The 122,570-nt window shown below is 33.0% G+C and overlaps 12 protein-coding genes across 14 annotated transcripts; 7 read left to right on the forward strand and 5 right to left on the reverse strand.

The window, feature by feature from the left end:
- Window positions 1–23,086: 23,086 nt before the first annotated feature.
- On the reverse strand, window positions 23,087–24,370 carry LOC133030872 (uncharacterized). Its single transcript, XM_061103832.1, has 5 exons — window positions 24,033–24,370; window positions 23,778–23,951; window positions 23,589–23,693; window positions 23,347–23,518; window positions 23,087–23,249 (listed from the first exon to the last, which is right to left on the reverse strand). Exons 1-5 carry the CDS (start codon window positions 24,329–24,331, stop codon window positions 23,160–23,162), a joined length of 840 nt encoding a protein of 279 aa, XP_060959815.1. The 5' UTR covers window positions 24,332–24,370; the 3' UTR covers window positions 23,087–23,159.
- A 396-nt stretch (window positions 24,371–24,766) lies between these two features.
- LOC115703754 (uncharacterized) lies at window positions 24,767–27,401 on the reverse strand. Its single transcript, XM_061104661.1, has 3 exons — window positions 27,033–27,401; window positions 26,362–26,940; window positions 24,767–26,241 (listed from the first exon to the last, which is right to left on the reverse strand). The coding sequence occupies exons 1-3, from the start codon at window positions 27,333–27,335 to the stop codon at window positions 25,921–25,923; spliced, it is 1,203 nt and encodes a 400-aa protein (XP_060960644.1). The 5' UTR covers window positions 27,336–27,401; the 3' UTR covers window positions 24,767–25,920.
- Window positions 27,402–27,465: 64 nt separating this feature from the next.
- LOC133030756 (uncharacterized) lies at window positions 27,466–31,371 on the reverse strand. Its single transcript, XM_061103600.1, has 4 exons — window positions 28,914–31,371; window positions 28,729–28,834; window positions 27,996–28,643; window positions 27,466–27,902 (listed from the first exon to the last, which is right to left on the reverse strand). Exons 1-3 carry the CDS (start codon window positions 31,259–31,261, stop codon window positions 28,017–28,019), a joined length of 3,081 nt encoding a protein of 1,026 aa, XP_060959583.1. The 5' UTR covers window positions 31,262–31,371; the 3' UTR covers window positions 27,466–27,902; window positions 27,996–28,016.
- A 13,085-nt stretch (window positions 31,372–44,456) lies between these two features.
- Window positions 44,457–51,366, forward strand: LOC115723175 (UPF0613 protein PB24D3.06c). The gene is made up of 9 exons (XM_030652608.2): window positions 44,457–44,871; window positions 47,710–47,786; window positions 48,024–48,129; window positions 48,974–49,066; window positions 49,174–49,239; window positions 50,053–50,198; window positions 50,436–50,544; window positions 50,893–50,957; window positions 51,080–51,366. The coding sequence occupies exons 1-9, from the start codon at window positions 44,620–44,622 to the stop codon at window positions 51,225–51,227; spliced, it is 1,062 nt and encodes a 353-aa protein (XP_030508468.2). The 5' UTR covers window positions 44,457–44,619; the 3' UTR covers window positions 51,228–51,366.
- Window positions 51,367–55,432: 4,066 nt separating this feature from the next.
- On the forward strand, window positions 55,433–56,901 carry LOC133030731 (uncharacterized). The gene is made up of 2 exons (XM_061103506.1): window positions 55,433–55,971; window positions 56,088–56,901. The coding sequence occupies exons 1-2, from the start codon at window positions 55,455–55,457 to the stop codon at window positions 56,660–56,662; spliced, it is 1,092 nt and encodes a 363-aa protein (XP_060959489.1). The 5' UTR covers window positions 55,433–55,454; the 3' UTR covers window positions 56,663–56,901.
- Window positions 56,801–57,343, forward strand: LOC133031216 (uncharacterized). Its single transcript, XM_061104662.1, has 2 exons — window positions 56,801–57,007; window positions 57,101–57,343. The coding sequence occupies exons 1-2, from the start codon at window positions 56,801–56,803 to the stop codon at window positions 57,341–57,343; spliced, it is 450 nt and encodes a 149-aa protein (XP_060960645.1).
- A 536-nt stretch (window positions 57,344–57,879) lies between these two features.
- LOC133030732 (uncharacterized) lies at window positions 57,880–64,134 on the reverse strand. Of its 2 annotated transcripts, XR_009684270.1 has the most exons (3): window positions 60,964–64,134; window positions 58,320–60,856; window positions 57,880–58,218 (listed from the first exon to the last, which is right to left on the reverse strand). XR_009684270.1 is itself a non-coding variant. In XM_061103507.1 (2 exons), exons 1-2 carry the CDS (start codon window positions 61,705–61,707, stop codon window positions 60,509–60,511), a joined length of 1,092 nt encoding a protein of 363 aa, XP_060959490.1. In that variant the 5' UTR covers window positions 61,708–64,134; the 3' UTR covers window positions 57,880–60,508. The 2 variants fall into 2 exon arrangements, 1 of the variants encoding a protein (XP_060959490.1); XM_061103507.1 differs by having other exon boundaries at window positions 57,880–60,856.
- Window positions 64,135–64,152: 18 nt separating this feature from the next.
- LOC115723833 (uncharacterized) lies at window positions 64,153–66,724 on the reverse strand. Its single transcript, XM_061104663.1, has 5 exons — window positions 66,300–66,724; window positions 66,026–66,187; window positions 65,382–65,830; window positions 65,092–65,297; window positions 64,153–64,263 (listed from the first exon to the last, which is right to left on the reverse strand). Exons 1-5 carry the CDS (start codon window positions 66,722–66,724, stop codon window positions 64,153–64,155), a joined length of 1,353 nt encoding a protein of 450 aa, XP_060960646.1.
- Window positions 66,725–77,162: 10,438 nt separating this feature from the next.
- Window positions 77,163–79,850, forward strand: LOC115722227 (uncharacterized). Of its 2 annotated transcripts, none has more exons than XM_030651380.2 (2): window positions 77,163–77,466; window positions 77,586–79,850. In XM_030651380.2, the coding sequence occupies exon 2, from the start codon at window positions 77,586–77,588 to the stop codon at window positions 79,476–79,478; it is 1,893 nt and encodes a 630-aa protein (XP_030507240.2). In that variant the 5' UTR covers window positions 77,163–77,466; the 3' UTR covers window positions 79,479–79,850. The 2 variants fall into 2 exon arrangements, with proteins under 2 accessions (XP_030507240.2, XP_030507241.2); XM_030651381.2 differs by having other exon boundaries at window positions 77,267–77,466; window positions 77,567–79,850.
- A 23,035-nt stretch (window positions 79,851–102,885) lies between these two features.
- Window positions 102,886–104,321, forward strand: LOC133031217 (protein FAR1-RELATED SEQUENCE 5-like). The gene is made up of 2 exons (XM_061104664.1): window positions 102,886–103,924; window positions 103,972–104,321. The coding sequence occupies exons 1-2, from the start codon at window positions 102,886–102,888 to the stop codon at window positions 104,319–104,321; spliced, it is 1,389 nt and encodes a 462-aa protein (XP_060960647.1).
- Window positions 104,322–109,305: 4,984 nt separating this feature from the next.
- On the forward strand, window positions 109,306–112,738 carry LOC115722969 (uncharacterized). Its single transcript, XM_030652361.2, has 9 exons — window positions 109,306–109,788; window positions 110,405–110,466; window positions 110,568–110,622; window positions 110,699–110,797; window positions 110,908–110,994; window positions 111,119–111,235; window positions 111,413–111,505; window positions 112,028–112,058; window positions 112,396–112,738. Exons 1-9 carry the CDS (start codon window positions 109,693–109,695, stop codon window positions 112,581–112,583), a joined length of 828 nt encoding a protein of 275 aa, XP_030508221.1. The 5' UTR covers window positions 109,306–109,692; the 3' UTR covers window positions 112,584–112,738.
- Window positions 112,739–117,585: 4,847 nt separating this feature from the next.
- LOC115722200 (uncharacterized) lies at window positions 117,586–118,541 on the forward strand. Its single transcript, XM_030651338.2, has one exon. It carries the CDS (start codon window positions 117,791–117,793, stop codon window positions 118,310–118,312), a length of 522 nt encoding a protein of 173 aa, XP_030507198.1. The 5' UTR covers window positions 117,586–117,790; the 3' UTR covers window positions 118,313–118,541.
- The last annotated feature ends 4,029 nt before the right edge of the window (window positions 118,542–122,570 follow it).

Here is a 122,570-nt window from a genome sequence, read left to right on the forward strand (position 1 = left end):
TAATATGGTTGAACAGTGGAATTGGCAACATTTCACAAAAAGGGAAACTATCAAGTGTAGGAAAAGGAAAGTTGGAAAAGAGGCAAGCCTTGTTTCCACATTGCCTAGGTTGGCCCCCTTTACCTTCATTTTCCCTTGATTTTCTCAGTTCAAAATGTCAATCATAGCCCTTGGTGGTCTTCTATAAATAGAAGGCAAAGGCTTCAGAATTTATCATCTCTGAAAAAGCTTTTCACAGCATTATTCTGAAAGAATTTTCTCTCAGAAAATTCTCTCTGAGCCGCCACCCTCTCTCTCTCTCTATACCTTCACTGTTTCGAAATATATGAGTGTTAGAGTAGTGCCCACACACATCAAGTAATACCTCAATCATAGTGAGGAAGGCTGTGTAGATTTCAGAGACAACAAAGAAGGACTTTCGGGCTCAGATCTTGATTATACTCTGCTACAGAAAGGAATCAAGGGTTAGAGATCTGAGTGGGAGGAGACATATATATTCCGCTGCAATCACTGTAAGATTTCTGATACTCTTATGTGTTTAATTTCATATCGTTTTAGAAGTTCATATTTAGGTTGTTAAATCAACATACTTGTGAGTAGATCTAAGATCCTGGTAAAATAACTTCCAACAGTTCATGGTCGTCGATCTTATTCTCTAGAAGTCATAGCTAATTGCATTTACAAGCTTGTTGAAGAATTCAATAAGGGTTGAAATACTAATAATGCTAAAAGAGAGAGTGTATGCACTTCTACTTGGATTACTCCATTACTGTGCCAGTTCAAACTGAATGTTGATGCTTCAATTGATGTTCATACTAACACCATCGGTATTGGTGCTATAGTTCGTAATGCCACGGGAAGGGTGGTTGCTTATTTCTCTAAGCCGTTACTCGGTACTTTTCTGAGATGAAAAATAAATTATGATTATAGAAGTTTTTATATTTTTAATATATATTGTTTATAAAATTTAGGGGAGTTCTCTAGTTATTTTGAGTATATTTTGTTATGAGTGTTAGGTGTTTTGTCATTCTACTAATATTTATTATAATATATATAGAAGATTTAATATAATAGATATTTATATAAACTCAGTAGTACTTTGTTCAAAAGTTATTTGAAGGGGAATGTTTCCTTTTGAATTAGGGGATTAAGCTTCTCTAATCATGTTCTTCTTTATTTTAAAGTAATTATTTATTGGTGAGTAATTATTTTATAGTTATATACGCATTATTTACTCATGTTTTTAGACTTTTGTAGGGATTTTCACCGTTCAGGCAGAAGTTGTAGTTTTAATGGTTGCGTTAGATTGATCTTACTCTTGAATTACTTATTAGTTCGTTTGAATCTGATTTTTTAGCATTGATTTTAGCTTTTTTGAGGAGATTTTTGTTTTTGTAATGAACTAGGTATTTTACTTGATATTACTAGTTTATTGTCTAATTTTTTTAAGGTATCTTTGATTTAGTTCGTCGTACGACTAATAAAATTATACATAAATTAGCAGTTCGTGCACTTAGGGTAGATAGCGAGCTAGTTTGGATGGATAATTTTCCATCATTTCTCTATGATGTATTAATCTCTCATCTTCTTCAAAAAGTTAATTGGTAAGAAAATATATTTTATATAAAATAAAAAATATTATAATGAGTCTATTTATAAATGAAATAATTTCACAAATACACAATAACAATAAAAAAATTACAAAATACAATTTCACAGAAATTTAAATATTTTTATACTTTTTTTATTTTATTTACAGAAATTACGGTCTTTTTATGTTGTATTCATGTTAATTTATTGTTGATTTTTTGTTATTTATATGTTATTTTTTGTTGTTGTTTTGATGTTATTTAGATGTTATTTTTATGTAATTTTTTTATTGTTTTTTCGTGTTGTTTTTTCAAGAAACTCTAAAAATATATAAAAAAAAAAATCATTAAACGTAAAAAAAAATATCTTTATATATTAAAAGTGTCTATCTAACGACATTTCTTGGTTTAACAGAATGTACTTAAAAATAAAAGAATATTCTGTTAAATTTAACGATTAGGTTTGATCTCCCGTTAACAAATAAACCCAATAATTAAACCCAAAAAATTAAACAATCTTTTAAATAATATTCTCTTTTTAAATTAAAAAAATCATCTTAGCCACATATCTCTCTAACAAATCTATCTTGGGAGAATATTAATAATTCTTTTTATTTATTTTTTTAAAAAGAAAAATATAGATAAAATGTATAGATAAATATATATATATATGTGAGACTGTATATGTAAGAGAATTTAATTAAAAAAAATAATATAAATAATTACAGAAGGAGCAACTCATTGCTATCCGGGAAAAAAAAGATTGATTGTGTTGGTTTAGAGATTTTTGGGCTTGGGCTTAAAAAAATAAAAAGAAGATAAAAGAGGAAATTACACTCTATACCCTTTTTATATTGTCCTCTTTTATTTTTACCTTCTTTTTTAAAATCTATCATTTTTACCTCTTTTTTTAAACATTGTACCAATTTTGCCCCTGTCACTTCAAGATACTCTCCATGTGATTCTCTTATGTAAGGGTATTTTAGGTACAATACATATAAAAAGAGGTATGTTTCAAATAAATATAAATTTAAAGGTAAATTTGATTAATTGATGAATAAAAGAGGCATTTTTCAACTTACCCCAAGATAAAATGGGCTGTAATTAGTATTTACCTTATATGTTTGTGCATTTTTTTAGTTTTATTTTTAATTTTACCACCAAGAGGAGAATGTTGAAAAATATTAGAATATGAAAATATTATTGGTGCTTATTAGTAATTTGCAAAGAATGTGAAAGTCTATAAATATATAATTGTGTAGATATTATTAGATATGAAATGAGATAATAGAACTTTTTTCAATTAGAAGATTAATGTACATTTTACTATTAATAACATACATTATTATAACACAACTATGGAATATACTGACACATATTTTATTTTTATAAAACAAATCGTTCAAATAATTATACTATTTTAATTATTAATTAAAATAAAAAACTAAAATATTAAATAAAACTAACACTGCGTGGCTTGGCACGTAACAATCACCTAGTATATATATATATATAAAAAATTGTGGCTTTATAAATTTTATAAGTGTAAATAAAATTTTTCTTACTTAAAAATTAAAAAAAATATGGAGAAAGGGCACTTGATCTGTTCGCCGCGTCCTCTCCCTGCCCTTGATGACATGTCTTTTCTGTTTTTACACGTGTCCCGTCATTGCTCATATACCATGAATGGCCTTTGTTCATTGCACTTCTAGTAATGGGAGATTTGTTCTCTACTTCTTTGATAAAAATAAATTTGAAGAAAAAAAAATGTAAAATACATCGTAAGAGACAAAAAACTGGTCAAGAGGCTTAGAAACTAAATGTTAAAATTAATTAGTGTAAATTTCTTTCGACAGGTTTATGAAAATATAATTAATAACAACAATTCCAGAAAAAGTTAAAAGAGATAGAGAATCTATCAATCGTAGTAGAAAGACTAGAAAGATGCCTACTCTAATAGCACACTTCTTCTAAAACAAACAAACAAACATGTCATTATATGTACATATATGCTATAGACTTCATTATTATTATTATTATTATTCAGAAGAATCTAATGAAATGGAAGAATGAAAATTTTGTGTTCGTACACATAAAAGGACAATGAACTTTACGGGTAAAACACACCGACTATATATATATATATATGAATATGGTCGATCTATATATATGAAACGTACAAAGACTTGTACGTGTATGGAAATTTCATATCAAAATCAAGTTGAACGGAGAAAAAGAATTCTACATTATAAGTTGTCGTTTCTTTGTTCGGGTTTGTTTTTTGATTGTTAAAATGTTATAGATATACATATGAAAAAAATATATATTCTCAATTTGTTATTTCTTCTCTTTTTGAATTAGAATCTTCGAATTTGCAAGTTGAAATAGATAGCATCAAAGTCGATATTTTTTTTTTCTGGACAAAATATGACCTTACATATTTAGGTAATAATACTATAAAAAAAAATTATTTTTAGTGATAAATTTTTAATTATAATATTTAAAAATAAATTGTTACTAATTTAATTTTAGTTATAACAAGTATTGTGACTAAAAATACATTTAGTCATAATAAATTGTAATTTTTATGACTAATATATTTAGCTACAAACTTTTTCGTCACAATATAAGAATAATAATTTATAATTAGTGACAAGTTTTTTACTTTTAGTCACAATAAAAAAATCACAATTTTTATTATGATTAAAAGTAAAATTTTTTGTAGTATAAATTAGACAATAAATTATGTTGGTTTGAAGAGATCTTTTTTTTTTAGAATGTCTTAATGATTTTGTGTCCAATTTATATATTGATATATACAAATGTAATAAAAAAAATATCTACTTGAATATCATTCACAAAATAATGATACATATCATATGTTGAATCTTATCCCTATGTACTTATTTTGAGAAAGAAAAATGTTGCAATAGTCGTTACTTTATATAATATCATTATGTGTAATTAATATGTAGGCACTATTTTTTTAAAATTAATAACGAGTCTCGATTTTAATAAATGCGAGTAATTAAAATTGTTACTATAATCATATGTGATATTTTAGTAAATATTTTATATAGACACTATTTATTACTCTTATATATAGAGAATATTAAGTTCATGCGTGCCGTGTAGGTCTGATTTGTATATATTTGTGCTTTTCAAAAAAGATTACGTCGTATCGTGCTACAATAAAATACGAGTCGTGCCGTATTGTGTCAATATTTTTAAAGTGTAGGCCTAGCACGGCCTGTAAATCTAGTACTTTCATGTCGTGCTCGAATTCGTATCGTGCTTTGCTCGTGCTGACCTGTATTTCTTAAATATGCCAACTCATTTTCATATTTGTACTTAAATATTCGTACTTTATTATTATTATTTTTTACAATTATTAAATTATATGTATTTTTCAAAATTTTAATTATATTCATATAACTTTTAAATAATATTTTACAGATAATCATATAAAAAAATTATTAATATTATTAGAATTTGAATATTTATTTATAAATACTTAAATTTTTATATCACACCTTATAAATAAATTAATATATAATCTTAATTTGTAATGTTTTAATTATAAAATTATAATATTCAATATTATATTTAAATTTTCTTATTATTTTAATTTATTTATAATTGATAAACTCATATCTTCTTCTTCTTATTATTATTATTAAATTATAAGCTTTTTTAATATGTCGTGTCATATGTTTTTTGAGCTTGTCGTGTGTCGTGCTTTTTGGACTAGTCTATTCGTGTTTACGAGTTGTGTCTTTCATGCATGTTTTTCGTGTCGTGTCATGCTTGATGATGTATTTTTCGTATCGTGTCATGTCAATTTGTAACTTCGTGTCGTGCTATGCTCAAATCTATATTTTTTCGTGTCTAGTCATACTCGTGTCTTTTGGGTTCATACCAATTTCGTATCATGTAAAAAAAAAACTCAATCCATATTTAGAGCAATAAAGGAAAGGGTGACATACTATTTTAGAACCCATCATTATTTGGTGATGATTAACTTATCCTATAATATATATAGTGTCACATATTTTGAAGGACAACTGTATTTGGTTGTATTTTTCTCCTTTAAAAACTTTCCCAACCATGCATTAAAAATTTAGGGGGGAGAGAGAGAGTGAGAGAAAATTATCTGTATATTACTATATTATGATCCATGTACTACTATAGTTGATGAAGTGACTATACATGTTACATATTTATATATATTATCTTTGTTTTTTTTCTTTTAAGAATTATTCAGCTCGAATCCTTAGGCAGGAGCCAGATACCTCCATCAACCTATGAAAATTAACTATAACAGAATTTTAACTTTTCTTATAAATTAATATATAATTATATTAATCACAATTTGATCCATCTATACCCTTTTAAGTAAACAAAAAAAAACATCTTAAAAAAGAAATATAATCTTTATAATTTTATATAATATTTATCATTAGTACTCAACTTTTTCCTAATAGTACTATTTGATGTTACTCTATCTATACCAATCAAATTAAACTTGTATTCACCACTAAATTTTGGTCATGAATTTTTTTTTTTTTTTGAGTGAATAATTTAAGAATAGAAACAGCTAGAATGAAATGCTAGGAGCTAGCTGGACATTATCATAATGTGATTCATATATGCACACACCTACATTTCAATGTCAAATCAATCATGCATTGATTAATTTATATTCAAACAAAATTGTGGTAAAATGGTATTGAAAGAACTGCCAAGAATGTCTTTATTAGTCATATATTTGAATCAATTATATATTTTTATTGCAAAAGCCAATCCATCCCAACCTCCACCTTGTACCAAAAAATAAAAACTCTTTGGCAAAGTTCTTTGTACTTGTTTTAATATGCACTTTCATGGAAACTCATTCAATTTTGTATGGTTTGTTCTTTTCTCACCATCAAAGGTTGCCACCAAACAAAAATGTATTTTTTGATTTAATTTTCCTTACATAAATATATATATTTCTATATATCCAATCAAATGCATGTTACAACTCATAAAAGCGTGTTGATTCAATATATATAATATAACCTTAAAACTATATAGATAGATAGATTATATAGAACAACACGGTTTTGCTCTCATAAAACTCATATGAATTCTTTTTATTTTTTCTACCTAATATAAATTTCTAGATCTATAATAATACAACTATGTATCTTAGTCTTTTCATGACTAGTTCCTATTGTGCTTTATTATTTTATAATGAGTTTGTTAATAACTTCTAAATTTCATTTTTTTTAAAAAAAAAATATTAAAATAAATATAAGCAACCAAATGAACATGGAGTACATACATTGGACTAATATAACTTTAAATTAACTTAGTATTGGATCAGATCATGTGGGGACAAGTTTGAGATTCTTTCTTGAGTGAAACTTATATGTTCTAAATAAAAATAATTAAATTGGTGGTTTTTAGAGATCAAGCTATGATCAAACCTAGATATATAAAATCTAAGTTAAGATAACGTGAGATTGAGAAACAAAGATATGTGTACAATTTCTCAAATATATACTTAAATTCAACACTAGATAATCATATAGAAAAATCAAGCTAAATCTCTCATTGTATACGAATTTGATTTGGTTTATTTTCAACTAGATTTTCAAAATTTATCCAAGAGAAGTACTAGATCTTTTGTCCCTTATATAAGGATTAAGGTTGTGACAATCATTACATTAATAATCTACCAAAATTGTAATGGGATTAATATATTTAGATATTTGTATAGACTAATTTTTAATAATCCACATCATGATCCACACACACACAAATAAAGAAAACAAGGCCACCATTGATCATGTTAAATATATACAATGTTTTGTTAACCTTATCTAGATAAGAAAATTCTTTTGACACTTTCAAACAAAGATATACAGGAATAATCTCAGTAACTTTCTATATGAAGTTGATGGGTGTGTGTGAAATTATTAATTTTTTATATATACTATTGTTAATTTAATGAGTAATATTATTATATGTGGAAAAGAAGAATCAATGAGTAACATATAAAATGAAATTTAGTGTCCATGTGATATTAATTAACTCCATAAATAGGTTGGTTAACACTTACTTAGTGGTTAATTTCTTTATTCCATAGACATGTTCTATCAATTAGATAGATATATATATACTTCTACAACTTTTTTCTAAAATATCTTCCAAATATACGATTGGACCGCTTAGAACATAATACACCACCCTTCCCTTCCCATCCTTATTTATGTCATTCTTCTTTTATAGGAAAAAATATATTTATTTTAATTGGCATAAAGGTCTATTCTCATGAACTCTTATTAAAAAGGGGAAAAAAACATTTTGGGTCGTAATCGGAGTTCATTGAACAAATGGGCCCATTTACATTTACATGCTATATGGTAGAGTAGCTAGGCCGAAGTTAGGGCCTTGAATCACGCCTATGATTTGATGAGATAGAAAAGGCCAAGCCCAATTTGTCATTTATAGTCTAGAACAAGACCCGTGTTAAGACCTTACCTCAAGCCTAATGCCTACTGCCTACACCCTACACCCTAGGTTAATTTGGAAAGAAGATCATATCAATATATTAAAGAGGAAATTACATTTAGTATGAGATTTTAAAAGTTCTTATGATAAATATGGCACATTTAAGTTTGGCCAATTTATATGGTATTTTTTTGTTTTTAGGTTTTTGTATGGTATTTGATATGCCATATATATGTAATTAGGTTTCTAAATCCCATATTTACTGTTTTTATTTGTTTAGGAAGTTTTATTTGTCATTGATGCCGGAAAAGTCACCGGAGTTTGCTGCCGGTGCCGGAAAAGTCACCGGAGTAGCGGTCGGTGCCGGAAAAGTCGTCGGAGTTGCTGCCGGCGCCGGAAAATTCATCGGAATTGGCATTTTCGCCGGAAAAATCACTGAAAAATCACCAAGAAACCGGTTTCTTAAAGTCTAAGAAACCGGTTTCTTGGTGATTTTTCCGTTGACAATGCCAATTCTGACGACTTTTCTGACGCTAGCAGCTACTCCGGCGACTTTTCCGGCACCGACAGTAAACTTCAAAAAAGTCATTAGAATTGGCATAGTCGCCAGAAAAATTACCAAGAAACTGGTTTCTGGTTTCTTGATGAAGAAACCAGTTTTTTGGTAATTTTTCCGGTAATTTTTCTGACGACAATGGCCTGACGAATTTTCTAGCGTTGGTAGCAACTCTGACGACTAATACACCGACAGCTACTCCGGTGACTTTTTCAGTACCAACAGTAAACTCTAGGAAATTCGTCAAAATTGTCATTGTCACCGGAAAAATTATCGGGCTAATCACCAAGAAACTGGTTTTTTTTCGGTTTCTTGATGAAGAAACCAGTTTCTTGGTAATTTTTTTATATTTTTTTTCTCTATTTGGTTGATTGATGAAACTGGTTTCAATTATTTTCAGTGTATATCATTTTTGTTTTGTTTTCATAATCTTTATTATTGTTGTGTAACAAAATTAGTTCCTTGATGAAGAAACCAGTTTCTTGGTGAAGAAACCAGTTTCTTGATGAAAAAACCACTTTCTTGGTGATTTTTCTAATGATTTTGCTGGCGACAATGCCAATTCTGACGACTTTTTTTACGCCGGCAATAACTCCGGCGATTTTTCCAACACCAGGAACTACTCCGGCAACTTTTTCGGCACCGACATCAAACTCCAGAATAGTCGTCGGACTTGGCATTGTCACTGGTAAAATTACCGAAAAATCACCAAGAAACCGGTTTCTAACATCAAGAAACCGGTTTCTTGGTGATTTTTCCAGCGACAATGCTAATTCTGACGACTTTTTCGGCGCCGGCAGCAACTCCGGCGACTTTTTCGGCACCGGCGGCTACTCCGACGACTTTTCCGGTGCCGACAGTAAACTCCGGTGACTTTTCCAGCACGAGTGACAACTTCGGCAATCACTATAGTTTTATTTGTTTTATTTTTTTTAAAAAAATAAATATGAAGGGAATTTTAATATTTTTTATGGTAATTTAATTAAGTTTTTATTTTTTATGAATTTTAAATTCAGATTTCTTTTTAATGTTTTGTATGGTTTTTTTTAGAAAAAAACCATATTTTTAGTTTGATTGGTTAGATAATGCCATATTTAGTGGTATTTACTTTTTATGCCATATTTATCATAACCTTAATAATTTTTCCCATATTTTTGAAAATAGCCCTATATTAAAGGGTAACTTATAAAAATACTGAAATATGAGTTAATTTTTACAAAAATACTGTCAAACAGAAATCTTTTCAAAAATACTGTGTTTTTATAAAACACTAATAGAACACAAAACAGATTAACTCAAAACAATAGTAGAAAAACTAAAAAACACCAGTAGAACACCAGTAAAAGCTTAAACAGTATACTGTAGTATGAAACTTATAAAAAAACACAGTAAAAAAGTAAAAAATATTGCCTGACAGTATTTTTTGTAGAAAATGGCAAAAGTTAGTATATCATGTAAATTTTCCTATATTAAAAGGTGTAAATAGTGGCACAAGTACTCAAAGTTTTAAGTTTGTAAGTGGTATAATCTCAATGTTTATTTTTAGCAGCATAAGTACCCAATGTTTGTAAAACTGTAATTTTTCTCTGATTTCGTCAGTACAGACTCTATTATTTTCTTAAACAGACCACATATAAGGTCCAGATTCTTAATCATTGGATCTAGACAGAAACATGTAATATCAATTACTTCCAAATGTTAAATTCAAAACAGAGTTTGTACTAACAAAAATGGAAGAAAATTACAGTTTTACAAACATTAAGTACTTATGCCGCTAAAAATAAACATTGGGTTTATGTCGCTTACAAACTTAAAACGTTGGGTACTTATGCCGCTATTTACCCTATTAAAAATAAGAATATTTGCATTTTTGTCTGAACTCGACACTACCTAATCTCGTCTCCTAAGAATATAAGGCTTGTTAAAAAATTTTCTAAAAAAATAACAGTTACATAATTATACCTCTTCTGTCAAGTTACGTTTTTTTTACCGTTAAAAATTAACACTTTTACACCTTGAACTTTGACCAATATAGAGTTTTGCCCTATTTTATTAAGAAAAATAATTTTAAAAATTATAATATTCTATTATTCTGAAAAATGAATAAAAATTATTGATAAACCTGATAAAAATATTAAAGTAATTAAAAAAAATATTAAGTTTACTTAGAAAAAACTAAATTAAATTATAATAAGATCTATTTAAAAAAAAAAAAAAAGCTTCCTCTCTCTCTCTCTCTCTCTCTCTCTCTCTCTCTCTCTCTCTCTCTCTCTCTCTCTCTCTCTCTCTCTCTCTCTCTCTCTCTCTCTCTCTCTCTCTCTCTCTCTCTCTCTCTCTCTCTCTCTCTCTCTCTCTCTCTCTCTCTCTCTCGTGCAGCTCCAGGGCTGGTGCTATGGCGAAGACTAGGGCAAGGCAAAGGAAGTTGAAATCAGAGCTCAAGAAACCCAAAAAGCGAGGACCAACCTCTACTGCTGATGTTCGAAAGACGAAGATGATGGACTCGGTCATTGGTGTCGAACCAATTGACTTTTTGGAGGAAGAAGGAGATGGTGAACCAGAGCAGTCTGTGAGAGCGGATATTGATCTGTTTCAAGCTGCGTTATCACTTAAATTTTCACAACAAGCAATTAAGAGGCAGGAAGAGATTAGAAAAGATTTTGACTATTTTCTTCAGGCGAATCGAAAATGTTCTGCAAGTGTGCTTCAAGGTACTCCTATCACACCCCCTATTTTACGCTCTGGTAATGTGGTGAGGAACTTAGACACTTCCTTTAAGAATTTTGCCAATTATAGTAAGGTTTAGATTACCTTAGAGGATATTGAGGATGAAGTTCATTTCTGGAGCTCCTCTATTGTATGTTATGTTCTTGGTTCTAACCCACCATTATCTGTAATTGATGGGTTCATTAGGAGGGTTTGGAAAGGGAAGGTAGACAAAGTAGGATCACTGTCCTATGGGGTATTTCTGGTTCGATTTGAGACAATTGAGGCCAGGGATGAAATTCTTAATGGGGGTTATGTGTTCTTCAATAACCGACCTGTGGTGATGAAAGCTTGGGATCCTGAAGTTAATTTCAAGAAAGAGGATATCAGATTAGTGCCTATTTTGATCCAATTACCTGATCTTGAACTGAAGTACTGGGATGAGAGATCCATATTTAAGATTGTGGGTCAGTTGGGTACTCCCTTACAGGTTGATACAATGACTGAAGAGAGGAATAATTTGAATTACCCGTGTGTACTCATTGAAGTTGCAATTCAGCAAGACTTTCCTGAGTGTATACCCTTTGAGGTTGAACATGGTTTTGATGTGTTTGCTTTTATTACCTATGAATGGAAGCCAATAATTTATAACCATTGCCAAGGCTTAGGACATCCTACTGCACATTATAAGAAGAAATGAGTGAAACAACAGCAGTGGGTGGTTAAAGGAGACAATACTATTGCTGATTCTAGTGTAGAAAATAAAGCAGTGGACAATGAAGGTTTTCAGCAAGTCAATAAAGGGAGTAAAGCTAAAGGGAAAATATTTTCATCTGAGACTCAGATAGGTAATTCCTATCATGTTTTGACTGATAATGTTGAGCATGGATCAGGGGACATGGCAGCAGGTGCACTTACCATTGGATCTCATAAAATTGCTACAATTAGCAAGACAAGAAGAGGGGGAGAACCTCCTCTTGGAGATGGATAAGATTGTTTGTTGGAACGTCCGAGGGATCAACGACCATTATAAGCAAAATTAATTTAAGAGCATGTTACATGTTCACAAGGCTGGTCTTGATGGTCTCCTCGAGACGAGAGTTAAGGCCTCGAAGCTTGGGGCCTTATATGTTAACATGTTTAAAGGATGGTGTTTTACATCGAATATTGCGTGGCATGATGGAGGTCTAATTATTGTGGCATGGAATCCTTTTAGCTATTCGGTGAACATACTAAAGTGTACCAGCCAGCTTATTCATTTGCAAGTGGCTACTTTAGATGGTAAGTATGGCTTTCTAGTTACCTTTGTGTATGCATTTAACAAGTTAGAAGGGAGGAAATTGCTTTGGTCAGATTTAAAGCACTTGAATACTCCGGAACCATGGATGGTTATGGGTGATTTCAATTATATTTTGTTCAAAAAGGAAAGAATCAAGAAGAGAGTAAAGTTCAATGCTACTACTAATTTCATAGACTGAGTGGTGCAATGTCAATTAGAAGATATCAAGTATAGTGGTAGCTTCTATACTTGGAATAACAAAAGACAAGGGAGTGAGAAGATATGCTCAAAAATTGACCAACTTCTGGCCAATCAACAGTGGTTAAATAATTTTTCTACTGCTGAAGCTATTTTTGCAACAGAAGAATTATTTGACCACACCCCAGCTATTGTCTCTTTGTTTCATGATATACTTAATGTAAAGAAGTCATTTAAGTATTTTAAAATGTGGACTTCTTATCCACGACACACTGAGATTGTAAATGGGGTCTGGAAGCAACATGTTACAAGTTCAAAAATGTTTCAGATTATTACAAAATTGAAGAAACTTAAAGTGGCATTTAAGGATCTGAACAAGTAGTGTTTTTCTAATATTCAAGAGGCTACGGAGTTAGCAAAAAAATGGTTATTAGAGGTTAAGAAGAAGCTGCAAGTTGAGCCTTTGAATCAAAATTTTATTGAGCAAGAAGTGGCTACTAGACATAAATATGGGCTGCTGTTAAAGGGTCTGAATTCTTTTTTGCACCAGAAATTCAAACTCAGTTGGATTAAAGATGGTGATGAAAATACGACCATTTTCCATGCTAGTATCAAGGAGAGGAGGAAACTAAACATCATTCTGTCTATTGAAGATCAGCAGGGAGTGAGAACTGATGATCCTGGGAAGATTTATGAAGCCTTTATTTCATTTTATCACCAATTTCTTGGTTCTAAAATGGAAAACAGGAAGAAGGTCAATTCTGGGGTCATGAAGCTCGAGCCACTAGTCTCCAATGAACAAGCTGATTTTTTATTGAAAGAATTCTCCGAAGATGAAGTCAAGAAAGCTATGTTTGCAATTCCAGTAATCAAAGCTCCTGGACCAGATGGCTTTACTAGTTGTTTTTTCCAAGATAAGTAGGAATTACTTGGAGATGACATTAGTGAATCAGTTTTTTCTTTCTTGCACTCAGGTCAGATTCTCAAGGAGATTAACACTACTGTGTTAACACTTATTCCTAAATGTAAGTGCCCTAATATAGTTAGTGAATTTAGACCTATTGCATGTTGTAATGTTATATACAAAGTGGCTACTAAACTAATCTGCTCCAGGCTTAAAGTTATCTTACCTGATCTGGTGGCTCAAAATCAGGGGGGATTTATTACTGGCAGGTTTATTGCACACAATATCATGATCTGTCAGGATTTGATTAGGCATTACGGAAGGAAAAGCTCCAAAGTTGGGTGTATGATCAAATTGGACCTTCAAAAAGCTTATGATACTCTTGATTGGGACTACTTGGAATAAATTCTTCAAGCTTTTCAGTTCCCTGAAAAATTTGTCAAGCTAATAATGATTTGTGTTCGTACTCCTAGATACTCTCTCATGTTCAATGAATCGCTTCATGGATATTTAAAGGGGAAAAGGGGTTTACGACAGGGAGATCCACTGTCACCATTACTTTTCGTTCTTGATATGGAGTATCTATCAAGAATAATGTTGAAGATTGGATCCAAACCAGACTTTAAATATCATGACAAGTGTTCAGAATTGAAACTGAATCATATGATGTTTGCTGATGATGTCATACTCTTTTGTCATGGGGATTTCAAGAGTATATATTATGTTTTACAAGGCCTGAAGCTTTTCTCTTGTTCTTCTAGACTTCAACCTAACCCAAACAAGTCTGCAATCTATTGTTGTGGTATGGAAGATCATGATGTTCAGCGTATCATTGACAATTCTGGATTTAGCAAAAAAGAGGTACCTTTCAAATACTTAGGTATCCCTATTTGTGGTAAACGTATTTCGGGTAAAGAATGTATTGTGCTAGCAGATAAGATGACTGCTAGGATCAAAACATGGAGTTCAAGGAATTTATCTCTAGCAGAAAGGATTGTACGTTAACTCAGTTCTCATGTCAATTCACTCATATTGGAGTCAAATTATGTTCTTACCTAAGAAGACCATAAGGGATATTGAAGCTATTTGTCATGCCTACTTGTGGGAAGGTCATCATGTGTCCCTGGGTTCTGGACCAATTGCTTGGGATCATGTTTGCCAACCAAAAATAGCAGGAGGGATCTGATTGAAAAAGATTGCATAATGGAACATTGCTGCGATGACAAAATATGTGTGGGCAATTACGAATAAAGAAGACAACTTGTGGATTAGATGGATCCATTGTGTGTATATCAAGGGCGAGGATTGGTGAAACTATGAAGCTTTACCCCAAGCTAGTTGGTATTGGAAGAAATTGGTTGCTGTCAAAAATCAAGTCAAAGATGTCATGGACATACAGCAATTTGCAGCAATTCCATAAAAGATTTCTAATGGATACAAATCTCTTTGTCCTTCTCAAAGTAGAGTGAATTGGAGCCATGAGGTATGGAGTAGACTTGACATTCCTACACATAGCTTTTGTTTATGGATTGTTGTCCAAGATAGGCTCAGAACTAGAGAAAGATTGTGTAGATTAAATATTATTGGGGAAGACTCTAACCTGTTTTGCAAAAACCAATCTGAATCTTCTCGCCATTAATTCTTCTCTTGTTCTTTCTCTAACCTTTGTCTATCTTAAGTAAAAACAATGGCTAGGATGGAGAGTTGAAACGTCAGCCTTATGTAGGCTGCTTAGGTGGATAGAAAGAGTAAAAATCAGCAACTTTCGAAATCCTATTTTAGCAGTTGTTGTAGCTGCTCTTGTGTACCAAATATGGAGGATTCGTAATGACATATTATGGAACTTAGCAACCATTTCAATAGAGGAGGTGGTTCAAAATACAAAGGAATATGTAAGAAGAAGAGCATTTTGTTATTGGCCAAAGAAAGTCAAGCCGATTGATTGTTATTGGTTTTCAAATTTGTAATCAAGCCTTGTAATAATCTGTTATGCAAAGATTGTATAGATAAAAGGAAAACAGGTCTTCAAATGAAGATGCTAATGGGATGTAAATAGATATTTTTGGGGTAATGAATTTCACTAATTGAACAAAAAAAAAACCAAATATTTTTAACAAAAATATTTTCAAACTTTATTTTATTTATAAACACGTATCTTAAAATACTAAACTAACATTATTGAAAATTCAATAAATAATTTAAACAAACTAAGATTTTTTGAAGGAAAACTCAAACTTATTTATATTTATAACTCATATTTTAAAAGATAAACAAAAATAATTAAAAAAATTCAATAAAAATAAAAAACTATTTTGAAAAAAAAAATTAGAAATTTAACTAAAAAAATGTTATGTTCGCTTAAACAAATCTAGTGTTTTTGGAGAAAAAAATAGACTTAAACTTGCTCCCGTAAAATTTAGTTTTTACGAAAATTGAATTTTTAAATTATTTTTTTATATCTAAATGGATTTTTTAATAAAAACTTAATCATTTTTAAAAACTCTTAATTAGTTTTAAAATTTTAATTTTCTTAATCATTCAAAATAATTTTTTTAAGATCAAAATTAATTTTTTAAGATTTACTAAAAAAAAATAATGAATCTTTCTCATTTTTATTTTGAAGGAATACGATTTGATAGTTGTCAAAGTTTGGGGAACAAAAATGCTAATTTACAAGGACACATTAACATTTAAACAGAATAATAAGACGAAACTTTACAGAATGACTAAACTTTTGTAAATGTAAAAGTTTATGGGAAATTTTAAACAAGCTTTATATTTTAAATGGCATAATTAGTATCGTTGAAAGTTCAAGAAGCAAAATTATTAATTATTCTTCTTAGAATTATACGTGGAGGTACAATTTTTGGAACCAAGATGAAAAACCGTATTTTTGCAAATGTCAGTTGTATATAAGAAAATATAAAAACTGTAAGCGTTTGCAGCAGCAGAAAGTAATTCTGCTACAGCAAAACTGTACAGGCAGTATAAAATATTTTGCAGAAAAATAAATAACTTGACACAAGAGATTTGTACGTGGTATCAGTGTTCTCCCGAACACTCCTAGTCCACGGGGCCACGCCCAGAGAATGAAATCAATTAATAAAGTATCAAAATTACAAAGACAATTGACTTAAACAAGTTTAGACTCCCTCTAAAGTATTGCCGCAATCCTTTGTAATCCACTTTATGAATCTGACTTCTTGAAACACCTTCAAGCCCGAACTCCCTTCGTCTTTGAAGTGTGAGTGCTTACTTCCTTCCGAAGTAAGGCTTCAACAAGTCTTCTCCCGAAGACCAAGTGCTTACTTCCTCCCGAAATAAGGCTTTATCAAGTCTTCTCCCGAAGACCAATCTCTTGTTCAGTCAAGTAGTTCTTCACAACCTCTAGGATAGAGTAAGAACAGAAATAGAACAACTAGAACCTAGATGAACAACTAGGCTCTCACAAAACAAAGAAACACTCTCTTCTCTCAAAAGATAAATGTAGAAAATAAATAATGGAAGAGGTAATTCGAATGGTTGCTCTCTAGGCTCTATTTATAGATCATAGAAACCAAAGAGGCAACCACAAGTTCGAATTAGCAGCTGTACAAAAACTTTCCAAAAGAAACACGATCTGCTACATCAGATTCGGATACTGACGAAGCAGATCTGCCCAGAAACAGGAAACTTACTAAAATCGGGTCCGATCTTCTTTCAATGCTTGATTCCTGCCAAAAACAGATTAGATATTCTGATTGTATCAAGATACAATCGAAATCAATAAGGAAAAGTCAATAAACAAAGTTTCCCTAAAAAAGACAACTTTCCAAAAGAGAATTCCTTCTCTTTTGAGAAGTTTTCAACAAAGAAAAGTTTAGCTGAAAGTGCAACTTTCCAAACAAGGAAAATGACAACTAATAACCGAATAAAAGAGGTAAGATTTCGAAAATGAATGCAAAGCAATCTTACCATAAAAAGGAAAAATTATTTTGTCACCTAACTTGCCAAAAAAGGACTTTACAATCTCCCCCTTTGGCACTTTAGATGAACAAAATAATTTTTAACAAAAAGTACCTGCACAGCAAAGTTAGCAAGAGCAAAAGATACTACTCCCCCTGAGTAACACAATCGAATATCATAATAAAAACAAAAACATGCTAACTTTAATCATTAAGTTCACAAGTACTAACAAACCACAACTCCCCCTGGAAAAAGGGTCCAGAGTTGGGCAACAAAGAACAAAAATAAATATCTCTCCCCCTTTTTGTTTATCGGAGTGCCAAAGTAAACAAAGAACAAAAAATAGACCAAAGTTTAATTAAAAAGAGACAAACGAAAAACACTTTAATCTTTGTATAGTTTAACCAAAGTGGACAGTTGCCTGGACATGCTATGCTGGACATCTGCCATTGCTTCAAGACGAGTGTACACATTCTGAAGTTCAGACTTGACTTCCAGGAGTTCTGCTGCAGCAGAGCCAGAACTTGCACCAGCAGAAGCAGCAGCAGCACCAGCCTTTGGCCGTTTTTGAAACACACCATCAAAGTATTCAGAGGGTTGGAATGTAGGTCCAGTGATGGGAGGCTCAAGTGTTTCATGTGCTTGGGCCACATTCTTCTGAGAGGATAAAACCTTATAAATTAGATTTGGAAATACAAGTTTGAAGGTTGGCTTTTTACCTCTTCGGAAGGAGACAATCTGGTTTAGAATATGTGAGGCTAGATCAATGGAAGTTCCAGAAGTGATGCGGTATAGGAGTGTAGCCACTTCTTGAGACACCACGGTCTTGTTAGAATTTGGAACCCAATTGCTTAGTGCAAACCGCATAAGGGAAGCATGAGCAAAAGTGAGGTGAGTGATTCGAAGACTCTCCCCTGGTTTCAATTCTGAACGAGCACCAGTGAGTTCAGAGTGCATCAACTCACGATCCATGGACATCACAGCATTGGATACATTCTCAGGCAATTGCAGAGCCTGAGCAATGTCTTTTTCAGAAAATGAGAACCAATGACCCCTAACATAAACTCTCCGATAAAGTCTAGAATTCTCATCAAGGAAATCATCAGTAAGATTAGCATAAAACTCCTTAATAATGTTTGCAATGAATCCAATGAAACCAGTAAGAGTGTTTTCCCATTGATGAAATTGAATGTACTTTACAATACCATAAACACGATGGGCATGCAAATCATAATTCCTCTCACTTTCAAACTTACGGGTTGCATATAGATTCCAGTCACGCTCATTGTCTCGATAATAAAAAGTAGGACAGCCAGAAAGAGAGGAAGGGATATTACCAGATGTAGGATCTTCCATGGGCTGCTTGCCTTTGGCAGCAGCAGAGGCCTTTGCTGCAGAAGCAGTTTTTGAACGAGGAGGCTCTGGCTCGAGTTCTGTGTCTTCACTGTCCTTCTCAGTATGCAGAGATACTGATTTGTCTGAAGAGACTTCCATTGGATCCTCTTCTTCTGAACTGGAACTCGAGGAAGCCGAGGGAGGATTAGTCTTGAGTTTCTTCTTGGCTGGAGGAACGATCTTCTCTCGAGATTGAGAGGCTTGAAGTTCTTTCTCAGCCGAGGCTTGCTGGGCTCGAGTTCGAGTGGAAGGGCCTGTTGGAGTGGTGCCAGCCATTGATGCAGCAGGAGGAGGAACAACCAATGGAGGAGGAGATTCCTTAGAGGATTCAGATGAGGAAGTCCAGGTGCGATAGGGCCTTACCGATTTGCGAGCAACTTGCTTGGGTGGACGTTTTGGCTTCACGGCTTGAGATTCACGCTGGGGAAGCGATGAATCTCCAGGCTTTGCAACAGCAGGAGGAGGAACTGAGGCAGCAGGGGGTGCACTAGAAGGAGTTGGAACGGTTTCTTCTAATTTTTTAGTGTGCCCTAGATTCTTGGTTCTCACCATTTTGGAACTGAAGGAGAAGATGAATAGTGACAGACAAAGAACAAGAAAGAAGGTTCGGGTAGGTGGTGAAATAAGTGTCAAAATTTGGTTTATATAACCTTGGAATCAAAACAAGAAAAAGGAAACCAATTTTGAAAATTTCAAATGGTAACCGCCAGCCCATGAACCAAAAGAGGAAACCGCCCACTTCTCAACTCCTTTCCCCTTTTTTTTTTTTAAAAAAAAAAAGGAAACTAGAAATGCCAACAAATTTTTCCAAAAATAAATCAATCTTTCAAGAATAAAGGCACATTACCATATAAAGATTAATCTTTACTTGGAAAAATATCATAATAAATCAAAGAAAGAATGAATGTTGATACTTACCATTTATGCACAAGATTTTCTTAACCCATGAAGCAAGTCACACGCCTCCCTCCTTTTTTTTTTATTTAAATTAAAACCGAAAATAAAATATAATGTGTACAATAAATATATGTGATTCGAACCAAGCAAAAGAAATCAAATATCATTGACAATTGACAAAATAAATTACATGTTATGCTTTTAAGGAAAATAACTAATTAGTATCTCATGAAATAATCATACTTAATTGATGATGAGGAAAAAGATATGCATGTTACTGAAAATTGTGAACCAGGATTATCAATTTAATTTTAATAGAGGAGACTTACAGATTTGAACACACTTGTCAGACATAAGTATGTGCAGTGAAAATAGGATCATTGTCCTTGGCAAGATTTTTCATTTTCGCCTTTTTCAATTTGATCCCGCAACTGGATGCTTTCACACCATACTGAAGGTAGCCCTTTTCTATGGTAGTGCATCCTCATCATAGTTGCTAATTACAATGTTCCAGCTTACTCATCAGATGGCTTTCACACCTCAGTATGGGTAGCTCTATTCCAGCAAGGGGCCTGACAAGACTGAAACAAAAATTGCTCAACTCTGTATAAGAACATTATTTAATCCTAGACACACATAAAGAGTAACATGAACCTTTTAGCACAACATCACAAAGTATGATCAGACTGAGATCCTAACTAATTATAAACCAAAAGCATAAACATGATTTGTCAAAATACAATGATAGACGATTAAGAGCTAGAGATGAATCACATAATACTATTGTACAAGAATTATGAACAGATAAAATTAAACAATGCAAAGTCCCAAAGACTTTCTGAGGGAGTCAAAGCGACTTGCATCTAGGGCCTTTGTGAAAATATCAGCTAATTGTTTTTTAGTATCAACATATTCTAATTGCAATGATTTATTTTCAACAAGTTCCCTGATAAAGTGGTGTCTTATGTCAATGTGCTTTGTTCTAGAATGTTGAACAGGATTTTTGGAAATATTATGGCACTAGTATTGTCACAAAAGATAGTCAAAACCCCCAATTCAAACCCATAATCAATCAACATTTGTTTCAACCACAATAGTTGAGTACAACAACTGCCAGCAGCGATGTACTCAGCTTCGGCAGTGGATAAGGAGATGGAATTCTGTTTCTTGCTATGCCAAGATACTAGATTATTCCCAAGAAAGAAACACCCTCCACTTGTGCTCTTTCGATCATCAGCATTTCCTGCCCAATCTGCATCACTAAAACAAGCAAGATTTGAATTGGTATCTTTCGAGTACCAAATTCCATAATTAGGAGTGCTATTAACATATCTAATAATCCTTTTTACAGCTGATACATGTGATTCCATAGGATTACTTTGATATCTAGCACACACTCCCACACTGTAACAGATATCAGGACGACTAGCATTTAAATACAAAAGACTTCCAATCATGCTACGATAGAGTGTAGTGTCTACCTTTACTCCATTCTCATCTTTTGTTAATTTCAGTGTGGTGCTCATAGGAGTACTTACCTGCTTAGCCGATTCAAGGCCAAATTTCTTGACAAGGTTCTTAGCATACTTGCTTTGAGATACAACTGTACCTCCTTCCATTTGTCTCACTTGAAGACCCAGAAAGAAATTAAGCTCACCAACCATGCTCATTTCAAATTCACTTTTCATTTGATCCACAAATACCTGCACTTCATGGTTAGATGTAGAACCAAAAACTATATCATCAACATAAATTTGAGCAATGATAAAATCAGATTTTATATGTTTGATGAAAAGAGTTTTATCCACACTACCTCTGTGATAGCCATGAGAAAGTAAAAATTGAGTCAACCTTTCATACCAAGCTCGAGGAGCTTGTTTCAGACCATACAAAGCTTTTTCAAGTTTGTATACATGGTCTGGAAATTGAGGATCTTCGAATCCTTTTGGTTGCTCAACATAAACTTCCTCATTCAAAATACCATTTAGGAAGGCAGATTTCACATCCATTTGAAACAATTTAATATTCAGAATACAAGCAATACACAAAAGTAAACGAATTGATTCTAATCTTGCAACAAGAGCAAAAGTTTCATCAAAATCAATACCTTCTACCTGTGTGTACCCTTGTGCCACCAAACGAGCCTTGTTTCTCACAATTGTACCGAACTCATCACTTTTATTTTTAAACAACCACTTTGTTCCAATAACATTTATACCTTTTGGTCTTCGGACCAAAATCCATACCTTGTTGCGAACAAATTGGTTGAGTTCCTCTTGCATTGCATTGAGCCATTCCTCAAAGGTCAAGGCTTCCTTCACATTTTTCGGTTCATATTGAGAAACAAAGCAAAGAAAGCTGATTAAATTAATATACCTTCTGCGAGTTACCATGCTTTCTTCAGGATTTCCAAGGATGAGATCTTTTGGATGATTCAGTTTGACTCTGGTGCTTGGTTCTTTCTGAATAGAGTCAGTGATGATGTTTGGATGAGTCAAGATAGACAGTTCTGGTTCTCCAGTTTCAGTTGCAGCAGCAGATTCGTCATTTGCAGCATCAGCAATGGGTTCTGCTCACTACTACAAAAAGGGGTATTTTCGTCGTTTTATAAGTGACATATAAAGATTTTGCGTCGGTCTACAGAACCGACGTGTAATCCGTAGACGTAAATAGTGTTTTATTTTCGTCATTTGAAAACCGACGCTAAAAAATTACTTTTCTATTTTATTTTAAGCGTCGGTTAAAAAGGGACGCTAAATGTGTCATGGCATTTTAAAACTGTCACAAAAAACTTATTCCGTCGGTTTAAAAATGTCATATCTATTACGAAAAAACTTTTTTTTTTTACCTATTGCGTCACTTATAAAATGAAGCACAAATATAAGTAAGGGAAAATTGCAAACTTTTCATGCAATTTTCCCCACCTGCATTATCAAATTTTAGAATAACTCTATATAATAGTAAATACATAATACAAAAAAAATTAAAATAACATTTTTAAAACTTATATTAAATTAGTAATCGATTCTATTAACTAATCACACATTACCAAAATTGTTAATAAAATCGATTCTAAAACTTAAATTCCATGTATATCGTAAACTAAATATAAACTAATAATATATGCAAAAGATAACAATAATCATAAAACTTGTTACTCATGTATTATATCAAAAGTGTAGTAACCTTAAGTACTTAATCTATAATCAATGGCTTCACAAATTCGGCCAACTCATCCCGTACGGCATTGATCTCCTCGTTACTATAGGGAGCGTCTAACTTGAACTGTAAAATAAAAGATCAAAAAACATTAATCAACATATTAAAAGTATATATAATTAAAATACAAACTAAATAGAGAAGAGTAGTTATTCATGTTTACATGATTTTTCAAAAAACTTGCAGGATTAACAACCGTCATGAAACTCTGAATAATCTTCATAACATAATAACCACATTGTATTCCATCCGGCTGCTGTCGACACGTGTATTGGTTGATTTTTACTGGACCCTTGTTTCGTATATTTTTTTCGATCCTGTACATGTCCACAGCACTAAACAAAAAAGAAATTAATTAATGAATTGATTTGTAACATAATCTAAATTTAAAAAATTATAACTTACTTTTGGATACATTTCATAATATCAGTTCGGATAAAGTCATTCGTCGAGTCAAGATATGCAACACTTTGAGTATTGGCATGAATCATAATTGTCAACCAGTGATCACTACAGAACAAAACATGTTAATTCAGTCAACTCACTAATCGATCCATTAGTTTGTTACATTTATTAATATAAAAACATACTTACCCTGAATTCCACGGACATATCAACCATTGTTCAGGTTGCATACCCATCATTCGCTGACATAGATTCTCTGAACGTTGTTTGAGTTTACCAGCTTCAGTTGATACTGAAGCAGGATTATTAAATGCATATGTATTCCTCAACCCACCAAGATTAAGTGTGTGTTCTTGCAAATAACTAAATTAAAACAGATTATTAATAAACAGTTGTATATATAATTTTTAACTTAGATATTAACTTAGTTATTAACTATTATACCTGCACCAAAGAGACATAACAGTATTTCCAATCATATGGAGCTCGCACACATCTTCCACCTCGTCAGCGCTGATCCAACACTCTTGGCCTTCTCCTCCGAACACTTCCGGTTTAATATAGTATCTCTTTGATTTCTTAGCAGGCCAATTCTTCACAATCTCTGAAAGTCCAGACAATAATTGTGTCTTTGCAGGGGGAATGTACCGTTTGACAGACTGTTTATTAGGCCCCTTTGGGTTTATCGGTGGCTGAGTCGGTGGAGCCAAATGATCTCTTGAAACTTTCTTCTTTCCTTTCATCTACATCAAACAATTAATTACAATTTCAAAATATAATAATATTGACAGCCTAAGATGCAATTTTAAGGTTTTTGTAAGAAATTATTAGCATCCAAGAGTTTAGAAAACATAAAGTCATAAATCATAATAGATTTGTTTTCTCCCGAGGTTAAAGTCTTAAATACTTACAAAACTATCTTTGAATAGATCATGGCCACAAAATTTTCACCAATAATGCATTCCCATCCCACTAGACACTATCATTAGCTTCTTTAAAAAGAAAGTATCACCAAATAACTATTTGAGTTCAACCTACTCATTATTCAAGAAAATATACTTGAAAAGGAAAATCAAATGATTAATGATTAAAACACTGCAAACTATAAAGCAGCATATATGACAATAAAAAGAGAAAAATACGTGAAGACTCAATATATGGTGATGATCTATAATTTCTTTTCTTTTTCTTTTTTTGTTTTTACAATCTCTTCTTCTATGGGTGTAAAATCTATATTGCGATAGATGAAGGACACTACATAAATTGGGGAGACGACATTGTGCTTGGACAATTTTAAGACAGAAAACTCTACAAAAACAATATGCAATAGAACATGATGAGTACAAATCAACAAATATATGTGACGGTGTGGCCTGTGGGAACAACATTTTTTGTATAGTACAAATGGCACTGCCAGCCATAGTGATTCCTAAAAACTTGGCAGTTGGAGATTTTAAATCATTCAACAGAACCAAAACCCACTTTCAACTGCATAGGATAACTACTTGTTTGCTACTCCATTTGAACATTCAAATTGATTTTAACATTTTACAGAAAAGCTTAGACTATGTTGAACAGAGATAATAGAAACTGAATCAATCTCTACAACAATTAATTAAGAAACAGTAATATAGTATTTTATCGTATAACGACACCAAGTATAACTTATTAGAACTCAAGGCTTCATTATTGTGCAACAGTACAACCTATTGATTAACAATCTATCAACCTCCTACTTCATATAGCAGAGACAATTAATTTAAGAATTATAAAAGAAAACTGAGACCAATCCAAAATACTGCGTGGTACTTGAATTCCACTCCAGCCATGAGAAAGACTTCTCAATTGAACCCAAGACGATCGGATCCATTTACTTTTATCTTATAGAGAATCTTGGGATTATCATTCCTTTCCTTTCTAAGCATCCCCATAACACTTCAGTTTAGATGTCACCCCCACTTTACCCTATTCACCCATGATCAAACAATCTCACAATTTCTCACCATGTAAAATGTGGTGGCATACAAATTAACCATATAATGAGAAAAGAGGTGTAATTTCATTAAAATATCATCAGTAAACTGTCAAGCTGCTATTTGTTTAAAATAATAATCACATGGAAAAGAAATTTGAGGAGCATGATTCAGAAAATTTACAGCAGCAACAACCAGAGCAGTAGAATGTCAGTTATAAAGTTTTGTAAGACTTCACACATCTGTCTTCTCTCAATCCAAGATTATCAATACAACTTCATTTGATTAGATTACGTAATAAGCAACTATGCAATCACTATTGTTCAGAACGGATGTTAAGTTAAAGAAATCATTAATCTCTAATAACAGATAAAAAAATGATGTACCTTCGCTAAATCATCTGGATGTATGTTGATTAGGTTCTTTGGCCAAGCTACAAAATTGTTTACAGCTAAACCAACTGTGTCGAAGCCTTCATGTTCTATAGGGCATGGTAGAATGGCATTTTCTTCAACCACCTTCTCAATAAAGACACGTTTGAAATCATCAAACTTCTTTTTAACTCCATGTATTATAATATTGCCTTCTTTGTCTGCCTTTTCAAGTTTCACATAACCTGATGCAACTAAGACCGGATCTTTTTCTTTGGGATCAATCACGTACATATCACACCTCAATCTCTTCATTTGCAAACAAAACAAGAGACAAACAAAATTTATTTTAAAAAGAACTTGAATAATTATGATATAAAAATTTAACATGCATAATGAAAATTATTTTAAAAAGCAAGTAAATAATACATTATCAGAAGTAACCGGAGATGGTGCTGGTGGAGCAGCTGCACAAGGTGTGGCTGGTGGGGCAACAAGTGGAGGTGTTGGAATAGTGGCCTTGGGAGCTGGTGGAGCAGAGGCCTTGGGAGCTGGTGGAGCAGAGGCCCTGGCATTTGGTGGAGTAGAGGCCCTGCCAGTTGGTGGAGCAGAGGCCCTGGCAGTAGGTGTTGCTCCTAGAACTGAGGTAACAGCAGCAAAAGCTGGTTCGTTGGATGCTCCCCCAACACCTGAACCAGATGCATGTGAGGTGCCCGCAACACCACTTTGACTTTGGACTATTTGGAGGAGTTTATTTAATAATTCGTCTTGTCTACGACGATGTTCCTCTGACTCTTCAAGTCGCTTCTCCACCTCACTCATACGATCATTGTCATCGACTCTCTTTCTTTTAGGACGCGGGGTTTTGAAAAACTGTGTCTGTGTGACACCACCCCCCATTCCTCTAACACGTCCTCCATGCTCTTCTGTTCCCAAGGCTAGAGTGAGTATGTCTTTTGAGCCTTCTACTAATATTGTCCCCTCCTCAACTTGCTTTCGTATCTCAGCCTACATTCAAGAAAGTAAAATTTGTAAGAATTTGAACAACATAAAAGTGTTTAAGTATTTGATCAAGCACATATATGATAAATGGAACTTACAATCCGGTCAGCGACCTCCTGAGCAGGGCCATCGAGCTCGCCGTTTTTGTTCGTGTGTATTCTAATCCACAAGTCTGCCCTGTCATATATAGTAAGCTGGTGGCCCAACTCTTTCACCAATTTTTCTTCAACTTTCTTAACACCACCTCGGCCCGCATGGTGATTGTATGTATTTTGACTCCTGATATCTTGCATTTTCTTTCTCTTTTTTGCCCATTCGGGACTACATCTTTTGGCAACAAATTCTTTCCAATCTTCGGGCTTGTAACATGAAGCATAAGCATCTGGAGGACGATCGAGCATTGCTGGAACTTTATCTTTGTATTTGAAAATTAGGTTCCTTGTTAGGAATGCTTTCCAGTCTTTCCATCTTCGTCCAAATAGCTTTTAAGGTAGAATGCTTAGCTTCTGGGCCTAACTTGAACATTGACTGCAAAAATTAGCAATAATAGTTAGAATGGGCAAAAAATATTCGACTACATATGCAAATTAATCTTAGCTATTAGCATTACCTTGATGTACTCCCATAATAGATTTTTAAATTCCATTGGAACTTTTCTCAAATCATTGTATGACAGTGGAAGATTTCGTCTTGCATACAAGCCAATCTGGCTAACCAGTTCATTTGCAGTGTCCCCAATGCACTGGCCCCATTGGTTGTACTCGACTTCGAGAAGTATTCCTTCACTCCTATTCTTTATATGCTTCAGACCCTTATATGCCCCCTACCATTTTTCTTCTTTGGTTGTGAATCAGGGTCAGGTTCCGGTTCTGGTGCAGCTGGATCAGATTCAGATTCACCACCAATGGATTGTCCCCAAAGGGCAAAATCATCATCATAGTCACCGGGGTCATCCATAGTCAATGTACCTACACATTAAAGCAAAATAATAATACATAAAATTAACACAGAAATTTAGATTAGGCGCAAAAAAATATAAAATAATATAAAACAAAACACACCAATATTTATAGATTGATAGTTTACTCAATCCATAATCCTTCACCGTCTTCCCGAGAAGAAATGATTTCGTCCCGAATGGCGACATCAATTGGTGGTGGATTGATTTCAAAAGTTTTATCATTGAGATATAAATCTCCACCAGACTCTTGGTAACCATAATCTTTTGGTTGTGTTGTTAGAACAACTGACCAGCGACCATCTATTGGGTCACTCATATAAAATACTTGTTTTGCCTGGGATGCCATTATAAATCGATCAGACTTGTGTCCTACTCGATTCAAGTCCACTAGCTTGAATCCAAACTCATCTTCTTTAACTCCATTATCACTCCTCACCCAATCACAAAGAAAAACAGGGATTCGAAAGCTAATGTAATCTAATTCCCAAATTTCTTTGATTACACCATAAAAGGTCATATCACATTCAATAGGGTTTTTGTCTTTTGAACTAGCTACTTGGATAGCACTAGCAACAATCATGACACCGCTATTTTGTGTTTTTCTAGAAGCATCACGATCTTTCGTGTTAAATTGAGTACTATTTATGTAGTATGATTGATACTTTAGTACAGTAAATGAAGGAAAATGCGATATCGAAAGTAGCAACTGAGATACATTGTTCGGGGAGTCACTCATTTCCACAATCACCTAGCATAAATCAAATTAATTAGTAGTTACATGAAATGATTATGAAAAACATACCAATTTCAAATCACTCGGTATTGCATAATACCTTTTCTTTCAACCATGTACTAAAATTTCGATAATGTTCATCTTGCACCCATTTGTGGTTCCTCGACTTACTAGGATAAGTAGTCTTGATCCAATCAAAATGTTTCCTTCAAGATGTAGTTAAACATTATTCTTATTAGTACACTTTTAATTTGAATTGAATATTAAAAATTAAATTAAACTTACTCAATGTACGGTTGAACCTCATCAACATTTTGCAAAACGAGTCGGTGTGCTTCCTCTCGATCAGCTCGACTTACGTCGCAAACAGAAACACCCCGACCCCCTTTACTAATTTCATTATCAAATCTAGGAAGACACGACCCAACAGTTGCTACATTTGACAAGAAGTCTGAACAAAATTCTACAGCCTCTTCAACGATGTAGGATTCAACAATTGAACCCTCTGGCCTGCTTCTGTTTCTTACATAACCCTTTAGGATTTTCATGTACCGTTCCATTGGGTACATCCATCTCAAATACACTGGCCCACACATTTTTACCTCTCTCACCAGATGAACAGTTAAGTGGATCATTATGTCAAAAAAGGATGGAGGAAAAAATTGTTCTAAATAACACAACACTTCAACAATTTCTAATCGGAGATTTTCCAACTTTGACACATCTACCACTTTGCAACAAAGAGATTTAAAGAATAAACATAACCTGGTGATGGCATAGCGAACTTTCTTAGGTAAAACAGAACGGATACTCACCGGCAGAATATGTTGCATCAGTATATGATGATCGTGAGACTTCAGTCCGGACAAAATTAATTTGTCCATATCTACCAAATTGGAGATATTTGAAGAATACCCTTCGGGTACTTTAACGTGAGACAATGACGTACAGAAAGATCGTTTTTCTTCCTTAGTCAGGGCATAACACGCCGGTGGTAAAAAAGTTCGTTTACCAATAATTTCTGGATGTAAATTTCCTCTAATCCCCATCTCTTTCAAATCTAGACGGGATTTAATTCCATCTTTACTCCGACCAGGAATATTAAACAAGGTATTAATTAAGCTATCTGAGACATTTTTCTCAATATGCATCACATCTAAATTGTGACGTAAAACCAAATGCTCCCAATACTCAAGCTCAAAAAATATTGATTTTTTCTTCCACGGTCCCTGAGGTTCATTTGTGACACCCTTACCTCCTTTTCTTTTCTTCGATTTTGACTTTCGCTTTCCAAGATTGAATTGAATTTTATTCAATTTTTCTACCAATTGTCTTCCGCTTAAAGGTGGGGGAGGCATTTCAAATTCTTGCTTACCGTCAAATGCCTTTTTCCAGGTCCGAAATACATGTTCGGGTGGCAAAAACTTTCGGTGTCCCATATAACAAATTTTTCTCGAATGTGTTAAATAGCGAGAGCATGTTTTCTCTTCACAGATAGGACATGCATTATAACCTTTCACACTGTAGCCAGAAAGATTCCCGAAAGCAGGAAAATCATTGATTGTCCACAATAACATGGCCCTAAGATTGAATGCTTCATTCCTATAGGCATCATATGCATTAACACCGTCATACCACAATTTACTTAAATCATCAATAAGAGGAGCTAAGTATACATCAATATCATTGCCAGGTTGTGAAGGGCCTGATATCATCAATGTCAACATAGTGAACTTTCTCTTCATAACAAGCCACGGCGGCAAATTATATATCACAAGCAAGATTGGCCAACAACTATACTTACTGCTAAGGGAAGTATGTGGATTGATACCGTCTGCAGAGAGACCAAGACGGATATTCCTAGGCTCATTGGCAAAATCAGGCCATCTAGCATCAATTGTTTTCCAAGCGGGAGAGTCAGCTGGATGTCTCATCATACCATCTTTCACTCTATCACTGGCATGCCAAGTCAAATTTTTAGCATGGTCGGCATTTCGAAAAAACCGAACCAAACGAGGTATGGGTGGTAAGTACCACAATACTTTTGCAGGAACACCCTTCTTTACCTCATTAGAATTCTTTTTCTTTTGCCACCTGGACTCACCGCACGTTGGACATGATACCTCATCCACAAATCTCTTTCGATATAGGATGCAATCGTTAGGACATGCATGTATCTTTTCATATTGCAAGCCTAACGAACACAATGTCTTTTTTGCCTCATAGAAAGACAAAGGCACCTCATTACCTTCGGGTAATAATTCTCCTAAGAAAGCTAGTAACTCTGTCAAACTCTTATCACTCCACCCGTGTTTTGCTTTCAAATTGTATAGCCTAATAAGCGTCGATAATTTAGTAAACCTAGTACAATTAGGGTAAATCGGCTTTTCAGCATCTTCTAACATAGTTTGAAATGTTTCAGGACGAACTTGAGATTCAAACTCTGCTTCGTTAATCATCTCTGCGATGTGATCATTTTCATACTCCACATTATTAACAATCTTATCCTTTCTAGAGGGTCCCTCGCCCGATCTTCTAATTTTTTCTCCGTGGTGATACCAAACCTTATAACTCCTGTCTATACCGTTCTTAAACAAATGTTCTCTTATTTGGGCAATTTTCATACGCTCCATGTTACCACATTTGAGACATGGGCAATGAACCAAATCAGGATTATCCGCATTCTTTGCAGAAAACTCCAAAAAGAAATCAACACCTTCCCTATATTTTACCGTTAACCTATTCGCACTCATCCAATCTCTATCCATTTCGAAACTTCTAACAAAACAACAAAACAAAAATTTAATTAACCTAATTAATACAATAAAATAATTCTATATCAACTTAACCTAATTAATTCAATAAAATACTAATCCTACTAAAATTTCTACCAAAATTTCGGCAGCATAACATCTATAATTCAGACGTTCCCGAAAATTTTAAACATGCAACTAATCTATTAAAACATCCACAATAATACAAACAAACAAAACTATAATTAACAGTACAAATATTACCACCCATCCGACCGCAGTCATGCAATTCCAGAACTTACTTCACTATGGATGAATATCTAGGATATTCAAACTCTTCTAGGATTTATAAAATATAAAGAAATAAAGTTTGAGTAGCTTACCAATTCCAAGCTAGCGTTCAAGCAATTTCTTCAAAGAATAGTTTTATACCAAGGATCTAACAAAATGAAAGAGAAATCAGCATATTAGACAATTAAATTTGCAAAAAAAATTACATAAAGCCATATATTTCCCTCAATAAATGGATGATTAAATGCCAATTTCACTATAATAATAAATATGCAAAGCTTCACAAATGGAAGCAATCATGGATGATTTATATCAAAATAGTAAAGGATACCTTAATTCATAACTATCATATGAACTTACAACTTCCCATGCCATTTCTATATTAGACATTCCATATACTTTTATCATTAATTTGTCAGTTATGGAAACACATGGCGCCCTTTAAAAACAAACCAAAAAATTAGTGCAATAACAGATATGCATAATTTAATGATAATGTTAGAAACAATTATTTTGGTAATAGCCTTTAATATCATGTTGTCTTCAAAAAAAATAAAAACAAAAAGTTACCCAAAAATAAAATGGGTCCTCCCAAATTACAATAATTTTCTCATTGTCATTGTCTTTTATAGACTTCAAAGTTTAAACCATTGTTTTACCTTAAGTCTAACTTTTAGAAATGTCGTCTTTTATGTTCAAAGCTCAACAAATCATCAAACAAAAAGAGGAACTAAAGAGATGCAAATTATATATATATATTGCTATAGCTCATGTTTAGAGTGCAAATTCTTCAAAGTTCTGTTTAGTTGTTTTTAAATCAACTAATGATATTACAAAATCCCTCCGTGTTTGACAAATTTTTGTTACCCACATCTGAGAATTTTTCAGTAATGGAGGATGTTCATAGAGATTAGAGAAAGATCAAAAGAGAATGGCTTCAAAACAACGATCAAACTTTTATCAATCGAGTTGAGCACAGATGTTAACATGGTCATTAACATTTTACAACTTACTATTATGTACAAGGTTCGTTATTCTTATTGACTCCATCAGCAGAAAGCCAATGCTCAATGCCGACTCACATTAACACCCACGTCGTTAAAGGGCCTAAGATGTGGTACTGGTAACTGTATATAACATCATGAGGTCATCACTAAAAGACTAAACAAAGTGGCTTGACCCCAAAAAGTTAATACCAACCAACAGAAGAAAGGGAATTAAAAACTACATATTATCACTGTGAGTGATCCAAAATGGACCATAATTTTAATGGAAACCTAAAATTGGAAACCTGGTCCTGATCAAGCATTCAACCAAACATGTAATATACCTTCAAACATAGATAAAACATCAGAATCAATACCATTTGAAGAGGAAAACAGGCAAGCAGTCATATGAATCTGATTTTCACGGGGGCACGTTCTCAACGAGCTCGTGCAGTTCTCATTGGAAAGACCATAAGATACCGAGCCCAGTGCCGGAGAAACGGAATTGTTAACTCTACTTGGACCCAAATCCACGCTAGAATTGGGACTGGGACTAGGCGAAGGAGAAATCTAAAATAGACAAACACCCGATTCAGATATAGATCATGTTTTTTTTGCACTCAAACATGGAAACTAATTTGCACTGCTGAGCAACTCAGTTGGACAGTCTCTGCTACTCAAAATCCTAAAGGTATTTTGGGAAACATTATACAACAACAAAAGGGGTCCCTTTTCACTCCTGAAGAAACATAAAGAATTGTATTAAAACATAACAATTCATTGTTCTGATCAAACTACTAGTAGTAAGCAGTAACAACTAAAGTTCATCAATAAACACTGCATTAACATTTGTTTTTCCTTTTCCTTTTTACATCAGTGAATCAATAAATTCAGTAATTACCCAAAAAGAAAGAATTAAAGCAAATATTCTCTACCAAATACTGAAGAGAATAAACCCATTTTCCGAACCAAAACCCAGAAAAATTATAAATAAAAAAAAATAACCCATCAAAATCAAGAAAAACGACGAAGATAAGAGACCCAACAAAATTCCCAGTTCGAGTTTCGTAAAATTGATCCCAGAATGCAACTAAATTTGGCTATTGTAAAGCATACAACAGAAAGTAGAAACTAAATTTCATTTGAAGAAAGTTTTCTATATGCTTCTTTTGTCATCTTTAATGTTACCTGCAAGCAAATCGACCAACAAAGAGAGTGGGTGGTGGGTCGGAGAACAGGCGGCGGACGTCGGTGGTGGGTCTCAGGAGTGAAAAGGTTAATAAAAATAAAACAAAAAAAAAAGACCATAAAAATAGTCACTCTCTCACTAATCCCCATAATAATCTCTCAAACGAAGTTTCCTTTCCTCCCTAGATAGTTCAGCTTTATCTTTCTTACTCTGTTTTTGTACTTTGTCTTTGTTTTTTTCGCTTATAGCCAAAAACCCTTTTCTTTAATGCAAATCTCTCAATCTAAATTTATAACATTCAAATAAAAAACCCCCAAATCAGAAGCTAGCAATGATATAAAATGATAAATTATTTTTTGATGATAAAAACGAGAGACTGAGAGAGAGAGATAGATTATAGTTGACAGAAAGCAAAAGAGAAAGAGATGGAACGCGAGAGACTTACAGAGGTGGGAGAGGAGACAACGGTGAGCAAAATCGCCAGACCTTCAGAATCGCATCCAGGCCATGTTCGATCGAAAACGAAATCTCAGTTCAGAGAGCTTCATACATTCAAAATCACAAGAGAGAAAGAGAGGGGAAAGAGAGAGACCTTCAAACCGAAATCGCAAGAGAGAAAGAGAGGGAAAGAGAGCTGTTAGAGAGGGAAAAGAGAGCTCGAAAATGATATAGTATTTGACTGTTTGTAAGTGAACAGTATGAGAATTTGCGTCGTTTTCTCACACTCACAATCTTTTATAGCGTCGGTTTTAAAATGCCACACAAAGCTTAAGTGAGGCTTTTAAAACGACGCTAATAATGAACGAATTTTTTTAATTTCTTTGACTTTTACCGTCGGTTGGGTAATTAGTGACAAAGATAGAACCGACGCTATTTGTTTATTTTTTGTGACATTTTAAAAATGACGAATATATTAAATATAGTACTATTCACGTCGGTCAACGCGATGAACAGTCGCGTTGACCGACGTGAATAGTGAATTTTGTGGTAGTGGCTGCATCAGGATCTGCTGTTACAACTTCTGGAGGAGAATCCATGAGACTATCTATCTTGGCTTCTGTGGAAAACTCTGAAAAATCTCTAAAATCATCAACAACCACATTAGCAGATTCCAAAACAGTTTGAGTTCTCATGTTATAAACACGATAAGCTCTACTGTTTAAGGAATATCCAATAAACACTCCAACATCACTTTTAGCATCAAATTTTCCAATATGCTCACGATCTCTATAGACATAACACACACATCCAAAAACATGAAAATGACTTACATTGGGACGCTTACCTTTCCAGATTTCATAAGATGTTTTTGAGGTACCTGGACGAATAAACACTCTGTTTATTATGTAGCAAGCTGTGTTAATAGCTTCAGCCCATAAGCGCTTTGTCAACTTCTTGCTATTTAACATCACTCTTGCCATTTCCTGCAATGTTCGATTCTTCCTCTCAACAACTCCATTTTGTTGAGGAGTTTTGGGAGCTGAAAATTCATGAGTTATACCTATAGACTTGCAAAAATCATCATACACAGAATTTTCAAACTCCTTACCATGATCACTTCGAATTCAAACAATTTTCCCAATATTACAACCTTTCTCAACTCTTAATCTCAGACAAAGAGTTTTAAAGGCATCAAAGGTGTCAGATTTTTCTCTTGAGAAATCTACCCAAGTAAAACGAGAGAAATCATCAACACACACAAAGATATATCGTTTACCATTCAAACTTTCAACTTGGATTGGACCCATAAGATCCATGTGAAGCAATTCCAATACCTTTGAGGTATTGATATCAGACACAGGCTTGTGAGTGATTTTTAATTGCTTCTCAAGTTGACACGGTTCACACTTACCTTCACTTTCCTTACCAAGCTTGGGAAGGCCTCGAACAATACCTTCATTTGACAATTTTTTCAGGTTTTTAAAATTAATATGCCCAAGCTTGGCATGCCACAGATCTGTGGTGTTGTTGATAGCTGAGTGACAAGTAAACACAGGGGTTAGAGTGTAACAGTTATCATTGGATCGAAATCCTTGCAAGATACATTCATTGTCATCATTCAGAACATAACAATGATCACTATCAAAAGAAACAGTAAACCCTTGATCACAAATTTGACTGATGCTAAGTAAATTAGCCCTCAGTCCTTCAACTAACATCACATTTTTCAGTCTAGGTAACCCTTCAAAATTTAGAGTTCCCATACCAACAACTTTTCCAGATAGGCCATTACCAAAAGTGACTTCTCCACATTGCATAAGCCGAATGTTAGTCAAAAAATCCTTATCACCTGTCATATGTCTAGAGCAACCACTGTCAAAATACCACATTTGAGATACAGCAGTTTTATCAGAAAAACCAGCTAGACACTTCTTTTTCACCCATATTTGTTTCAAACCTTTATGTTTCTTTTGAGATTTTTTCAAATTATCAAAATAATTTGTTTTAAACAGATTGTTCAACGTGAAATATTTAGGTCTGATATGTCCTTTTCTACCACAAAAATGACAAATGGGAACAAATCTTTTTACCTGAGATCTTACCCTTTTCGAAAATCCTGGAGATTTTGCAGCATCGTATGCGGTTCTTCGCAACAGTCGTGAAATCGTTACGGCAGAGTTTGTAGCCTCAAGGTGATTCGTTGGAATACTAGATTTTACAAACTTCGTGACTCCAGAACTTTCCATTCTATTAGAACCAAGGCCTGCGAAACCTCTCTGACCTGCATTCTGAGCTTTTTCAAAAATAGAAGATCCAGGATTAAGCATTTGAACATTTTTCTTAAAGTTTTCAAGTTCCTTCTTTAATAGAGAGATTTTTTCATCTTTATCACAAAAACTTGTCCCATATTCTTTTATTTTCAAATTGCACATTTCAATCTGATGAGACAATTTTTTATTCAATTTATTCAACTCTCTATTTTCAGAAGCAACCTGAATCCATTTTTCATACATGACTTTGTATGATTCAGCAAGAGATTCTTCACAGATTTCAGACTCATCTGAATCTGATTCCTCTTGTTTGGTGGTATTATTCAGACATACCAATCTAGCTTTCACCTGTGAATCACACAACACATTAGTCATAACAGAGGTTAGGGCAACATTTTCAGCAATATCTTCATCACTTTCGGTTTCATCATCACTCCAAGTGACATTGAAACTTTTCTTATTCTTTTTCAAAGTGTTTGCACACTCAGCTTGAATATGCCCAAAACCTTCACATTCCCTGCACTCAATTCCCTTTTTGTTAGAGACAGATGGTTTAATGAAATTATTACCTTTTGAACCTTTCGAAATATTCTTTTTATTTCCCATCTTTTTCATATATTTCTGAAAATTCTTAGTTAATAAAGCAATCTCATCATCACACTCACTATCAGAATTTTCATTATCAGCAACTTTCAAAGCAATACTTTTACCTTTATCAGCAATGGATTTGGGTTTGTCCTTTTGTTTAATCTGTTGATTTAATTCAAAAGTACGTAAGGAACCCATCAATTCTTCCACTTTCATAGTGCTAAAATCTTTAGCTTCCTCCATTGCCAAAAGTTTAGTATCAAACCTTTCTGGAAGAACTCTAACAATTTTTCTCACAAGAACAGAATCATCAAGCTTTTCTCCAAGAGCAAAATATTCATTAGCAATGTCAGATAATTTTTCATAGAATTCAGTTAAAGTTTCATTATCAGACATTCTAAGCTCATCAAATTTAGTTTGAAGCATGATAAATCTAGATCTTTTCACATCAGAAGTTCCTTCAAACTGAGTTTGAAGAATCTCCCAAGCTTCCTTAGCAGAAACACAAAATGATATAAGTTTAATGTAACCCTCACCTACACCATTAAAGATAGCATGCAAGGCTTTGCTATTGTAGGCAGATAGTTTATCATCTTCAATAGACCATTCCAGTTCAGATTTTATAGTAGTATTACCTGAAGAATCTGTCTCAACTGGAGGAGACCAACCTGATAGAACCATTCTCCACGCCTTCTCATCTTGAGATTTGATGAAGGCCCTCATTCTAACTTTCCAATAAGGATAGTTAGAGTCATTAAGCAACGGTGGTCTAGAAGTAGAACTTCCTTCTGCAAAAAATGACATTCTAACAAAAACGTTATAGGACCACACTAAGAGTTTAGTGTCCCGCTCTGATACCAAATGAAAAACCCTGTTTTTGCAAATGTCAGTTGTATATAAGAAAATATAAAAACTGTAAGCGTTTGCAGCAGCAGAAAGTAATTCTGCTACAGCAAAACTGTACAGGCAGTATAAAATATTTTGCAGAAAAATAAATAACTTGACACAAGAGATTTGTACGTGGTATCAGTGTTCTCCCGAACACTCCTAGTCCACGGGGCCACGCCCAGAGAATGAAATCAATTAATAAAGTATCAAAATTACAAAGACAATTGACTTAAACAAGTTTAGACTCCCTCTAAAGTATTGCCGCAATCCTTTGTAATCCACTTTATGAATCTGACTTCTTGAAACACCTTCAAGCCCGAACTCCCTTCGTCTTTGAAGTGTGAGTGCTTACTTCCTCCCGAAGTAAGGCTTCAACAAGTCTTCTCCCGAAGACCAAGTGCTTACTTCCTCCCGAAATAAGGCTTTTTCAAGTCTTCTCCCGAAGACCAATCTCTTGTTCAGTCAAGTAGTTCTTCACAACCTCTAGGATAGAGTAAGAACAGAAATAGAACAACTAGAACCTAGATGAACAACTAGGCTCTCACAAAACAAAGAAACACTCTCTTCTCTCAAAAGATAAATGTAGAAAATGAATAATGGAAGAGGTAATTCGAATGGTTGCTCTCTAGGCTCTATTTATAGATCATAGAAACCAAAGAGGCAACCACAAGTTCGAATTAGCAGCTGTACAAAAACTTTCCAAAAGAAACACGATCTGCTACATCAGATTCGGATGCTGACGAAGCAGATCTGCCCAGAAACAGGAAACTTACTAAAATCGGGTCCGATCTTCTTTCAATGCTTGATTCCTGCCAAAAACAGATTAGATATTCTGATTGTATCAAGATACAATCGAAATCAATAAGGAAAAGGCAATAAACAAAGTTTCCCTAAAAAAGACAACTTTCCAAAAGAGAATTCCTTCTCTTTTGAGAAGTTTTCAACAAAGGAAAATTCAGCTGAAAGTGCAACTTTCCAAACAAGGAAAATGACAACTAATAACCGAATAAAAGAGGTAAGATTTCGAAAATGAATGCAAAGCAATCTTACCATAAAAAGGAAAAATTATTTTGTCACCTAACTTGCCAAAAAAGGACTTTACACAAGATTATTTTATTCATAAAGACCAATATGTAAGGACTCATTTAATTTTAACATCAACTTACTCGAGGATAAGCAAGAGTCAAGTGTGGGAGAATTTGATAAGTCCATGTTTATCTTATAAATATGCTCATTTACTTGTGTTGGTATTTTTAAATTGATTATTTAAACTATTGATTAACGTAATTTTATTTTGTTAAGAAAATTTATTAGTTTTATGGTACTAAATCACGTACGCAGTGGAATAGTTTCTATTATTTGATTGTCATTGTACCATATCACAATAGATCTCCAGATTTGTGTACATTAAATCAAAACATAAATTTAACAAGTTTAGAATATACCTCTTGAAGACTATCAAGATATTCTCGAAACTTCTCTTATGTTGTATCCCTTAATCCAAATATTGAAGATGATGCAATTAGACTCACACCAGTGCCTTCCAAATCGTTCCACTACACACAAGGAATACTGTAGGCTATTAGAATAAAGTTTATAGATTTGTTCTTGTTGAGTTCTCAACACATGAGCAAGAACAGATGAGAGAAAAATCAAAGTCTTTTTTCTCTCTATAATTTTGAAAATTAAGTGTCAGGGAAGTGTTCTGATTTCTCAAATATGCCTTGTATTTATAGTAATTAAATTTCATTAATTAAATCATATTTAATTGTTTAAATAAATAAATACCAATAACTGAATTTGGTTACTATTATTTATGAGAGAATATCTCGACAACCTTGAAATATCTATAACCACTTTTCAAATTCGATATTTATCTAATTGAGTTAATAAAATAATTAATTAACCCAAAAAGATAAATAGGGACAGAACATCAGCTTAGGCGCCTACCTTATTTTTAGGACAAGATTTGTGTCTTTTGTCCTGACAACTTTTGTCTTAACAAATCTTGTCTCGACAAATTTTGTCTTAATAATTTTTGTCATTTTTCTATTTAATTAATTTGAAAAATTATTTATTTATTACTATTTTACCAATTCAAAATAAATTTTTTCGAACATCTTTATATCGCTCATTATCTCTACCCTTGACAGTGTTTTTAAGTGGCGATTCAGGGACCATGAACTTATAATTCAAAGCTCTAATAAACTAGATTATTTACTGGATCTCATCAACTAAATAATTCGTGTTTATTAATTCCATGATTACTCTACTAAAAATATAGAATTGAACTCTTACTAATTGTAGAATTAAATCTATTGAGTTTAACTGCTGTGTCTATTGATATAATCAATTCTAATGATTAGCCATCCATGTGTTGGTTCATAATTAGTTTTGGTCAAATTAACATTTCACCCTTCTAATTACTTCTTCATCATTTAATACCATTAATTCATTAGTGGAAGTATAATTTAGATCTCATCTAAATTTGTGCACAACATTCCAGTTCTAGAATTAACACTTAAAGAGAACTAGCATTCGATATGTTAAGAAAGTCAGGATTCATTAATTGTAAATTATGTTCTCAGCCATCCACATTATTAGATTCCCAAAACAGAAGTTGTAAGAATCATCTTCTATGAGAAACTTTAACGAGTGAATCAAAAAAACTAATAACATGAACTAAGAGTTCATGATAACCAATGGTTATGTTCAACTTAGTTGTATTACTTATATTCTTCAAGTTGTTCGTGGAAGCTAACTAAGGGTTCTGGCGGATATTTACATTTTGGGAACATGGTAGTTCAATTGAGTGGGAGCGCTAATCATAGATATGGAATCTATAGCTTCTATAAGTATTTAGAAGTGAAAGAATGATATCCTTCGAGCTTGGCTGAATAAAGATAAATGATTGAGATCTCATTTCAGTAATTATATTAGTTTACTGAAATGTCATTTATAGGTAGCTAAGTATTTTAAGGATAAAATACATTGAAGGGTAGAACGGTAAATTTATCCCTTTTCAGTATAGATCATCTATAGAGAATCCTTGACTATTAGGATTGTAATAATGGATAATCAGAACGTATCTATATCGTGGTACATATAGAGCGTTCTATATAATTAAGAGTACTATTCAATTCTAAATCTATAGTGGCGCAAGGCGAAATTAATAAGGTAGAGAATTTACTTGGTAAATTCTAGATTTACTTATTGAAAGCTCGGTTATATAGGCCCATGATCTCCTTACTAGTTGAGATAATACTGCTTATAGACTCACTCAATTGATTTTGATTAATCAATTATAATTCTAAAATTAGACTATGTCTTATTTATGAATTTTCACCAAGCAAAGGCTTAATTGTGAAGAAAAGAGGTTTTGGGGTCAATTTATTAATTAAGAGACTTTGTATGGTCAAATTAATAAATAATATAAATGGCAATTTTATTTGATAATTAATTATAATTATTAAATAAATAGTTTTGGTATTTATAAGATTGAATTTGAATATATGGTATTATTGAAAGAAGAATAACTGATTGAAATAAAGTGACAAAATTGTAACTAGAAAGTGGTCCTTTATATGGTCGACCTTAGAAGTAATTTTTGCCCAATATTTTATTCTTTTTTAATTCATATAATTCAACCCTAAGCTCTAATTGAAACACTATAAAAAGAACATGATGCTCTCATCTCATCCAACTATCAACTTCAACCTACCAATTCTAGTTTTCATTCTCTGACAACTAGTAGATGAGAGACACATTCTATAGTGATTTCAAACCTCCTTCATTGTTCTTCCTGTTTCGACCTATAGTGAAAGAGTGCCATGCCCACACATAGCAAGTCAAGTACTCAATCATAGTGAGTAAGACGGTGGTAACCAACCTGAAGGAGAGAAAGAGATCCATGCTCAGATCTTGATAATACTATGCGACAAAAAGGAACAAGAGTTAGAGATCTGAGCGGAAGGAGTCATTATTCTGCTGCAACTAATGTAAAGTTTTCTAAACTCTTATGTGTTTAATTTTATTATTTTAGAGATATTTATATTTAGGATGTTGATTCAACATACTTGTTAGTAAATCTAAATCCTGCTAAAATATTCCCAACATTTAAAACCACAAAGAAAGAAAAATAAAACGACCTTGTCTCTTTGAGAAAATAGAATTACACGACAGAGGGTGGAATGAAGTACATATGTATCGAGTGCGGAAAAAAAATCTTTAATTTTATAATTGTTATTAGATTTTTTTTTTTTTAAAACTTAATCACTTGAACCAATCCTAGATTGACATATTTATTTGGCACTTAAAGTATTAATATGAAGATTGAGTGTAGAATTACATCTAATTAGAGGTCATTCTTACTATTTTATATTAATTAAGGTTATGTGAGTAATAATTTTGAATTATAAGGAGCCTTGTTACAAATATTTCAATAATTTAAGTGTAAAAGAATTATTTGTTAAAAGATCCTTATTTAGTAACAAATTGTAAAAAATTAATTCACAATTATTAGTAATTTAATCTTAATTAAGAATTTTTAAGGAAATAAAGGATCAGATTCCAAGTTATTTATTTTAATTTCTAAATTTATCACAACCATTTAATAGTGATCCAATGATTAAAAATAAATGTAACCATGATTTTTACATATTTGATGTAACCATTAAAACCTCTTCTATTAATATATATATATGGGTATAGTTTTAATGAGTATTACCCATGTATAAGTATTTTATGATTAATTATTACATCAAATCTAATGATTCATATTTATGATTATTAAGTCAACTTTAAAAATTAATATTTCTTTGTTTTAACCTTATTACTTGATGACATGATAATTAATTTTTTTTTTCTTTTCTTTGATTCTTTCTATTCCTTCATCATTCCTAAAATAAATGAAATTATTAAAGAAAAAAATTATTTTGTGTATGAAGATGTTACCAAAGAAGAAAACTATACGATTATTTAAGAAACTATTTTTTTGATATTTAAAAGATTAAAAGAAGAAAAAAAAAGTGTACAATCCCAATTTTAAAAAATATTATTAATAACCTACTATATTAAGTTATTTTTTGGCACAATTTTTTTATTTTAAAAAAATAGAAGGATAAGTTTTTTTTGTTTTTGTTTTTAATGAGACAATATGTATTAGTAGATATTAACATATCAAAATTATATTATTATCTAGTTAATTTTTTGTTATTTTAATTATATATCCCATTTTGTAATTATAAGATTTTACTATTTTTAGTATTAATGTAACATTTATTTAATTTTTAAACAGTAAATTGTCATTTTAAAAAAGATTTTTTTTTTGAAAGATTAAAAAGAAAGTGTTAAAAGTATGAAGTTATAACAAACAAATTTCACGAAAAAGGTACTAAAAGATAATTAAGTTGTCAAAATTAAATAGAAAAAAAATTTGTAATACAAAAGCATGCTGAGGAGTTAATATTTGTTTTGCATATTGCAACTAGGTCGATACTTTGTTATTTTTCTGTTACTTTGTAGCTATTTTTTTTTTTTGTTGTTGTTATTTTATAGTTATTTTTATGATCTTGTTTAGGTGTTATTAGTTTTTTTAGTTATTTTTTTATTTACGGAAATATAATATTTTTTTAATTTTGAAACTTTAAGAGAGTATTTCTAAAAACTTAATATAGTAAAAATATAAGAAAAAATTATGACAATAAAAATATAAAAAATAACAAAAAAAAGTATTTTTGTAAGAAAAACAAAGCCGTGCAATGTTGGGCCTCAAAGATAGCCCAACAAGAGACCATTAAATAAGACACACGCGCCGCCGTCAAAGTTGGCGCGTGTACTGACTCATCCGCCACGTCATCGGGTCTTGTTTTCTCTTTGAGATGTAAATCGTACAAAAGCTTCTGTACCGTACCGAACCGAACTAGAGATGGAAATTGGTCGGTTAATGTACGGGGAATGCAATTCCCGCCCCCATCCCCGCTACCTATTTATACCCCCATCCCCGCCCCATCCCCGTCTAATAACCAACGGATTCGGGGTAGGGGAATACCCATCGGTTATGGGGAACCCATCGGTTATCCATTAAGGTAAAATGAAAAAAAAAACATTAATTTAAAATAATTGAAAAAAATAAATTAAACCAATATTCTCACAAATATTTATTATGCATTCATAATTCATAGAAGAGAAAAGATAAAACTACTTAAAAAAAGCATAACCTCATAAAAAATAAAAACTAAATATGTCTCAAAGTTTAAAAAAAAAACAAAAAAAATTATATATATATATATCTATATCGGGGTCGGATATGGTGCGGATAGTATTATCCCCGCCCCCGCCCCATCCCCGCTTCGGGTATTGAAATTGTCCCCCACCACCGCCCCATTAACCACTAAGATGGGGAATCCCCACCCCATTAGGTGCGGGTCCCCGCGGTTACCCATCCCCGCGGTATAAATTTCCATCTCTAAACCGAACCGATCCGAACCCATCTTAAACACTTCTGAGTCTCCACAACCAAACCTTCTCCCACCGAAGCCTGAGACATGGACGACGAAGGAAGGAGTTGAATCAGAGCTCTATGGGATGAATCTTTCGCTGTCTTCGTCGGCTTCTTCATCCGCTTCCTTGACATCTTCATCTTCTTCTTCTTCTTCCTCGTCTTCTTCGACCGGTTCTTGGCTCTCTGGCATCGTTCGCGGCCGGTCAGACCGGCCTGGTACCGTTAAGATGGCTAGCAACTCTGCTGGCTCTGGTTCTGGAGACTTTTCTGGTCCGGTCGTGCGGAAGAATCAGTACCGTGGAGTTTTGTTCAAGTATGGCTCCAAGCCTATGCAGGTTCGTAAATCTTTGAGTGATTGGTTGTTCATTGTCTTCATTTGAGTCTTAATTTGTCTGAATGATTAGTTGTGGAGCTCGATCTTGGTGTATTTGACTGTGTTTTGAATTGTTTCGTTTGTAAATTCATACTTTCAAAATCTTCAAATTATTTGGTTCATTTACAGCTTTGCGATGTTTCACGAGTGTTGACATTGTTTATATGTGGCACGGGTTTAGTTTAAGTAGACAGATGAGTGTTAACCATGAACATGCTCTTATCAAAATTCTGAATCATAGAGTGTTATTAATCAGTTATAAACTTCAATCTAGAATTCAATTGTATGAGGCATTTCGGTAGGTTGGTTCAATACATGTTTTATTAACGTTCACGGGCTTACAACTTAAAATCAGCCGGCAATAAGTGGAGTAATGCGTAGTCAATGAATAGTCTTTTGGCTCATTATCCTTTTGAATCAGCTGTATGCCACAAATTAATAGCTGAAATAGGTAAATAATAGCTATTGGGTACCGTACTCTTTGAGACAGTGCTACTCTCGTCGGTACAAACCAGTTTCTTCATTCAACATACTCCTCCTTACAACATTCCCACTTTATATAGCAGTTTCACAAATTACAAATGAAAAGAAATACAATATAGCAAAACAGAATTGAGTGTAGGTTGCTGTGTTGGTGATGTATAACCTGCTGTAGAATGGCTTTCTTATGCTTAGCCCAAGCCTTTCTTTGTTCTTGGACCAAGTTAGAGTCGAAAGCACTCGACCTTTCCTATCACCACCCCAGTCCTAGAAAAACGATTTTGAGGACAAGGCCAGAAACACCATAGAACTTACTAACAGACCAAAGAGACTCCGATGTAAAATTGATAGGTGTACTGCGAGAGCATTGGATGAGGACCTAGCGCTGAACGATTTGACCAATGAAGACAACAAATGTTGTGAGCAAGAGCAAATTGACTGCACCAGTTGCTTCATAGTTCATTCCCATATTGTGCTCGTCCTTTGTCAAAGAACCAAGCAAGTAAAGAGTTATTCCCAATTGCAATAGAGGAAATCAACTCCTGCTAAAGAGGACCAAGGTAAAGGCCAAAACAAGTTGAACAAAACAAATTGAACAAAACAAATTGAGTGCACACCTCGACATGCTATTCAAGTGGTGAGAGCAACACCACCTCTCCTTAAAAGCAAGGCGGCCACCATCGATAACCTAGTCCAGCAGCAGTATGTGGTGAGCCACCTCATGGAGCCACGCTGATCTAACAATGGTCTGGCTTGAGTGCTTGTGTCTCGAGCAGCAACTGAATCGGAACAAAACCACCCTCCACAACTCTATAGTTAGCCCAAGACAGTTTAATAGAGGTCATTTAGTCAATGAATTCTATAGCCGCATCTAACCTACCTTCTCGTCTTTACAAAGTGTGCTGATCAATATACTGTAATTAGTGATTATAGTTGGGTCACCTCCTCTTGAAACCATAATACTCAATAACTTCTCTCCATCATTCTGTAATTGGATTACAACCTTTGGCTTCTGAAAAATTCAAAAGCTCTATCATTTTTCTTCTTTGCACTTTCCCTTGATAATAGCATTAGAAGTACATATCAGGAAGAAGCCCTCTAGACGACATCACATCCAAGAGCTCCATAGCTTTGAAAGAGCAGCTCTTACCTAGATCCTAAATTACCGATAGAGTGAAGAGGTTTTGCCCCTTCTCTGGGGTACGACAAACTGACCTCATTGACATAGTGCGAGGGCCCACTGTGTGGTTCAAGATGTGTGAAGAAATTGAGCGCAAGTGGGAGGAATTGATTTGGATGGTCGTTGCGGTACCATCTAGGAAGATTTCGATTTTGACGACAATTTGGGAAACAACGTGAGGGACATCTGATGGATTCATGATTCGTTTTGGCACAACGTGGTAATTAACGAGATCATCAACTTCTAGGGGTTTTGAGCTGGAAGTGAGTGGCGTTAGAGATAAAGGAACGAGAGGTTCCGCAATCGATGTGCGATGGTGCTCAAGCAGGGAATTTAACTTCTCCAATTGAGAATCAACATGTTGCTTGAAACACAACTCCATCGTTTTCAACCTCTCAGCAAGTTCTTTGCTCATGGCGGAAGGTACTCTCAGTGAAAGCACCAATTAATAGCTAGCTATTGGGTACTGCACTCTTTGAGATAGTGCTAATCTCCTCGGTACAAACCAGTTTCTTCATTCAACATGTTACATACCCCTCCTTACAACAACCCCACTATACTATAGCAATTTCACAAATTACAAAATAAAGGAAATAAAATATAGCATAACAAAATTGATTGTAACTTGCTGTGTTGCTGATGTATAACCTGCTGCAGAATGGCTTTCTCATGGGCCTTATGCTTATCCCAAGCCTTTGTTTGTTCGTGGACCAAGTTAAGAGTCCAAAAGCACCCGACCTTGCCTATCACAAAACTGATTGGCAATCTGTGAATTAACACATAGGTTTGGAAGTTTATAAATATCCTCATATCTGTTCATTGTGAAACACTCCATGAGTTTCCAGGAGGTCTCAGTTTGATTGTCTGGGACCTATCTAAATAAGAGCTTCATAGAGTTCAGCGAGAGGATCTCATCCCAAATGTTAAAAGAACAAAAATATTAAAAATGAAATGTGTGTAAAGCTATAAAATTGTTTTATGGTTTGGTTTCACTTATTAGGAAGATTAGGTTCTGCATTGACATATTGAATTTGTTTTCCTTTGTCGTGGTTTTCTTTTGTCCTAGGTGTTAATTATCCAACTCAAAATTAACAGCTTTTCAGAACAGGATGGATATTGATGATTATCTCTGCTGTGTAGGTTGCATTTAAAACAGGTGATTACAAGCAGCAAGTAATATTTATTGGTGGGCTAACTGATGGTTTTCTTGCAACAGAGTATGTGTTCCCCTATTAGCTTTATTGTGTCAGCATGGCACCTTTTAATTTCATGGCAACAATTTATCTTTCTCTTATTTTCTGTGTGAAAACCAATTTACATATTCAGTAAGATTTTAACTGAGACGACAACAAATATCTATTCTTGGGTAAAGCATTTATTTTTTATTTTTTTTTAAAAAAATAATATTTTGATTCTTGTTTTTTTGCCATGTATCTCTTTTATTTAATGTACAGATATTTAGAACCTCTTGCAATTGCATTGGATAGAGAGAAATGGTCACTTGTTCAATTTCTCATGTCATCATCGTATTCTGGATTTGGCATCTCCAGCTTGCAACAGGTAAATTACTGTGCAGTTTTTCTCTCTTTTTTCTTACTAGGTGTTCTTTAGTGCATGGCTGCATGCATATTATCTTTGTAGGTCATTGCTGTGTATTATGATTCTAGTTTAAGAACATGTTGCATTCAGCCTTTCAGAGACAGCTAGTCAGTTATGTTTTCCTATATAAATTTTGAAGATATTCATTTTGCAATCTCAATACCAAGTGCACTCTGTCTGAGTGCTCTTTTGCTTGTTTTGTAAATTACTTTATTTCAATAGCAAAAGTCAGGAACTTAATTGCTCATGTTTGACATTTACTTCTAGTACTAACCAAAAGCACTTGCTTGAGGTGAAAATTATACGTGGTACAAGAAGAAATCTACTGTGCTTAAGAAACAAGTCAAGAATTTTACAGTCGGTGTATTGATGCAGTGGATTAGATTGATTAAAGCCAAGTCCATGGCAAAGAAGGGGGAAACCCCAAAATAGGAATAAAAATTCTTTCATTTGTAAATTTCAATATTAATCAATGTTTCTCAATACAGTTAATTTTTTGGGCTTTTCTATATCCTCAATAAAGCTAGCAAAATGAAAAGTGGCATACTAGACTGTAACAAACTACTACTCTAGATATCCTTTAGCTATTATCTTGCAGTAATAGGCTATAGTTATTTGAGTCTTTAGCGTTTTTGATTCATTAGTCTGCAACTAGCCATCTTGCATGTTTTAGGTTTTTATTTCACTCATAGCAAACTAATTTTCTGCATACCATTTCCAGCCATATCTGCTTTTATCTCTTGAGTGTAGTAGATCTACTTCTTTGTCTTATTTACCAAGCTATTATCACCTTTTTATCATTAAGGACGCTATGGAGGTTGATCAACTAATAAGTCATCTTATAAACAAAGAAGACTCCGAGGGTGTTGTTCTACTTGGTCATAGTACTGGCTGCCAGGTTTGTGCTATAATTCTTAACTTAAACTACTTGTGAAATAAAATTTAAAATTCATTGATGAAGTTCAAATTTTTTGTGGTATAATATTTTTTTGGTTTCAACTCTAGGATATTGTGCATTACATGGGGACAAATGCTGCATGCTCTCGAGCTGTCCGTGCTGCCATTTTGCAGGTGCTAATCAACTCCTTGTTCGCTGTTTTTGTTTGGATCTGTGTTTCTTATAAGAACAACTATTTTGCTCTGCTGCTAAGAGAACGAAATTAGTATCTCTGTGAGAAGATCTGTTCATAGTTAATTGTATGCATATTTAAGAGCCTGTACGGAGGGAGGGGGAAGTGGGAAAATAGTGAGTAAAGGAATTATTGGATGTATTTTGGATAGGATGATTGTTTGGTAAGAATTATTTTTAGGGGGTACTGATAAATGAATGAATATTACATTCTCAATTTTTAGTTTGAACAAATTTTTACTCTCTCGAAATTGGAGAGATTTTAGAAGAGAATTTTATACTCATATAATAGATGTGTCATTTAACAATAAAAGATTTCCTCTTCCGTTTCACCAGACAAGTGAAAGGCTGTTGCTCGTCTCTCATTCATCTCATACCAAACATAATAAGGGAAGGGAAAAGTATTCTCTTTATTTTCTATCATCTTCCTACGAAACATATTATGTGCGCTTGGATACCACTAGTGCTAGTTGATGTGTATTTTGTGGAATATTACAGAATAATTTTCAGATTATTTTTCACTTACATTATTTGACTCCTTATAATTGGCACATAGAGGTTCTTATTGATAGTACAACATCCTTTTCTTGTCTTGTTTGTTGCCTATTGTTTTCACTTACAAATAGCTTTGTCTAAAAGCTTTCCCGGAAAGGTTCTTATTGTATATATAAAATCCTTTCTCGTCATGTTGGTTGCCTATTGTTTTCACTTACAAATAGCTTTGTCAAAATACTTTCCTGGAATGAAACGGTCAGGCCCCAGTAAGTGATCGAGAATACAGAGCAACTCTCCCAGAAACAGCTGGTATGATTGACTTGGCTTCGTCCATGATAAGGGAAGGCCGTGGTTCAGAACTAATGCCTAGGGAAGCAGATCCAACTGCCCCAATAACTGCCATTAGGTTAGTATCCTCTTTTTTTTTTTCCACCCACACCATGTATTACTTTGTAGGATTTCAATTGCTTTGTAGTTCTTTCTACTTTTGCTTATTTGGAAGGTTTTTCAGTATAAATATGATGTATTTTTTACTTTATCTCACTCATGATATATTGGAAGCTAGAAAAATTTCAAATTCACATGCCAGAGTTCATTTTTCTAATGCAACTTTCTCCTTCCTAAAGAACTAATGTCCTTGCAGGTATCACTCCCTGTGCTCATACATGGGAGATGATGACATGTTCAGTTCGGACCTTAGTGATGACCAACTGAGAATGAGACTTGGACACATGTCTAACACACCTTGCCAGGTAAAATCTCCTTTTTTCTTTGTGTGTGAGTATGTTTTGCAAAAAAGAAAAAGAAAGGAAAAAGCTGCCAATATATAGTTCAACATACATGGAAAATTTGTAGTTTCAGTTTAGGCAACTTGTTCACTTAAACCACATAAAAAAGAATAAAAGTAGTCCAAATTTTACTACCATCTCGATTGGAAGTTATTTGAAAATTAAATCCTAAAATTTTATAAATTAACTATTTCTCCTCTCATGCTTTGTTTCCTTCCTGAAATTTCAACCCCAAACAGTAAATATGGCCAATAAAGATAAATCTTTGTTAGGGTCTCCATGTAGCTTACTACCAACATTTTTTTTTTGCAGGTAATATTTTCGATGGCAGACGAGTATGTGCCAGACTACGTGGACAAAAAGGCATTGGTGGAAAGGTTAAAAGAAAAAAATGGAATCATTTCCAGTTCCCTTTTACTACATGATTTTATGTCACAACAATTATTGTGGAGGAAAAACTTTATTTTAAAATGTGATTGATTGTTTTTATTTTTGACAGATTGTGCAAAGCAATGGGGGGAGCAGAAAAAGTTGAAGTGGAATATGGAAATCACTCCCTCTCAAACAGAGTAGATGAAGCTGTCAAAGCAATCATTGACTTTGTTAAGAGAGATGGCCCCAAGGGTTGGGATGATCCCTGGAATTAGTTTTTAGCTTTGGTTTGGTAATGTAATACTAATGCCCTTGCTGTAACTTTCCACTATTCTCTTTTTACTGCTTTTGATTTGTTATCTTATTGTTTTAAACGTTTTGCCTAATTCAATTGTGCAGATTTTTTTTGTCCTATCTCTTCAATGTGTTTATTTAATTTGTTTGAATTTCATTAGATTAGTGATCTGATTGGTGAGGTGGTGTCATCTCATTAATTTAGTGGGAACTTTTTTTTTCTATTATTTCTTTTCCATCATGCTTAGGCTTTCTCATCAAAGGTTGGAGTTATTTTGTTGATGGGTTTTGTCTAGGGGTGTTCATCCGATCCAATCCGCACTTTTTTGGTCAAACAACATCCAATCCGCACTAAGTGCGGATTTCATATTTTGGATCCAATCCGATCCGCATAAAAGTTTAAATCCAATCCAATCCAATCCGCAATAGTGCGGATTGGATCGATTGTTTTGGATCGGTTATTTTTTTAATAATAAATTATTTAATATTTCATTGAAAAAAATTAAAAAAAAAGACTATTGTTTCTTAATCTCCAATAATAATCTATTTCCATCTCTATTTATATACAAATTAAACCAATATACATATATATATCAATATATATATATACTTATCTTTAGATTTACATTAAAATATATATGTATCTAAAATAAATAAGCTAGTATATATGTATTTAAACTTTATGTGTATGTGTCTATGTTAATAAGAATTATTTTTGTTGTGTTTTTTTATTACCAAATAAATAAAATGCACCAAAACAATATATTACTAAAAAAGATTAAGAAATTAGAAGTTTGTGTCTTTTTTTTAATTAATATATATTACATATTATAATTTTTCAAAAAAAAAAAAAATTAAGTGCGGATTGGATTGGATACTTTTTGAGGTCAAACAACATCCAATCCGCACAAGTGCGGATTTTAGATTTTTCAATCCAATCCAATCCGCACAAGTGCGGATATCCGCATTTTGCGGATTGGATTGGATTGGATCGTGCGGATTGGATTGGATCGGATACATTGTGAACACCCCTAGTTTTGTCGTGTCACATCTAATCTTTTTAGGTCTATTCAGATTCGATCCAATTATATATTCGATGTTAAATTTTGGAAAATTTACAAAAATACTGGAATTTGGGTTAACTTTTACAAAAATACTGTCACACGGAATTTTTTTCAAAAATACTGTGTATTTATAAAACACCAATAAAATACAAAGCAGAACAACTCAAAACAACAGTAGAACACTAGTAAAACACCAGTAGAACACCAGTGAAAACTTAACACAGTATACTGCAGTATGAAACTTATAAAAAAACACAGTAAAAAAGTAAAAAATACCGTCTGGCAGTATTTTTGTAAAAAAATTGCAAAAGTTAGTATACCATATTTTAGAGAAAATTATATTGTATACCTACTTTACTTTATTTGTTTTAATTTTTACCTTTATTTCCATATTTTTTAAGATATATTCACTTTTATAGATGATGTCCCTATTATACCCCTTACATAAATATAAATTATGTGCTACACTTAAGTGGAAGGTAAGGATATATTAGACAATTCACCCATAAAGGTGAGTAGATTTTAATTAAATAAAATATGAAAGTATTTTTGATTAATGGATACAAAAAAGAGGTATTCCTCAATTTATCTCTAGATTTTATCTTCCGATTCGATCCAATTAATTTAGTCATCTAATCAATCTACCATCCCGTTGGATATTTTTCAAATATATTTATTAGTTTAATTTAGACTTATTCAATATTTTAAACTTAGTATTTCTTGAATCGGATTGGATTCATTCAATATTTTAGGTCCAGTGGATTGGATCCATCCAATCTAAAAAAAAAAAAGTAAAATTTTAATGTTAATTTTTATATATACATATATTTTACGTATAATAATATAAAATTTAATTACTCATCGAAACTAAATGAAAATATTAATTAGTTCAATTATATGTTAGATATATTGAATTTTTAAACACTCCATCCAACATCCGATATGATCTAATTGGATATTCAAAAATAACATTCAATCCAATCCGATCATAATTGGAAATCAAATGTTTGAGGATCGATTGTAATTAAATCAATCAATTGTCATTAAATTAGATGATTTATACACACCCCTAATCATTTCTATGGATTTTGATTTCCCATAACATTGTTATAAACTTGTATATTCATTCTTTAATTTATTATTTTATTATTGTTATTATTGCATATGAATCTCTAAATTGAATGCTGCCCACCAGTATAGATACTGGTTTGTATATGTTTGATTTTGCTTTTCAATACTTGCAGCGTCTATTTTGGCTGGAGAGGAGTGTTACCATGAATTCTTATTAAAATTTTTTAGTTAACTTTCGTGTTTAATTTTTTTTTTCAAAATTATTTCATATATTGTTTTTTTAATTTTTTTTTTTAAATTTACGGTTTGGGTTTCTAAAGTAATTTTTCCGGTAGTTTCTATGTGGGTTGCTATACGATTTTTTGTTGCGATTTAGATTGCAGCGCTAATTGCAATAGGAGTTTCTATGTAGAATTCCGTAAAAATGTGAAAAAAAAAACTGTTTTAAACTGTAAAAATGAAAAATACCTATTTTTTCAAACTTTTTTTTGAGATTTTTTCTATTATAAACTAAAAATGAAATAAATTTACATTTATGACCCTAAAAAGGGAAATAAACAAAAATAGAAACTATAAAGTTGTTAATTACAAAAATGCCGGCCAAGCAAAACGGAAACACCATCATCTTCGTGACCCAGCCGCACCCTTCTTCGTGACCCAGCGATCCAACCCCAACAACCCAATCTCAACCATCTTTCTTCCAAAACCAGCAAAATCAAAATCTAAAAAAATGTAGAACTCCTAGGAAACAAGCTGAATCCCGAAAATCCAAAATCAAAAACGAAAAGGAAAAAAAAAAAAACCAGGAAACCTCCATTGATGTACAAAAAAAAACTCAAAAACAACAATCATTGAACAAAGAAATCGCGATCAGAGGAGAAGAACCGAGTAGAAGGAGAGCTGGAAATCAAAGAAACTCACCCATGATTGAATCAGAAGGAGAATTGAAGGTAAACAAATTTTTTCATGAACGTGAAAACATCTTTTAGTGTAGATGAATAGAAATTTGATATTAATTGATGAAAACCGGATTAACTTGAAATAATAATGAAATATTGATGAAGCTGAGAAAAAAACAACAACGGTTTGCATGAAAATAAACATTAACGCATATAAATAGTTGCTACAGTGTTTTATTCTGAAAACTGTTGTTTACAAGTTGTTTTACAGTGGAATAATAGTTGTTTGGGATCTACAAACTAGAAAATATGAATCTATTGTTATTAATTACTGATTGCTTTTAAAATAGTTGTTTGATAGTTGATTTATCCTATATAAATAGTCGGCCAGATGAAAGTGTTAGATGCATAAGTTATTGCTGGAAAGAGTTGTTCATTGGTTTTTTTGACAGATTAAAATAGTTATTTGCAACTACAAAAACTGAACCAAGTAAATAATTTACATTATTTCAGGAAACGGAACCATTACAAATATTGGTGCAGAGCAATGGGCATTGGGATGACCACAAAAACTATGTTGATTATGAATCAAGTGGAGAATTAATTTCGACCAAGTGCACTTTTGAGGAACTAATGAGAATAATGATGGAAGAACTCCAATGCAACCATGAATCAACACAACTACAACTGAAATATCAACTGAAGGAAGGAGGCCAACCACTACAAATCAAGGATGACAAAAGTCTGTTGTTCTACATAAAGCTATTAACGAAGGAGGTTGATTTCACAAGGTACCCATTGTGTGTGAACAAAACCAAGAATACTCGAAAGACACCTAACCAAACAATGGTGTGGAACAATATGATCATGGAATCGTATGAGAACAACGCAGCACAGGAAGACTTGCAGCAACCTGGAAACAACACGGCAACAACTTCCAAGCAACAACTATCTGCGCAGACGATGGGATCTGGTGAAGTTGATACATTTTTCCTAGAAACAGGAACAGTGTCATCAGAATCAACCATACAACAACCAGAAAACAACAGAGAAAAAACTACAGCAGTAGATGAAGATTTCGACTTCACCGACTATGCAAAGCTTGTGGCTGCAGAAATGGTACAAAGAACTCGAAAAACAACCAGAAGAAGAAGAGGAAGTGGACAACACAGAAATGATTATCATCAATGACAAACGACATGAAACAATAGAGAAGGGGCAAATTTACAAGGACAAAGAAACATTGATAAGTACACTATGCTACTTTGCAATCAAGAAGACATTTCAATACAAAGTAGTGAAATCTTGCACAAAAGAATACAACATAGTGTGTTTGGACACAAACTGCAAATGGAGTTTAAAGGCTACAAAAAATGGAAACACAGAAACATTCATAATAAGGAGCTACGAAGAAGAACACACATGTGCAGTTACAATAAGATTTGGAGATCAACGACAAGCTACATCAAAGTTGATAGCAGATTTTGTAAAACCAAAATTCTTGAACCTGAAAACAAAGTGCAGCCCTGCAGACATAAAGACAGAAATGAAAGACAAATACGGAATAAAGATGAATTACATGAAAGCATGGCGTAGTAAAGAGCGAGCACAAACCCAGCTACATGGAAATGCTAAAGAGTCGTACAATCTCTTGCCAAGATACCTGTACATGCTACAGAAAACAAATCCAGGTAAAAAAAATTTAAAAATTTTACTTTGAAAATATTTGTGAAAAAACAGTTGTTTTTGCGTTGTTATTTCGTTGCGTACATGTTGTTTGACAAAATCCTGTTTGATTAAAATTCAGGAACATTAATAGACATAGAGAAAGATGATGATGACAGTTTCAAATATGCATTTGTTGCATTGAATGCTGCTATAAAAGGTTGGCCAAACTGCAAACCAATCATCGTGGTAGACGGTACATTCCTAAAGGCCGCGTATGGAGGCACGTTGCTCACTGCCAACACACAAGATGCAGAATCGAAAATTTTTCCACTAGCATACTGCATAGTTGATTCTGAGAACGATAAATCGTGGGAGTGGTTCTTAAAAAAAATAAAAGAAGCATTCGGGGTTCGAGAATGTCAATGCCTAATATCAGACAGACATGAAAGCATCATCAAAGTAACTAGGAAAGTGTTCCCTAAAATAACACATGGCTACTGCATCTTCCACCTCTTGTCGAACCTCAAAACAAAATTCAAAAAAAATGCAAAGCATTTCAGAGTGCCATTCTTTGCAGCTGCAAAAGCTTACACAGAAATGGAGTTTGAATTCCATATGAGAGAGCTAGACAACTTGGATAAGCGCATAAGACCGTACCTGGAAAAAATTGGCCATGAAAAATGGTCAAGGTATCATTCAGAAAACAATAGGTGAAAACTAATAAGAAGGATAAAATTAATGATATATTCAGATATTTAAAGCGTTGTATTTGCGTTGTTTTTGCGTTGCGTTTGAGTTTTTTTTCAAAAGTACAACTATGATAGAAACTGTCCAAATTATAGGTACTCTACCATGACATCAAACATAGCTGAGGCACTGAACTCAGCAAATTTAGCAGCAAGGGAAACACCAGTGACAACATTAATGGAGTGCTTGAGGGCACAAATGCAAGAGTGGACATACAATAATAGAAAGGATGCACAAAAATGCACAACAAGGCTGACACCATCATCTGAGAAAAAACTCATAGGGAACTATGTACAGTCATTGCGACTAACAGTAAGTTGAGATTATCGTTTGCATAAAGTAAAATGAAAACAGTTGTTTTTGCATAGTTTTTTGGTTGTTTTAAAGTTGGTTTAAAACATGCAGGTGAAACCAGCAAACCAAAACATGTTTGAGGTGATAGATGAAGACAGAACAAGAATAGTAAACTTGACGGAGAAGACGTGCACATGCAATAGATTTCAAAAAGATGAAATGCCATGTAACCATGCAGTCGCCGTCATGAAGGACTTGAACATAAACACATACAACTACTGTGCACAATACTACACATCAAAAGCATGGCTGCAAACATATGAAGAAACAAAAGATACCCGATTGGAAACGTAAGAGAATGGGAACTTCCAGAATTTTTTGAAGACATCATAGTGTTGCCTCCAAAGGAGAGAATCAAGTCTGGAAGGCCGAGGAAAAGAAGAATGGCAGCAGCTTGGGAAACAAAGAAACAAAACAAGTGTGGCAAGTGTGGACAAAAGGGACATAACAAAAAGACCTGCAGAAGAATTACAGCATAGAAGTGGAAACAATTACACATCAACCAAAAAACAACTATATTAAAACATTTAGAAAACACATACTGCATATTACGATTGGTTGTTACATATATTTTTTTATTGTGATTTTTTATGTGGAGAGATATTGATAATAGGGAATTGGTATTATTATCATTAATATACAAAAGAACATCAAATATTATAGTTAAATAATTAAATGAGTGGAAGAAGGTTGAAATTAATAAGAAGGAAAAAAAACTACATAAAGTGATTAAAATGCAATTTAGTTGTTTGTCAGATGGTTGTAATAAGGTTGTTAATAGTATGCTGTCATGAGTTAAAGTAAATATAAAAATTAAAAATCCAAAAATATGAACAAATAAAAAACCAATTCCAATAAAGAAAAAAACATTATAGAAACAACAACTTGTCTATGATTATGAACATAATCTGGTAATAGAAAAAACAAAAGCTAAATAAAAAAAGTAGTATTTCCAACAACAACCAATATATAACTAAGACAAATTCTTCTTTGGACCCTTTGGAGGAGCCTCATCTTCACTATCAATAAAATCCAATTCTTTCATGCGAGCATACTTATAGAACAACACAGCAAGCCTATCACGGTGTTTCTCAACATCAAATATGGGAGGAATCGGTTTCATATCAATGAAGTATTCGGCAAACGATGCAACGAAACAACCACAGTCACTGCAAAACAACCAAAAAACAACAGCAGAAAAACTTAAAAAAAGGAAAATAACATACAAAATTTTAAAAACATTTGAAAATAAAAAATAAAAACAACTTACTTCGAGGTTTGTTGAGGCAAACCATCAACCTTAACAACTTCGAAAGGGTCTAAACAAACCGGTTTGTTTTCCTTTTTGAACTCATCAAACAAAGCAAAAAAGTGGGGCAACAACACCGCAAATGGCTGACAAGCTTTGATAGCAGCACTATCTTTCATAGCAGTCGACAAGGAGTTGTACATGTACATACGCCTTTCCTCAATATTCAATCGACCAAGAATCCAATGTGATTCAGTCTCCATATGGATGATAAACAAAACATGATCGCACAAATGCCAAGGGGAACCACATAACATTTTTCTACCTCTGATATAATCAGCAATGGCATGCTGGGCAGTTATCAAAGAAAGATTTTTTTTCTGTGCAATAAATTTTTCATACAAAGCATGAATGGTTTTGAAGAATATGCAATCGGTGGTTGTGAACTTAACCTTTGGCTCCTTTGCATACTTTCTTTTTTTTTACGTAGATAGTAAAAAATGATGTCCAGATGCTAAACAATAAAAAATGAGAAATGTTCGAAAATCAGAAAATGAATTATATTTCAACAACTAAAAAACAACCAACAAACAACATGAAGAAAACTATAGACTGAAATTTTTGAAAAAAATCAAAAGAAAAAATAAATTAACTTACAGAATTAGTTAAACATTGGCCAGGATATGCAAGCTTGTGGAACCACATCTTGGTTGCAACATCTTCCACGCCAAAACGAAAAGGGGGAACAATCTTATCCTTACCCTTCAAGTAAACCTTGTCCTTGTCATGCCTAACATTAAAAAAAAAAAATTGAAACATAAATAGTAAAGTAAAAAACAAAAAATACAAAAACACAACAAAAATGCTGAAAATAAACACTTACCGATCTTTCTTCGATCGGCGTCCTTCACCAAGCCACAAGTCAAAATCATTCTCGTCTTTATGTTCTACATCTTCACCAATCTTATCATCGAGAGGACACAACCCAGCCACATACTTAACAACTCCATAACCAGAACCATCTTTAGAACTAGAAATGGAAGAGTCATACTCCATAAACGGAGACGTCAGCGCTATGGGTTTCTTAGATTTCCTCTTGTCAACAAGAGGAGTTTCTTCAACGGGAATTGGGTCATCTTCAAGTTCAATGTTAGAATCAACATTGAGACCTGTTGCACCCATCTAATATATTTTTTCCACAAAAATGAAAGAAAAAAGACAGTGTTAAACACAAAAAGTACGAAGAAACTAAAAAACAACCAAAAAAAAAATATACCTGAAAACAAACAAGACGACGATCCGTAACCTCAACATTTTCAGAAACTGAAATCTGTTTACAAGGATCACCACCAATTCCATCTGAAGACATCTGTTTATATATGGTAGTAAAAAGTAATTAGAGCATGGTTAAAAAATAACAACCTTTACACAACCAAAAAACAACACAAAAGCAACATTACCATAATCTCAACTGCTATTACACCGGACTGAACAGTAGCCTCAACATCTATTTGAGTAGGCCCGTCATTGAAATCAACGAAATTCTTGATACAGAAAATAAAGGAAAAAGAAAATGGAAAAAAAGTGAAGTTATTTTTTTTGAAAGACTTCAACAACTAAAAAAAAACTACATAACAACTTAAAAACAAAATAAAAACAACAAGTAAAATAAGAAGACCAACAATAAATTGCGAACAACATAATCTATAAACACAGCCATATAAATAACATAATAAATACAAATAAATAGTCTGAAAAATAGTTGCAAATTTCTTAAAAAAAAAAAAATAAAACATAACAAGAGACATAACAAGAACATAGAATTACAAGACCACTACCTAAAACGGACTTACAACAAAATAAACCACACAAAGTAACTAAAACCTAGTTACATTGTCTACTTATCTACCTTCTCCTCACTATCAGTGGATTCATCATCACTGCCCTTATCATTTTTTTCTTTTGAGTCAGAATCTTCATCAGCTTGACCATCCTTCTCTTCACCTTCACTACCCTCACCTTCTTCATCACCCATAACATTCTCTTCTTCATTGTCATCAGTTTCTTCAGATTCATTTAAATCAAAATCTGCTTCATCACCACTTCCATCATCATCATTGGAAGAGTCACTGCCTTTGTCCTATATTGAAATTACAAATTAAATTAGTATAAAACAACTTAAAAAAAACCGAAAAACAACTATTGAAAAACTAAAATACCTTGGTATAGGAATCGGCAAAAACAGTAGAAAACTGTGTCTGCATTGAAGCCATCTGAGCACCAAAAGAAACAAACTGTGCAGACACAAACTCTTTCAACTCAACCAAATCAGATGAAATCTTCTGTTGGGAAGTATGCAACAAATCGATCTTGACCTCCAACCCATGAAATTTCTCAGAAAAAGCATCAAGCTTGACAGAAATGTCACTCTGAGCAACAGTTGGCTCTTCGGGAACAGGAAGACTCTTGTAAGAGTTGTAGTCAGTGTCAAACTTGAAACTGCTCAGTTTCAAAGCTTTGAACTCACCAGCCGTGGGCCTCATATTTGAAAGTTGCAGCTGATCAAAAAACAACAAAATGAAAATATCAATTATGAAGATTATTAATAACGAAAAACAACATAAAAACAACTACTGAAAAACCAAATTACAACAAACAGATATACCTTATCTTTGGAAACATCAAAAATAGTAGTCTTCAAAACTTTGAAAGTAGGCTGACTATTGCATGTCCACTGAGTGATCCTTGGAATACGAGAGTTTTCCTTTTGACAGTACTTACCTTTCATGTACTTACAACACTCGTAGAACCAAATTTGAAGAACATGAGGACAACCAATCAAAGTGTAAAAAACACTCGGCCTCTTTCCCGAACTCCTTGCCTTCCTAACACCCTCAACCCAACTATCAAGCTTACCCTTCAATGAGGAAATAGTCAATTCAAAAGAACTCCGGCCCCAAGCAAATTCATTGTACCTCCCACTATCTACAACATCTAAAATAGATTTGGGTACATTTTTATGCTTAGTGCCACTAAGCAAGAACCACTCCACAAAATACAAAACTGCCAACTTCACAGCATCCTCATCAGAATCACCCCACCTCTTGGTGGTAAAACATTCCCTAACAGATTCCTTAGTGATTGAGGACGAAGTTGGCCAATATTTTTCACAAAGACTATTAACGTCTTGCTTAAAATCTAAAACACTACAGTCACCTTCACAGTCTAACCCAGTAATCAAAGCAAACTCCTCAATGCTAAACCTAAGCCTAACACCGCGTATCATTACCCACAACTCAGCATCATTAGGTTGCTGAACCTCCCGGAGCAACAACCCATGAAACACTTGGGGTTGAACTTTAAAATCAGGAAGGTTAAGGAAATGTCCAAAACAGGTTTTGGAAAACATTTCAAGCTGTACATCTGAAAGACAAGACTTAATGTTCTCTATCACCTGGAAAGTAGCAGTCGAAAAGGCTTTCGCAATGAATAGATTCTTCTGGTCATAAATATAATCCCATTCCTGTATCAATTGAAACAAAATAAATCAGGACAAAAACAAAAAAACTAAAACAAAAACAGAAAACAAATAATAAAAATATTTTTTTTTTTTAAAAAAAGGACACCTTAGGGGGATTTTTCTTTGGTAAGTCAAATCATTCAACCTTCTCTGAGGTCCTAGCATGGACCTGCAAAAAAAAAGAAATACAAAGTAAAACATAAGCAACAAATCTTATATACAATAACAATGAAGATATAAAAATGTAGTAACCAAAATACAACCAATAAAAAACCTAAAAACAACGTTTATGAAACCCTTACAGTATGATAAATGTAAGAGATAAACAACTTTCAAAAAATACAGTAACAGCACTGTCACAACTTATAAAAAAAAAACAAATACTAACAATAAACAGAAAAAACAACTAAAATATTAACAACACTGTACAAGCTCGTTGTTATGAAATTTCGAAAATGGTAGTCGATAATAGTAGTGTGACAAACAACCGAGAAAAAACTCACAATAAACATATACAAAACTAAAGAATAAACAACACTGAAAGATCTTGTTGCAATTGAAATTAGTAAAATGCTTTTCAATACTAATAGTGTGTAAAACAACCGAAAACAAATTCACAATAAACATATAAACAACCAATGGGGAAAAGTAATTCAAAACTGTAACACAATACGAATTGAACTGGGCAATTTTTCAACAACCAAACAACAACTGAATAAAAACAACAAAACAACATCAACCACAATACATGACAGAAATACATAAAGAACAACAAAAAAACATAAAAACATCCTAATAAACACCTAAATCAGTGACCTAAAAAGCTCATGTAAAAATTAAAACAATAAAATGAAACCAAGAAATTTTAAATTACCTTCGATTTAACTTTAGGCTTTTGGTCCTCAGCATGCACTTCATCCTCAAAATCAGAATCTGAGGAAACCTAGAACAAAAAATGGGGAAAACTTTAAATAATCAAATGTAACACCACAAATAAAACAACCAGAAAAAAACTAAAGAAAAATTTAAAAACAACAAAGAGAAACTTACATCGCGTGCAGACTTGGAAATTTTTGCTCTCTTAGGCTTATGAGCATCGGCCTTAACTGGAAGGGCTCTTTTCTTAGTGCCCGATGTCTCTGGAACATCACCCACTAAATTTTTAGCAATTTTTTTTAACCCCATCTTAGCTTCGACTTTGGAAGTAACAGTTGGAGGCTTCTTCGATTTTTTAGAAAGTTTCTTCGCCGGAGATGGTGATTTCGAACCACTTCTAGTGGTTGCCATTTATATAGAAAAAATATAGTGGAGGATGACAATGTAGGTTGAGGAAAACGTGGGTGAGGGCTTGGAGAAGGTGATCGTGGGAAGAAGAAATGGGTTAGGGCTTGATAATGGTGATCGTGGGAAGCTCGGTTTGAAGAGGGGAATAATCAGATAAATGAAAAATTCAAAAAAAAAAAAAGAAAGGAGTTATGAGGTGGCGTGCGTGTACGTGTGTAAGGAAGAAGGGAAAAGGTAAAATTGTAATTATGAAACTTTTTGAAAAGTAAAATTGAAAAATGTAAAAGTTAAAAAAGTTTAAAAAACCGTGTATTGATAAAAATGTAAAAAAGATGTCAATTTTGACATGAGGTGTAAAAATCTCCTTTTTTTTATGGCGGTCTTCTTTATGTTTACAACATTATTCTTGTTAAATTTAATTTTTTTTTTGAATAATTTATAGTATTAAAAATATGTTTGAATTTTTTTGAACACACGTAGTAATCTAAAATATTAGGAATTCTATTTTCGGCAATATAAACTATTCAGAATTTTTTAAAAATTTACAGGGATTATGTTGTAACCATAACGAATACCGTTATAGAAAAAAATATTCCAGCATGTGCTTTCGGGCATAAAATTGGGTTAATTTTACAAATGCACAAAAACAATAAAAAAACAACAAAAATACAGTTTCAAGAAATTTTAAACATTTTTACGATTTTTTTGATTTTATTTACATAAAATACGGTCTTTTTATGTTGAAATTTTGTTCATTTGTTGTTAAATTTTTGTTATATATATGTTATTTTTTGTTGTTTTTTTGTTGTTAGTTTGATGTTATTTTCATGTTACTTTTATATTGTTTTCTTGTTGATTTTATGTTGTTTTCATGTTACTTTTTGAAAAATCGTAAAAATGTAAAAAATATTCTTTAAACGTAAAAATGTAAATATTTTACAAAAAATAGTGTCTTATGTAATTATTCCCATAAAAATTGACTAAAGAATTATAATTTTTTGGGCTCGAATATGGGATAAAATTGTGTCGAACAACTCACAAAGAAGGAGCTCAAGGTGGGTTACTCGAACTCTGACTTTGGACTTTGGAACCTAAGGCCCCAATCATCCGAACTAACGGCTGATTGGCATATTCATGTTCATCTTTATGGTTGGTTCGCAACTGAAATATGAAATATGAAACTTGATAATAGTTATTTTGATATCTTATTAGTATTAACTTATTGTAGCAATCCAAGAACGCGGTATTGCCAATTACCACAAAATAAACATTTTTTTTTTGCAATTACAAACTATTATCTAAGTAGAGCCATTGCTTATCACTGATTTCATAGGTTTTATCTACAAATAAAACTTGGCAGAATATTTGTAGCCAGAATTTTCAAAAAAACAAAAGCCAAAATTTAGCACAATCAATCACTTTCTGATAGAACCTTGGTGTGTTCTCACCTTTGTTTGTATAAAATGATTCTATAATAGCTTAGTTATCCAATCGAAGTCTTCTATTATGATTTGTCTTTAAATTTCATCTTTATTTTTTCCTTAAGGTATTCTGACTAGATTGCATTAGAGGTGGCAATTTATGTTCGCGGGTCGTATTTGTGTCGTGTCGAGACCCGAACACGACCCGTTTATAAATGGGTGGACACTACACAACCCGTGTAACCCGTTTATAAGCATATTTTGTTTAAACATGTCAATTAATGACACGTTTATAACCCATTTATGACACGTTAAAATACTAAAATAATTTTAAATAGGTCAATAACGGGTCAATTTCGTGTTAGCCATGTTAACCTGAACACAATCCGTTTATTAAACGGGTTAGATGAGTCAACCCGAACCCACTAACTCTCGTGCAGGTTTCGAGTTGAGTTATCGTGTCCACCTCTTTTTGTCGGCCCTAAATTGCACTACCCTTTAACTCGTGTGTGTGTTTTTTTTTAATGGAAATTATGACATTTTATTAGATTAAAGACTCAACCATTACAATGTCTAGCAATTCTACAGGGAAATCATGAAAATGAAAAACACGAGCTGACAAGGAACAAGCACTTTGTGCAATAAAATGCGCAACCTTATCAACAGAACGCTTAACAAATCTTAAATTGACATTACCTAACTCAGCAAGGAGTTGTTTACAATCCCAAACTAGTAAACCAAATGCAGATGGCAGCTTCTTTACATTGTCGCTGCCTTGTACAGCCACCAAACAATTAGTTTCAAGCAGAATACTCTACCATCCCTTGCCTTTTATCAAACTTAGGGCCTCCTTTATACCAAAAGTCTCAGCTATTTCAGCTGTAACATGGCCAGGGAGACTCTTCGAAACAACGTTAAGCATAAGTCCATTACTATCTCGGGCAATGAAACCAAACCCAAAAGAACAATTTGCTTCAAATATAGCCCCATCAACATTAACCTTAATCATATTAGCCACATGTTTAGTCCAATGCTCTATAATCAATCCTTGGTTGTTATGAACAAGGAGAGATTCCAACTGGTTTTGTTGAGCGCAATACCATTGATTAAAGTGAGATTTTGCTATGAAGACTACATTTGCTGCCAATTTTGATCTTTGATTCCATAGCACATCATTACGAGTTAGCCAAATTTGCCAAGCTATCATTAAAATTTTTGTAGAAGTATAGGCATTACCACTTTGAGTTACATCCTGGAACCATTTTTTGAAATCCCCATCTGTTGCAGCAACAGTGCTGACAGCAGTCCTATGCCAACAGGATTGAGCAAAAGGACATAAAACTAAAACATGGATGATGGATTCTTCATTAATTTGACAAACAAGGCATAAAACATTAACAAATACATGTTTTGTTTGAAGTTGAGACTTAGTGGGCAAACATCCAATGATAGCTCTCCACCTGAAGTGCAACACCTTGGCAGACACCTTAATTTTCTAGAACTTCTTCCAAAACTCATTATTTTGTAAATCAACATCAACCTCCTGTTGCAAGAATCTATAAGCACTCTTCAGTGAGTAATAACATGATGCATCTCTAATCAAATTCCAACAATCGACTACATTTGAGTTGGTAAGAGGAATCTCCAAAATCAGTCCATGGTCTCTGGGGTTAAACAAGTCTTAAAACCACTTCAACATCCCAACAGTGATGATTAACTTGTATTAGATTAGCCACTTTATTACCTATTAAGCTTGGGTGTGTAGAGCATACAAACGGCTGTTCTAAATCAAGTAACCATGGATCAGTTGTGATCATTGTGTTTTGGCCATTACCAATTTGCATTCGAGCACCTGCTTTGATGATATCCTTTATTTCAAGTATGCTTTTCCATATAAAGCTAGGATTGTTCCCAAGTGCAGCTGTGAGAAAGGAACCATTGGGAAAATATCTTGCTTTATATACTTTGCAAACCAGAGAGGATTCATCAGTTAGCAACCTCCAAGCTTGTTTTCCTAACAAATCAAGATTGTAATTTCTAAAATCCCTAAAGACCAATCCACCAGAGATCTTATGCTTGCAAAGTTTCTTCCAACTAACCCAGCTAACTCCCTTCTTGCTCTTAGAAGACTGCCACCGAAAGTCACTCATAATGCTTTCAAGGCTTTGACATATTTTCAAAGGAAGTAGAAAAACAGACATAGCATAGCACGGTAGAGCTTGTGCAACAATTTTCAGAAGTGTTTCCTTTCTTGCTTTTGTTAAGAACTTTGTTTCCCAATGCTGAATCCTTTTCTACAATTTATCCTTCAGAAAGCCAAGAATTGTGTTCCTATCTCTACCCACTAAACATGGCAAATCCAAGTACAAACTCAAACCATCAACTGCTTGAATGTTTATTAGTTGGCAGATTCGAGCACGGTTCTCAGTAGGGGTATTGGTGTTGAAATAGATTGACGATTTATTCATGTTCACAACTTGCCCAGAAGCAATCTCAAAAGTCTTCAATAATCGGAGAACACTATTCGCTTCTCTTTCATTAGCCCTGTAATATAAGATTGAACATTTTGACCGGGTTTGACCTAGACCCGACCAACCCACCCGGACTCGACCCACTCAATCCAAATATTTTAAAAATTCTGTTTGTTGGGGCGAGCTGGGTTCAACCCGGTACACCATTGGGCAAGTTCGCAAGTTAGTTTTTTTATGGTCACCGAGTTTCGGGTTGAAACCAAACCTGCCCGCCAACCCGATCACTTTTTATTATTTTTTTTTATTACATATATAATATATTAAAAATAAAAATTAAACCCTAAAATGCAATCATTTTATTTTTATTACATAAATAATATATTAAAAATAATAATATATAATATATTATATATAGTTTGAAACTTGACTTTAGTATTTTAGATTTGAAATTAATGTATTTTTTATTTTATTTTAATCTAACGAATATAGATTATGGCGTTATAAGTTTATAATTTATATGCTTAATTTAATATCTAGAAAAAATTATATAAAATTTGATTTTTTTTAAAAAAAACATTAACGAGTTGATCGGGTCAACCTGTTGACCCGGCCAATCCAGTCAACCCAAACCCGCAGACCCGCAAACCCATGAGCCCGAAACCCACGAACGCAAAACATTTCACGGGTCAGGTTCGAGTACAAATTTTTGAACTCCAAACCCGCAAACCCGAAACTCGATCAACCTGCTCGATGCTTAGCCCTACTGCAATACAAATAACTATTGTCTGTGAATAACATATGTGAGATAACAGGAGCACCATTGGCCACTCTACACCCTCTAATCTGCTTTGTACTCTCTAAATTCTTTATCAAAGACGAGAAGCCTTCTGCATTGATGAGAAACAAATAAGAGGACAAGGGATCCCCTTGGTGAATCCCTCTTTTAGGGACAATGGGGCCCATCTCTCTACCACTATACATAATAGTATACCGTACTAATGAGACACATTTCAACACCAAATGAATCCAATGATCAGCAAAACCCATCTTGTGAATCATGTCACGAAGGAAATCCCACTCAACTCGATGATAAGCCTTACTAAAATCTAGGTTCAAAGCCATAAAGCCTTATTTATCCTGCCTTTTCCTTTTTAAGTAATGAATGACCTCAAAAGAGATCATGATATTGTCCACGATCAACCTTCCAGGAATAAATGCGCTCTATCGAATATAAGTTGCGGTAGAACCATCTTAAGACCATTGGCCAGAACTTTTGACAGAACTTTGTAAAGGACATTATATAGTGATATCGGTCTAAGATCATTCATAGAAGTAGGACTTTTGGTTTTTGGAATAAGAACCAAATTGGTATCATTGAGACTGTGTGGCATATCACCATTAGCCGAAAAATTCCTTACAAGTGTAACGATATCCGATCCAACAATACTCTAACATCTTTGGTAAAAAACTAGAGTCATACCATCGGGGCCAGGAGATTTGTCAGGGTGCATTTGGAAAAGAGCTATCCAAACTTCATCATCGGTGATAGGGGCAATTAAAGCTTCATTTTGACTTGTTGTTACAGTACACGATATATTGTTGATAACCATAAAAGTGTCAACATTAGAAGAATAAAATAAGCTATTAAAGTAATCAACAATTACCTCAAACAAGCCATTAGACCAATTAACCCAGTTGCCTTGTGAGTCTTGAAGTTGGGATATTGAGTTGTGCCTTTTTCTAGCCGTAGCATAAGCATGAAAGTACTTGCTATTTTGATCACCCTCTCGGAGCCAAAGTTGCTTAGATCTTTGCCTCCAAAACACTTCTCTTCCGATGTAAACCTCAAATATTTTTTTTTTCAGCTTCTCTATAGTTTGCAACTGAAGTAGGATCCCTTCCTTATTTCCATTTTCGGACCTCATTACGGTGCTGTCAAATTCTATCTTTAAAGTTACCAGTGAAATTCTGCCTCAAATCTGCAAGCAGCCTGCTGCAATAAACCACTTTCTTAGTGACTTGATTCGAAGGACACAATGTCCAACCATCCTTGTAATATTCCGATAAGTCTAATGGTAAATAATTAAGGTTTATATTTATATTATGAGTTAATCAGGTAATAAGTGGGATTATGATCCTACTAATATATTTCAGCATAAAATTTAAATTTTTCTATAAGTGAGTTAATAAGCGTAATTTGTTAATTACGGAGATTTATATAACATGTGTGAATGTAATACAAGCTATATGTGGAATAAAAATATTTTCAAGTTCGGTGACCCTGAAAATTCAATAAGTGGATATATAAGCATAATTTATTAATTATAGAGATTTATTTAAAATACGTGGATATAATATGAGTTTTTTGTGACATAAAAATATTTTCAAATTCGGCAACCCTGGAGATCCGATTGGAGGCCAAAAATGTCACAATGATTTTAGTTAAAAATATTAATGGAATTATTGAGATAAGTTGATTTTAGAAATATCGAGGTATTTTGAGATACTCGAAGTTGGCCAAATACCCTAGAAGTAGAGATTTCTTAGTGGCTAAGAAATAATAAAATAACTATTAATAATAAAATTTTTATTAATATTTTTATTAATATTATATTATTATTATTATAATATTATTTTATAATAATAATAGCAGGATAGCAAATCCTTGAAGAAGGAGAGCTTAAGGTATAGTTTAATTTTGCTTTACGTTTAAAAATAATTAGTTTCGTACATGAATTTTGTGAATTAGAATAGTTATGAAGGTTCTAATCTTATAGGATTATTCTCGGGTAGTCATGGGACTAGTATCAATATTTTCTTGTTGAATTTGAGGTGATTTTGAGTTAGAAATCGAGTTTAGAACTTTTTAAAGCTTAGTCTGAACATTAATGACGTTTTTCATTCAAGGGTTCAATTTTTATTTTTGTTACATAAGGATGGTAATATTTATGGTATATATATGCCCTGTGAAGTTTGGAGTGATTTGGATAAGTTTTGGTAGTGTTTTGGTGAGTGCGAAAGTTGAGATTTTCGAATTTCATAGTTTTTAGAAATTCCTAAGAGATCAGAAATCGTATTTTTGTCATAACTTTTGACTTGGGTGTCCGTTTTGGACATTCTATATACCGTTTTGAAGCTTGCGATAAGCTCTACAATATGGTGTATGTTTTAGAGCCAAAATATAAGTTTTATTTAAGTGTATTTATACCGTGGGGTTTCGTAGAAAATCCTCAATTGTCTTATGTGAATATTAAGTAGTATTTTGGGATAAACACTTATTGGTTTACGTTGTTATGACATAGGGTCGAGATCATCGGGGATAGTTCTCCACTTGGGTTGGCCGAAATATATGAACATAGATTAAAGGTAAGAAAAATATATTGTACTGCATAGTACGTTGTATGTAATACAATTAGTATTGCAATGAATTGATTAATATTGAGATATAGTTAATATTGTTATATAATGAAAAGATTGATTGGTTGAGTATTGATAATGTGATGATATTATGCATGTGATATATGGGCTCACTTGATTAGGTGATGCAATTTTCCTGGTGACTTACTAGGCGTAAGTATGGGCGTTAATGATATATGATGAGTACTGAGCGTAGGTACGGGCTCACATGATTAGGTGATGCAATTTTTTTGGCGACGTACTGGGCATAAGTATGGGCATTAGTGATATATGATGAGTACTGAGCGTAGGTACGGGCTCACCTGATTAGGTGATGCGATTTTCCTGGCGACGTACTGGTTGTAAGTAGGGGCGTCAATGATATATGATGAGTACCGAGTGTAGGTACGAGCTCGCCTAATTAGGTGATGCAATTTTTCCTGGTGACGTATTGGGCATAAGTACGGGCGTTAGTGATATATGATGAGTACTGAGTGTAGGTACGAGCTCACCTGATTATGTGATGCGATTTTTCCTAGCGACATACTGAGCGTAAGTACGGGCGTCAGTGATATATATATGATGAGTACTGAGCGTAGGTACGGGCTCACCTGATTAGGTGATGCAATTTTCTTAGCAATGTACTGGGCGTAAGTACGGGCGTCAGTGATATATGATAAGTACCAGGCGTAGGTACGAGCTCGTCTGATTAGACGATGTGATATATTGGTGCCAGATTGTGGCATGGGCTTACCCTGATTAGGTGATGCAATTATATGATATACGGGTGCAAGTCTTTGGCACAGGCGCACCTGATTAGGTGATACAGTTGCGACATATGGGTGCCAGGCTATGGCACGGGCTTGCCTGATTAGGCGATGCAATACAAGATTATCAAATTAAAGCATCGACTTGCCTGATTAGGCAACATGATGTTATGAAGATGGTTACTTTATGAGGTAACATATATATATATTATTTATATGATTAAATGAATATGAATTCTATTATTGGTATAATAGTTTTGTGTTACCAAATATTTGTAAACTAATGTTTATTCGTGGCAGATGCCAGTAGTGATTTGGATTTTATTTTATGAACAATGTGTAATAGTTTGATTCTTATTGTGTATAAATGATAATATTCGATTAATAAACTATATGATTATTATTATTATTTTTCTTACTAAGTCTTTGTGACTCACATGTGCTATGTGGTGCAAGCAAAGGAAAAGAAAAGCTAGATCAACCATGAGGTGACAGTCTTCTCCAGAATGTACTGTATCTATTGTGTATTTTGGTTTTATATTTTTGAGTCATCGTCGTATATAATTCTTTTGTAAAAAAATTTATAACAGGGATCCCTGAACACGCTTTTTATGCCTTTATAATATTTGTTTTTAGTATTTTATTTTAGTTAAGTTTTTAATATTATCATGATTTTTTATAATTAATTAATCTATTAGTACTAAACTAGTTTATAAAATCACACATGGCGTCCCTATAGATTAGGGCTTTACAATCTTTCACAACTTGTGTACACATCGGTTCACAGAGCCACGCATTCTCGAATCTAAAGCTCTGTTTAACAACAATTACATCATTATTCCTATGAATAAGAAGAATTGGGCAATGATCTGAACTAGAAATGTCGAGATTAAGGAGTTTAGCTAATGTGAAGATGTCTAGCCATTTTTAATTAACAAGAGCTTTATCCAATCGAACTTCAATCTAAAGATCGGTCCCTCTCCCCTTCTCTCATGTATACGAGTATCCTTCAATTTCAAAATCACATAAATTGCAATTTGTTAAGGCTTTGTTGAAGCCTTCAATTAGCCACTCGGGATATGGGTTGCCACCTTTTTTTATCATCTTGACTTACCACATTATTCAAGTCTCCTATAATGCACCCTGGTAGATCATATTGCTCAGCCAGACTTCTTAGCAGATTCCATGTCTTGAACTAAAGATTGCGATTCGATTTCCCATAACAGCCAGTTAACCACCACTCACCATTGTCTCCATCTCTAACAGTAACATCTATATGGCGATCAGAGTAACCTAGCAAGTGGACATCATCTTTAATTTTCCATAATAATGTTATACCTCTACTTCATCCAACGACATCAACAGCCAAAAGACCTTCAAAACCCAAAGAAACACAAAGTCTTTAAAGAGTGTCATTTTTACAAAGTGTTTCACACAAAAATACAAACTTGGGCCGCTTATGGATCGCGAGATCTTTAAGGAATTGTAAAGCCCGTGGGTTCCCAAGCCCACGACAATTCCAGCTGAGGATGCTCATAATCCTTAGTGGGCCTGGACCCCAGGATCCACCGCACACTCATTTTTTGAAAGCCCAATAGAGTCAAGGATCATATTCTCCTCTTCATCACTAAATGTCTCGATACCTTCCTTATCAGTTCGTCTTCTCTTCGTATCAGAGATAATTAAAGTATCATTTCTCAAATTCTCACATACTCTTGCTGGTAATTATTTTTGCTAAATTATTGTAAATATGCCATTATTCCCCCGAGCATTTAATATTTGTAAATCTCCACCATTACTCCCCTCAGTCATGCCAACATTACCCCTATTTTCCTAGACGAAATTATATGCATCATTGAATGCATTACCGTCAGCGTGCGTCTGAGATTTTAACTTCATCGGAGAACTGCTTATCAGCCTCACTTTCAGTACGCAGCCATTGTGCACCTATCCTTTGCTTTCTCCTCCTTGGCTCTGCTTTCATCCATAACCCATAGGGTTTTTCAATTTCCTCGAGTGGGTTATCAAATAATCGCTGGCAGAATTTTTCAGAGTGGCCAATTATGCCACATATGAAGCAAAATGTTGGTACAAATTCATATTTTAATTGACACCACAGCCAGTCGTCATTAGTTCTTTTAAGTTTGATTCTTCTCTTCAATGGTTTCTCTATATTAACTGAAACTCTAATCCATAAATAATCTCTCCAAATGCCCATGAAATTCTTCGAATCTGGTTTGAGATACAAGTTGATGTAATTACCAACATTCCTAGCATTATCCTCAGTCATGAAGCCTGTTCGGAGGTTGTGAAGTTGTACCCACATATCAAGATGATAGAGACGAACACTTCTAGCTAGGATCCTTGCCTTCCTTCAGACGTTTAAAGATCAATTGAAATCTATTAAAAGTCCAAGGGTTCCCTTCAACGACTCTTTGAATATCTACTTCATGATAGAATTAAAAAATGTATAGGTTAGGTTCTAATTCTTTAACAAACATGCCCTTGCCTGGTTGCCACAAAGATGTCAAAGTATTTAGCATTAAATCAAAGTCGATGACTCTTTTTGTCAAAAACTTCGACGTCCTCAGTAACATCACACAGTAGTCCTCCCTCTTCCTCCTCCTCCAACTGTATCTGGTCATGTTGATCATTCATATTGGCAATATGTTGGCTAGCGGAAGTCATCAGAAAAACACGGGAAATATTAATTGAAACAAAAACACTAGACAATACTGTCTGAAAAAACACTAGACAACAACTTAATGCACCATACTCATGTCAACAGACAAGATTGTGTACTTTTTAGATACTGCGTTTTTTCTCTTTTAACTTGTGTTAGATACAAGACTTTGAGAAATATTTTTCTTAATTACCAGGTTAAGAATTCAGTTCTTTGATTCTAAATTGTCCCCAAATATGTATGAGAAATATGTGGCCTAAAAATGTTCAAAACAATTTGAGTTAGTTGGCACATCGATATTGTTTTATTTTACAAGATGTTCTAAGTTGGCATTGTAGTTAAGAGATTGTATTAGTTAGTCAATTTAGGTCAGCATTCCGTATCATATACCAAATTAATCTAATCATATCCCGCACGTGTGTACGTGTAATTAATATAAGTCATCTAAGTAAAATAATATAACCTTATATACCACCTTAACAATTTGAACTCAATTCTCACCAATTCAAATGAATGAGGAAATCACAAATTCATATCATATATTCTTAAGTTGTTTTGGTAATTGCCACTGGCCAAAAACCAGCTGGTTGGTAGTTGGTGGGGTTGGTGGTGCCACACCAATATATATAGCCACCACAAATACAAACCCTACCTTTTTTTTTCTTGTTAAGTAAAAGTCTCATACTTAAAGAGTAATTTTATGAAGCATTACACGTAAAGAATTTAATATTATAAAAATTATTTGTGTAATAATGCAGGTTACACAGATGCGTTATTTTTAACATATAGACAATACAAGGGAATTTTATCATACAAGTGTACCAACCAAAACAAACCATGTTGTCTTTCACAAACACTACAAAATCAATTTTGTTAGATGCCATATCTGGTGCACAAATCACTCAAAAGGAAAATTGAAACCTTCAGCCCCACCACAAAGGACACCATTAACTTGGTATTAAATTACCTCTTTATAGTCTTGTTTCAAGTCAAAATTGGGAACCATATATGTACATACATATAAACATTTTAGGAGAAAGGTCATTCTTGTTCTGATGAATATGGTCCCTAGATTTTTTTGGGCCTTTAACTCCAACTGTATCCCAAGATTACATAGAAGTGTCCAGCTTTCAGGGGTACCTAATTTGGTTGTTCTTGAGATGTGAATTCCTAAGAATTTAATATGATTAACAAGCTTCCAAAACTAAGCATAAATATACTGCACCCTATACCCCATTATTTTGTATTTGATAAAAAAATTAAATATTGAGTCAAAGCTAGCACTGAGAAAGAAAAGTATTTACTTTAAGTAATATATATTGGCTGAATTGCTGAACCACTTCAAGTTCAAAAAAGGATCTCAAAATAAAATATTGATTGACTTATTGCTAAAATGTTAAATTGTTTTGTAATCATTAAATAACTAAGATGAGCTAATTTGTAGAATCATATAATAATGATGTATAACATGCTGGTACACTTAATATTTTTTTCATCAGCACTTTTAATAAGGGTGATGGGTTACCAACTCTAACAAACTAGTCACTTCTAACAAACACAACAATACAACTAATTAATGCATCAGTATTTTTTTTCCCTTGTCTTATACTCAATGAGAAAAAAACCATATAATTCTACTGAGTTTAGCCAAATTAGGGCTTTATTTATAATAAGATAGCATAACTTAAAAAACATATTGCTTTGCTTCCAATTACTCCTTTGATAATGTTTAACGGTTCATGGATTTAACATCTTATTTTATTTGGCTTTTTTTTTTTAGTGATTCTTCGAAAAGTATAAAACAGAAAGTGGAGTAGGCCCTTCACAGTTCAAACTCTACATAAATTATTGCTAATTTCCATTGGAAAAATTGAAAAGCAGAAAAGAAAAGGCAAAAGTCAAAAGTCAAAAAGGGTGCAATTAACATGTCATGAAAGTCCTGCTCCACACCATCTTTCCTGTAAAATTGCATAATTTTCTTCTTGCAAAGTGAAAATTCACATTGCATTTTTAAAGGTTCTCATTTCTCATTTTCTTCTCAAATTTAGAATGAACAATAATATTCAATAGTTAACTATTAATTAAATTTTACATATATTAAATTAATGGGTTAATTTAAATGAATAATAATCATGAGTTGATTGTAATTAAGTAAATGGAAAAGGCCTCTCTTACTATATTGACTATATTTGACAAATTGGGAAAATTGAATTGATATTTATAGGGAATCAAGGTGAGAACAAAAATCAAAGGAATAAAAACTAGCATTCTTAAACAAGACCGTTAATTAACATGAATACTAAATATGAGGAAATTAAAGAAAAATATAATCCCTAACTATTCTCTCAATCCTTGAACTATATATCTCATTCCTTTATTAGTCTTATTAATAGAGATTCCATTGTTATGATTATTATTGTTGTTGTTTGTGTTTTTTTTTTTTGCTGGTGATCCATGAAGAACCATCAAAACTTGTCATTAATTGATCAAAAAATAAGTAATAAGTTTGCATCTTCAACTATATATTTTTCTTCAATTATCTCAAGAACATCGTTTGGTGACACAACCAACACAACAACAAGGTTTTAACTCTTTCTCTATCTTAAATTAATAATTATATTTAATTAGTTGTATACATCCTAACACCCAAAAAAGAAAACCATTCTTGGAATGTTGTAATTTATGATCCTAATGAATTAATTATTGTTAAATGTATATTAAAGTTGTCAAGACAAAGTAATGACAAAACAACTTGTATTTATATGTAATTAACGTTCCTGTTTTATTTTACGTGTTCTCATCATTATAACTTCATTAAATTTACAACAATGTTTCTAGCTGGTTAAGCCATAGCTATAAAGATTCATTTAACTAACTATAATGTAACCAATATTTTTTCTTTTCCTTTTTCTATTGAAGGAAATAATGTTACGAATAATTCACTTCAATTAATTAATTAATTGTTGATTTAATGTGCATGGCAATGGGTTTCGGTTGGCACAAGTTCACAACACACAACATATGCCTTACTTAATGGCTTGGCTTTTGGGTTCATAGAATCATATTCATTAGATTTAGGCAAACCAATCAACAAACGACATCTTCACGTGATGCCCTTTTGATACATAAATGAACAACTAATCCAATAATGAACCCTCCAAATGACATAAATACCCTGGTCTTCTTCACCTCATTTTTGTCGGTGATCTACCTTGGAAGTAATTTTCTAACTTCTCAAGGGTATTTTCGTCATAGAATCTATTAATTTCCTCTCTGTCCACCTTCACATTTCACAAGCTTTTCTGTCCTTGTATTCTTGGGTTCCCAACTTCTGTCAACCGCGTAGCCCATTTATTTATTTATTTTAAATAAAAATATAATGATTTTTATTACTATTTGTTTTTTTTTTTTTCTCAATATATATTATAGATTTTATTCCACTAAAAAAGGACAGCAAAATATGTAATAACCATTCTTTCTAACTGTGTCTAATCGCCGTATTTTCTTGAAAAACATTCTTCTCTTACGAAAGGGAAAAATATAAAAAACACTATATATGAACTACAACAATTGATTTTCTCGAAAGATAGTTGGGAAATCTTGCGTATAATTTTCTCGAGAAAATCGTAAGGACTTGAAATGAAGCTTTTCTATTCTCTTCTGTAAAGTTATTATCTTTATGAGTAAATAATAGTTGGGTTTATTTTATTTTAATAATTTTATTAGTTTCTTTCACTCTTTACAGATGAAGGAGAAGGGAGTAAACTGGTCTTCATCCCTAACAAACCCATGTCTTCCTCGGCCGAGTCCATTGCTCCATTGGCGATTTGGGCTTCTGACAAGTCTTGTTCTTGTCGGCATGGTTGTGGTTTGGAGCATCGACGGTTGCACAGTAAGGACTTTTCTTGAAGCTTGGAAGTCCAACCAAGATTTCCTCACTATGAAGGTCAGTACCACCAATGGGCTAGATAGTAATCTCACTCATATCAATGGCGGTTTGCGTTTGAACTCTTCTTCCACCATTGTGGTTAACCAGACCAACTCGACCCGGTTGAGTACTCATTTCAATTTCGATGACCCACTTCTTAATCTAACTCATTACGAGCCATTGTTGAGTCAGAACTCGTCTATTATATCTAGTGAGTCGGACCAGAATCTAACTCGTCCTGTAGTAGTTCCAGTTCCAACCCCGGTGAGTTTGAGTTGGGTTGAAGCTGAGTTAGAGCCAAACGTGACGTCTAATCTTCTGGCCCGGTGGTTAAGTCCCGGAGGATTGCCTTGCAGGGATTCTAAGACAGTTGAGATTGCTATTCCTGGTTTGGACGGTCAGGATTTGATCGAGTTACCAGCCGGTAAAATCCATGAATTTGGGTTTCAAGCTTTGGATGAGGTTAAGAATCCTCGTTGTTTAGGTGGGGATTACTTTGAGACTGATCTTTCTGGGGATTCATGGAAATCTAGGCCTGTAGTTAAAGATTTTGGTAATGGGTCTTACTCTCTTTCACTTCAAGTACACCCAGATTTCGTGGGTACATACAATCTTACTATAATACTTCTGTTTAGGCACTTTGAGGGTCTTAAGTTTTCACCTTCTAGATTTTCATATGATAGAGAGGTTCGTAAGATTCAAATCAGGTTCTATAATAGCAGCAGCTCTGCTCAGCTGCCAAAGATTCAATTTTGTAAGGAATCTGATTTTGGTAGAGACATTTGGTCTGGAAGGTGGACTAGGCATGGCAAAAATGATGCTTGTGAAATCGGAAATGATGGGCGGTACCGATGCCTGGCTGCGAATTTTCCATGCCAGAATCCATGGTGTGATGGCTCATTGGGGTCTTTGGAGAGTAATGGTTGGGTTTACTCAACACACTGTTCATTTAGATTGTTTTCAGCTGATTCTGCTTGGAATTGCTTGAGTAACAGATGGATTTTCTTTTGGGGAGACTCTAATCATGTTGACACAATTAGGAACATTCTCAATTTTGTGTTGGATCTACCTGAGATACAGTCTGTACCTAGACGATTCGATATGAATTTCTCTAATCCTAAGAACCCTTCTCAAACAGTTAGAATCACAAGCATATTCAATGGTCATTGGAACGAAACACAGAACTATCAAGGCTTGAATTCTTTGAAAGATGAAGGGTTTAGGAACTTGGTAAAGAAGTACTTCTCAGAAGACACAGTTCCAGACACTGTAATTATGAATTCTGGTTTACATGATGGAATCTTTTGGTCTACCATTAGAGCATTCTCCAAAGGGGCAACTTATGCAGCTTCATTTTGGGCTGAAGTTTTGGATTCTGTCAGGCAAAGGGGACTGAAAGCCCCGAAAGTTTTTTACCGTACCACAATAGCCACGGGTGGCTATGCTAGATCGTTGGCCTTCAACCCCAGCAAGATGGAGGCTTTCAATTGGGTAGTTTTGGAGAAGTTGAGAGAAGCTGGGGTTGTATCTGGTGTGATTGATAACTTTGACATGACTTTTCCATGGCATTTTGATAACCGTTGCAACGATGGGGTTCACTATGGCCGTGGTCCAGCCAAGATGAGATGGCGCGATGGCCAAATTGGGCACCAGTATTTTGTAGACCTCATGTTGGCTCATGTTCTCTTAAATGCTCTATGTGTAAGATAGTAAGTTATGCAAATCTGCAGTGTTTTGGAATCCATTTCCAGTCTTTTGGACGAAAGGGAATTGGCTTTGTGGCGCTACAAAGTGAAAATCGAGTTGAGGGCATCGCCTTAAATGCGCGGTAAGAGAGTAGAAGGAGTTCTAGAACAGCTTTGTTACTCGGAGAGGAAGTAAATCTGAGGTATAGTATAGTGTGTTCCATATATAAGTGATTCATTTTGAGAAAGAAATGGTAGCATTCTTAATTTTTTTGGTGTAAGTATTGATTTTTATCATATGTATGGTTTTAGATACATGCATATCCCACGCTTGTAGATTATTATGAGGAGTTTTTGTTGAAATACTTAATGAAAGAATGTGTTTAATTAGCTCAAATCTCTCTATTTCTTTCTATTGAGTTGCATTTTCATTTCTGGTAAATTTTGAATGCTGCTAAAAATGGATGTGATAAATACAAGAATGTAAAGACTAACTACCATGACTTGTGAATGAAGAATACTTTTAGTTCAAATCTGCAAAAAGTGTTAATGGATAAGCAAAATCTTACAACAATAATTCAGACTTTTATTTCTATTTTTGGGCATTTGTCATCTGTAATAGTAACGAGTTTCAAATAGAACAATAGTTGCTCTTTAAATATTCAAATGTAAACTAATTTTGAACTAATATTCTAGGGATGATTACATTTATCGACGTCTTTGAATTAGTTTATATTTTCACATATACTTGATAAAATTTCTATTAATAAACCAATTAAAGGTGTTGCAGATTTTATATTGGCCTATTTACAAAAATATTGGAAAATAAAGATAAGTTTTGATATATATGGAATAAAAACTTAATTATACTAAATATGACATTTTTTTAAAAAACTTACAAATATGGGAAAAAGTCTTGAGGAATGCCATAAAAAACTTTAAATTTGTGTTTCTTTTTATTTATTTTTTCTTTTTTAAAAAAATAAAATATTAAAATAAATAAAAAATGATCTCAACTATAGATATTATTTTTTTTTTTTACAGAAATTAAACTTGTTTTTTTTTTTATTTAAACTACTATTTTTTTCTTTGTTTTTTTGTTAAAAACTAATTATTTCATTAAAAGCAGTAGAAAAAAAAAAAAAAAAAAAAAAAAAAAAAAACCAGTTTCATCAACATCATCCTGAAGAAAAAACAATATAAAAAATTAATCTAAAGATAATATAAACTTTAAAAATCAGTTTCATCAACATTGAAAGAAACTATTAATTTCATTAAAAGAATAAAAAAAATAGTTTCATTATGTTATTAGAATTTTTTTTCAAGTTACTTTTTTATTATTTTGTTTCTAGGTTGGAAACTTACACTTATATTTTGTTATTAAATTATTGGTAGGCATTATGTGTTGTTTTGATTATATTTGTGATTAGTATTTTTTTTTTTTTGTATATTTGTGTGTGTGTATGTTTTTATTTGATTGTCTGATGAAACTGGTTTCAATTAACTTTATTATTAACATTTGTATTTTGTTATGATTTTTTATAACGTCAAAACTGGTTTCACATGTCGAAACTGGTTTCACATGTTTTAACTGTTCTGTAATGGGGTTGCTCAATTTTTATGATATTATTATATATTTTTTAGTTTGTATAAAACCAGTTTTATTATTGTATGATATTTGAACAACAATTTTTATTTTATTTTAATTAATCAGTTTCTGACACACATATTATTTTATTATTTTCATAACTGGTTTTTTTAAGTAACTAGTTTTTTTTTATTGTTGTTCATAATTGAGTTTTATTCAATTTTTTATTAATTTATTTCAAGAAACTGGTTTTTATTTGTTTGTTTTTATTTTGGTTGTTTTACTAACTGGTTTCTCACATTCCACTGTTTTTTTTTGTTATTCTTTTATGGTTTTTATTGCAGTTTTGTCTCTTTAATTTATTTTGTTTCTTTTTTTTCTCTTTGATTTTAATTTATTATTCTCTTTGTTATATTTGTTGCATATTGTATGTTTAAATTAACTCTAATTTTTGAGCAAGCAAATAAAAAATTAAATGCCAAAATAAAGAATGAAGTTAAAAGTTTGATTATTAGGTATTGATATAAAATTTATATGTTCGAAACTGGTTTTTAAATTTAGTATCGTTAATTTGTAAAAGTTTAGTTATTAGGCATTGTGTATTTTTTATTATGTTATTGATGAAACTTTTTTTTTTTGCCTCTTTTAATGAAATAATTCGTTTCTTTTAATATTGATGAAACTGGTTTTTAAAGTTAGTATCGTCTTTAGATTGTAATTTTTTTCATTATCTTGTTGATGAAACTATTTTTTGTATTCTTTAAATGAAATTATTAGTTTCTTTCAATGTTGATGAAACTAGTTTTTAAAGTTTGGATTCTTTTTAGATTATGATTTTTTATATTGTTTTTTTTTTCAGGATAATGTTGATGAAACTGGTTTTTTTTTCTGCTGTTTTTAATGGAATAATTAGTTTTTAACAAAAAAAAAAACAAATAGTAGTTTAAATAAAAAAAAAAAACAAGTTTAATTTTTGTAAAAAAAAATGAAATATAAAAATGTACACTTATTATATATATATTAAGAGAAAAAAATTAGGTTGAGAAAAAAAAATTAAAAAAAAAAAGAGACACAAAGAGAAATTAGAAAAAAAAAATAGAGAGAGATAAGCGAAAGAAAGAAAAAAAAAAGTAGCAACTGACTTAAAAGTTGAAAAGAAAAAAGAGAGCCAAAATTAACTAAAAAATATATAAAAAAGACAAAAAAAAAACTTTTTGAAGTTTCAATAAGTAAAAAAGAAAAAAAAAATTAATAAAAGTATAAAAGTAAAATATTTTTGTCAAATTAAAAATGTAATGTTTGAAAAAAAATGTAGTATTTGGTGTAAATTTTTCAAATAAAAATATGAGATTGGATAATAAGTTTATAAAAATATGGCATATCAAATACCATAAAAAATCTTAAATGTGAAAAAATGCCATAGAAGAGTGGCAAACCTAAAAATGCCATATTTTTCTAACTTTGTTATGAAATCCCATATTTCATGTAATTTTCACTTTTATATTTTGGATCCAATTTAATTTATAAACAACTCAAATTTAATTTGCAATAATGCAAATTGGATAAGTTATTTTTAAATTTGTAACTTTTTTAAAATTAAGTTATTTATTATTTATTATAATATAAATTATATTCACATAACCATTAACCAACACAACAAAAAATAATAATTATTATTCTATATCTTCAACAATAAAATAAACAAACAAAAAATAACAATTTTCAAAATATATATATAAAAAGTTAATACATTAAAAGAAAAATATAATTATTTAAAATTATATTTTCCTTGTATATAAATATATACATTTAAGGGATTATTTTACAAAAACATAAAAACAATAAAAATACGACATTTTAAATATTTTTACGATTTTTTTGATTTTATTTACAGAAAATATGGCTTTTTTATGTTGTAATCTTGTTAATTTGTTATTGATTTTTTGTTATCTGTATGTTATTTTAATGTTATTTTCATATTATTTTTATGTAATTTTATTGTTGATTTTATGTTATTTTCGTATTATTTTTTTTGAAAACGGTAAAAATATAAAAAAATATTTTTTAAACGTAAAAATGTAAATAATTTTATAAAAAAAAATGGTGTCTTATCTAATTATTCCTACATTTAATGTTGTGGAAAATGGAAATCCTCTTATAAGCTCAAGTTATTTACAATAGTTCTAAATAAATTACAAGTATGTCCGAAGGTCAAAACCAACAAAAGACTCTCAACTACTTTCACTTACAACAAAAACAAAATAACAGAACCAAGAACAAGAGCAAGAAAATACAGCTCAACAATCCAAGGTCCTAACTATGCTAACTACTTCTACTGCTTATACAAACCCAGAACAGAGCTGGAGAGGACTACCTGAAGCATTTACTTCCTTTGTGAGTTGTGTTTAGAGTAAAAGAGAGTAGAGAGAAAAGCTCATCCGAGCTCCATTGTAATCACATACATACAGTAAGATCAAAAAGAAAATCAGAGAGAAAAAAAAAAGATTATCAACCAAAAAATATTGTGTTTTGAAATCTGAGAAAACACTTGCAATTACCTGCTATTGTAGTAGAGATCAAACTAGTTTGATGGGAGCTTGGGGAGACATACCCCTATTCTAATAATATATATTTATATATATATATATAAATAGGGACCGGATTTTGTCCCGTTACTGTACGGACACGGATTGCAATCCGTGATGTACTGTAACCGTCGGATGGGCAGTTACTTTGATCCAAAGGTTGGGGTTCATGTAGGGGTTGATGTAGGGGTATGTAGGGTTAAATAAATGGATACCGGCTACTTTTTTGAAATTTAAATTTATTAAAAAATGGAAAAGTGAACAGTTACATCCATCAATCAAGTCCTATCAACCTATCAACCGTCGTCCCTCTCCACTATACCATTTCATTGTTATTTTTATTTTGTTGTTTATTTTGCAAAGTTCTTTCATTTCCATTTTCGTCTCTGCTAGGGCAAAAGCAAAGTTCTTTCATTTCCATTTTCTTTTTCATTTTCCATTTTGTTTTTCCATTTTCCATTTTCATTTGAGTTGGTGAAACCCATACTGTACATTTTGTTCACTGTGGTGTACATTACTCGAAGTCTGCCATTGTTGGAGTTGTTACAGGGAGTGTCAACGGTGGGTTTTACACTTTGTCCGTTCTACTTTACATACTTTTCACAGAAAAAAAAATACATTTTTCAAGCGAACGTGGTGTTTTTGCATTTTCGTGTACTTAATATCTTCCATTTTGTCTCAGGTGTGGAGGGTGAGGTGTTGCAAGGATTGTGCATTTCTGTGTGGAGGTATTACTTTCTCTATCTCTCTCTATCTCTTTCTCTCTGGTTTTGTGTTGAATGGAGTTTGTATTTCTTTCTCTCTGTCTCCCCCCGTGCATGTGCTTGGTTGTATGTGTGGAATGTACTCTAAATTGTTTTGAGTTTTTCGTTTTAGTTTTTTATGAATATATGATTCGGTATTTCTATTTAAAGTGGAATGCACTGTAATTTAGGGGTTTTGATTTAGGTATTTTGATTTCGGTATTTGTGAAATGTGTTAGTTGACTTGTTTGGATTTTGAATATTTGGGGATTGGATAAATGGAGATTTTTTGAGCAATATGACAAAACTCATTTCAATTTAAAAATCTGAACCCAATAAAACAAAAATAGTTGTATTGTTATTATTATTATGGCCTTATGTATAGGTATTAGAGAAAAAGATGTTATCTTTTTTCATTTATGTGTACGGTGAAGACTAAAGATATAAATGTATCATATGTTTTTGAGCAACACCCGAAAAATATAATTCACAAGTTCTATAATATTAGGTTGGATATTGTTTTAGTGATCTTATCATTATGTAACTGATTTTGCTTTCTTTCTTGTTTTTGGGATAAAATATGAAAACATCAAGTATTTGTAAGTATGGTACCAATTTTAGAGGCACTAAACTTATTGGTACTGAGCATAATGTCATACAATTTAAATATCCTAATAGAAATAGGAGATATTATCAAACCAAACAAGTTGTGTATTGAATTAAAAACTTAACACAGATAAATTAGGAGTACTATTAAAAATTCGGATAAGAATAATTTAAAAAAATATATGTTTTAAATTTTGTAAAGATATTTGTACTATAGAAAATAAAATTTTCGTACATTTTTGAGACCTTATGAAATTAAAACCCTTTCGAAATTTTTTCACTTATGCAGATAGAATTCATCTTATAAAATAGTATCAAAAGAAAGCTATTTTGTAAAGTAATATAGAAGTGGACAAGGTTTAGAAGTCCCATTTTGCAACCCCATCAAAGCTTAATGTTCATACTTGAGGAAGTGTAATAAGACATTAGTAAGTACTCTAGTTAGCAAGTAAAACATTAGTTGCATTCTCCTTTGAAGAATTATGGAGTTTTTGACTATGTTAGGTATAGGGAAAAAATGTGGAAGGGATAGAAAATAAGTTTAAAAAATTGTGGTAGATCCTTATTATTTATTCTTCTCAGTGTATATTTTCATGTTCCTTATTTGCATCTACTGCTTGAGATGCCTACAATAAAATCTTAATATCCTTGTTTCTATATTTTATCTTACATATGTTGGCATCAGTGTATGTTAAAAGTGAATACCGTATAAGCGACTTTGCTTTGGGATGGTATTGTAATAGTAAATTATCTTAGGAAAATATGATAACTTGGAAGCAAAGGGAGACTATTTTGCAACAAGATGAGTGATTTTTATTGTTATTATTACTTGTTTATTTTATTAATTGTTTGTGAGCTCTTTGTACTTTGCGGTTTTTTTGTTCCAATCGATCGGAGTTGTTGGTTTGGTACAACCCACTCGATTTTGGGAAATTGACATTGCTTTTAATTGAATTTTAATCTTATTTGAATTTTCCTTTTGGGAAATTAGAATTATAACAAAACTAACAATTTACAGAATCCATTATTTAGGCATATTGGTACATTGTACTTAACGAGTTTCCATGTAATACATATTATGAAATTATGTTATATGGGAAGAGATGCTTACCTGTTATTGTACACATATAGAAAATTAAGTGTCGGGATGTCATGAATACACTGAAATGTTAGACAATTGCATGAATTATTCAAAGTCTTTGTCTTCCAATATTTTAGTGTTTTGAATGTTTGTTAATTTAAGTTATTTTGTCTTGTGTAATAGGTTTATAAAATGGTATTTAAACGGAAGAGGGAAATTTCTATGAGACAAAAAGGATGCGACGAGAGATAAAGAAGAAGGATCCGAAGGAAGCTTGGCCGAAGTACTAGTGAGTTATTTGTGGCGATTATTTTAGTGGTAATATTTTTTGGTTTTGAAAATAATATTTATAATTCCATTCCTTTATTTAATTGATGCCCAAGCCAATTTCTATGCTTATCTTTGATGCACACAAAGAGAAACCTAAAGCGGATGTGAGTGACTTTATTCGTGTTATACACATTTAATATTTTTTATCTTTGATTTAGCGTACTTTTGTTAATAATCGAGTCTTCATATTGCAGGTGCTTCGTAGTTTTAAGGAGCAATTCAAGCTTCTTAGCGATGAAGAGATTGAGAATGGGGCTGCATACGAAGTCGAGGCTTCCCCTCCAAGGTTGGTGGTAGAGGGAAAGGGAAGAAGGTGAAGGAGACATTATCTCACGAGCCGGGGATTGACAACAACGAAGGTGTGGGGGACGTTCAAGTTTACGAGTCGTTGCTCATTCGAGCGTTTGGGGAGAATAGTCCCACTGCTCAACGAGGGTCAAAAAGAAATGGTGAGAAATGCCGGTTTCTCAACATTTTTAAGGGAGGATGCCCCGTACATAGACGCTAAGATAGTTAGTTGGCTGATCGATCATGTGGATCCAACCACTTCACAAATTTGGAGATATTTGGAAGAACAATCCAACTATCCGCCAAGCCGTTTCGAGGATGTCATGGGAATCGGGATGGCGGAGAACCCGTGGCAACCGAAAGTGAGCGTGACACAGTTGAGTTTGACGTCCTCTTCAAGGCCAAGGACTATAGGTATTCCACGACTTTGCTTGGAGAATGAGCTCGGGGAAACCAATGGCGTGATGACTACTGTTTCTCATTAAGTTTCTCCTTGTACGTATTGGAGCTTGTGTTGCCGCTTAGAAGAATGGTACCGAGGTCGGCACTAGCTACATGCATTCTTTAGTTGACATAAGGTCAATTAAGAAGAAGAATTGGGCGGCTTGGGATATCGATATCTAATGAGCTCTCTACACCGGTACAAGACGAAGAACACCAAAAATGTCTCACGGTTGCACGATATTTTTACGGGTAAGTTTTCGAATTATTGTGATGGTAGTAATTTTATTCTCTCGTGTCTTGGTGTGGTAATATATGTATGCACTTTTGTTTGGTGGCGGCTTGTATATTTGACGCACGTAGGCGGAATTTGCTACTCACGTGGACCGAACTGTGGCTCCAATTGACTTTTGGACCACAAAACACTTGCAAGTCGGTGTACAAGTGGATTCGAGACCAGGGTGGTCACACAAGTGGAAAGGTACATTTAGTACTTCAATTTTCTAATGCGTTAGAATTTTATTTGAGAGATATGCTAACTAGTTTTTTTGGTGTACTAAGCAGGTGAAGTTGACTAACACGTATGTGTTCTTGCCAAGATTTTGAATCCCATTGCGGTTGGGCAACCCACAAATGACGCAATATACAAAGGCTGTGTGTGAGTTGAAAGATGAGGTCTTCGGCTTGATTTGAAGGTGAGCGGCGCAAAGAGGCATTGCGAAGGTACTCTCCACTTACCTTGGGAAGGGGACTATGAAAGAAGTGTTGGAGATACAGAGACGAGCAAAGTTCGGCGCTCGCTTTCGTTCAACGGGGAGACCGAGAAGAAGGATGACGTCGGTGTCGAGGAAAAGGATGGTGAAGGGACGAAGGATGACGTGGTTGTCGAGGAAAAGGATGGTGAAGGGACGAATGATCAATTGGAAGAGGATGTTGATGATGTAGAGAGTGTCCCTTCACTTAATCTATCAGAAGAGAAGGTCGTTGTTCCAACTAAGGTGGTTGTTTCTGATGATTCGTTTGAGGTTATGAACTTTTGGGGAGAAGATCTCCCCGCTATTGTAAAAGAGGAAGTTGAGCAGACAGTGAAGGATGATTTTGATGATCTTGCGTTCGAAAGATTCAAAGAATGCGGAGGGAAGGTGATTGGTCCGTTCCTTTGTGAAGAAGGGTTACTCAAATCAACAGTACGAGTTGTTCCGTTACATTTTCTCTAGCGCCAATGATCCGAGGTAATCTCATGTGTCATGATTACTGTGTACGTAGTTGATATTAGTACATTCGTTTCGTTGTTGATTATTTGTTTGGTATTTCAGTGCAGTGTTAGCCCATTTTGGGAAGGTTGAGGTCGAGCGGATGTATTTCAAATGCATGAAACCGGAGGCAGATATATCACACAGTGTACGTAGAAGTTGGCATTTGGGTGCTTTGAAATTTGTAGTTCATTATTTTAGTTAATGCCATTTACAAATTGTATGAATGACAACATAACGGATATTGTTTGTGTAAATGTCAGCTCATTGATTGCTTTGCTCAAATCATGAATTTTCGAGAGAAGAAGCGCAACGACATTGGAAGTAAGAGAACTTGGTTTATGCCCACCAGAATTTCGGTATGAAATTTGATATTTAAAAGTGGACATGAATCTTTTGTATTTGTCTTGTAAACTACTGTTAAATCTATGTTTTTATTTAAAATGTAATCTATTATGTGTGCTTATTGTGCGAGCAAGTTACTTGGAAGATCGATGATTTGTGGAGAGGATGGCGAAGCGGCAAGAGTGGTCCACTCTTTATTACGATGCGAGATTTGAGTTTATGTCACACCGTAATTTGCATTTTCTTGAAACTTTTGTGTTGAATCAAATGTGTGTAGTTCAATTTTCCGATGACGTTGTTTGTTTTACTTTGTCGCGGATGGTGGTACCCCTACGGATACCGAGAGTGCTCCGCACCGGTTTGCGGCGAATGTGAGCATGGTTAATACAACGGTGGAAATTAGGGACTCGTTGTCTTAACGCAATGCATAAGAGGTCACGTCGGAGCACTGCGTAGAGATGGTATGCACGTGTGTACACGGTTTGCCGTTTTATTAGTGTAATTGCACTAATCTCAATTGTGATTGTTTTAATTTTTTTGCAGCTCCAGACTTTGGACCAATTGTTTGCCCTGTCAAGCCGGGGAGACACTGAATTTCAGCGAGTTTGTAATTATTTCTTCAAGCAAGGACTACCCACAACAACAAAATGGCCACGATTGTGGAATGTTTGTAATGAAGTACATGGAATCACTGTTCGAGGAAAATGAAATATTGGAAGAGGTAATGTAATGTTGATTTCTTTAGTTTAAGTTTTCATCCCGTTAACTAACTTGTTTATATTGTGAAAATTGAGTTGTCAATCTATTTTTTGATGGATTTGTTTCTATGGATTTGGTTGTCATGTGTATTCTTGAATTGGTTTCCTAATGTACACTTTGCAGTTTGATCCTATTGAAGCGAGACTGGATTGTGTTGGGAAAATTGTCACCCACGAGAGTAACAAGGCTAAACATGCTGTGATGGAGGGAGTTAAGAAGCAATTTGGATTGAGCAAAATCAAAGTTCTTCCATCAACATCTACAACTATAGCATTACGTAGTCCATCAAGGTCTCCTCGAGACCCCCGATTCAGCACAGCGAAGGCCGTGTCCGAAAACATGTGGTGGGCAAGAGCAAGTCCCCGAAAACACGTCATTCTAAAAGGCTGGCCATAAGTAACAAGTAGTATATTACAATGGTTAGAAAAGTTACTTTATTTATATATTTACTATGTTCAGTACAATGGTTACAAAAGTTAGGTTTTAGGTCGTAAATTATATTTAGTCAGTCATGTTATATACTTGCATCATACTACTGTTAGGTGATTTGGAATTGCACTAATGTTGGTGATTTTATAATTTACTATAGGGTAAGACTTGTGGTAGTTTTTAGAATTTGGTGGAACTGGTTATTATTATTGTATGGTCATTATTACTATTATTGTGAATATTATTTCGGTTGTTATACTTTGCCATTACTATTAGGTTTTGGATTTTTTTTTACCATAACAATATGTGAAGTACATTATTCTGAAAATGAAACTAACCAATTTTACATTCCTTTTCGCACTATCTGTTTTAGTCCAATGATGTCCATAGCCAAAATAATAATAATACTTATACTTATGTACTTTCCCATTATTATTGTGAATATTATTACTGTTGTTATATTTTGCCAGTACTATTAGGTTTTGGATAGTGAAGTACATTATTTTCAAAATGAAATTGACCAATTTTACTCCAATTATGTCCAAAATAATAAAAATACCTACAATCAACAACGAAGGCATTAATTCTGGCCTTGGACATAAATTTGGATCAAAAAGAGTAAGTACAAAGACAGTTATGAGAAATAATAACTCTGTCACACAATTTCCTTTGTAACAATTTTACCACTTCTAAATAATGTAATTAAAGGCTATAAAAAAAACTGTTTTCCAAAAATGCAGTGTATTGAACATCAACCTTTACAACAATTATATGGATACCTCCAACATATTAAAAATTAAAAACAATGGTACCAATCTATTCAACATTAAACACATAGTTAAAGAAATCTTGTACAGTAATGAGACATAATAACTCTGAATTTCACCATTTCTAAATAATGCAATTAAAAGCTACCAAAATAAATAAAGGTTAGTGTTTTTCAAAAATGCAATGTATTGAACATCAACGTTTGAAAATGGTAGCAATCTATTAAACATTAAACTTTGAAAAAAAAGTTGAAGTATTTTTAAAATGCAAATTAGTGAAACACAACAATATTGACTAAGTTATTATGACACTTTTTGGATTATATTGTGAAAATTACCGATATTTATCTTTAAATCCTAGTATTTCACACTAGATTAATTCTTGTACTACGCACATATTGACATTCACAATCAATGACGAAATAGTAATTAAGAAATTTTTAATAGAACCAACTTAAATGCCTACCTTTCCTTTGAATTACGTCCTTAAAAAACATAAAATAAACATCATACCACATACAATATCTCTAACGAAATAAAAGTTGGCAAATGATGAAGAGGCAAATAAATATAATGAAATATAATTTTTTAATAATGTTTTCATGGTGCATCTTCTCTTTCTCCAAACTCCTTACTTGGTTTCGCAAGCGAGAGTAGTGTCTGCAGGTTTTTTAGGATGAGCTTGATCGATCCAACAAAAGTAATCACATCCTCGACTTTCGTTGTTCTCCTGAATTTAAAATAAGTACATCACCATATTTACGAAGCCTAGTTTAAAATATTATTAAGGCGTTCGAAGTCTTACATAGTGCGGACATCCAAAGAAGCGACGACCCGGATTTGCTCTACTGCTAGAAGTCCAAACATAAGCTAGATCACCACAGTAGCAATGGGGGTGTCCCCCAAGTGAATTTTTCCATGAAGGGAAATCCCTCTCGAACCCGTAGGGGTCCTCTCCAGAACCGACCACCATGTTTTTTTTTTTTTAACAAACCAAATTAGGGTGTTAGTGAGGCTTGAAAAGGAGTGTTTCCGTTGACCTTATGGTGGAAATAGGTTGTGAAAATAAATTTAGGGGGGAAACCGAATTTCTTTGAAAACGTTAGAAAGTATATTAAAATTGGGGAGCATATTTCGTGCTTCCTCTCAAATATTTGCTTCAAAGTCTTTGGTGCACTATACTTATATACAAAAAAGTAGTGTCAATCAATCACAAGCGGTCAATCAAATTAAAATAATATTTTATGTTAACTCTATGAACAGTTAAAAGTACAACACATAAATATTTCTCCCCACATGAATAAACCACATATACAGCCGGTTTAGTTTGGTTTAATGGAATTGTATGAACTTTCTTATATTTTATGTTATGTCCAAATACAAACTGGTACGGCTAAAGATGGGGTGATATGACACCAATAATAAACATTTTAATAATACTTTCCCATCAATCCATATACGGTCAAATCAGTAGGTTGTACATGAGGAAGCAATTTGACCTAAGACTGTAAAAAACGCTGACATTCGCCTCCCGCATATCTTTTCTTCAAGAGTCTGGCGCACCGTTGTGTCAAATATTATAACACTCATTCCTCGGTCGCCTTGTCCACTCGGGAGGTTAAGGTTCGGTAGGATGACATATTTGGGTGGTCGTTTTGGAAGTAGTTCCCGCCACCCTAGTCCACCCATCCCAAACCTTCGTCAACATTTCCTGAATACACATGTACCACATACATAAAATTTTTAAGAAACAATTTGTAATAATATAATATTGAAATAAATAGACATAAAGAGTTGAGTTATTACCAAAATTTGTTATGAGATGATTTATTGAATTGCTGAAATTCCCTTGATGCACCTACAACACACGGTTGCAGTGCATACCAATCCTTACGTTTACACATCTTCACTTTGGTGCAACAACAATACATAATTTATTTTTTTAATATATTATACACACGTCTACATATAGGGAGTGAGTTCTCTAGGATAGAAAACAATACGAAATTGTGAAGGAGTAAGGAGAGGTAGAGGGGTATATATAGTACTTGTGGATGTGATTGTTGAGTGTAGTCTTCACAAAAATTTAAAAATAATAATTAATAATATAACCACAGGTACGGCTACAACTAACCTAAAGCTATTTATTTGACTTTTTCAATCCCTTGAAAAACGTAGTATCAACAAACCCAACCCCCTACTAACTTTTCCTTGGAAGACGTAATTGGAACCAATATGCATGCTCGGTGACAACATTGAATTGGTTCAACGTGCTAAACAAAAATTATGTATTTAAATAAGGTAAATGTTGCTCCCATTGTTATCACATGTAGCAACAAATATCCTAATATTATGTCCAAATAAACATGTGTGGCCAAATGAATAAGAAATTAAATTAGGATGTTTACTAATAATGAAAACTCAATATTTATTTAAATACGATTTTAATATTTCATTAAAATATTATTCGTTGGAGTAAATATTGCAATAATTTTTGTAAGATTACATTAACGTATCAATCGTTGGAATCAAGATTACAATAATTTTTTGAATACTATATAAATATAGATATTTAATAACAAAACTGTTTAATGTTATGAATACAATAGTAGTTTAAGACAAGAAGTGACTCTAGTAATAAAATCAGGAGAATAGTGAATCCGGTACGCTTCATGATGGGCGAGTACACACTGGCCAAACAACCTAAATTCATAGTGCGACTTCTCCCATACTGCATCGGTGTCACTCTGTACAACCCTAGGTCAAACTTGATTCGGTGAGTTCGTTACAAGAGGAGTGACTCCGGTACCCAACAGCAAACTTCACTACATACTGTGTCACCGCGCATGTAAACACCGCGAGTGACAACGTCAGTACTACGAATGGTTGGTTGTCGCGTCGTACAACCCTAGCTCGAACTAGATTCGGTGAGTTTTTTAGGAGGATAGTGACTCGGTACACCAAAGCTAACTTGACTACATACCGTGTGTCACCTTAACCAAAAAACACCGAATCCGATTCGACACAGGGGTACGGAATCACTACTCTCACAACGAACTAACCGAATCCGATTCGACACAGGGGTTGTCTTGAGTGACACTCAACCATTCGTACGACTCACAATGTCACTTGCGGTGTTTACGGCCCAGTGACACACAATATGTACTCAAGTTCGCTTTGGGGTACCGGAATCACTACTCTCACAACGAACTAACCGAATCCAGTTCGACACAGGGGTTGTACCGAGTGACACTCAACCATTCGTACTACTCACAATGTGACTTGCGGTGTTTACGGGCCGGTGACACACAATATGTACTCAAGTTCGCTTTGGGGTACGGAATCACTACTCTCCCAACGAACTAACCGAATCCGATTCGACACGGGGTTGTATTGAGTGACACTCAACCATTCGTACGACTCACAATGTCACTTGCGGTGTTTACGGGCCGTCGTCACACAATATGTAGTCCGATTCGCTTTGGGGTACGGAATCACTACTCTCCCAACGAACTAACCGAATCCGATTCGACACGGGGTTGTACCGAGTGACACTCAACCATTCGTACGACTCACAATGTCACTTGCGGTGTTTACGGGCCCGGTGACACACAATATGTACTCAAGTTCGCTTTGGGGTACGGAATCACTACTCTCACAACGAACTAACCGAATCCGGTTCGACACAGGGTTGTCTTGAGTGACACTCAACCATTCGTACTACTCACAATGTGACTTGCGGTGTTTACGGGCCGGTGACACACAATATGTACTCAAGTTCGCTTTGGGGTACGGAATCACTACTCTCCCAACGAACTAACCGAATCCGATTCGACACAGGGTTGTCTTGAGTGACACTCAACCATTCGTACTACTCACAATGTCACTTGCGGTGTTTACGGGCCCGTCGTCACACAATATGTAGTCCAGTTCGCTTTGGGGTACCGGAATCACTACTCTCACAACGAACTAACCGAATCCCGAGTTCGACACAGGGTTGTGCTCGAGTGACACTCAACCATTCGTACTACTCACAATGTGACTTGCGGTGTTTACGGGCCGTCGTCACACAATATGTAGTCCGATTCGCTTTGGGGTACGGAATCACTACTCTCCCAACGAACTAACCGAATCCCGATTCGACACGGGGTTGTACTGAGTGACACTCAACCATTCGTACGACTCACAATGTCACTTGCGGTGTTTACGGGCCCGGTGACACACAATATGTACTCAAGTTCGCTTTGGGGTACCGGAATCACTACTCTCACAACGAACTAACCGAATCCAGTTCGACACAGGGTTGTCCGAGTGACAACTCAACCATTCGTACTACTCACAATGTGACTTGCGGTGTTTACGGGCCGGTGACACACAATATGTACTCGAAGTTCGCTTTGGGGTACGGAATCACTACTCTCCCAACGAACTAACCGAATCCGATTCGACACGGGGTTGTACTGAGTGACACTCAACCATTTGTACTACTCACAATGTCACTTGCGGTGTTTACGGGCCCGGTGACACACAATATGTACTCAAGTTCGCTTTGGGGTACCGGAATCACTACTCTCACAACGAACTAACCGAATCCAGTTCGACACAGGGTTGTGCGAGTGACACTCAACCATTCGTACTACTCACAATGTGACTTGCGGTGTTTACGGGCCCGGTGACACACAATATGTACTCAAGTTCGCTTTGGGGTACCGGAATCACTACTCTCCCAACGAACTCACCGAATCCAGTTCGACCTCGGGTTGTACTGAGTGACACTCAACTATTCGTACGACCCACAATGTGACTTGCGGTGTTTACGGGCCCGTTGTGGCACAGTATGTACTCATTTAATCATGAAGCGTACCAGAGTCACTATTCTCCAGACTTTATTACTACACTCACTTGTTCTCTCAAACTACTATTGTATTCGTAACAGTATGTACTCATTTTAATATGTGAGAAACATAAAATGAAGAATAATATTAAAAGTATTTTTTTGTTACTTTTTTATATTTTTAAGCTATATTATGTTATTATATTATTTAAGATACCCTGAAGTTACTTTTTTTTTTTTTAAATGTAACTCATATAATGTTTTAAATGTAACTTATTAAAATAGTTTTATAAAAATAAGTTTATTTTTTATTTAATTTTCTAATTTCAAATATAAAAAATTTAAAAGTAGTAACTTGTTTTCATACATTAAATTTTATTTAAATTTAAATATTCTTTATTTATTAACAAAATATAAAAAAAAAAAGAAAAAGACTAAAATATTTTTAAAAAAAATTTAAAAAAAAGAGAATGTTTGACAAGTTTATTATTATTATTACAAAAAATATATTTTTACTATATATGTCATGAGTCATATACAAATAATAAATAAAAAAGTAATTGGCAAAAAAAAAAAAGAAAACGTACAAGCACTGAATTAATATATTTTAAAATTATTAAAGTGAGAATATGTGAGTAGCTCATTATTTCAGTTTTTTAATAATAATATTAATAAAAGAGAAATTTTTTCTAACCACAATCAACCAAACCACAACAAAATCGATAATTTCGTTGGTTGGAATTACGTCTTCCAAGGAAAAGTTAATAGGGGGTTGGGTTTGTTCAAATTACGTTTTTCAAGGGATTGACAAAATCAAATTTGTCTTGGGGTTATACCACCTTTAGCCGTACCTAGGGTTATATTAATTATTATTTTGTAATATTTGACAAGACTACACTCAACAATCACATCCACAAGTACTATATATACCCCTCTACCTCTCCTTACTCCTTCACCTCTCAATTTAGTATTGTTTTCTTTCCTAGAAAACTCACTCCCTATCTGTAGACGTATGTATAGGGATAATATATATAAAAAAAAAGTAAATTATGTATTGTTGTTGCACCGAAGTGAAGATGTGTAAACAAAAGGATTGGTATGCACTACAACCGTTTGTTGTAGGTGCATCAAGGGAATTTCAGCAATTCAATCAATCATCTCATTAGAAATTTCGGTAATAACTCCACTATTTACGTCTATTTTTTTAAAAATTATATTATTACGAATTGTTTCTTAAAAATTTTATGTATGTGGTATATGTATATTCAGGAAACGTTGACGAAGGTTTCGGATGGGTGGAGTAGGGTGGCCCGAACAACTTCCAATACGGGCACCCAAATATGCCATCCAACCGAACCTAAACCTCCAATAAGGCCACCGAGGGATGAGTGTTATCTATCATATTTGACACAACGGTGCGCCATACTCTGGAACAAAATGATACGCGGGAGGCAAATGTCAGCGTTTTTACATTTTTAGGTAAAATTATTATTTTATTATAAAACCGTACTTGGGTGAGTTTTAAATATATATGTCACATCATATGTACTGTAGGAGTTTTTATTAACAAAAGACAAAAATTAATCCATTTTGTTGGGTTAATCCAAATGTTAATCCATTAGTTGGTTGTTCACTTTTATTATTTGAAAATTGTAATGTTGAATACTTTATTGTAATCAAGAAGTGAGAAATTGTAATGTGGTTACTACAAATTAATTAGCATATATAAAAGATTTCTTTATTCTAATAACGTATTTCTACGTATGTCTTTCCAACCCTAAAATCAATTTTCAACAGTCACAGAAATAAATTATATGAAAATATGTTTGGAACGTATTTCAATGTACGTCAGAAGCTGGATCTCCCATATCTCAATAAGTTCAAGTTTGAAAATAACGTACATCAATATACGTGCACGATACCTTAAATCGAAAATACAGTACGGTGCAATTATGTTTACTCAATATTTGAATTTAATGAGATAATAAGATTTTTTTTCAAATGTAAACTATAATTTCGAACATATTTATTCGTACATTACTTATTTTAATACATTTTGAACCATTTCCTATTTAGGACCACGTTTTTAAGTTGTTGGGAATTATTTAAAAATTGTCCAAATATTGTAATCTTCTTAACCAAGTATGGACTATTTCCTCTTTAATTTGTAGATACTAACTAAAAAAATCAATAGTTGTCTTATCAATATTTAATTTTACGTGTACGTCCCACGGTGTACTCAACGACGTTAAATGGAGTATTTCCTACACTTTAAATAACGTACGTCGGCGATTTCACAAAGTGTAACATCAAATCAAGCTCGACTACATTACGACATGCGAGATCTCATGGGATTCCCTGATTTGAGTTAATTAATATACTATTTCAAAACACGAAACCTACCAGTAATTACTTAAGGAGATTTAATATTTGTTGGGCTCTAATATACTAATATGACATTTTTCTTATTAAAATTTGGACAAATCAATTAGGTCAGATTTAATAAATTATGATAGTAGTACCAACAACGATTATGATGTCAAATTTTAATAAATTATTCACGACTGAAATGAGTAGATGTCACATCACCTTTTTAAATTTCACCATTTAAACCATGTACTTATTATTACCATAACATTTAAATATTTAGGTGACAAAGTATTCATTAAATAATTACTCCTTCTGTGGGATCCGACCAAAATATTAAAAAAAAAAGTCATACATGTCACGTGAATTCTTCGAGTATTGTGCCAAAAATTATAAAAAAAAAAACTTGTTTTTATTATTTATTATAATTGTAGGGAATGTTCTATTCTATGTACCTTATATTTTGATCTCTATAAATAGACAAACATCCTACATATAGTTACTTTATTTCTAATAAAATAATTAGGATTAATACAATTAAGAGCACCATGATTTGATATCAATATATTATAACATTTTATGTTAATACATATAATACAGTTTCATTTTTTTTTTCTTTTTCTGAAAATTAATTTTATAATTCTAAATTTTAATGCATATGGTGCATGGGACCTCACATTTGATCTTTATGTTCAATTAATATTGATTTTTTTTATATATAATATTTTATTTAGAAACATTTTGTGTTCTTATTTAAATTTAGGCTAGTAAATTTAAATTAATACAACATTTAACAAAAAAGAAGGCAAATACTCATTTTGACAAATTATTTAGATGGTGTTTTGGCACTATAATTAAAAAATAAATTTTATTCTTAACAACTGAAATTTTTTTTTAATAATACAATTATAAGTGTTTGACAATATTTTCAGAAGATTTTTTTTTTTAAAAATAAAAAAAATATAAAATTTTGAGAACACCAAAAAGTTATTTGTCGGAGTTTAATTTCATCAATTTTTTTTTTCCAAATTACTTTATCTCATTATTATTGAAAAAACTTTTAAAATGCATTTCTTTTTCATGAATATATTTATTAATTTTTTTATTAAAGTTTATTTTCTAAGAAAAAAAGAAAGAATAAATAAATAATTTCTGTTTTTACAAAATTACATCAAACAAATATTTTTTAATTTTTGAAAACTTCAAAGTATGTTTTATATTATCATTATTTTAAACAATTTTAAAAAAAATAAAAACAAAACCAGAAAAATTCAGAGTGACTCCTCTTATTATTTAAGATTTGAAAACAATTTTATGTTTTTATAAACTCAAAAGGTGGGTCTACATACAAATTCTTGATTTAGTTAAATATTTTCAAAAACAAAATCTGGGTATTATTTTGAATTTTAGATTGAAAAATAAAAACACTATTTTTCATGTTTCAAACCGTGTACTTATTACTTAAAGATGGTGATGTGACATTTTTATACGAATTTGTAATAAATCAATTCACATCATTCATTATGTCTTCCATACGTACTAATACTTAAAAGCATTTTATTTTTACTTTAATTCTGGAAATTATTATTTAAATCATAAAACCGTACGTAATTTTGTTTTTAATATAAACATGTCACATCACTTAGTACTTTCCCGATATTGCTTAGATTTTGTTTGTGGGATTTGATTCACCTTCTCCTTCTATTAAAATTGGTTAACTAATAAATGGGTAAATATTACCATTGTCAAAATTTATTAACTATGAAATGGTTAAATTCGGAAAAAGAAAACCAATATTATTACATCAACCCAATCACGTGTACATCAACCCACCAACCCACTATATAAGTAAAGGTTATGTCTATTTACTAAGCATTTTTATCAAACCCCGTTTTACTGTTACCTACATCAAATGGACCCTTACCAAAACTTCAACCCTTTTGAAACAAGTCCTCAAAAATCCCCACCGCATCCTTTTTCTTCCACAAGACACGTAGGTACACCGTCACGGAGTCCAAGACTCCGTTCAGCGTCCATGTCAGGATGTCCTAACTGTGCAAGGCTCGAGTCTGTTCTCCACGAACACGAAAAAATTATAAAGAAGGCTCATTTACGAGCCACGGAGGCCAAGCAAGAGTCATACAAACTCGCGGAACATCTGTACCATTCAGCCCACGCCATGCAAGAAGCCAACAGTTCAAGAGAAAAATTAGAGGGTATCATGGATGACATTCTCGACTACACCGAGGTGTCCATTCCCCACTACCTACTTCATGTGAAACAAGAATCACCAAGCACTACTCCAAGAGAAAGCCCTTCACGACCAAAGTCCCCGTTCAGAGACAATAGCCCTCCGTCTCAAAGGAAGTTCCCTCGAGTTATAGAACTTGATTGAACATCCGTTCGGTTTCGATCGTGGTATTTTTCATATATATATCTTGTACTTTTGTTACAACTCATCTCATATGGCCGTTGAATCAACTTTTTGTTAGGCCATTTAATGAGATTGAAGCACTTCTATTATATATCTACTTGTTTGTAACTTTACTATATTATTTTAAGTTTTTTGCTTTTACGTTTGCGATTTGTGATTTCACAATGATTCACTTCACTTTTACTTCCACAATTAATTAATGAGGAAAGTGACATTAATACTCCAAAATAAACCAAAGTACATATTTCATAACAAATACTGATCGTACAACATTATAGCTTAAAATATAAAATAACATAACTTGGACACTAACACAGTGCAACATTTACTGTTTTTGGGAGAAGTATCCACTCCTCCTTTGTCTCTAACTTCTATATCATCTCCATTTCGGTCCTCACCTTTCTCGGTCGAATCTTTCACATTGTCTGTTCGGGTGATTTAATTGCACGAACATTCACCCTCATCAAACGGTGAGCAAACAAATTAAGGATAGCCTCTTCATCATTATCATCATCGAATCCCACATGCGGGGAAACTCATTAACACGGCAAAAGTTCTCTAACTTTACGCCCAAAGTGAAGCATTCTCCCGTCTCTCCATGTAGACATAAAGCAGAAAAAGCTTCTATGAAAGATTCATAACGAATTATTTTTATGGACGCATCAGAAGTAGTGTTTTTGCTTACAGCATCTTCGTACGTACTATAGATACCTTCATTTGGTCCATTGAAAATAACCCAGTGTGGACTCGAACTCATACTTGATATATTGTAAGGCTAATAACTAAGTTACAAATTAATTTCTCTATAAACTTGATGCTTTGGATTGGAAAACGTCTCAAGTGTCTTATATAAGTTGAGGAGAATAACCCTATAGTACGTTTTTTAGTTAGTTTGTACTCCATTGGGCAAATGTGATGTGTCAAAAGAGGGGTGCTTAAATCTCTGAATTACACAATTAAATACACGTGTAGGCGTACGTAGTATGGTCAAATGTCAACATTATTCATCAATGCCGTTTTTCCAAAAAACCTAATGTCCTACGATGCTTGTTCTAACGTACGACGATGGTTTAACTTATAAGAAGATGTAGGTGAAGGGCCCATTAATATCAGCCCAACATAAATAAATCCCCAACATATATAAATCAGTAAAACTACCCATTCTACTAAAATAAGTCATCACTTTAATACACGTGTACACGCATGGGGTTTTCATAATAGTACTGCGTTATCTTTGTAAAGTACAGGAATGGTTGAATTCATTAAAAGATGTTGGTATAGGCCCATTAATATAAGCCCAATGGATTTAAATGTGAACAACTAACCATTTATTAAAATTTTCTTCTTTTCTTAACATATTTTTTTCCAAAAACAATAAAAGTACAATGTTTTATTTCGGACGTACGAATATGGTTCAACTCATTGAAAAACTTAGGTGAAGGCCCATTAACATAACCCCAATCTATTTAAATCCCACCACCAAACCTTTCAACTCAATAACATCAACCCTTCAAATTTTTCGTCAAATAAACTTATTTCACAATTACATGTGGAATGAAATTAAAACAATTTGTACTATTATCTTTGTTATGACGTACGAGAGGAGTTGAGTTCAGATTGTAATATTGAAGAGGCCCATTAATATCAGCCCAATGACTTTAAATGTGATCACCAACTCCACACAACCCTATTATCTCGGCCTTCTATACTCACAAAATCTAATTTCAATCCCCTCAGCACCCTCTACACCTTACTCCTCATCTACAATTCTTACAAATCAATAACAAGCCAACATGAATGACGAACACACTTATGAATGGAAAACCATCACGAGCGAGCTAAACATCATAAAACCGAGTGAATGAGATTGAGATACGGGACGTGCTAGGCAAGAGTCTCGACAACCGGAAAAATGGGAAGCATTCTACGAAATGTATGCGAAACGGATGGGTTTCGGCACAAGGAAAGACGATGTACGACGTTCTCATGGGGTCATTGTAATGCGGAGGTGGGTTTGTTGTTCAGAGGGTTCGAAAAAAATCGCATCACCGGACACACCAAGAAAAAAAAGACCTCATGATGTCACTAGAACCGGATGTCAGGCAGCATTGCGTATTTTACTCACACAACCGTCTAACACTTGGAAATGCAAAGAGTTCAGCACAATGCACAATCACGAGTTGGCTTCATCAAGTGAGGTACAATTTTTGAGATCATATAGAGTTGTCTCCAATGGGTTGCTTGCCCAAGTCAGGTCGATGAACTCCGTAGGAATTAAAACTGCCAACATAATGTCTCATGTTGCTTTGCAAAGTGGAGGTTACGAGAAAATGCCATGTCAACTTCGAGATGTGTACAACAGGGTTGCTGGTGCGAAGCGAGAAGAGAAGATAGAGACGGACTCAGAAGGGGCGCTGGGATTTCTTGATTGTCTCGCGAGAGAAGGATCCTAATTTCTTCGTTGTCTATCGGGTTGACGACGAGAATCGCTTGGCTAACTTATTGCAGGCGAGATGGAAACTCACGCGTGGACTATGTAGCTTTTGGGGATGTACTAGGATTTGACACAACCTACATGACGAATGAGTACAATAAGCCCCTCACTTGTTCTCATTGGCGTCAACCACCATTTCAACACATGCATCTTCGGATTTGCTCTCCTCCTCCACGAGAAGCTTCCATCATATTCTTGGCTACTTCAAAAATTTCTAGAATGCCATGGAGATAAGAAGCCAAGTGTTGTAGTTACTGACCAAGATGCGGCCATGAAACAGGCTATCGTTGAACACATGCCTGATGTTACGCACCGTCTCTGCGCTTGGCATCTCAATACAAATGCTTCGAAAAAGGTTAAAGATCCGATCTTCTTAAAAACATTTAAGGATCTCATGTACAACTACTACGAGGAGGAAGAATTTGAAGCAAGATGGTTAGACGTCATCCAAACCCAACAACTAACAGATAATGAATGGTGTCAAACAACATTCGAGTCAAGACAACAATGGGCAGAAACGTATTTAAGGGGTTCATTCGTTGCAGGAATGAGAACCACACAACGTTGCGAATCCATCAACTCCGCTCTAAAAAAATTTTTAGAGAAGAATTATTGCTTGCGTGAATTTGTAACAACCATAGATATGACAGTCTCAAAGCTCAGACACAACGAGACTGCAAATGACTTCAAAAGTAGATGCACTCGACCTCACCCACCTAATCCTACATGCTTGACCACTTACTACAACCAATGTGCTGAATTCTACACAAGAACTATGTACCACAAGGTTGCCGAGCGACTTGATTTAGAGAATAACTATTTTGTCCTAACTCGAGAGCAAGAAGGAGAGTGGCGGATATTCACCATTGGAAAGTTCCAGCATCCGGACGTCCAATACCGAGTTCATTACTGTGAAGGCCGACGAGCACTGCACTGTAGTTGCTTGCTCTATGAAAGTCAAGGGTACCCTTGTAGACATTTATGGGCTACAATGAAACGATTAAACATGAGAAGAATACCTAATTCTCTTCTCATGAAGCGATGGAGCAAATCCGCAAAGATAAATCTCCACCTACATTTTAACCCGCCAGCACAACCACAACAAGACACATTTACGAGATGGCTAGGTTTGGATCTCTCGGTTCAGCGACTTATAACTTCACTTTCTATGCAGCGAAATCAGAGGACTCGTACAACCGTGCAAAGGAAGAGCTTGAACGGCTAACTCTAATGTTCAAGGAAGAATTTGACTTGAATTCCAATCCGGAAGGAGAGACGCCACAACCTGGAAGATATCGTAGCAACCCCAACATTATTAAAGACCCCGAAGTTGTGAGAACAAAGGGTACGGGAAATACAAGGGAAGGACCAAACGGGGAGCAGATCTCAAGAAACTCAAGACATTGTCGCATTTGTCGCTCATCAGACCATGATTATCGACGGTGCCCAAATCGTCAACATAACACTGGATCTCAGGGGCAACAACCTCCAAACAATCAACCAAAGCATCGACTCATTCAATGACCACTCCAACGCGTATTTCCGGAACCGCCTTCCTCCACACAAGAGTCTTACTATGGTCATTCTTATAACTAGCTACTTTTAGCCATTGTTGTTTTAACGTTTATGACTCTACTTATTGCTTCAAAAATTCTACATTTATATACTTCTTGTTATGTTTGCTGTGTTTAAGGTAATTCTCTCATCTTCACCAAACCTCAAAATTATTATTGACGAACAACTAAATTATGCCTAGGAAAAAAAACTGAATCTTATAAGGTGAAAAAATATATTTTTCTGGTAATTTTTAATATACGAAATATTTACAATTACAAAATTACACCAACTAAAAACTCAATGTATAACAACAAATAATTTCATCACTAAAAAAAAAAATTTCTAAACAATATACTACGAAACGTAAATGAACGTACTCGGTACGTGAAATTTTGTACTCGGTACGTGATATTATGTACACTAATTTTACTAAACATCACGCAGAAATAAGTAATGTACACGGTACTCTATATAATGTACTTAATTACCATCCCACATATACATATGATCTTATGAATGAAGGAAAATACCAAAATAGCCTTAATCCGACAACATGGACCCACTGCCTAAAGTATTTTCGTACCATCAGCGCCGAGAACGAGTGAAGACCGATGTACCTTTTTGTACTCTAACTAACACAAACAGGTACCATTTTGTACTTTTTCCGTACCTAATTATTTTATAATTAAAAAAATAAACTCCCAATAGGTAATCACACTCTGACAACAACCGGTTACCACTTACATTTCAAAAATTAAAAAACATTTAAAAGTACGGTGGGGCCCCCCTGCCGTACAACGGATTCCAATCCGTGTTTTGCATATATGGGCACAAAATCGGCTGCCTATATATATATAGGGATATGATTTTGTCCCGTGATTGTACTTTTACGGAATGTATTCTGTGATGTACGTCATCCGTTAGATGAGAGTGTTATTTGATCTGAGAGCTGAAATTGATTTAGGGGTAATTAGGTTTAAAAAAATAGTAACGTACCCTGACACTCATCTAATGTACCTTGAGACCCATCTAATGTACCACGGAATACATTCAGTGAAAGTACATCACGGGACAAAATCGTGCCACTGGGACACTATTTTGTCTCGTGATGTACTTTCACGGAATGTATTACGTGGTACATTAGATGAGTTTCAGAGTACATTAGATACGTCTTAAGGTAAATTACCATTTTTTAACCCTAATTACCTTAGATCAACCCCAGCCCTCAGATCAAATAACTATCTCATCTAACGGTTGTCGTACATCACGGAATACATTCTGTGAAAGTACATCACGGGACAAAATCATGTCCCTATATATATAATAAAGGGATAATTTCACAAATACACAAAAACAATAAAAAAAAATTACAAAAATACGGTTTCACGGAATTTTAAATATTTTTACGAATTTTTGATTTTATTTACAAAAAATACGGTCTTTTTATGTTGTATTCATGTTAATTTGTTGTTGATTTTTAGTTATTTGTATGTTATTTTTTGTTGTTGTTTTGATATTATTTAGATGTTATTTCATGTTACTTTTGTGTAATTTTCTTGTTGTTTTCGTGTTATTTTACATAAAACCGTAAAAATGTAAAAAAAAAATTATTAAACATAAAAATGTAATTTTTTTTTACGAAAAATAGTGTCTTATATAATTAGCATCCCTTTAATAAAACAAAATATAGATTAAACATGAAAAATGTGACGATTTTTAATTTTTATGTAATAAAAGGTAATTTAAGTAATAAATAATATTAACCGATCATTTCTCTTTAAAAAATTTTTTTTTGTTTTTAGAGAAATTTACACAATACACCTAAAAATAAAATCTTTTTACATTTTTGCCAACTTTATTTTTATTTTACATTTTTACAGCTTTATGTTGTTTCAGTATTGTTTTCATGCTATTACAGCATTATACTATATTTCTGCAACATGTAAATAACGGATTTTTAAGAACAACGTGTAAACAATATTCTATAAGAAAAAAAATATCAGTAAAAATATAAGAAAAACCTCAAAATTATGTAAAAACTTAGTGCATGTTTAACATCATAACTAAAAAATTGTTTTTTGTTTATAAAAACAGAAAATTGTTTTTGAAAACAATTTGGCTTGTTTGGCATTTGTTTTTTGAAAACAGTTTTCAAAAAACAAAGTTACAAAAAACAAGAATTTTAAAAACAACAAAATGTTATTTTCTGTTTTAAAAACCAATTCACTTTTGGTCAATATTGTTTTTAAAAAACACTAACCAAACATGACTTGCTTTTAAAAACTTCAAAAACTATTTTTTGTTCTCATTTCTAAAAACAATTTTTTGAAAACAAAAAATAGAAAACAATACCAAACATGTTCTTAATTTCTTTTTATTATTTTTGAGTATTTCTGAAATAAATCCGAGGAAATTACACTTAGTATGGGATTTTAAAAGTTCTTATGATAAATATGGCACATTTAAGTTTGGCCAATTTATATGGTATTTTTTTGTTTTTAGGTTTTTGTATGGTATTTGATATGCCATATATATGTAATTAGGTTTCTAAATCTCATATTTACTGTTTTTATTTGTTTAGGAAGTTTTATTTGTCATTGATGCCGGAAAAGTCACCGGAGTTTCTTTGTCGGTCTTGGGAAAAGTCACTTGGGAGTAGCGGTCGGTCTTGGAAAAGTCGTCGGAGTTCTTCTTGGCGCGGGAAAATTCTGGAATTGGCATTTTCGCCGGAAAAATCACTGAAAAATCACCAAGAAACCGGTTTCTTAAAGTCTAAGAAACCGGTTTCTTGGTGATTTTTCCGTTGACAATGCCAATTCTGACGACTTTTCTGACGCTAGCAGCTACTCCGGCGACTTTTCCGGCACCGACAGTAAACTTCAAAAAAGTCATTAGAATTGGCATAGTCGCCATACCAAGAAACTGGTTTCTGGTTTCTTGATGAAGAAACCAGTTTTTTGGTAATTTTTCCGGTAATTTTTCTGACGACAATGGCTTGACGAATTTTCTAGCGTTGGTAGCAACTCTGACGACTAATACACCGACAGCTACTCCGGTGACTTTTTCAGTACCAACAGTAAACTCTAGGAAATTCGTCAAAATTGTCATTGTCACCGGAAAAATTATCGGGCTAATCACCAAGAAACTGGTTTTTTTTCGGTTTCTTGATGAAGAAACCAGTTTCTTGGTAATTTTTTATATTTTTTTTCTCTATTTGGTTGATTGATGAAACTGGTTTCAATTATTTTCAGTGTATATCATTTTTGTTTTGTTTTCATAATCTTTATTATTGTTGTGTAACAAAATTAGTTCCTTGATGAAGAAACCACTTTCTTGGTGAAGAAACCAGTTTCTTGATGAAAAAACCACTTTCTTGGTGATTTTTCTAATGATTTTGCTGGCGACAATGCCGGCTTCGACGACTTTTACGCGGCAATAACTCGGCGATTTTTCCAACACCGGGAACTACTCGGCAACTTTTCGGCACCGACATCAAACTCAGGAATAGTCGTCGGACTTGGCATTGTCAACAGTAAAATTAGAAAAATCACCAAGAAACCGGTTTCTAACATCAAGAAACCGGTTTCTTGGTGATTTTTCGGACGACAATGTTAATTGACGATTTTTTTTGGCTACGGCGAAGAATCTGCTGGATTTTTCACATCCTGGCGGCTACTCCGACGACTTTTCCGGTGCCGACAGTAAACTCCGGTGACTTTTCCAGCACGAGTGACAACTTCGGCAATCACTATAGTTTTATTTGTTTTATTTTTAAAAAAAAATAAATATGAAGGGAATTTTAATATTTTTTATGGTAATTTAATTAAGTTTTTATTTTTTATGAATTTTAAATTCAGATTTCTTTTCAATGTTTTGTATGGTTTTTTTTAGAAAAAAACCATATTTTTAGTTTGATTGGTTAGATAATGCCATATTTAGTGGTATTTACTTTTTATGCCATATTTATCATAACCTTAATAATTTTTCCCATATTTTTGAAAATAGCCCAATAAATCCCTAGTTTTTAATGTAATTTATGCAGTAAAAAGGCCGAACACACTGTTAGAGGCCCATCTTTGACTTTCTTAAAAAGGACACACTTCGCCATTTATCTTCGTGCACACTATACATTAAAATTTAGGGTTTTTACAAAATTACTACATTTTAAATAAAAGTTTACAATTTTACTGTTACACAGATTATTTTATAAAAATATTTTCTTTTTAGAAAATAACAGTAAAACAACAAAATAGAACAATTAAAACAACAGTTGAACTAAAAAACAACCGTAAAAACTTAACACTGTACACAGTATAAAAAAAATACAGTATTTTTTAAAGAAAATTTCGCCCCATTATAAAAAAATTAAAAATTTCAATATCTGGTCTAAAAACCCCTTAAATTTTGCCAAATTGTAAATGAAGCTTGCACTTGAAAAATTCAGTTGACTTCAATTCATCTCCTCTTGAGTTTAAGACTTCTTATTCAATAAAAATGTGAACTGGAGGTAAGTTATAACAAAATTTCGAAGATGAAATACTATGAAGTTTGTGCTTTCTTATTTGTTTTCTTTCGTTCTTCATTAATTTGTTGTTTTCTACGCTTTTAATCGTCGTATGTTCATAATTTGTCATTGATCATTTTCATGCTCAACAATTGTCTTTAAAATTATATAAATGAGTTCACCAATTAGTTTTGTAAAAATATTATCTATGTAAATTTTTGTTACAAAAATGTATTTTGTAGGTACAAATTTGTATGCAAATAATTTTTTCCATATTGTTTTTCTTTTTTATTTGAAGTAAATCGTTAATTTTGTAAGTGGAAATATGAAATAAATATTTTCAAATTAAAGGTATTTTTGCAACTTTGATTTGGCCCATATTGATTAGCCCATCGAAATTCATGCTTACCAACCAACCAACCAACCGATGAGAACAGACAGTAAAGTAGGGAGATCATTAGCCCGTGTAAATCACGCGTTCACAACCTTTGAAGAAACGAAAAAAAAAAAAAAAAGACAGAACAGAACACGAGATATAGGACACTTTCCTTACTTCCTTCAATTTCATTAATCAAACCAAATTAAACTTGTATTAGTATTATCCTAATCTCACATCCCATTTCCCCATTTCTCAATATCCACTTTCCTCCGCGGTTTCCTACAATTTGTTTGCTTCTTCTCATTTGAATGATTGGTTTATCATCATCATAGTTCAAACGACACACAAATCTGGCTACCCCTGAGGGTTTGAGGCCTCGCTTGTCCTTCAAGCAAGCTCAAATTGAATATCACGACGAAGACGACAACTGCAGGCCTTGGCGTTGCAGGTTTTCCATGGCTTTCACTTGGGCTTCCGCTCTCAGGATCACCGTCCTCCTCCTCCTCTCCGCCGCTGTTGTTTTCGCTTTTTTGACTTTACCTGTTGAAAAGGTTAGGCCTTTTTCATCTGGGCCTATCTTATTTTCGCCTTTTCTTTATTGATTTTGCTTTTTGTGGGGATCGTCTCTGAATTTTCTTCTTTCTCTTTCTTGAATTTGAAATGGGCTTTCGGCATATGTGTTGAATTTGTTTAGGAACTTTGGATGGTGTATTTAAGTTTGCCAGTATCTGGGTATGTATGACTTGGTTGGTTGGGCGTCTTTCTTTTTCAATTACATGATTAGTTGAATTTGTTAGTTTTTGGACTTGGGGATTTTGAATCATATAGAAAGTTAAACACAATCTGAACTGTTTTTCACGCACAATTTTGGCCATTAGCAAGTTTAACACAATGTGGTAGAGGAACCCAATTACCAAGTGGATGTGTTGGAGATTTGGAGTTCACTCATTTTTTCCCCTTATGATCATGCTGGTGTTTCTTATATCATTACCAAGAGATAGATATGCTTCAACTATGCAATTCAAATAGTTGACAGTCCTCAGTTATAACTCTTTAGTCTGTCATCGGAGAAATAGTTTTAATATTTTTGCACCAATATTCATACGTTTCTATTTAGCTTGACTAGGTTATTAAGTTTCTGATGAAAAGAATATTTATTCTGTTCAGTATTTAAAGGACTTCTTAGTTTGGGTCGAGCAAGATCTTGGGGCCTGGGGCCCTCTTGTGCTGTAAGTAGTTTCAAATTTATCTTTTTATTTTACTTATCAATTGTTGCTGAAAAATTCAATGCCTAGACTTCTCAACTTATTATTCTTTTGATGATATGCAGGGCTGTGGCATACATTCCTTTGACCATCTTGGCTGTTCCAGCTTCAGTACTTACTGTAAGCATACTACTATCTCTGCCATTAGCCAATCTTTTTATCTCCACTCTCATTTCACTTGCTCTCCATCTTTCAGCTAGGTGGTGGTTATCTTTTCGGGCTGCCCGTGGGATTTTTGGCTGATTCTATTGGTGCTACTCTAGGTGCAGGGGCAGCATTTTTTCTGGGAAGAACTGTGAGTTTCTTGACCTCGTGTTATTTTTGTATTGAAATTTTAAAGGAAGATTTATGTCATGTATTCATGTTATGTGATGGTGAGTATCTTATAATGGAATTTCTATGCAGATTGGTAAATCATATGTTGTCTCCAAGCTGAAGGACTATCCTCAATTTAGTTCAGTGGCAATTGCTATCCGGAGATCTGGATTTAAGGTCTTTATAAGTTGTATATAAATTTCTGTTTTGATATGTGCATGCAATAAGTTAATTGGGCTTTGATAGTTATTCAGATTCAGTTTTTTATTCTGATTGGATGATCTTTTTCTATATTCTACAGATTGTTTTGTTGCTTCGGCTTGTACCTTTACTACCATTCAACATGTTAAACTACCTCTTATCTGTGACTCCTGTTCCAATTGGAGAATATATGCTGGCCTCATGGTTAGGAATGATGGTATATTCTATATCCTTGAGCTATTACTTCAACACTTACCATGATTATTATGATCTGTAAATTGTAATGATTGTTTTGTGGTAATGTAAAACATAATTGGATCTCAAAGAAATCAAAAGTAAACAAACTGAATAAAATTTCCTTGTGATAATGTTTTCAATGTTGTGTCTGTGACAGCCAATTACACTTGCTCTAGTATATGTTGGAACCACTCTTAAGGATCTTTCTGATGTGACACATGGGTGGAGTGAGTTTTCAAAGACTCGTTGGGTAAGACTTACAAAACATGTCATCCTTTCTTACCACCTATTAGACTAGTTGTTCTGATTACTTAAGTTAGTAATGACTATAATATTTGTTGCTTACTAAGACTTGTCACTTGTTCCCTAAGTCCCATAGTTTATCTTATGGAGCATCTAATTACTAAATCGTCTTCTTCAGTTATTTTAGAGAATGTGATTCACCCTAACTACATGTAGATAGTCGAACAATTCTAACCAAGTTCACTTCTGTTATTTGACATTATTACAAGCAATTTACACTTGAAAAAGAATAAAATTTACGCATTGTTTCGCCATGTCCGGTTTATTAAACTAATAATGTTTAGTTAAACTAGGGAAAAGGGACTTGCTTAGTTAAAAAAAATTTGTAGCCATTTTGTTAATATCTAGCTAAAATATTATAAGGGGAAAAACTTTATATTTCTTTAACCCAGAGAGATATTTATCTTGATTTTTTTTTGGATGTATTCTGATTATGACATGTTTTTGTTCTTTCTTCTGGTAAATGCAGGCAGTCATCTTTTTGGGATTTGTGGTATCTGGTAAGTTGCTAATCACTACACTGTCCAGGCACACACTTCACAGTTCATTAGATAAGTAGTGGAGAGTTACAGTGCTTGTATCTTGGTTGTCAACTTCAAACAATTATCTTTGGGAAAAGGGTGGAAAAAAACAGTAAAATAATAATAATAGTAATTAGTTACAATCTCCAATAACGATTGTATTAATCAATGGAAGAAAATTATTGATCTCTTTTATCGACTGAAGTTGAACAACCAAGAGAAACATATATTGATATTCAGAAAATGGGGAGAGAAGAGTGAGAGATTAATCTGTTTTTTGAGTGTTGAATTTGAAACATTTATGGGGTTTGTGCAGTGGTTCTGATGATCTGTGTGACAAGAGTAGCTAAAGCTGCACTGGATAAAGCCTTGGCTGAAAATGAGGACATTGACAGCATTTTAGAGTCACCTGAAGACTTGCCCATTTCAGCTGAACCTAATACTGATCTCAATCAGCCTCTCTTGATAAAGATAGATCACTCTGAAGAAAAACTTGGGAATTGAATATATATTATTTACTATTCTGTAAATACTTGCCTGCCTTTATTTAGAGGGCCATGATTAACATATACTTCATTTTGTGAATCTTATTAATATTGTACAGATCTTAATGTTTAGAATTATAGTTTTGAATGATATTAATTAGTTTTACAGTTAAACATATTATACTTGTATCAGCAAAGAATGGTTATACACATTTACTTTGCTATGGAAGAAATATGAATTCTTCTACTGAAAACTACTTTTGAAACAGCAAATACCAAATACAAATACAATACTGGACATAAGTAGACTTAAGTTATTAAGATTAATTTAGTTACTGTAGAAGCCATTTAGAGAAAGAGATGAATGGAAAATGTCAAATATTAAAATTAGGGAGGTATGATAACATCAGCCATTAGACTAAGTATGACCATGATTGAAATTTAGAGTTAATAGGTGCTAACTAGATTAAAGTGAGCAAATCATACATATAAATTTTTTAATTTTATGATATAAATTTTTTAATTTTATGATGGCTTGACGATTACATTGTTATTATGAATTTAATAATAGTGATAATAATTTATTTGGCTAATTAGAATTTTTGCTCCCCGAACTTTGACATGTATCAAATTATGTTTTCTGAATTTTTCTACCCGTTAAAAAATCTCATTTAACTATTGAGATTGTTAGATTTAAGGAATTTTGTCCAATTTTAGTAGGAAAGTTTAACATGAATGAAAGTTCAAGGGACATTATTTGACACATGTCAAAGTACGAGGGGTATATTTTGGTAGATATTAAAGTCAGAGGAGCATGATTTAGTACATAAACAATCACTAAATAAGTAAAATTGAATGAAATTGGACAAAAATCTTTAAATTCGATAATCTCAATAATTCAGGAAGAATTTTTAATGTAAAAAAAGTTCAGGGAACATAATTTGGTTCATGTTAAAGTTTAGGAGCAAAAATTATAATTAGCCAATTCATTTTATATAAAAAAGTCATTTTACAATTTAATGACTCTCTTCAAGTATTTTGCAAAGTTGGGCATTAGGTTGAAAAAGAATCCATGGAGAAGTGGTCCCAACTCATAACTCACCATTTATGAAACAAAAACAAATGGTCACATTGTCTGAATAGCAAACTCCAAGATTGTGTTAATAACTAGGCATAAATAAAAACTGAAATAAGGAAGTTGCCCGTTTTTCTTTTTTGAAACTTGAATTTAAAACAAGAGTAAATAAAAAAGAAAAAGATAGATACCAATGATAAAAGAGGAAGCAACATCATCATTTCATAACACAATTGAGACCAACCCCATTATGAAAGATTTTAAAATGCTTTGTGGGCACCATTGCTTTCTTTCTCTTTCTCTTTCTTCTTCCCAAACAAACAAAGGAAAATCCATTCTTCCAGCTTACTTTTACAGAGTTTGGTTGGCATATAGCCTAGCCTTTGTTCTGTTTTCTTGTGTTGAATTTTTGGGCATTGAAGACCCCACCATTTCCTTAATGGAAGGACTACCAATATTCTAATCCATGTTACAAATAGTTTCTCCCACTACTACAACCCCATTCACTCAAACACTGTCCATCTATCTATCCATCACAACCATTCAAAATGATGACCAATCTCTCATAGCCCTTGATTCAATGACACTTTTTATGCTTACATATGAGAAAATTCCAAAAATATCCCCCTCACAAATTTGAGAAAGAAGCTATATTAATTGTTTGATAAAAGTAACAATTAGAGCATTCTCGCTAACTATTGTATGGACATTTTACAGTTTGCTACATTGTTTCTTCTACATTAACTTAATAGTAATTCAAGTTTATAATTGTTTCTATACTTGAAATAAATGAAGAAAATTGTTTTTTTTTTTTCAGAAAAACTAATGTATGATACATGGTAAAAATCAATAAATAATCTAGATATATAAAATATAAAGTTAATTTCTAAATATGAAGAGCTGAAACATGAGTTACGTTACTCTACTAATTAGAAATTGAGTAATGTTAGATATATATTTAAATTTCTAACACTTAATGACATCACTCTTTTTTTTAAAGGTAAGAATTTTATTAAACTAATAAATCAACTGTTACAGGAGCACTAATAAAACGAGGACAAATATCCGTTCAAACTGAAACTCCTAACGAATAAGTAACAGATTTAGCTAGTGTATGGGCTACACCATTCGCAGAACGCGAAATGGCGTCACTTTTAATTGTGTAACTCAAATAGTTACATGTGATTATGTGTAAGAAATATGTGTAATTCAAGTTTATTTTAATCATTATTTTTAAAATTGTACAAAAAATTATCAAACATCAACTTTTGCAAACTATTGGCAAGTTATGCATACTGACATTGTTAGCTCAAGATAATCCCTACAAAACTATTTATAATAGGAAAATACTATAAAAGAAACGTTAAGGTCAAGTATTATAAGAAATGGTGTATTATTATCGGTGTATTTTAATATCGAATCAAAATAATTTAATTTAATAAATAATATGTAGAACTGTTAATTAATTACAATACGACTCATTGATAAGATATTAGACACGTTAATGGGAAGAGGATCTTCTGTCTAGAGTGTGTCCAATTCTCTGTCTAACATATGTATTAAGACATGTGTCAATATAATTAATGTGCTATAAAACATTGTTTGATGGAAATAAATTTAATTAAATAACTTTGAAAGGATAAAAAAAAAGTCTGAATTAAAAAGAAAAAACATAAATGCATCAAAATATTTATGTAAACAAAACAATTCATAACATATATATAAATATTGCTATAAAAAAATATATTATATATATAACGAAAGGATACAATATAACTATTTTACTTAATAAATAATTTTGCAGTATTCTTCTTTTTTTTTTTTTTGGTCACAAAAGTCTAGGTTGAAAATAAGAGTTTTTTTTTAAAAAAAAAAATCAAAATGTAAACGCTTCATTAAGATCATTTTGCTTTAAAATTAGTGTAATTTAATTATATTTTTTAATTTAATAAGGATTTTTTTCTTAAATAATAAAAGGCAGCGTTACTCATCTAATTTTTTTTCTCATGATTATATAAATTATAGTTATTTAAGACATACTGCAAAATTTTATAAAATTCGGAAAAATTTAACACACCGAAATCTGCTTTCAAACAGTGTGTTGTACACGTGACTATTTTATTTTATACGCGTGTAAGTACACGAATATGAAACAAAATCAGACTAAAAAATTCTTCCGTATACCGAAATAAGAAAAGGGTGCATCAGTACATCTCTTTTAAGGGGTACACTGTAGAATCACCCTGGAAAATTCTTTAATGCACCCCCTTAAAATGGATGCACCGATATATCTCTATCAATTTTTGTATCTGAAATAATTTTTTAGTCAAGTTTTTTCTCATGATTATATAAATTATAGTTATTTAAGACATCCTGCAAAATTTTATGAAATTCGAAAAAATTTAACACACCGAAAACTGCTTTCAAACAGTGTGTTGTACGCGTGACTATTTTATTTTATACGTGTGTAAAATAGATTGTTTGAATATTATTTTCTATATTGTAAATTATTCCGAATTTTTCAAAATTTTGTAAGATATCTTAAATAGCTATAACGTACATGAATATGAAAAATATCTGACTAAAAAATTCTTCCGTATACTGAAATAAGTAAAAGGTGCATCAGTACATCTCTTTTAAGGGGGTGCATTGTAGAATCACCCAATTAATTTTCTTAAACTATTATAATTAGCAAATAAGAAAAAATAATATAAAAGTTGTAACTTTATTGTTTATTTATTTGAAAATATGAATAATTATATGTTGATTTTATTTTATTTACATTATTTTTATTTTAGAGTATTAATGTTCTTTTTTTTTTTCCTTTTCGAGCTTTTTTTTTTCATTAAACAATTTTACCAAACAAACAATATCTTATAGTATATTAATTATATTGACACATGTCCCAATACTATATGTTAGACAGGAAATTGTACGCACTCTCTAGATAGAGGATCTACTTCCACGTTAATGTGCCTAAGAGCATCTCTAATAGAGTGTTATATAGGTAGTGTATTGTTATTTTTTTAGTATTTTTTGATAAAAAGTTTCTCTAATAGTGTGGTGTAAGTTGTGCTAAATTTGACACATGTTAAATATTAGCCTAAATTTGACACAATATATACCAACTTTAGCACACAATAAACATTAATTTTTCATTGCCATAAATGATTAATGATATATTTTAATACATATATTTTATTTACAATATTACTATTAGTAATTTTTTAAATATTTAATTATTGATTGCCATTAATGATATTTTGTTTTTTTAGACCAATTTAAATCTTAAAATGTTATTGTGCATTGGAACACAATTACAAATGTTAGTGTTAAATATATTTGTACATTTTTTGTGTCAAATTTAGCACAATATAGTTACATCTTGCATTAGAGATTATCTAAGAGCATTTCTAATAGAATGCTAAAAGTGTAGTGTATGCATATTTTAGTCCATTTTCATAAAAGTAAACTCCAATGGCAGTGTATAAAATGGTTCAAATTTAGCATATACTAAAAGTTATGCCAAATTTAACACAAAATATAACATAGAGTACTAAATTTTCACTGCAATAAATATCACTTTTTATTTACTCTTTTGTCACTTATTAATGTAATTAATAACTATTTACATTTTATTTATATATTTAGAGCATTACTATTAAATATTAGTAGTGTTTATAGACTTGTCACATTGCAATTAGTTAGCGATATTTTATAAAAGTTATTACACTTAATACTTAATTGCACAAATAACAATATTAATATGTAGGAGGATGTTAGACACCATTAATACTTTTTAACATTTCTCTTATATTTAATAAAATTTATATACACACCTCCAATAAAAATTTAGTAGTTTTGTTAACTTTTTAACATATTTCTATATAAAAAAAATAAGTAAATTTTACCATAAGCACTGAAACATTATTATAAAATTTAGGCAAAATATAACAAACGACTCATATTGTGGAGCTTAGCTGAAATTATACACAGCAATGATCTTTACAATAAAAAGAAATCACAATACTACATGATCATACAAACATAGGTAGGGGTAAAAGGTAATTTCCCTTTATGTATACCTGATTGATATAAATATATAGTTCCCCAATTCCTCTGCAATATGCTTTTACTAAAAAGAAAAGAAAATGCATGTTGTGAAGAAATCAAAGGTGACCAAGCATCTAAAATCTCTATCAGAGAAAATGCCAATAAAATTACCCAAGATGATGATGTTATTCCCAGTTGGGGGTTGCTTTGATGGGTGCAGAGACCACACCCAAGGTGGGTCATCAGGAGGGTTGGGCACCAGAATATGGAACCTCAGTGACAAGCCTGTAGAGCTTCAAATAAGAGTGGGTTCCATTCTAAAAAAGGTTCACACTCTCAAACCAGGCTCATCAAAGAGACTCAAATGCAAGACCATTTATAAAGCCTTTATGCCTGGTGGGAATATCAATGGTGGCATGAAGAGCTTGCTCTATTACTACGACGAGACTTGTCACCCTTATGTTTGGATTAATGACACTGGTGGTGACACCATGAGAATGGTCAAACAACAGTATATTAGCCTTGAAGATTTGAGAGATTTTTCTGAGATTAGAATCTTTAGGGATCACCAACGTGGATGCATTTCAGTTCGGAAGAAGGCCAGGCCTGATATTTGTTAAAATACATTTTATTTTCTCTACTTTTTTTTTCCTTCTTGGATATGTTAAAGTTTGTTGTTTTTGGTTACATTTTGATTAGATTTTAATGCTTGATTCTCTGTTCTCTATCAGATTATTAGTTTTGTGGGTGTGTATTTGGAAGAGTTTTGGTTTTTTTTTTCTAAAGGTCATGTTAAATACTGAAAGAAAAATTAATGTATTAATTAATCAGATCAATATTCTCATCAAATATGTCAATCTTGTTGTTTTGTTTGGCTACTAAGAAAATGGCAGAAAGAAATAGAAAGATATGACTTCAAAAACTTATTTAGTATATGTGGTCATAAACTTATTTGATTTGTTCATTAGTCAAATTGTGAACTTCTATGCTCAAAATCAAAATCAACTTTATTTATTTATTTATTTATTTTTTTTTGCTAAAACAAAATCATCTTTATTGATTGCTGTTTCTTCACGAAAACTAATGTTTCAACTTATTCAACTAACATGTATGGTAATTATTCTTCCATTAACCATCTGATGCCTAATGATGCCTCTTCATTTCTTTTCACTTTAATTTATTATTATTATAATAATTATTATTATAATTATTAGGCTTTTAGATAATTGAAAAAGTGTGCCACTGCTTCTAGATCTGAGAATTGAGCTAATTAATAATCTAATGGTGTGTGTGGGTTGGATCAGATAATTGACAATTCTCTTTATTAAATGACATGTCTTGAATGGCAAGTTATTTGAGTAATAATGGTGCTTATTGCATTGAAAATGCTTATTACAACTTGGATAACAATTAAAATTCCACAATAGTCATCATTTATGTAATTTTTTTTTTTTTTTGAGATATGAACATTATTAGGGGTTTCTAGATCCCTTTTTTCAACTCCAAAATTAATGAGACATGATGATCACCCAAGGTAATATTGCCAATATAATTTTAACTCCATTAAACCATTATTAGTTCAGTTTAGATTATAGTTGTTTGTATTTTCTACCAAATTAAATTTTATCACAAGGAATTTCTTGGATCCTATAAGGGTTGTAAGGACCAAGAAGAAGTTACATTCCCAAGTTATGGTGGAAATTACAAAAAATATAGCAATTTTTTTTATTTAAATTTGTGTTTTTTATTTTTTATTTTTACATGTTTATGAGATTTTTAAATATATATATATATGAATTATTATTATATGTTTTTTTTAGAAATCTAACTTCTTGATATATATGAGTGCATGATATGTTTTTGATTTAATTATTTCTTGTAACTCATTTTATGTTGCATGCGTGATTATTTTTTTATACGTACAGTAAGCAACTGTTTGAACCTTATTTTTAACATTGTTAACTGTTTTAAATTTTTTAAAAGTTTATAAGTGGTCCTAAATAACTATGAGTACGATTGTAAAAAAAACTAAAAAACTATTTTAAATGTTGTTATCAATGTTTCCAGATGGGTACACGTGGAATTCCACCAGTAACTACAGTGTAAATACTCCAGGCCCAACAACATGTCCAAATGAAATATTGGGCAAAACCCATAAGCAATCAGTCCTTCCAGATAAGTTGAAGACTCCTCCAGGCGAGTGACCCATCCAGCATGACATACATCCAAAAGATATTAGACAACGCATTTGGGAGAAGCAAACATCGACCATTCGGATGTCCAGCTTATAAGCATTCTTGTTAATCACAAGATCTTGAGATATCAGGAATTAACTCTCAAGGATCTCATTCGAAGATCATGTTATCCTAAATATGGAAAGAGAGTAATTAGCAATCAAACATTTAGTGTGTCTTTATTCTCGACAAAGATATGACACGATTTTCGGTAACTGCCAATGTGATGTGGCATCCACATTAGCATACACTAAGCGTCTCATGGGCTGGGCTTCACCAGATAAGCCCAAGTCAATATGTTACTTGTAATTTTCCTATTAGTGAGAAAATGTTAATGAATAAAAACTCTAAACACTATAAGTAGACGAAGAACCCTTCATGTAAAGGGTTAGAAACTCATTCTGTAATTGCTCAAGCAAATTATAGAGTTCATACATTCTTATAAACCTTAAGCTTTTTCTAGCTTTCAAGTAATAATATTGACTCTTAGACTAAGGTTCGTTAACATCCCAACCACGTAAAAATCCTCATCGTTATTTTCTTTGTCTTTGATCAATTTTTCAGCTTTCACATATAATAAATCTGTTTTCAAAAATATCGGCAAATATTTTAGTGCTTTCATTGAGAGCTGAAGAAAGTAATGATACCATCAAAGGTTTTATACTACAACTACGGTACTCACCCGAAACCAAACCAGTGGTCGTGATGAAGACACTCCTATGAATGACGCAGATCTTGCAGCCTAGGCAAAAATAGGAGTAGATGGAGATCCAACAAAGGCAACCAGCCGCCCTACTAAAAAGACTCAACGTACTGAGAAATACGTTGATGAAAATCCCATCAATGAGGATCACGAAGAGGAAGATCCTAAAGACGAAGATCTTGAAGGCGATGGGAAAGAAAAAGATGATGAGTGATGTTATTACAAGCCAGATCCTACAATCGTTATGACCAAAGAACTCGCTGAGATAAAGTTAAAATTGGAGGCACAATAAGACTTCTCTCGCCGAATGGAAGCAACCTTGGCCAGACTGGAGGCTAGGCTTGAACCTGAGAATGTTGCTCATGATGAAGAAATTCTTGACGATCCTATTCCTTAGGACAATAATACTACAATTGTCCAAGAAAGCATCATGGGAGATCCTCCGAGAAAAACTGCTGCGATTGCTCTGCGTAACAACATGAAAAATGCTAGCCAACCTTTAAAGAAAAAGAAGGCAGCTAATGCTCCAGGGTAAAGCTACCCAATTGATCCGAGAGGTAGAGTTGTCCAATAATTAATGATCCTCTATAGAGTTGTCCAACCTCTAAGGAAAAAGAAGGCAAATACGCTATAAGTTACATTGAATAGGGATTAATTTACCGTTACACCCTTCAATGTATTTTATCCTTAAAACATTTAGCTACCTATAAATGATATTCCAGTGAACTAATATAATCGCTGAAATGAGTACTCAATCATTTATCTCTGTTAAGCCAAGCTCGAAGGAAATCATCATTTGACTTCTATATCCGGATAGAAGCTATAGATTCCGTATCTATGATTAACGCTCCCACTCAATTGAAATACCATGTTCTTAACCTATATGTCACAGGAAGAACCATTTGGTCGACTTTAACGAATAGATTCAAGAACACAAATAATGCAACTGAACTAGAACCTAACCATCTCAAGATTGAGATCATTTGATCTAGAATCAACTAGGTTTTATTGAATTGAATAGATATTACAGTAAGTTTATCATATCTAGTTCAAGTTCAATATCGGTCCCTTCCAATGCATACTCCATGCATCCAACCAAGCTTACTTTAACCAATGCCCTGGAAAAGACATAGTACTTATCCAAGGTGCAAGTAAACTACATTATAGATTATCCTATCAGTTAAACCTTGTGTACTGATAAATCATAGGAATACATTTAATCACATAATCTTGAATACTTTTCACTGTGCTAACGACACAATAAACAAGAATATCAATGTGATAAGAATTTGGATGAATTTATGAATCAAATAAACATATATATGATCACATGAACCAAATGACATACTAAATAAGTAATGAAAATAAATTTGTTTCTTTATTGATAATTGAATAGAAAAGATTACATTGAAATATAGTTTTATTTAGGACACAAAGCCCAACAAGGACGACCAACCATATTTGACCTAAAAATAGTCACTTCAATTTTCCACCTATGCATCAAGCTTCTGACCAAGCATGGTGTCAGGTGCCTAAAGGGAGACCAATAGTCTGCTTAAAAATGCTACAACATTACTCTTTCTAAAGCAAAAAAGGAAGACCTACTCACCAAGAGCTCGAACAGCGGGGCCGACCAAGGGTATTGAGGATTCACTCAAGGCAAGGAGACAAATATAGATCCTGTTAAACTCTAGCTTGCATCTCTACAAATCTTTGCTCCCAGCCCTGAGGAGCCTGTGGTGGATTTTCAAAACCACCTCTAAAAAACCTACCACGACCTCTGTTGCGACCATGGGGATGAAGAGGATTTAGATCTCCCCGCCTGCCACCAGTCTCAACCATATTGCCCTGACCTCTAGTGTTTTGACATGTATCCATTCTATAGGATATATTTGTGAAATCACAAGTCAGGTCAATCAAGCAGCAATCAAAATTGTAAAT

Source organism: Cannabis sativa, chromosome 9 (genome assembly GCF_029168945.1).
Source record: "Cannabis sativa cultivar Pink pepper isolate KNU-18-1 chromosome 9, ASM2916894v1, whole genome shotgun sequence".
NCBI lineage: Eukaryota > Viridiplantae > Streptophyta > Magnoliopsida > Rosales > Cannabaceae > Cannabis > Cannabis sativa.

What these genes read in the sequence shown, in the direction of transcription:
- LOC133030872 (XM_061103832.1), bottom strand. Translation starts at nt 24,331, where the DNA reads ATGAAAGGAAAGAAGAAAGTTTCAAGAGATCATTTGGCTCCACCGACT. An exon ending in ATATGTCCGTGGAATTCAGG is followed by an intron (nt 23,694 to 23,777) that starts GTAAGTATGTTT and finishes TTTGTTCTGTAG; the next exon opens with TGATCACTGGTTGACAATTA. An exon ending in CAAGTTTTTTGAAAAATCAT is followed by an intron (nt 23,250 to 23,346) that starts GTAAACATGAAT and finishes TTTATTTTACAG; the next exon opens with TTCAAGTTAGACGCTCCCTA.
- LOC115703754 (XM_061104661.1), bottom strand. Translation starts at nt 27,335, where the DNA reads ATGCTCGATCGTCCTCCAGATGCTTATGCTTCATGTTACAAGCCCGAA. An exon ending in AGGAGGTCGCTGACCGGATT is followed by an intron (nt 26,941 to 27,032) that starts GTAAGTTCCATT and finishes TCTTGAATGTAG; the next exon opens with GCTGAGATACGAAAGCAAGT. An exon ending in CTCCGGTTACTTCTGATAAT is followed by an intron (nt 26,242 to 26,361) that starts GTATTATTTACT and finishes TTGCAAATGAAG; the next exon opens with AGATTGAGGTGTGATATGTA.
- LOC133030756 (XM_061103600.1), bottom strand. Translation starts at nt 31,261, where the DNA reads ATGGAGCGTATGAAAATTGCCCAAATAAGAGAACATTTGTTTAAGAAC. An exon ending in GAGGTTCAACCGTACATTGA is followed by an intron (nt 28,835 to 28,913) that starts GTAAGTTTAATT and finishes TACATCTTGAAG; the next exon opens with GAAACATTTTGATTGGATCA. An exon ending in GTACATGGTTGAAAGAAAAG is followed by an intron (nt 28,644 to 28,728) that starts GTATTATGCAAT and finishes GATTTATGCTAG; the next exon opens with GTGATTGTGGAAATGAGTGA.
- LOC115723175 (XM_030652608.2), top strand. Translation starts at nt 44,620, where the DNA reads ATGAATCTTTCGCTGTCTTCGTCGGCTTCTTCATCCGCTTCCTTGACA. An exon ending in ATGGCTCCAAGCCTATGCAG is followed by an intron (nt 44,872 to 47,709) that starts GTTCGTAAATCT and finishes TCTGCTGTGTAG; the next exon opens with GTTGCATTTAAAACAGGTGA. An exon ending in TCCGTGCTGCCATTTTGCAG is followed by an intron (nt 49,240 to 50,052) that starts GTGCTAATCAAC and finishes TGAAACGGTCAG; the next exon opens with GCCCCAGTAAGTGATCGAGA.
- LOC133030731 (XM_061103506.1), top strand. Translation starts at nt 55,455, where the DNA reads ATGATTATCATCAATGACAAACGACATGAAACAATAGAGAAGGGGCAA. An exon ending in GCTACAGAAAACAAATCCAG is followed by an intron (nt 55,972 to 56,087) that starts GTAAAAAAAATT and finishes ATTAAAATTCAG; the next exon opens with GAACATTAATAGACATAGAG.
- LOC133031216 (XM_061104662.1), top strand. Translation starts at nt 56,801, where the DNA reads ATGACATCAAACATAGCTGAGGCACTGAACTCAGCAAATTTAGCAGCA. An exon ending in TACAGTCATTGCGACTAACA is followed by an intron (nt 57,008 to 57,100) that starts GTAAGTTGAGAT and finishes TAAAACATGCAG; the next exon opens with GTGAAACCAGCAAACCAAAA.
- LOC133030732 (XM_061103507.1), bottom strand. Translation starts at nt 61,707, where the DNA reads ATGTTTTCCAAAACCTGTTTTGGACATTTCCTTAACCTTCCTGATTTT. An exon ending in TTGATGTTTCCAAAGATAAG is followed by an intron (nt 60,857 to 60,963) that starts GTATATCTGTTT and finishes TTTTTTGATCAG; the next exon opens with CTGCAACTTTCAAATATGAG.
- LOC115723833 (XM_061104663.1), bottom strand. Translation starts at nt 66,724, where the DNA reads ATGTCTGTTTTTCTACTTCCTTTGAAAATATGTCAAAGCCTTGAAAGC. An exon ending in TTACTTGATTTAGAACAGCC is followed by an intron (nt 66,188 to 66,299) that starts GTTTGTATGCTC and finishes GTTTAACCCCAG; the next exon opens with AGACCATGGACTGATTTTGG. An exon ending in CTGTAGAATTGCTAGACATT is followed by an intron (nt 64,264 to 65,091) that starts GTAATGGTTGAG and finishes TTCATATTTCAG; the next exon opens with TTGCGAACCAACCATAAAGA.
- LOC115722227 (XM_030651380.2), top strand. Translation starts at nt 77,586, where the DNA reads ATGAAGGAGAAGGGAGTAAACTGGTCTTCATCCCTAACAAACCCATGT.
- LOC133031217 (XM_061104664.1), top strand. Translation starts at nt 102,886, where the DNA reads ATGAGTACAATAAGCCCCTCACTTGTTCTCATTGGCGTCAACCACCAT. An exon ending in CACATTTACGAGATGGCTAG is followed by an intron (nt 103,925 to 103,971) that starts GTTTGGATCTCT and finishes CTTTCTATGCAG; the next exon opens with CGAAATCAGAGGACTCGTAC.
- LOC115722969 (XM_030652361.2), top strand. Translation starts at nt 109,693, where the DNA reads ATGGCTTTCACTTGGGCTTCCGCTCTCAGGATCACCGTCCTCCTCCTC. An exon ending in TGACTTTACCTGTTGAAAAG is followed by an intron (nt 109,789 to 110,404) that starts GTTAGGCCTTTT and finishes TATTCTGTTCAG; the next exon opens with TATTTAAAGGACTTCTTAGT. An exon ending in TTCCAGCTTCAGTACTTACT is followed by an intron (nt 110,623 to 110,698) that starts GTAAGCATACTA and finishes TCCATCTTTCAG; the next exon opens with CTAGGTGGTGGTTATCTTTT.
- LOC115722200 (XM_030651338.2), top strand. Translation starts at nt 117,791, where the DNA reads ATGCATGTTGTGAAGAAATCAAAGGTGACCAAGCATCTAAAATCTCTA.